General features: G+C 39.9%; 1 protein-coding gene across 1 annotated transcript; it reads left to right on the top strand.

The window, feature by feature from the left end:
- The first annotated feature begins 52,669 nt into the window (after positions 1-52,669).
- On the top strand, positions 52,670-139,931 carry LOC127102316 (uncharacterized). The gene is made up of 3 exons (XM_051039695.1): positions 52,670-52,741; positions 55,211-55,856; positions 139,918-139,931. The coding sequence occupies exons 2-3, from the start codon at positions 55,241-55,243 to the stop codon at positions 139,929-139,931; spliced, it is 630 nt and encodes a 209-aa protein (XP_050895652.1). The 5' UTR covers positions 52,670-52,741; positions 55,211-55,240.
- The last annotated feature ends 4,248 nt before the right edge of the window (positions 139,932-144,179 follow it).

Here is a 144,179-nt window from a genome sequence, read left to right as displayed (position 1 = left end):
TAGACAAATGCAGTCTGAGTTTGAGATGAGCCTTGTTGGAGAGCTGACCTATTTCCTTGGGCTATAAGTCAAGCAGATGGAAGATTCTATCTTTCTATCTCAAAGCAAATATGCCAAGAACATTGTTAAGAAGTTTGGCATGGAGAATGCAAGTCATAAAATCACACCTGATCCTACACATTTGAAAGTCTCCAAAGATGAAAATGGTGTTGGTGTAGATCAAAGTTTGTATAGAAGCATGATATGAAGTCTGCTATATCTCACAGCAAGTAGACCAGACATTGCCTTTGTTGTAGGTGTTTGTGCTAGATATCAAGCTGAACCAAAAGTCAGTCACATAAACCAAGTGAAGAGGATACTGAAATATGTCAATGGCACTAGTGACTATGGAATGTTATATACTCATAGTTCTGGATCCATGCTGTCTGGATACTGTGATGCTGACTGGGCTGGAAGTGCCGATGATAGGAAAAGCACATCAGGAGGATGTTTCTTCTTGGGGAACAACTTGATATCATGGTTTAGCAAGAAACAAAATTATGTGTCCCTATCCACTGCTGAAGCTGAATACATAGCAACTGGGAGTGGTTGTTCTCAACTGGTTTGAATGAAACAAATGTTGACTGAATAAAATGTCACACAAGATGTCATGACATTGTACTGTGACAACCTGAGTGCTATAAATATTTCTAAGAATCCAATTCAGCACAGCAGGACAAAGCACATTGATATTCGTCATCACTTTATTAGAGAACTAGTGGAAGAGAAAATCATAGCCCTGAAGCATGTTACTACTGAAATGCAATTAGCTGACATATTTACAAAGGCTTTGGATGCTAATAAATTTGAATGTTTAAGAGGGAAATTAGGGATTTGTGTCCATGAGAATTTGTAGCAATTAATTTGGAGTGGAAAAGGTAATAAAAATATTGTCTGCCCACTTAAAAGAAAGTGCCCCATTTATGGTAAATCATTACCTAGTATTGGAATTACCATCTATACCATTTTCACACGCAACCCCAACACAACCACTTCCATCTTCATCAAACTATATCGATCATCTCTGTTAGGGCAACAAAAATTCTTTCACAAGTTCAACAAAATGTCACAACATCCTTCATCTTCTGGTTTTAAACCTACTCACAAAGCAAGAACACTCTCCATGGATTTTCTGGATGAAGACATTTTGGAGGTTATTCCTCTTTCAGTCATCCTAGGCGACGCCCCTAGTCCATCCTCTACTGCAGGAACCACTCAAGGTAACAGTTCTGATAACCCTCCCTCTAAGGATGACATGCATTATACTGATTGTGTCATTAGGAATCTGGTCACAAGGATCCTAAATGAAGGGCACTCAGTCAAGGGAGTTTCGACTCCTCTGTCTAGAAGGGACCCCTCACCTGAGGTGGAACCTCAAAATGAGAAAGATGATGATTCATCTAGGTCAGAGAAAGATATTGCTGCAGAAGGATTGTGTTCTTTAGGGAAAACCGTGCCTAGTAAGAGACCTGTAGATGTCTCTCAGTCTAAGAAGCATGACTCTGCTAAGAAGGTGATTGATTTAGAAGAAGAAAGCTCAGAGGAGGAAGATGACACCTTGCTTCATCACTTGAAGCCAAGGGTTGCAAAGAGAATGAAGACCAGGCAGGGGAGGTCTGTGGCTGAGATGATGACAGCCAGAACTAGTAAGAAGGCTACTGATGTAGGTCCTTCAAAATCATGGAGTAAAGTAGAGGTCAAGAAGAGAAAGGTCAGAGAAAGTTCTGATTCAAAAGATGATGTTAAATACGATGTCCCAGACATCTCTCCTGTTAAAAAGCAAACAGCTAGAAAATCTCCAGCTAAGGTTGTTGCTGTGAATTTGGATAACATTTCCTTCCATTTGGAAGATGGTGCAGCCAAGTGGAAATTTGTTATACAGAGGAGAGTTGCTGTGGAAAGGGAGCTAGGGAAGGAGGTTGTGGAAGTGAAGGAGGTTATGGAGTTGATCAAGTCTGCTGGTTTAATAAAAACAATTAGTGAATTACCCCAATGTTTTGAAGGTCTTGTGAAGGAGTTTGTGGTGAACATCCCGGAGGATATTGCTGACAAGAACAACAAAGAGTTTTGCAAAGTGTTTGTTAGAGGAAGGTGTGTAAGGTTCCCCCCTACTGTGATCAATAAGTTCCTTGGAAGAGGAACAAAAGGAGCTGTTGAATTAAAGGCCACAGACAATGAAGTCTGTAGGATAATCACTACTGGACAAGTCAAGGAATGGCCAAGCAAAAAGCATCTTTCTACTGGTAAATTAATTGTAAAATATGCTATCTTGCATAAGATAGGGTCAGCCAACTGGGTACCAACAAACCACATCTCAACAATCTCTAATGCTCTTGGAAGGACAATATATGCTATTGGAACCAGGCTCAACTTTGATTATGGAAGGTTCATGTTTGAACAAATTGCTAGACATGCTTCCACAAATGCAGTGAAGCTGCCAATTGCCTTTCCCTCAATTATTTGTGGGATAATTCTAAGCCAGGAACCTGGTATTTTAAGCACAAGTGATATCCCCAGTAGAAGGAAGCCTCCATTGTCAATTCATTACAAGTTATTTGAAGGCAGTCATGTCAATGACATTGTCATGACATCTGCAATGAAGAAACCAGCCTATCAAGGTGGCCTGATTGCTGAATTGAAGGAAACCTATAAGGAATTGGAGACTGAGATTAGGGTGGCTAAGGCTAGGAAAGAGGCTTTAGAGGTTCTAATTAGTAGCTTGGAGCAAGGAGATATGGATAATGTTGGTGAAGCCAAGGAAACAGATGCCCACACCTCAAGTGAGAGGTCTGATTCTCACGACAAATCTAGTGGCAGTTCTGGATCTGAAGGTGAAGAAGATGCTAGCTCCTCATACTGAGCTATGGTGATGATGGTCCCCCTGTTATAATGATGTGTGTTCAGGATGCTTGGATGCTTTGATGTTTGTAGTTTTTTTTTGCAGTCTTTTTTGATGCCATGATGTAATTTTTGGGCTCTTTATGAGTTCTCTGGATTTCTGATTATCTCAGCTCATGTAGCTGTGTATAATTATGGTTCTGTACCACCTGACATTTTGTTTTAACATTTTATATGTTATAACATCCTTTGTGACATTCTCTGCTGGACTGATTGACATTTATTTTGTCTAATTGGCCACATTGGTCTATTTTGACTAAAAAGGGGGAGAAGTTAATATGTGGAGAGGTGCAGTTAATGTGTGGAGATGTGGAGAGCTGCAGTTAATGTGTGCTGAAGTAGCTAGGCTAAACAGGTGACAGCTGATGTTGAACAGAATAATGTTCTGTGTTGTACAAGTGATGCTGAAGGAGATGTCAAAGGGAGGTTCTGAATGTTACAGGGTCTATGTTGAATAGACTTAGGCGGAGAAGAATCACATATGTGTCTAATATGTGTTTATTACTAGTTGCTATTATAGCTAGTAATTGTATGGTTATTGCTTCTGCTGATATGTTTTTTATCTTGTGAACAAATGGATTGATATATGCTTTAGCCAAAATTTTCCAAAGGGGGAGTTTGTTGGTTCTTGTGTTGGTAGCAATTTTGGTAAACCCTAGAGTGTTCACAAGGTGTCACATGTGTTGTCTTGACATAAGATATCATGTACCTGCAGGATGTTTAAAATGTAATTATGCAGGATTTTACTGAGATGTCAGACCCGATGTCATGACATCTGTATACAGAACATTCAGTTTGAATGTTATGTATTATGTGATTGCGTTTTTAATGCAAATCTATGTTTGATTAATGATATGATTAAACACGCTATCAATCAGTAATTACAACGAGATTAACTTATTTTCCAAAGAGATCTAATCAACTGTCATGAGAAGATTTGAATGGAAAATAGTTTTAGGGTTTTATGATGTCCAAGCCTAGCCAAATGCTTATATAAAAAGGACATGGAAAACCTGATTTTATACATAAAAAATAACGAAAGAAATATTGAGAGAGAATAAGGGTTTTAGTCTTGTGTGGTTGTGTGAATTGTAATCCATTTAATTCATCCATAGATGATTGAATTAGTCTGATTTTTGAGTTATAATTTGTCACTCTAAGCTTTTAAGCATGAGTGTGTGTCTATTTGATTGAAGCTGTTAAGTAAGATCAAGTGTGTGTCTTTGAAGAGTGTCTTCTTTTCATTGTAATTCTTGTTTTATATCACTGCTGTGATTGAGGGGGAGTGAGTAGGGTCTCTTATCTAAGAGTTCTTAGGTAGAAGTCACACGGGTAGAGATTAGGTGATAAGACCATAACTTGAAGTTGTTTACTGAGAGTCTTTGAACTGATTCTATTTAGTGGATTTCCTTCCTGGCTTGGTAGCCTCCAGACGTAGGTGAGTTTGCACCGAACTGGGTTAACAATTTCTTGTGTCTCTCGCATTACTGTTCTTTATCTTTTATCCTGTTTGTATTGTTCAGATATTAGTGTCGTGATATTACCTTCGACATCTCATATCTGATACCAGAATTTCAGTTTTGAACTGATAAATCTTTGAAGATGGTAATTAAATTGATGATCTCAAGCCTCATCAAGCAATAAGACTCAAATTTCTTGAAGGTAATACTTAAAACTTTAGAGTTGTGAAAGAGAAGAAGTGTGAAAACTCGTCTGGTCATGTCCGTTTGAGTTACCAGTGTCTTGTAAAGGCACAAGGGTATTGTAGCGGGGTATTCGTTACCTTTAGATTTATCGTCTAAATCAAAAGTAAATCATACAATTCGAGTCGCCACCGCACTTCTATTTATCCAAAGGAAAGGTTAGAAAGCGAACAAAAACCGAGAAATTTTATCAAATAAAAAACTAATAAAAATGTCAGAGATCTGGGTAAGGGGGTTGTTTATGCAATGGGAAGGTTTTAAGCACCCAAAACATCCTTAGTACTCTAAGGGAGCCCTTTTTACAAATGTTGTAAGGTAGGTTGGTATTTGTGAAAAATATTTGTGCAAACAAGATTGGGGAGATGAGAAAAGAATATACAAGTTATTTACAATTTTGTGTTTGAATGGATAAACCCATTGCCTACGTACCATCTTAAAAAGATTAGGATCAAAACCTCGTAGTTCGGGGTAAAAATCTCAAAAGAAGTTGGTGAATTGATTGGTCAAAAGCCTTAAGGTCTTTTGTTATCAAAGGGAGAAAACTCAACCTAAAACCACAAATCCACCATGTGAGGAGAGCTTCAACATGCTAGTGAGGGGTTAACCCTATAATAAGAATGGAAGTCTTATAGTCCATCACTAAGGATATAGGTGAGTATTATATCAACGTTTAGGATAACTCAAACCTAATAGCTAATGTTTATGAAAAGCTTTAACACAAATGGTCATTGGAACCACAAAACAATTGAGTGAGTTGTATTTACAAATGAAAAGTATTCACAAAATAAGGTCAAAGTTGACTTAAGGATTCAATTCAAAATAAGTGTTATGAAAAGAGTTTGAAAAATCAAAAGCATAGTACTTAGGTTTCTAATTTTAAAAACAATGTTAATGTTTGCACAAAAGTTTGGCTTGGGTTAGAGTTGAGAGAAGAAGAGAATGGCTAGATCCTAAACATGCAAAGATGAAGGAAGAGAAATAAAACCACATTGGAGTTCCCTTCTTGAGATCATAAAGATGATCCAAGTTAATCCCTTTCCTTTGGAATTAGCAAGCAATAAGCAAATAACTCAAGCAATCAAGCAAACAATCAATTAAGCTCCTAGGAATCTTCCAATTGGCTTTTGTATCTCTCACTTTGGATGCTCATGAAAATGGTTCTTCAAATTGGCTCAAGTTTAGGATCCCTAGCACAAGAACACACAAATCAAAAAGTTCCACAATACAAATAAAGAATGGACAATAGTGAGTTCAGAATTAGGGGTCCTTTCAAGTTCATCTTCAAGATTAAGCATTCTAAAGGCATGAGGCCTAGTTGCTCTTTGACAATTTTAGCACTCTAAAGGCATGAGGCCTAGTTGCTCTTCAAACTCCATTAGCATAGGTAAGGTCCTAAATCTAAGTCCTTTCTCCATTTGCATTGGGTTCACACAAACAAAACAAAACAATGACAGTAATATATACACAATAATGTGCTCAAGTGAGCAAAAGGCAATTTGCATTAACATAAACATGAGCTTAAGTGAGCAAAGGGCAAAGGCAAATATATTAATGAGCAAGAAATTAAATTGCATTAAAGTAAATTGCAAGAATTAAATGTTTGAATTAAAAGTTAGTCATTAGTGGTTAGTGTTAGTGTGCCATAAGACAATTTAGAGCTATGTTAAGCAATCGTAAGTGGACTAATATAGTAGTCACACTTATCTGAGGTCGGTCAATAAAACTATAGGCAACAAACACAAGTTAGAGACCATGACTAGTAAGCCAAGCTCCTACAACTTGCCATGCCAAAAGAAAAGAAATAATGACCTTGTATTGATTTAGGTTTTTTGCTTGACCAAGAAGCAACCTATCCATAATGCAAAGCAATTCACTTGATCTTTGATCAAGATGAATTTGATTTGAATCAAGGAAGGTTAAACCTCTCCTATGTCAAGGCTAACCACCAATCTTTAACTCATTGGTCAAAAAGAAAAAAAAAGAAGAAGAAGAAGAAATAAAATGTACATAATTGAAATTTAAAAGACATATGCAAAACACATTGACCAAATATGAAATGAATCAACATCAATCAATGGTAAACAGAAGTGAGATGAAGCTTAGAAGTCAAGAAACAAATAAAATATTTTTGGTATTTTTTGGAATTAAAATAATACTTGAATTAAAATAAACAAATAAAGGTCAAACTTCAAATCCATTTCAAATCAACTTGGAAAAGTCCAAATGGATCATCCTAAGTTCAACAAGGTCAAACAAGGTTTGAAATTTTTTTCCATCATTTTTAGAAACCAGAAACTAATTTTAAACAATTAAAAATGAAGAAAATATAACATAATTGAACCAAAATCTAAAATCAATTAAGAAGTTGATGAGAATATTTTTCATAGATTCATCATCATTCAAAGATGTTAAGAAAATATTTTTGGCATTTTTGAATATTGGAAAGTATTTTAAATGAATTAAAAATAACCAGAAAAGAAAAAATTCACAAAAAATATTAAATGGAATCATAAAGAATATTAAAAATCATTTTCAGAAACTAGAATTAAAAAGGGAAATAATGCAATTGGTCCTATATTTTTTAGATTAAAAATGAAGAAGTTATGAATTTTTGAAATAAAATAAAATAAAAGAAAATAAAAATGGAAAATTAGAAATTAGAAAAAACAAGGAGCGTCTGATCCTAATTCATTAAATGACGTGGAGGATCAAATGGTTGATAGGCGCGCGCTCATGATGGACCATAGTCAAAGGAGAAACACACTTCATTTAAAAAAGTTATAACATTCAAAGGCTGGGATTCAATCTGGAAGCAACATCCAATGGTCCAGAGCTCATCCACGTGGGGACGGTGGTGTACACCACCATCTTCTCCGGCGAGACTCACCGCTCCAGCCAAGATTTGCAGGTTTTCAAAACCTCATTAAAATGCACGATCCTTATATCATTGGAAAGCTGGGGTGATGTACATCACCCCTGTGCCATTGGTTTCCACTCAAGATCACTATATGAAGAGAAATCTGAGATGGAAATTTATGGAGTTCAAACTGAACTTGCTCAATTCATGAAATTAAATGCACAGATCAATTGCCTCTCACATGAGGACTTCAGAGGTACCAACATACACAAGAAATGATTAGTATTCAAGGAGTTTTGAATAAAAAAATTTTGAGCAACAACCTTTGATGAGCAACTTTCAAACACTTGATCTACTCCAATTCTTTGATGCAGCTTGTTCTTGAGATGGAAAGGAAGCAAGGTCTAGGAATTGAAGCTCAATGATCAACCAATGAAGTTGAAAATTGAACTTGAAAATTGAAAGAGAAAAGCAAAATTCCTTTTAATGGAGGTTGGGATTTTACTTCTGCAGCAATTCAGGTGCCTTGAGGTTGGTCTTGAATGAAGCCAGACATGTGTGTTTATAGCAAGAGATGATGTTGATTCTAAGTGTTGGCAGCAATTTTGGTAAAACAAAGAGTGTTCACAAGATGTCATGTGTGATGTCTTAACATAAGATATCCTATGTACCTGCTGGAGTTAAAGAACATATGCAAGCAGGATTGTTTCAGAATGCCACATAAAATGACAAGGCTTCTGATATTGGTTGTACCTGCTGGAGCTTAAATGGAAAGACATGTTCATGCAGGATTGTTTCAGAATGCCACATAAAATGACAATGATATCTGATATGGTTGTACCTGCTATAAAAAGAAATATGGATTATGCAGGATTTTTCCAGGATGTCAGACCCGATGTCATGACATCCTGTACACAGAACATTCAGTGTGAATGTCTGGTGTTTTGTGATTGCACAATTAATGGAAATCTTTGGATGATTGAAGATATGTCTAGCTGGTGCATTCAATCATGGATTACAACCAGATTTACATATTTTCCAAGGAGATCTATACAGCTGTTATAAAAAGATTTGATTGGAAAATAGATTTAGGGTTTTCAAGTTGTCCAAGCCCAGCTGTGTATTAAAATGAATTAGTTAATTATGTTATGTGTTAACTGATTTAATATTCTGGGATTAGTTAAAATCCTATGTGGCGTTATTTGTGGAGGTCTTGAAGACTCAATCAGAATATTTGGTGAATATACAGTTTCTAAATATGGAGATATTTTAGGAACTAAAAGATTGAAGACCTTGATTGCAGCAGAAGTTTTCTGCTAGCTTTGTAACAACAAAGGAGAAGCCTGTTGCGATTTCTAAGGCCCAAGCCCAGTTGGGTGTTTAGGTTATAAATAACAGATTATAACCTAGTTTTTGGAAGCCTCAAACAATGTAAAAATTAGAGGTGTGTGTGAGGTAAACCTCCCAACCTGTGGGAAGGTTACCAGGTGTTTCTCAGTGCTTGAAAGCATGAGATTATTTGTAACTCAAAGCCTGTAGGCAAGAGTGGTTATGTTCTTGAACGAAGCTGTGAAGCATGTTCAAGTTATCTAAGCATTACATGGTAATTGTAGTGATAAGAATAGAAACTAGAGGTTTTTATCTAGGAGTGCCTAGGTATAGATTGCATTGGGTAGGGATTAAGTGAGGAGTTGTAAACGGGGGAGTTTAACTCTGAATTAATACTGCTAATAGTGGATCTTCTTCCTGGCTTGGTATGCCCCCAGAGTAGGTAATGTTGTACCGAACTGGGTTAACAATTACTGGTGTTTTTACCTTCTGCACACTATATTCTGTATGTTATAACTCAGTCTGGTTTTAGTCTGTTTATGAAGGGAATAACAGACCTAACACATAGCCTGCAGTCTGATTGCAAAACAGAATGTTATGACATTCATTATTGACTGCTGTTACTGATAGACTGGTTGGTTTGTTACAGTTCATCCTTCTGTAATGTTGGAACAGGTGATGTTCAAATCAATGTTGAGACATCATGCTGATAACTGGGCAGGATCAATAAACAAAAGGGCTATGTTTGATCTCTACTGTGTCTTTGTACTAGATGGACAAAACTGGATGTTCTTCTGTCCATGGTGGTAGATTAGCAGATGTCGTGACATCTGGGACTGTGTGCATATGAGTACTGGGTTTTATTTTTCCTAACTGTCTTGCTGTATTAGGAACAATGTTGGATCAGATGTCATGACTTCGTGTAGAACATCTGAACTCTGACTATACCAGAATTTCAATTGGTATCAGAGCAGGCATCCTATTCTGTTTTTGGATGAGATCCATGGGTGATACTTTCTGGTATCTTGCAAGGAGTTATGTTAGTACTGATGTTGGAACCTGTGGAAGGTTTTGTGATTTCCCTGAATGGTCCCTTGAAGTAGGTGGATGGACTATACATGACAGGAACTGTGTGTTCCTGTCTCTGGAGGTTGGCAATTGGCCTTTGTATGGAACAGTTGTGCTAGTATTGAAACATATTCAAACTTGGTATGTTCTTGGAGGCTAATCTGGTGAAGTGCGTGGTCATAGGTTGAGTTGTATTATGATTTCTGCTGCATAATACCTGACTAAACTCAAACTCTGATGAAAGTTCCCCTCATATGGATGAAAGGCTGTTGTATTCAAGATTTCATCATAATCTACTGAAGATGTCAAAGATACTTGAGTCTCCTCAAGTCCACTCATCATGACGTTCTCACTTCAGGATGGTAAGAATCACCTGATCACTGATTCTTTTACTCTATTGGGTAGTGTATATGAAGACCTTGAAGAGTGTCAAGGAGGGTTTGTTCCAAGGAGGTGGAACTAATGTTCTGTGTAATGTTAGAACATGTTGTTCAACAAGTATGCAGCTACTGGTTGAAGATCAGATGTGTTTAGGTGTTAATTAAAGGGATACTTTTGGTTGGAACCTACTCCTGACCTGGAAGAGGAGACATCTGTGTTTGCTAAGTTGACAAGGGTAGGGTCAACTGTGTGTGTGCTCAAGAAGGTCACTTTTAGAAGTCTGATCTCTAGAAGTGGAGCTGGTTGAGATGTGACATTGTGAAATTTCCTGCTGGTTGTCTTATTCCTGTAGATTGATCAGGGTTGGATAGTTGTTCCCTGAAGTACTATGTTGTGTGGGAAGACAAGTCCCTTGGATGTTAGAAGTCAATAATGGGGTAACCTGATTGCTATTCATTTAAGAGGATTGGGACCATGAATCTTGTTATTCAAACACCACGCTCAGAAGTGGCAGTTCTTTCAAGGAGTGAGAATATGAAGATTCAGAGGTTGGTTGAGGTAGTATGCTCTAGCAATGCATATCTACTATTGACTGGTGTTGTTTTCTTTCACTAGTACTGATGATCAGCTGGAGTCTGATTGGTGTGATTGGAGTATGTATAGGTATAACTCATAGAGTTAGTTGCCACTGGTAGGGATGGTGTATGTCATGTTGAGACATGTCCGTACAATGCATGGATATTGGTGTGAAGTTTCCATGATTGTTAATTTGAGGGGGAGTTTTGGTTAACCTCCTCACGTTCGGTCAGCCTAGGGTCTGGTTGGCTGTTGACCTGTGTCACATGGGTTCTGGTGGTTGTGTGACATATTTGCAAGGAAGAATTCATCTCTCTCATTCCTAAGGGTGAATTTAATCTGGGAAGATTTTCAAAACTGTTGAGGTGCTTGCAAGAAGAAGATGTTGACACTAGAAGAGTATTTTCAAAGTAGTCTTATGGTGGAAGTATCTGAAAGGAATATTGGGAAAGGATTTAAGATCAATGTCTACTTGTGCCAAGTACAAGTATTTAATTGATTATCCTTGGAGCTAAAGATAAATGATGTTTTAAAAGATGTTGGAACATCTCATCTTCAAGATCCTGTGCAGAATCACAGGAAGGATAGTACATTGGTTTATGATATATCACTTTGGTGGCAGCAAAAGCATATGATCTCTGAAAAGGTTTCCTGGCAAGAAACATGTTCAGCCTTGGTGTGTACAAGAAGAAGAAAACATCATAGTCCTGATGGTGGTTACTTGGATCAGTTTACTTCTGATCTAGGTAAGGAAGTGCATTAGCTAATGCATACTATGGAGTCAAGAACAAGTGGCAGCGGTCTTGACATCATGGAAACAACTTTGCTTTAGGAAGTGGAACCCTTGGTATAGCTGAAGGGATAGTTTCTAACTGGTCCTTCTGAAGACTCATGCATCAGAGTGTCTGATGTCTTTGGAGAAGAAGCAGGGATTCATCAAGGTGTGAGCTTGGATGACTTAACTGCAAACCTGCAGGATGGAGGATGTTTACTCAAACTTGGTTCCACAATCAAGTCCATGAGAACATTGAACTCTTTTTCTGAGAAGGGAGGAAGTTCTTTCAAGTGGCAGAAGAAGGAGCTGAATTCAACAGCTAGATGTCAAAACACAATGTTATGACATTTGGTTCAACATCAGAATCTTAGTTGGTGAAGTGGCACATCAACTTGAGATAGAAGGGTCTACAGGGTTGCAGATTGGATACTTCAAAAAGGTCATTCTCATTGCAGTTCTTTGGAGTTGCTGGATAGAAAGGATGTTACATGTTCATGTCTTAGAAAATCTAAGTTGTGTTCAACATGTCGCTTGAAGTTCAAGTCTCACTTGGAAGGTCAGAATAACTTTGGGAGAAGTCTGATAAACGTGGAGAGGTAAAAAAAATGACATTTGACTTTTTCATATGAGGATTCATGAAGGAGGTAGTCAACCAGTGGCAATTGGTTTATCTCAGAAGTGAGTTCGAAGAATCAAGATAATCAACATATGGCAGCTGATTACTCTTGAGGAAAGTCTGAGACAAATTACTTTTGAGGAGAAAAGTAGTAAGTTGAAGACAGAAGGAGGTGTTTTCTATTCATCTCTTGGAGCGTGTGGTAGGAGTTCTGAGCTATCTATGGAAGATTATCTCTTGTAATGGGATGAGAATGTATGTGTCCCAATTTGTGTCTGGGTTCTTTTGGATCAAGCTAGTGACTCAGCGATATCTGAAGATTATCAGATGGTGTTCTTTGTTATGTTGTGAAGGATGTCCTAACTAATGTTAGAACATTTTGTGAATTGGTTTTATGTTCTGGTTAGAAGAGAGATTGACACAGAGTGTGGATGTGTTCTGTAACACCCTTCTAAATACCCCAAATATTTAATTAAAACAACAGCATATAAATCAATATCAGAGTAATCATGCACCAAGGGTGTCACATAATACTTCACATAATTCACCGTAAAAATCAGTCATGCTCATTATTTAATTCAACATAACACTTCTTTAAAAATTCGCAGCGGATAGAAACATTCAACATCTGTAATATCTTAAAATTAACATTTATTCAACAAATAAAACATCCCGTCCCGATGTTACATCTATCAGAGCATGACCCACTAAAACCACTCTAGACTTCAAGCACTAGCTTCTACCCAACTCACTGCTCGTTACCTGAAAAATATAACTGTAAGGGTGAGTTCCTCAATCGATATAACAAATATTATAAATCATCATGTTATGTTAAGTAACTTTACACGTTAATCACCCACATCATATCATGCATTCGGTAGCAGCATATTCAACTCAACATCATATTCAAACACAACGTAAATGCAACTCAAATGAGACTCGACTCTTCATGCATGTGGTACCATTTGGAGTAAAACTCCCAACTTAAAATCATTGCCAGTTTAGTGGGCATCAAGGCATAAGCCTTCAACTTTCAACTTAAAAATTTTGCCAATCCAGGCCAACGTGGTGTGAGCAAAAGCCCCAAAATTTTGCCAATCCAGGCCAACGTGGTGTGAGCAAAAGCCCAAAATTTTGCCAATCCAGGCCAACGTGGTGTGAGCGAAAGCCCCATAATTTTGCCAATCCAGGCCAACGTGGTGTGAGCAAAAGCCCCGACTTAATGCATATGAATGTATATGGCATGTACGACTTGAAAGTTCCACAACATAATAACAACGACAACATAACAGCTTTTTCAGCAAAAACAACTTAACAATCAACTTTGGCTCATCAGCCTACAACTCAGCATTTTCAACAAAACAACTTATATTCAACTTTGGCTCATCAGCCTACAACTTAATATTTTCCACAAAAACAACTTATCAACATATTTGCATCAACATTTCGTAACATAGACTCCACGAATTTATTTATCACAATTGGATACAATAGGCCAATCACCAATTACACTTACATCATAAAAATCAACCATTTTTACATACTGCAACAGTGTTAACCGGTTAACGCTATAGGTTAACCGGTTAACGCAGGAAAATTTACACTTCCAGGCAAAACGCAACAGTGTTAACCGGTTAACGCTATAGGTTAACCGGTTAACGCAGGCAAAACTCAACATTTTTCACAATTTATAACAGTGTTAACCGGTTAACACCCTGGGTTAACCGGTTAACGCAGGCGAAACAGCAGTTCCTGCGCTAAACAAGGCAGAATGCAGAGTTTCCGCATTTTCCGCCGTTGGAGGACTTCCGGACCTCCGATTCAACTTCCGTAAAAAGCTGTACGCTCAGAAATTCACAATACACTCAAACACAAATTCAATTTCAGCTTTAATACAACTCATTCAACATAATTTCTCAGCATTCTAAATCCCAATTAGGGTCAATCGACGGCTTATCACTACCCATTACATGTTAATCGATAATACCCATTAAACGACGATAAACCCCCTTACCTTAACAATCCGGCAACTCTTCGAGCTTCAAGCTTTTCCGTTCTCCAACCTTTGCTCTACAGCTCTTTGCCCTTTTCCTCTTCTCTGCAGCTTCTCAGTTTTCACGTAAAAACCTTTTCCAAAAAATGAAAACCTTTTCTCTTATTCCACTTATATATTTTCCAATAATAATTATTATTCCAAAATAATAATAATAATCCAATAATTCGATTTATTTAATTAAATTATTAAATATATTATTAACTTAATTAAATAATTCTTTTACTTTATTTGGGGTGTTACAACTCTCCCCCACTAAAAGAGTTTTCGTCCTCGAAAACATACCTCAAACAAATAACTCTGGATAGGACTCCTTCATCTGACTCTCCAGTTCCCAAGTCACATTGCCACATGCTGGTCCTCCCCAAGCTACCTTCACTAAGGCAATCTCTTTACCCCGCAACTGCTTCAACTCTCGATCCTCGATCCTCATAGGTGATGTTTCAACAGTCAGGTTATCTCTCACCTGTACATCATCTACTTGGACTACATGCGACGGATCATGAATGTACCTCCTCAACTGAGACACATGAAAAACCTCATGCAAATTCGCAAGTGACGGCGGTAAAGCGACACGATAGGCTACCTCTCCTATCCTCTCTAAAATCTGATAAGGACCAATAAATCGAGGTGTCAACTTCTTCGACTTCAAAGCCCGACCAACACCTGTTATCGGAGTAACACGAAGAAACACATGATCTCCCTCTTGAAACTCAAGTGACTTCCTCCTCTTATCATGATAACTCTTCTGACGACTCTGAGCAATTCTCATCTTCTCCTGAATCATCTTAATCTTTTCCGTAGTTTGTTGAACAATTTCCGGTCCGACCACAACACTCTCACCGGACTCATACCAACATAACGGTGTCCGACATCTCCTACCATACAAAGCTTCAAACGGCGCCATACCAATGCTCGAATGAAAACTATTGTTGTAGGTAAACTCAATCAAAGGTAAATAACAATCCCAAGCACCTCCCTTCTCCAAAACACAAGCTCTCAAAAGATCCTCTAGTGACTGAATCGTCCTCTCAGTCTGACCGTCAGTCTGCGGATGATATGCAGAACTCAATCTCAGCTTAGTTCCCAAAGCTCTCTGCAAACCTTCCCAGAACTTCGATGTAAATCTAGGATCTCTGTCCGAAACAATATTAGACGGAATACCATGCAAACTTACAATCTTCTCAATATACAACTCAGCCAATTTCTCTAACAGATAATCCATTCTAATCGGAATGAAATGAGCCGACTTTGTCAACCTGTCAACAATCACCCAAATGGCTTCAAAATTCTTAATTGTCCTCGGTAAACCAGAAACAAAATCCATACTGATACTATCCCACTTCCACTCTGGAATAGCCAGCGGTTGCATTAGCCCAGACGGCTTCTGATGCTCAATCTTTGACTTCTGACAAGTTAAACAAGAATAAACAAAGCTCGCGATTTCTCTTTTCATTCCCGGCCACCAAAATAACTTCTTCAAATCATGATACATCTTCGTAGCTCCAGGATGAATACTCAGACCACTACGATGTCCTTCCTCAAGAATACTCTTCTTAAGTTCGGTAACATTCGGAATGCACACCCGATTACCAAATTTCAAAACACCATTCTCATCAACTCTGAATTCGCCACCTTGACCTTGATTCACTAGAGTCAACTTATCAACCAAAAGCATATCAGATTTCTGACCCTCTCTGATCTCATCCAGAATACCACTTGTCAACTTCAACATTCCCAATTTAACACTATTGTGAGTACTCTCACACACCAAACTCAAGTCTCTAAACTGCTCAATCAAATCCAATTCCTTAACCATTAACATAGACATATGTAATGATTTCCGACTCAATGCATCAGCCACTACGTTTGCTTTACCCGGATGGTAATTCAAACCAAAGTCATAATCCTTCAGAAACTCTAACCATCTTCTCTGCCTCATATTCAGCTCTTTCTGATCAAACAAATACTTTAAACTTTTATGGTCACTGAAAACCTCAAATCTTGACCCGTACAAGTAATGTCTCCATAACTTCAGAACAAACACCACAGCTGCCAACTCTAAATCGTGCGTCGGATAGTTCCTCTCATGAACCCTCAGCTGTCTTGAAGCATAAGCTATAACCTGCTTATTCTGCATCAACACGCCACCCAAACCCAACAATGAAGCATCGCAATAAACTTCAAATGATTCCGACGAACTCGGTAATATCAGAATAGGAGCAGTAGTCAACCTTCTCTTTAGCTCTTGGAAACCTTCTTCACATTTTGAGTCCCAAACAAACGCTTGCCCCTTTCTAGTCAACATCGTCAACGGTAACGCCAACTTGGAAAATCCCTCAATGAACTTCCTATAATAACCAGCCAAACCAAGGAAACTTCGAATCTCAGCAACAGACTTCGGAGCTTCCCACTTAGATACCGCTTCTATCTTAGAAGGATCGACAGCAACGCCACCTCTTGAAATCACATGACCAAGAAAACTCACCTCTTCTAACCAAAATTCACATTTAGACAGTTTAGCAAATAACTTCTTTTCTCGTAGGACTTCTAAAACCACTTTCAAATGCTCAGCGTGCTCTTCTTCAGATTTCGAATACACCAAAATGTCATCAATAAACACCACAACAAACTTGTCTAGGTACGGATGGAAAATCCTATTCATATACTCCATAAATACTCCAGGTGCATTAGTCACACCAAAAGGCATTACAGAATACTCATAATGTCCATACCTTGTTCTGAAAGCAGTCTTCTGAATATCCTCTGTTTTCACACGGATCTGATGATACCCAGATCTCAAATCTATTTTACTGAACACACTTGCACCAACCAACTGATCCATCAAATCATCAATCCTCGGCAAAGGATACCGATTCTTGATCGTCACTTTATTCAGTTGCCTGTAGTCCACACACAACCTCATAGTACCTTCTTTCTTCTTAACCAATAGCACTGGTGCACCCCACGGTGACACACTCGGACGAATAAATTTCTTATCCAATAGATCTTCCAACTGACTCTTCAATTCAGTTAACTCAACAGCAGACATACGGTACGGAGCCATCGATATCGGCCTAGTACCAGGTACCAAGTCAATAGAGAACTCCACTTCACGCTCTGGCGGCAATTCATTCACTTCTTCCGGAAACACATCAGGAAAATCACACACCACAGCTAGATCGCAAATCATCAGTTTATCTTTAGCCTCCAAAGTCGCTAACAGCATAAACAACTCTGCCCCATCAGCTACTTCCTCATCCACTTGTCTCGCTGATAGAAACAAACTCTTTCCCTCCTCAATCTCAGGAAAGATCACAGTCTTATCAAAACAATTGATAGAAACTCGGTTAAACACCAACCAGTTCATACCCAGAATAACATCAATCTGCACTAGTGGAAGACACACTAGGTCCATCCCAAAGTCTCTACCAAAAATGCTCAAAGGACAATTTAAACAAACCGAAGTAGTAGTCACTGAACCCTTCGCAGGAGTATCAATTACCATACTACCAAACATCTCAGATATCTCTAACTTAAGTTTCACAGCACAATCCAAAGATATAAAGGAATGAGTCGCACCTGTGTCAATAATAGCTACAAGAGGAAAGCCATTAATATAACACGTACCTCGGATCAAACGATCATCTGCAGAAGTCTCAGAACCCGATAAAGCAAAGACCTTGCCTCCTGACTGATTCCCTTTCTTCGGCTTCTGACACTGGCTTCCAATATGCCCTTCTTCGCCACAATTAAAACAAATCACTTCTTTGTGCTTGTAATCAGCTACTGCATGACCAATCTTACCACAGCGAAAACACCTCTTTACTTCAGCAGTGCATACATTACTCTTATGACCAGCTTGACCACATTTGAAGCAAACTATACCAGCAGGAGCACCTCCCCCACTAGCTCTCTGAGCCGGAGCAGCTCTTTGCTTCCCCTTTCCAGCTGGAACATCATACGGCTTGCCACGGTTTTGATGTTGCTTGCCTCTGCGATCACTGACAATCTTGTAATGAGCATTATTGTCCTCTTCAAATATCCTGCAGCTATCAACCAATTCAGTGAAAATGCGTATCTTCTGATACCCAACAGCCTTCTTAATTTCAGAGCGCAATCCATTTTCAAACTTGATGCACTTTGAAAATTCAGCACCACCACCAGTGTAATGAGGATAAAATTTGGACAACTCCACAAATTTCGCAGCATAATCAGTGACAGACATGTTTCCTTGCTTCAGCTCAAGGAATTCAATTTCCTTCTTACCACGGACATCTTCCGGATAATACTTCCTCAGAAATTCCCTACGGAATACATCCCAAGTAATGACTTCACCTGCCACGGTCAACCTCTCGTGAGTCTCTAGCCACCAGTCATCAGCTTCGACTGCTAGCATGTGAGTACCATACCGAACCTTCTGAGCTGGAGTGCAATCCATAACACGGAAGATTCTCTCAATCTCTTTCAACCATCCCAAGGCTGCATCTGGATCATGCTTCCCTTTAAACACCGGCGGATTCTCTCTCTGAAAAGTCGCCAAGCTACGTGACCCAGCATCACCACCAGCATTTGGCAAGTTCTGCACCGCTTGTGCCATTGCTTGCATTGCGGCAGCCATTGCAGCGTCATTCCTTCCAGCCATTTCAACTTATCAATACAACACAACTTAACGTTAGATTAATAACAATTACACAATTGTTAGACAGTAACGACACGACAACTGGCCGGACAGACCAACCAGGCTCTGATACCACTAATGTAACACCCTTCTAAATACCCCAAATATTTAATTAAAACAACAGCATATAAATCAATATCAGAGTAATCATGCACCAAGGGTGTCACATAATACTTCACATAATTCACCGTAAAAATCAGTCATGCTCATTATTTAATTCAACATAACACTTCTTTAAAAATTCGCAGCGGATAGAAACATTCAACATCTGTAATATCTTAAAATTAACATTTATTCAACAAATAAAACATCCCGTCCCGATGTTACATCTATCAGAGCATGACCCACTAAAACCACTCTAGACTTCAAGCACTAGCTTCTACCCAACTCACTGCTCGTTACCTGAAAAATATAACTGTAAGGGTGAGTTCCTCAATCGATATAACAAATATTATAAATCATCATGTTATGTTAAGTAACTTTACACGTTAATCACCCACATCATATCATGCATTCGGTAGCAGCATATTCAACTCAACATCATATTCAAACACAACGTAAATGCAACTCAAATGAGACTCGACTCTTCATGCATGTGGTACCATTTGGAGTAAAACTCCCAACTTAAAATCATTGCCAGTTTAGTGGGCATCAAGGCATAAGCCTTCAACTTTCAACTTAAAAATTTTGCCAATCCAGGCCAACGTGGTGTGAGCAAAAGCCCCAAAATTTTGCCAATCCAGGCCAACGTGGTGTGAGCAAAAGCCCCAAAATTTTGCCAATCCAGGCCAACGTGGTGTGAGCGAAAGCCCCATAATTTTGCCAATCCAGGCCAACGTGGTGTGAGCAAAAGCCCCGACTTAATGCATATGAATGTATATGGCATGTACGACTTGAAAGTTCCACAACATAATAACAACGACAACATAACAGCTTTTTCAGCAAAAACAACTTAACAATCAACTTTGGCTCATCAGCCTACAACTCAGCATTTTCAACAAAACAACTTATATTCAACTTTGGCTCATCAGCCTACAACTTAATATTTTCCACAAAAACAACTTATCAACATATTTGCATCAACATTTCGTAACATAGACTCCACGAATTTATTTATCACAATTGGATACAATAGGCCAATCACCAATTACACTTACATCATAAAAATCAACCATTTTTACATACTGCAACAGTGTTAACCGGTTAACGCTATAGGTTAACCGGTTAACGCAGGAAAATTTACACTTCCAGGCAAAACGCAACAGTGTTAACCGGTTAACGCTATAGGTTAACCGGTTAACGCAGGCAAAACTCAACATTTTTCACAATTTATAACAGTGTTAACCGGTTAACACCCTGGGTTAACCGGTTAACGCAGGCGAAACAGCAGTTCCTGCGCTAACACAAGGCAGAATGCAGAGTTTCCGCATTTTCCGCCGTTGGAGGACTTCCGGACCTCCGATTCAACTTCCGTAAAAAGCTGTACGCTCAGAAATTCACAATACACTCAAACACAAATTCAATTTCAGCTTTAATACAACTCATTCAACATAATTTCTCAGCATTCTAAATCCCAATTAGGGTCAATCGACGGCTTATCACTACCCATTACATGTTAATCGATAATACCCATTAAACGACGATAAACCCCCCTTACCTTAACAATCCGGCAACTCTTCGAGCTTCAAGCTTTTCCGTTCTCCAACCTTTGCTCTACAGCTCTTTGCCCTTTTCCTCTTCTCTGCAGCTTCTCAGTTTTCACGTAAAAACCTTTTCCAAAAAATGAAAACCTTTTCTCTTATTCCACTTATATATTTTCCAATAATAATTATTATTCCAAAATAATAATAATAATCCAATAATTCGATTTATTTAATTAAATTATTAAATATATTATTAACTTAATTAAATAATTCTTTTACTTTATTTGGGGTGTTACATGTTCAGCCAAGAGGGTTGAACAAAGGGTGTGCTCTTGAAGACATGAAGATGCATCTTATGTTTTCCATTCATCAAGTGGTATGGGTTCTCTTTGAATCAGGAAGTATGTGTAGGTCCAACTTTGGGGTGTTGGATATGTTCATGTGTGATCTCCAAGTTTCAAGAGGAGAGTTGGTTGTTCATGACAGGGGGAGTTTTGTCTTTGTGCTGCAAGTAATCATCAAGCTTGTGGTCTCTGTGTTCTCAGATAACAAGGTATGGCAACTTGTTAGTTATTGGGATGATGTGGTGTGTGTCAAGGCTGAGTGAGCAGAAGAATGTCTGACCGGATGTCATGACATTGCCTTGGACAATATTGTTATTTCCTTCTGAAACTTACAATCATAAGGAAATATGGTTGTGGTGTGTACTTCCTGAATATTTTGTTTTAACATGCTTAATGTTATAACATCTGTTCTAACATTCTCTGCTAGGCTTATAGACATTTATTTAGTCTAATTGGTCACCTTTGGTCAATTTTGACTAAAAAGGGGGAGAAGTGCTTGATATGGAAGCTGTTGTGGAAGTTGTATGTGGCTGGACAGAAGGACAACTATTATTGAAAGAAGTGCACAGGTGCTACAACAGAATGTTGTTTTGTTTACAGATGTCAAACAGGATGTCTGATATGATGCACAAGTGTTGATGTTGAAGCAGATGTTAGTATGACATTCTGGCTGGTACAAGTACTGGAGGTCAGTAGCTGTTATGTTTGTTGCATGCACAAATTTAGGGGGAGAAGAAGTACCCTTGTGCATTGTGCATTTGTGTGTCTTACTAGTTGCATCCATAACTAGTAATTCTGATTGTTGCACGGACTTAGGGGGAGGAGAAGTACCCTTGTGCATGTGTGTATTACTAGTAGCCATAGCTAGTAATTGTTTTTGTGCTTCTGCTGCTGATTAAACTACTGTTAAGTTGTTTAACTGCTGATAGTTTGCCTTGTGAACAAAAAGACAGATATATGTTTTAGCCAAAATTTTCCAAAGGAGGAGTTTGTTGATTCTAAGTGTTGGTAGCAATTTTGGTAAAACAAAGAGTGTTCACAAGATGTCATGTGTGATGTCTTAACATAAGATATCCTATGTACCTGCTGGAGTTAAAGAACATATACAAGCAGGATTGTTTCAGAATGCCACATAAAATGACAAGGCTTCTGATATTGGTTGTACCTGCTGGAGCTTAAATGGAAAGACATATTCATGCAGGATTGTTTCAGAATGCCACATAAAATGACAATGATATCTGATATGGTTGTACCTGCTATAAAAAGAAATATGGATTATGCAGGATTTTTCCAAGATGTCAGACCCGATGTCATGACATCCTGTACACAGAACATTCAGTGTGAATGTCTGGTGTTTTGTGATTGCACAATTAATGGCAATCTTTGGATGATTGAAGATATGGCTAGCTGGCGCATTCAATCATGGATTACAACCAGATTTACTTATTTTCCAAGGAGATCTATACAGCTGTTATAAAAAGATTTGATTGGAAAATAGATTTAGGGTTTTCAAGTTGTCCAAGCCCAGCTGTGTATAAAAATGAATTAGTTAATTCTGTTATGTGTTAACTGACTTAATATTCTTGGATTAGTTAAAATCCTATGTGGCGTTATTTGTGGAGGTCTTGAAGACTCAATCAGAATATTTGGTGAATATACAGTTTCTAAATATGGAGATATTTTAGGAACTAAAAGATTGAAGACCTTGATTGTAGCAGAAGTTTTCTGCTAGCTTTGTAATAGCAAAGGAGATGCTTGCTGCGATTTCTAAGGCCCAAGCCCAGTTGGGTGTTTAGGTTATAAATAGCAGATTATAACCTAGTTTTGGAAGCCTCAAACAATGTAAAAATTAGAGGTGTGTGTGAGGTAAACCTCCCAACCTGTGGGAAGGTTACCAGGTGTTTCTCAGTGCTTGAAAGCATAAGATTATTTGTAACTCAAAGCCTGTAGGCAAGAGTGGTTATGTTCTTGAACGAAGCTGTGAAGCATGTTCAAGTTATCTAAGCATTACATGGTAATTGTAGTGATAGGTGTAACACCCCAATTAAACTAAGCTAATTATTTGATTTAAATTAATATTTTATTTATTAATTTAATTGAATAATTGGATGTTTGGATTATTTTTATTTTATTATTATTTTGGAATAATAATTATTGGGATAATTATTTATTGGAATAATATATAAGTTGGAATTTAGAAAAATCCCATTTTTGGTAAAAAGGTGAATTTCACGTGAAAAGGGAAAAGAGGCAGAAAGGGCAAAAAGCTAGAGAACGAAGGTTGAAGGAAGGAGAAGCTTGGAGCTCGGAAGCTGCCGGATTAACTCAGGTAAGGGGGGTTTATCATCGGTTAAAGGGTATTGTATGATAATATGTACTGGGTAGTAATAATCATTGTTTTACCTCTGATTGGATTGATATATGCTGAAAATGTGTGAAATGTTGGGATGAACGAAATTGAATGATAATCGATGAAATTCGTAGGAATTAGATGTAGTAAGGTTAGCGATTTGAGAAGTTGAATGTATCTGAGTTGTAATTGATTGAAAACGAACGAAAGTGTATGAAAAATTGGATTGTGGAAGTGTAGATCTGAGAATTCGTAGCAGAGAAACCATGACAGACCTGGAATTGTGGTCTCTGGTCATACGCGTATGGCACTAGGCAATACGCGTATGAGATGGGCTGGTACGCGTATGGCACTAGGCAATACGCGTATGGAATGGCTTGGAGGTGGGAGTTTGGCGCTGGTACGCGCCATACGCGTGTGATACGCGTATCCCTGGATGTGGTACGCGTATGGTGTATGTCATACGCGTATGAGTGAAAGAGATGAGGTCTTGAACGTGTTTTGGTCTCTGGTGGTACGCGTATGGGAATGTGATACGCGTAGCATACGCGTATGGGCATGGGCGTTACGCGTATGGACTTTGGTCAGGTGTGGGCAATACGCGTATGGCATGGGCAATACGCGTATGGGCAGAATGGAGATTTTTCTGTGTTGTTGTTGTGCAGTTTTTGACTGTTTAGACTGAGTGATGTGACTTAGCTGATGTATGATGTAGCAGGGATCATTTCCCGTTGTTTTGAGTAGTATAGGTATTAGTAGAGGGTGCTAATACTGTGTTTTGATTTTGTGGCATGACATGATATGCTGTTGTGATAAAATGTGTTAATGATGTGTGATGCTATGCATAATGCTGTGAATGTATCAGTTATGTAGGCATGGTGAATAGACTGTTTTGTTGCTTAGAGTGTGGGCATGTGTCTATTCTTGAATTGTTGTTGATGTTGCATTTGCTAGGTGATTAGCTTGCACATTGTGGCCCATTTGGGGTGGTAGCTAATTCCCATGGTGAGGAATTAGTGAGTTAGTCATTATTGGACTGTTGTTGATTGTTTGCATGCTAGGTGATTAGTGAAGGTGAGAAAAACAAGAAAGGGGGGTTTGAATTGTTTGAAAAATAAGCGCTTTTGCAAAATGAAATCACACAAAGATTTTATACTGGTTCGCTTATAACACAAAGCTACTCCAGTCCACCCGGCCAAGGTGATTTCGCCTTCAACAAGGACTTAATCCACTAATCTTGAAAGATTACAAACAACCCCTAAGAGAAAAGAAAATCTCTTAGTCCTCTCAAGTCTACAGACTACAACAGGTCACTTGAGGAAATCAAATAAAAATAGATACAAGATGTGTAATCTAGAGTGCTTCTAAGAAAGCAAATATTACAAACTTAAGAACAAATTTTTCACTTGATAAGCAACAGCTTAGTGAAAATCTTTGAAGAACAAAGATGTTTTTTCTTGAGCGTGATATAATTTCAGTATAGTTTTGGCTAGTGATTTCTTCGTATATACTGAATGAGATTTCTTCTCTATTTATAGGAGTTGAAGTAGAGTTGAAGTAGCGTTGAGTCTGTTGGATATTGAGATGTAGTTACGCCATTCCATTAATAGCTTCTGCAGTAGACTTTTTCACTTAGAAGTGACTACTTACCACAATTAGTAACTTCTCTCTTGGAAGTGGAGATTAACGTCTCTTTTCTGATTGAGGAAATCCATTTGCAGAACTTTAACTTGGTTTAAACGTTACTTCATCATGATTAACAATTCTGATTAGAGTCTTTGTGTATCTGGAGAAATTGGCTTCTGATGTTATCTCTTGAAAGTTCAGATGACGCTTGATAACTTCAGACTTTGCAGAAGGCATTTGTTCAGAGTCAGAGCTTCTAGACTTTACTTCATGTTCAGATGCTTCTGATATTTTGTAGTTTTGTCCAGAGTCAGAGCTTCTTGAAACGAGATTTCACTTTAGATGCTTCTGATACTTGAGATTTTGCATCTGATCTTGTTTTGCATCTGATGACATCATCAGATTTATTTCTTCTTTCTTTAGAACCCTGCACACTTAGAAACTTTTCGTTAGGGTGCCACTTTTGGTTTCATCCTTTGTTATCATCAAAATCATGGAATCTATTGTAGAACTATTTTTGTTCTTACAATCTCCCCCTTTTGATGATGACAAAACAAATAAAATTATCAGATGAAACATGAAAAATATTAGATCAGATAAACAAAAGCTCCCCCTGAATTAGTACTAGGGAGTTCAGAAGTTCTTACCAGAGCTTTCCAAGCAATAAGATTTCTGAAAACTTTCTGCAATTTCTTAATTTAATGTTAGAATTATTTAATCAGAGCTATTATTTAATCAGAGCTATTTTATCAGAACTATTTCTACAATTGTTGCAGAATGCTTAAGGTTTTAGACATAGTTTTCATCAGAGCTATTTAATAATTTCTCCCCCTTTTTGGCATAATCAAAAAGGCATAAAACATAAAAAGAATAATAGAGAGAAAAACACTTCATTAAACAAAAGCACGAAGGCAAACAGCAGTCAAAAACAACAGATTCAAAGAAATATCAGAGCTAAAAAAAGAAAAGACAGAAGCAAAAACACTAGGCAACCAAAATAAATCCTAAGTGCCTAAGGGTTTGGAGGAGGAGGAAGTCTCTGTAGTAGCATGGCAAACATATTCTGGAGGTTTTCATTCAGAGCGTCTTGTTTGTCCATCCTTGCCCGGAGCTCACTCTGATCTTGCTTGATCTCTTTCTGATCTTGCTTGATCTCCTTCAGAGTGTTAAGAATCAGAGGGATCGCAGAGGAAGACTCCCCCTGAATCAGAGCCTGCTGAGTTTCAGCTTCAGCAGCAGCTTGGGCTTCTGCATCTGCCTTAGCCTTGGCTTCAGCTTCCTGAATTCTCAGAAGTTCTGCTTCCTTTGCCAGGCGTTCTTCTTCCAATCTCTTAGCTTCTTCTTCTGCTTCCTTAGCCAACCTTTCTTCTTCCAATCTCTTAGCCTCAGCTTCTCTAGCCAGTCTCTCTTCCTCTAACCTTCTGGCCTCAGCTTCTCTAGCCAGTCTCTCTTGAAGTCTTTCCTCAGAGTCTCTGATGTAGCCATTTCTGACTTGTTCAGAGATACTCTTCAGCCTATAAGACTCAGAGGTCATCCAACTAATAACTCTGTTCCAGTGTGTCCTAACAGATTTAGGATCATCACTGACTTCAGAATTTTTAGCCAGAGACTTGATCTTCTGGACTGAGGATTCTGCAACCTGAATAATGGCCTCCTCAAGGGTAGGTGTGATAATTTTAGGTTCAGGTTCAGGTGAAAGAGGTGGAGAGTTTTGAGGGCTGAGATTTAGAGGTTGAGGTTCAGTTTCTGGTTCTGGCTGGGGTTCAGATTCTGCTTCTGGTTGAAGTTCAGAATCTTGGTCTGGTTGAAGACTGGGGGATGAAGCATAGAGTGGGTTTACATCTAATGGGTCAGAGTCTGGGCTAGGTACAGCGGGAATTAATGGTGGAGTGATATAAGGTTCAGATGGGCGAATTACAGATGGTTGAGTTTCAGAGGGTGTGGTGGTTGTTTGTGGTGGAAGTGAAGTTTGATTTTCAGAGGTGATGGTGGTTGTTTGTTGTGGAATAGAAGTTCGGAGGGGAGAGGTTACTTCAGTTTGTGTTTGAGTTTGTGGGGCGAAATTTTTAGCATAAATTTCAGCTATTGTTGGGGAGTTTGGGTCAGAGTGTTCTTGATCAGAGGACTCATGATCAGAGAACTCTTGGTCAGAAGAAGGTGAGAGGTAAGGGGGTGATTCATAATCAGAGGATGATGAAGAACTGTGGTGATATAGTTGATTAGGGTCAGAGGTTGTTGTAAAAGTACGGGCAATTTTTAGAACAGGTGGAGGTTGAGAGGTTCTGATGGTAGATGGTGGTATTTCAGCGGTGGTATATATTGGTTGAGAGGAGAGAGGGTTAGAGGAAGCCATTACAGATTCAGAAGAGACAGGAGGAATGGACTTACCAGAGGAGACATTCAGAGGTGCTGAAGCTTTGGTGCCAGAGGTTTCTCCAATTCTGGCTTTCTTTGCCTTCCTTGCTTCCTCAGCTATCTTCTTCTCAGAAAGGCCTCTTTTGTATCTGACCAGATCTTCTACAGAATCCAGACAGTCTTCTAGGCGAAAATCAGAGATATCAATGCCTTCATCCAGACGATCCTGAAGGTAGATAGCAATGGCATCTCTGGGTTCGTTCTTGAAGAACCTTTCAAGGCCATGAGGCATCTTCCTCTGATCCTTCAGAGCTTCCCAGGTCACATTCATAGTGGGCTTGACTCTGATGTCCTTGATGATTCCCATACTCCTCAGATTTCTGGCATTCAGAGGCTTTCCAACGTCAATTGCCAGATCATCCATACATCTGGTCTTCTCCAGAGCATCTACCAGCCCATGCTCAATGAAGATGTCAGAGAGCAATCTTCCCAGAGGAATGTAGGATCTGGGCTTCATATTATTCCTTGTTTCTCTGACTGAATCCCTCAGATATCTGAAGAGAAGAACAGGGAGGTTGATTGGAATACCCTTCTGAATACAGTAGAGGATGCACTTCTGATCAGCATTTATATAATCTGAAGAGTTGGAGGCTGGACGATGATGGATTGTTCCCAGAATAATCTTCAACCAAACTCGGAGGTTCTGATGAAGCTCCTTGTTCTTAGATGGGTTTCCTTCAACGTTTGCTTTGAAGATAGTAGGGTTAATGACTTCTGTGATGCGCTTGGACCTTGGAGGAATGTTGTAAATCCTTTTACCTCCAGCTTTCTCCATATTCAGCAAAGAAGCAATAGACGCTTCTGTGATAATGATCTTCACACCCAGAACAAAAGAAACGATGAACTCATCATCAGCATCTGCACATCTCCAGAATTCTTTCACCAGAAGAGGATAGATTGGACCATACAATCTGTTGAAGTAGGTTTCCCAACCTTGCTTGCGAAGATCTTCAGTTAAATCAACGCCATTTCTTTTCAAATTCTCAAAGTCCACAAGTGATTCACACAGTACATCCAAACCTTCAAAGGGAGTAGAAAGATGAATGTGTTGTTCACGTTCCAAAATGTGAGGTTCTTTGTAAACTGGGGTTGTGGTAACATCTACAACCATGGGTGTTTGAGTGTTTGAAGTTTGGGGGTTAGAAGCAGCTTCCATTTGTTGGGAGAAGTTAAAAACAGCTTGTTCTTGAGGATTCATGATGAAGATTGAAGAAGAAAATGAAGAACTGAGAAGGTTGCAGAGAAAACTTCGAGAGAGGGTTTAGGGTTTAAGAGTGAGTGAGAGTGATAAGTGTGTGAAATGTGAGAAAAGTGTTTATATACTAAGGGTAAAAACACATGCAAAACGACACACATACCAGCGTTAGCACAAAAACCAAAATAGCACGTTTGGGGGAAAAAGATTACAGCTCATTAATGAATGTCTAATCCCAACAGTAAGCACACTGCTCAAGGAGATTTCAAGCGTTCTGACCTTTGATTTCTTTTGACAGCTGTCTAGAAGTTCTAGGGTTAGACGCATGTTCCCCACGTGTTGATGTTTCTGATCTTCAGGAATACCAAAGGATTTCTGAAGATTTCTAACTCAGATATCTTCTTAACTTGGTAGAAGTATCAGAGTCAGAGGCAGAAGTGTATTTGTTTTTATCAGATTCTCATTTTACATGTTCAGAGCCAAATTTTACTCAGGACAATTTTTAATGTTCAGATTTTCTAAGATGAAACGAAATCTATCTTCAGCTAGAGGCTTAGTAAAGATATCTGCCCATTGATGTTCTGTATCAATGAACTTCAGCGTTACTATCCCTTTCTGAACATAGTCTCTAATAAAATGATGTTTTATTTCTATGTGTTTGGCTCTGGAATGTAGAATGGGATTCTTACTTAAACAAATAGCAGCAGTATTATCACAAAGGATAGGAATGTTACTCTCAAAGATTTGTAGATCTTCTAGCTGATGTTTCATCCAGAGCATCTGAGTTGTGCACAGTGATGCTGAGATATATTCTGCTTCTGCAGTTGATAGAGCAATTGTTGACTGTCTTTTGCTAGCCCAGGAGATTAAGTTGTTTCCCAGAAGCTGGCAATTTCCAGATGTACTTTTTCGTTCTATTCTATCTCCTGCATAATCTGCATCACAATAACCAGAAAGCCTATACTCTGATGTTTTCTCATACATCAGGCCCAGGTTAGGGGTTCCTTTCAGATACTTAAGAATTCTCTTAACAGCTGTTAAATGAGATTCTCTAGGATCTGATTGGAATCTGGCACAAAGACAGACGCTGAAGAGAATATCAGGACGAGTAGCAGTCAGATAGAGAAGAGAGCCTATCATACCTCGATAGAGCTTCTGACAAACCTTGTTGCTTACCTCTTCCTTCTCCAGAATGCAAGTTGGATGCATGGGAGTCTTTGCAGAATTGCATTCAGACATATCAAACTTCTTCAGAACGTCTTTAATGTACTTGCTTTGATGAATGTACGTGACTTCTGGAGTTTGATTGATTTGAATTCCCAGAAAGAACTTTAGTTCTTGCATTAGACTCATTTCAAATTCTGCCTGCATTAACTTAGAAAATTCTTGGCAAACAGAGATATTAGCAGAACCAAAAATAATGTCATCAACATAAATTTGGCATATCATGAGATCATTTTTATGATTTTTACAGAAGAGTGTAGAATCAACTTTCCCTCTGATAAAATTTTGTTCCAGAAGAAAATTACTTAAGCGTTCATACCAAGCTCTGGGAGCTTGTTTAAGTCCATATAAGGATTTCTTAAGTTTGAAAACATGTTCTGGAAAATTTGAGTTTTCAAAACCAGGAGGTTGATTAACATACACTTCTTCTGAAATATAACCATTTAGAAATGCACTCTTGACATCCATTTGGTATAATTTTATAGAGTGATTAATAGCAAATGATACAAGAAGACGAATAGACTCTAACCTTGCGACTGGAGCAAAAGTTTCATTATAATCAATACCTTCTTGTTGACTATAACCTTGAGCTACCAGTCGTGCTTTGTTTCTGACAACTTCTCCTTTCTCGTTCAGTTTGTTTCTGAAACACCCATCTGGTTCCAATGACATGAGTGCCTCTGGGTTTAGGAACGAGATCCCAGACATCATTCTTGGAGAATTGATCTAACTCTTCTTGCATAGCTGCCACCCAATCATTATCTTGAAGAGCTTCATCACAGGACGTAGGCTCAATCAGAGACACTAGTCCCAGAGGAATATCTTCAGAAGTTCTGAAGGTAGATCTGGTTCTAACAGGTTCATCTTTGTTTCCCAAAATCAACTCTTCAGATACGTTGCTACGACTCTTGACTTTCCTTGGAATTTCTGGAGATTTAATTTCTTCAGAGTCTGGAGTGACAGTTGCTTCTGGAGTTTTCTCAGATTCTACCAGAGTGATCTCTAAATCTGCAAACTTTTCAACTAGCTTTGACTTTTCAGGGTCAAGCTTATCATCAAATCTAACATGGATTGATTCCTCCACAATTTTGGTTTCTGTGTTGTATACTCTATAGCCTTTAGAGCGTTCTGAGTATCCTAACATAATACCTTTCTGTGCTTTGGAATCAAACTTGTTCAGATGTTCTTTAGTATTTAATATAAAGCAAATGCATCCAAAAGGATGAAAATATGAAATGTTGGGTTTTCTTCCCTTACACAGTTCATAGGGAGTCTTATCCAGAATAGGTCTAATAGAGATTCTATTCTGAATGTAACACGCTGTATTTACAGCTTCTGCCCAAAAGTGCTTTGCTACATTTGTTTCATTGATCATGGTTCTGGCCATTTCTTGGAGTGTCCTATTCTTCCTCTCTACAACTCCATTTTGTTGTGGAGTTCTAGGGCAGGAGAAATCATGGGATATTCCATTAGAATCAAATAATTCTTCAAAATCTTTATTTTCAAATTCTCCACCATGATCACTTCTGACTCTAACAATTTTAGAGTCAAATTCTTTTTGCACTTTAGAACAGAAACTGGTGAATACAGAGTGAGACTCACTCTTGTGCTTTAGGAATTTTACCCATGTCCAGCGGCTGTAATCATCAACGATTACAAGTCCATACTTCTTTCCATTGACTGATGCTGTTTTCACAGGACCAAATAAGTCAATGTGAAGAAGCTCCAGAGGCTTGGAGGTAGAAACAACATTTTTCTTTTTAAAAGATGTTTTTGAAAACTTTCCTTTCTGACAAGCTTCACACAGAGCATCTGAAGAAAACTTCAGTTTAGGTAAGCCTCTGACTAACTCAAGTTTAGTTAGCTGAGAAAGTTTTCTCATGCTAATGTGGCCTAAGCGTCTATGCCATACCCATTGCTCTTCGTGAACTGACATTAAACATTTAACATTTTGATCTTTTAAATCAGAAAGATTTATTTTATAAATGTTGTTTTTCCTCTTGCCTGTGAAAAGGACAGAGCCATCGTTCTGATTAATGGCTTTACACGTTTTTTGATTAAAGATTACATCATAACCGTTATCACTTAATTGACTTATGGATAACAAGTTATGCATTAATCCTTCTACATAAAGAACATCAGATATAGAGGGAAGAGTACCATTACCAATAGTTCCGGAGCCTCTGATCCTTCCTTTCTGATCTCCTCCGAAGCCTACAAAGCCAGCGTCTTTAAGTTCCAGGCTTTGGAACATAGACTTTCTTCCCGTCATATGTCGCGAGCATCCAGAGTCCAGGTACCATGACTGGTGTCTGAACTTTGCTGCATAGGATATCTGCAACATAGATAATCTTATCTTTCGGTACCCAGAATCTCTTGGGTCCTTTCAGATTAGTTTTCCCAGAGTTTCTTACAACTTTGGGTCTTCTAGCATTTTTAAATTTGTGTTCTTGTGTGTGTGTGTAGTGGTATGAAAGGCGATTTAATTTGGTTACTGGTAGAAGTTTTATCAGAATCAGAATCATACCCAATTCCCTTTTATTATTCTGACCTACTCCATAAATCATGGATGCCATAATACTCCTATTTATCCCATTCTTCAGAAATTGTTGAAAGGCTTCTTCATATTTATAAATAATTTCATTTGAAGTTTGTGGTGCTTGAGACAACACTTCTTCTAATTTTAAGCTTTTTGTTTTAGCTCCATCTCTTTCTAACGTTAAAGATTTGATTGTATCTTCATGTGCTAGAATTGTTGTCTCAAGTTCACTACATTCTTCAGATTTTGCTTTAAGAAGGCCTTTAATGCTTTTAACTTTTTGTTTTAATTTCTGAAGAGAGGTAAGAGTTTCTGATAAACATGATTCTAAGTCAGATCTAGAAAGTTCAGAAAATACCTCTTCAGATTCTTCATCTGAGCTGCTGGATGTGGTAGCCATAAATGCTACGTTGGCTTGTTCATCAGAGTCAGATTCTGATGATCCTGATTCACTATCGTCCCAGGTCGCCATTAATCCCTTCTTTGTTCTGAAGGCATTTTTCTTGAAGCTTTCTTTCTTAGAGTTATCTTTCTTCAGCTTGGGGCATTCATTTCTATAATGACCTGTTTCTTTACATTCAAAACAGGTAATATCTTTATTAGGTTTACCTTTTGAAGTTGACTCTGATCTATCCCCTCTGGGTCTTGATCTTCTGAAGTTGTTGTTGTTCCTTCTTTTCCAGAGTTGCTTAACTCTTCTGGTTAGTAAGGACAGTTCTTCTTCATCATCAGAGTCTTCAGGTTCAGAGTCGTCAGTATCTGCAGTTTCTGCCTGGAGAGCTTTGGTTCTGTCTGACTTCCGTCTTTCAGGTCTGGACTTCAGCGCCACTGACTTGTTCCTTTTCTGAGGCTCATCCTCCTCTAGTTCTATCTCATGACTTCTGAGAGAGCTAACAAGTTCTTCAAGGCTGATGTTGTTCAGATCCTTTGATAGCTTCAGAGCAGTAACCATTGGTCTCCATTTCTTTGGCAGACTTCTGACAATCTTCTTAACATGATCTGCAGTCGTATATCCCTTGTCTAGCACTTTAAGACCTGCAATAAGAGTTTGGAATCTGGAAAACATAGCTTCTATAGCTTCGTCATCTTCCATCTTGAAGGCTTCATACTTCTGGATCAACGCCAGAGCCTTTGTCTCCTTGACTTGGGAGTTTCCTTCATGGGTCATCTTCAGAGAGTCAAGTATATCTTTAGCCGTCTCTCTGTTGGTGATCTTTTCGTATTCGTTGTATGATATAGCATTTAGAAGTATTGTTCTGGCCTTGTGATGATTTTTGAACTCACGTTTCTGATCTTCTGACATTTTGCTTCTGGGAACTTCAGCTCCATTTAAGGTTGGAGGTTTGTATCCATCTGTGACAATGTCCCAGAGGTCAGCATCATAACCCAGAAAGAAACTTTCGATTCTATCTTTCCAGTAATCAAACTTTTCTCCATCAAAAACAGGAGGCTTGGCATTGTAAGAATCTTTCTCATTTGAGTGGGCCATTTGTTTTTCTCGCACTGGATCTCTCTACACGGTTAAGTGTTTGATTTGAAAATCAATAACAGAGCCGGAGCTCTGATACCAATTGAAGGTGAGAAAAACAAGAAAGGGGGGTTTGAATTGTTTGAAAAATAAGCGCTTTTGCAAAATGAAATCACACAAAGATTTTATACTGGTTCGCTTATAACACAAAGCTACTCCAGTCCACCCGGCCAAGGTGATTTCGCCTTCAACAAGGACTTAATCCACTAATCTTGAAAGATTACAAACAACCCCTAAGAGAAAAGAAAATCTCTTAGTCCTCTCAAGTCTACAGACTACAACAGGTCACTTGAGGAAATCAAATAAAAATAGATACAAGATGTGTAATCTAGAGTGCTTCTAAGAAAGCAAATATTACAAACTTAAGAACAAATTTTTCACTTGATAAGCAACAGCTTAGTGAAAATCTTTGAAGAACAAAGATGTTTTTCTTGAGCGTGATATAATTTCAGTATAGTTTTGGCTAGTGATTTCTTCGTATATACTGAATGAGATTTCTTCTCTATTTATAGGAGTTGAAGTAGAGTTGAAGTAGCGTTGAGTCTGTTGGATATTGAGATGTAGTTACGCCATTCCATTAATAGCTTCTGCAGTAGACTTTTTCACTTAGAAGTGACTACTTACCACAATTAGTAACTTCTCTCTTGGAAGTGGAGATTAACGTCTCTTTTCTGATTGAGGAAATCCATTTGCAGAACTTTAACTTGGTTTAAACGTTACTTCATCATGATTAACAATTCTGATTAGAGTCTTTGTGTATCTGGAGAAATTGGCTTCTGATGTTATCTCTTGAAAGTTCAGATGACGCTTGATAACTTCAGACTTTGCAGAAGGCATTTGTTCAGAGTCAGAGCTTCTAGACTTTACTTCATGTTCAGATGCTTCTGATATTTTGTAGTTTTGTCCAGAGTCAGAGCTTCTTGAAACGAGATTTCACTTTAGATGCTTCTGATACTTGAGATTTTGCATCTGATCTTGTTTTGCATCTGATGACATCATCAGATTTATTTCTTCTTTCTTTAGAACCCTGCACACTTAGAAACTTTTCGTTAGGGTGCCACTTTTGGTTTCATCCTTTGTTATCATCAAAATCATGGAATCTATTGTAGAACTATTTTTGTTCTTACAATTAGCGTGCATTTCATGGCCCATTTGGGGTGGTAGCTAATTCCCATGGTGAGGAATTAGTGAGTGAGTCACTATGTCTCAAATGAGTGGGACTAGTGAGCTTGGTAGCCGTGCCTGGGTTTGGACGGTGAGGTTGAACTATATGTTCACAAATAGTCGGTACCGCATGCATGGAGTCTCATTGCATAATATATGTATGGCGTGTAATATGAATGGATGTATTCCAATATTACACGTGTGTTTGTGTTGGTATTGTTGTGTGGTCATTGAGGATGGTTTGAGATTATACATATGCTATATGTTATTGTTAAGTATGATGTTGGAGTTGATACTGCTGTTATTGAGTATGTGGTCTGGTTAGGGTGATTTGATGCGTTATTTACTTAACATTACATAATGTTGTATAATGCTCGTTATATTGATTGAGGAACTCACCCTTACACTTATTTTTCAGGTAACGAGAAATGAGTCGAGTAGAAGCTAATTATTGGAGTCTAGAGTAGTCTCCGTAGTGGGTCGTGCTCTGATAGATGTAACATCGGGATGGGTTGTCCTAACTTGTTTTGAATGTTTTATCATTGGTTGAGAACCATTTTCCATGTAATGTTTTACATGCTTGATGAAATTATATCCGCTGTGTTTTATGCAATTGTTTAAGTTTAAATTGATAAAAGAGCATGACCTCTATATTGTTGAACGGTGTGAATATTTTGTGTGACACCCTTAAAGGGCATAATTACTCTGATGTTGTATTTTGATATTTAATTAAATTATTGGGGTATTTAGAAGGGTGTTACATTAGTGGTATCAGAGCATAGTCGGTCGTGTCGAGTCGTAGTTATTCTGTTTCCCCTGTACGGGATAGGTGTTGTTTAACCCTATCAGTACTTATTGTTTAGCTTGTTTGGGTTTTCAGAATAGAGATGGCTGGAAGAGGTAGAGATGATGCTGCGATTGCTGAGGCTCTGGGTATGCTAGCTGGAGTACTTGGAGGAAATCCGAATGTTGTGGGAATGGGAGCTGCTCGTCAGTTGAGTGAGTTCCAGAAGAACAATCCTCCGATGTTTAAGGGAGCATACGATCCAGATGGTGCTCAGAAGTGGCTGAAGGAGATAGAGAGGATCTTCAGAGTAACTGAGTGTGCTGATAACCAGAAGGTCAGGTTCGGTACACATATGCTGTCAGAGGAAGCTGATGATTGGTGGGTTGCTACCCGCACTGAGTTGGAAACTGCTGGAGATGCTGAGATTTCTTGGGCTGTGTTCAGAGAGAGATTTCTGAGGAAGTATTTTCCCGAGGATGTCAGAGGAAAGAAGGAGATAGAATTCTTGGAATTGAAGCAGGGTAACCGGTCTGTTACGGAGTATGCTGCTAAGTTCACAGAGTTGTCTAAGTATTATACTCCCTATAATGAGGCTGCTGGAGAATTTTCGAAATGTGTGAAGTTTGAGAACGGGTTGCGTCCTGAGATCAAACAAGCTATTGGATATCAGAGGATCAGGGTGTTTTCTGATTTGGTTGACTGTTGCAGGATTTTCGAACAGGATTCCAAGGCCAGAGCTGAGAGCTATCAGCAGAGGGTTGATGGGAAAGGCAAGAATCAGATTGAACGTGGAAAACCGTATGCAGCTGGCAAAGGTTTTCAGAGGCAGAGTGGGATGAAGAGGCCTAGTGGGGGAGATTCTAGTGCTCCTGTTAAGTGTTATAGATGTGGTCAGGCTGGACATCGGATCCATGAGTGTACCAGTAATGAGAAGAAATGTTTCAAGTGTGGAAAAGGTGGTCATTTAGCTGCAGATTGCCGGTTGAAGACTGTGACTTGTTTCAACTGTGGAGAGTTGGGTCATATCAGTCCGCAGTGTCCTAAGCCGAAGAAAGAGAATCAGTCAGGAGGCAAGGTTTTTGCTTTATCAGGTTCTGAGACTTTTGCAGATGATCGGTTGATCCGAGGTACGTGTTATATTAATGGCTTTCCTCTTGTAGCTATTATTGACACAGGTGCGACTCATTCTTTTATATCTTTGGATTGTGCTGTGAAACTTAAGTTAGAGATATCTGAGATGTTTGGAAGTATGGTGATTGATACTCCTGCGAAGGGTTCAGTAACTACTACTTCAGTTTGTCTAAGTTGTCCCTTGAGTATTTTCGGTAGAGACTTTGGGATAGACCTTGTGTGTCTTCCGTTAGTGCAGATTGATGTTATCTTGGGAATGAACTGGTTGGTGTTTAACCGAGTTTCTATTAACTGTTTTGATAAGACTGTGATTTTTCCTGAGATTGAGGAAGGAAAGAGTTTATTTCTATCTGCAAGACAGGTGAATGAGGAAGTGGCAGATGGGGCAGAGTTGTTTATGCTGTTAGCGACTATGGAAGCTAGAGATAAACTGGTGATTGGTGATCTAGCAGTGGTGTGTGATTTTCCTGATGTGTTTCCGGAGGAGGTGAATGAATTGCCACCAGAACGTGAAGTTGAGTTCTCGATTGATTTGGTACCTGGTACTAGACCGATATCGATGGCTCCGTACCGTATGTCTGCTGTTGAGTTAACTGAATTGAAGAGCCAGTTGGAAGATCTGTTGGATAAGAAGTTTATTCGTCCGAGTGTGTCACCGTGGGGTGCACCAGTGTTGCTGGTTAAGAAGAAAGAAGGTACTATGAGGTTGTGTGTGGACTACAGGCAACTGAATAAAGTGACGATCAAGAATCGGTATCCTTTGCCGAGGATTGACGATTTGATGGATCAGTTGGTTGGTGCGAGTGTGTTCAGTAAAATAGATTTGAGATCTGGGTATCATCAGATACGTGTGAAAACTGAGGATGTTCAGAAGACTGCTTTCAGAACGAGGTATGGACATTATGAGTATTCTGTAATGCCTTTTGGTGTGACTAATGCGCCTGGAGTATTCATGGAGTATATGAATAGGATTTTCCATCCGTATCTAGACCAGTTTGTTGTGGTGTTTATTGATGACATTTTGGTGTACTCGAAATCTGAAGAAGAACATGCTGAGCATTTGAGAGTGGTTTTAGAAGTTCTCCGAGAAAAGAGGTTATTCGCTAAATTGTCCAAATGTGAATTTTGGTTAGAAGAGGTGAGTTTTCTTGGTCATGTGATTTCAAGAGGTGGTGTTGCCGTTGATCCTTCTAAGATAGAAGCGGTATCTAAGTGGGAAGCTCCGAAGTCAGTTTCTGAAATAAGAAGTTTTCTTGGACTGGCGGGTTACTATAGGAAATTCATTGAGGGATTTTCTAAGTTGGCGTTACCGTTGACGATGTTGACTAGAAAGGGGCAAGCGTTTGTTTGGGATTCGAAATGTGAAGAAGGTTTTCAAGAATTAAAGAGAAGGTTGACTACTGCTCCTATTCTGATATTACCGAGTTCGTCGGAATTATTTGAGGTTTATTGTGATGCTTCATTGTTGGGTTTAGGTGGTGTGTTGATGCAGAATAAGCAGGTTATAGCTTATGCTTCGAGACAGCTAAGGGTTCATGAGAGGAACTATCCGACACATGATTTAGAGTTGGCAGCCGTGGTATTTGTTCTGAAGTTGTGGAGGCATTATTTGTACGGATCAAGATTTGAGGTTTTCAGTGATCATAAAAGTTTGAGGTATTTGTTTGATCAGAAAGAGCTGAATATGAGACAGAGGAGATGGTTAGAGTTTCTGAAGGATTATGACTTTGGTTTGAATTACCATCCGGGTAAAGCAAACGTGGTGGCTGATGCGCTGAGTCGGAAATCATTACATATGTCTATGTTAATGGTTAAGGAATTTGATTTGATTGAGCAGTTTAGAGACTTGAGTTTGGTGTGTGAGAGTACTCACAATAGTGTTAAATTGGGAATGTTGAAGTTAACAAGTGGTATTTTGGATGAGATCAGAAAGGGTCAGAAATCCGATGCACTTTTGGTTGATAAGTTGACTCTAGTGAATCAAGGTCAAGGTGGTGAATTCCGAGTTGATGAGAATGGTGTTTTGAAATTTGGTAGTCGGGTGTGTATTCCGGATGTTACTGAGCTTAAGAAGAGTATTCTGGAAGAAAGACATCGTAGTGGCTTGAGTATTCATCCTGGAGCTACGAAGATGTATCATGATCTGAAGAAGTTATTTTGGTGGCCGGGAATGAAGAGAGAAATTGCGAGTTTTGTGTATTCCTGTTTGACTTGTCAGAAGTCGAAGATTGAGCATCAGAAGCCGTCTGGGCTAATGCAACCGTTGGCTATTCCAGAGTGGAAGTGGGATAGTATCAGTATGGATTTTGTTTCTGGTTTGCCGAGGACAAGTAAGAATTTTGAGGCTATTTGGGTGATTGTTGACAGATTGACAAAGTCGGCTCATTTCATTCCGATCAGAATGGATTATCCGTTAGAGAGGCTAGCCGAGTTGTATATTGAGAAGATTGTAAGTTTGCATGGTATTCCGTCGAGTATTGTTTCGGACAGAGATCCTAGATTTACGTCGAAGTTTTGGGAAGGTTTGCAGAAGGCTTTGGGAACTAAGCTGAGATTGAGTTCTGCATATCATCCGCAGACTGATGGTCAGACTGAGAGGACGATTCAGTCATTAGAAGATCTTTTGAGAGCTTGTGTTTTGGAAAAAGGAGGTGCTTGGGATTGTTATTTGCCTTTGATTGAGTTTACCTACAACAATAGTTTTCATTCGAGTATTGGTATGGCACCGTTTGAAGCTTTGTATGGTAGGAGATGTCGGACGCCTTTATGTTGGTATGAGTCCGGTGAGAGTGCTGTGGTTGGACCGGAGATTGTTCAACAGACTACGGAAAAGATTAAGATGATTCAGGAGAAGATGAGAATTGCTCAGAGTCGTCAGAAGAGTTATCATGATAAGAGGAGGAAGTCACTTGAGTTCCAAGAGGGAGATCATGTGTTTCTTCGTGTTACTCCGATAACTGGTGTTGGTCGAGCTTTGAAGTCGAAGAAGTTGACACCTCGATTTATTGGTCCTTATCAGATTTTGGAGAGGATAGGAGAGGTAGCCTATCGTATCGCTTTACCGCCGTCGCTTGCGAATTTGCATGATGTTTTCCATGTGTCTCAGTTGAGGAGATACATTCATGATCCGTCGCATGTAGTCCAAGTAGATGATGTACAGGTGAGAGATAACCTGACTGTTGAAACATCACCTATGAGGATCGAGGATCGAGAGTTGAAGCAGTTACGGGGTAAAGAGATTGCCTTGGTGAAGGTAGCTTGGGGAGGACCAGCAGGTGGCAGTGTGACTTGGGAACTGGAGAGTAAGATGAAGGAGTCCTATCCGGAGTTGTTCGCTTGAGGTATGTTTTCGAGGACGAAAACTCTTTTAGTGGGGGAGAGTTGTAACACCCCAATTAAACTAAGCTAATTATTTGATTTAAATTAATATTTTATTTATTAATTTAATTGAATAATTGGATGTTTGGATTATTTTTATTTTATTATTATTTTGGAATAATAATTATTGGGATAATTATTTATTGGAATAATATATAAGTTGGAATTTAGAAAAATCCCATTTTTGGTAAAAAGGTGAATTTCACGTGAAAAGGGAAAAGAGGCAGAAAGGGCAAAAAGCTAGAGAACGAAGGTTGAAGGAAGGAGAAGCTTGGAGCTCGGAAGCTGCTGGATTAACTCAGGTAAGGGGGGTTTATCATCGGTTAAAGGGTATTGTATGATAATATGTACTGGGTAGTAATAATCATTGTTTTACCTCTGATTGGATTGATATATGCTGAAAATGTGTGAAATGTTGGGATGAACGAAATTGAATGATAATCGATGAAATTCGTAGGAATTAGATGTAGTAAGGTTAGCGATTTGAGAAGTTGAATGTATCTGAGTTGTAATTGATAAAACGAACGAAAGTGTATGAAAAATTGGATTGTGGAAGTGTAGATCTGAGAATTCGTAGCAGAGAAACCATGACAGACCTGGAATTGTGGTCTCTGGTCATACGCGTATGGCACTAGGCAATACGCGTATGAGATGGGCTGGTACGCGTATGGCACTAGGCAATACGCGTATGGAATGGCTTGGAGGTGGGAGTTTGGCGCTGGTACGCGCCATACGCGTGTGATACGCGTATCCCTGGATGTGGTACGCGTATGGTGTATGTCATACGCGTATGAGTGAAAGAGATGAGGTCTTGAACGTGTTTTGGTCTCTGGTGGTACGCGTATGGGAATGTGATACGCGTAGCATACGCGTATGGGCATGGGCGTTACGCGTATGGACTTTGGTCAGGTGTGGGCAATACGCGTATGGCATGGGCAATACGCGTATGGGCAGAATGGAGATTTTTCTGTGTTGTTGTTGTGCAGTTTTTGACTGTTTAGACTGAGTGATGTGACTTAGCTGATGTATGATGTAGCAGGGATCATTTCCCGTTGTTTTGAGTAGTATAGGTATTAGTAGAGGGTGCTAATACTGTGTTTTGATTTTGTGGCATGACATGATATGCTGTTGTGATAAAATGTGTTAATGATGTGTGATGCTATGCATAATGCTGTGAATGTATCAGTTATGTAGGCATGGTGAATAGACTGTTTTGTTGCTTAGAGTGTGGGCATGTGTCTATTCTTGAATTGTTGTTGATGTTGCATTTGCTAGGTGATTAGCTTGCACATTGTGGCCCATTTGGGGTGGTAGCTAATTCCCATGGTGAGGAATTAGTGAGTTAGTCATTATTGGACTGTTGTTGATTGTTTGCATGCTAGGTGATTAGCGTGCATTTCATGGCCCATTTGGGGTGGTAGCTAATTCCCATGGTGAGGAATTAGTGAGTGAGTCACTATGTCTCAAATGAGTGGGACTAGTGAGCTTGGTAGCCGTGCCTGGGTTTGGACGGTGAGGTTGAACTATATGTTCACAAATAGTCGGTACCGCATGCATGGAGTCTCATTGCATAATATATGTATGGCGTGTAATATGAATGGATGTATTCCAATATTACACGTGTGTTTGTGTTGGTATTGTTGTGTGGTCATTGAGGATGGTTTGAGATTATACATATGCTATATGTTATTGTTAAGTATGATGTTGGAGTTGATACTGCTGTTATTGAGTATGTGGTCTGGTTAGGGTGATTTGATGCGTTATTTACTTAACATTACATAATGTTGTATAATGCTCGTTATATTGATTGAGGAACTCACCCTTACACTTATTTTTCAGGTAACGAGAAATGAGTCGAGTAGAAGCTAATTATTGGAGTCTAGAGTAGTCTCCGTAGTGGGTCGTGCTCTGATAGATGTAACATCGGGATGGGTTGTCCTAACTTGTTTTGAATGTTTTATCATTGGTTGAGAACCATTTTCCATGTAATGTTTTACATGCTTGATAAAATTATATCCGCTGTGTTTTATGCAATTGTTTAAGTTTAAATTGATAAAAGAGCATGACCTCTATATTGTTGAACGGTGTGAATATTTTGTGTGACACCCTTAAAGGGCATAATTACTCTGATGTTGTATTTTGATATTTAATTAAATTATTGGGGTATTTAGAAGGGTGTTACAATAGGAATGGAAAATGGAGGTTTTTATCTAGGAGTGCCTAGGTATAGATTGCATTGGGTAGGGATTAAGTGAGGAGTTGTAAACGGGGGGGTTTAACTCTGAATTAATACTGCTAATAGTGGATCTTCTTCCTGGCTTGGTATGCCCCCAGAGTAGGTAATGTTGTACCGAACTGGGTTAACAATTACTGGTGTTTTTACCTTCTGCACACTATATTCTGTATGTTATAACTCAGTCTGGTTTTAGTCTGTTTATGAAGGGAATAACAGACCTAACACATAGCCTGCAGTCTGATTGCAAAACAGAATGTTATGACATTCATTATTGACTGCTGTTACTGATAGACTGGTTGGTTTGTTACAGTTCATCCTTCTGTAATGTTGGAACAAGTGATGTTCAAATCAATGTTGAGACATCATGCTGATAACTGGGCAGGATCAATAAACAAAAGGGCTATGTTTGATCTCTACTGTGTCTTTGTACTAGATGGACAAAACTGGATGTTCTTCTGTCCATGGTGGTAGATTAGCATATGTCGTGACATCTGGGACTGTGTGCATATGAGTACTGGGTTTTATTTTTCCTAACTGTCTTGTTGTATTAGGAACAATGTTGGATCAGATGTCATGACTTCGTGTAGAACATCTGAACTCTGACTATACCAGAATTTCAGATGATCCAAGCAATGAAATTCTCATGTGTGCATGAGCTTGGGTCCTCCAAGCATGGGCCTGTACAGGCGCATGGGAGGCCCAAATCTAACGGAAAATGCAAGCTGAGATGCAAGTGAGGTGTTTTGGACGTGTATATTTGATTGTTCAAGCTTGTGCATGGAAATTCAACATGTTATGCATAAATGAACATAAATCTTCTCCTCTTCAAAAATGCCACTTGCCAAATTGAAACATAGCCATGTGGGTAATGGTTGGAAAGGTCTTGACATGAGGAACAAATGTTATGTTGAACTAAAATTCATTTGGAGCTGGGAAATTATTGAAAATAGGCCATGAAGTTCAAGGTACAAAACATGTGTATGGAAATTTTGCCAAAATGGACCAACTTCAAGCCCTTCTATTTCAATGATGAAAGCCTGAAATGACAAAACCTTCAACATAAAACTTGTAGATATTTTCACGAAAATCCATTTGAACTTAAATTTTGCATCATTTGTATTTTTGATGAGAAAGTTATGGACACTTGAAGTTGGACTTTTTCACATTTCAATGGATTTGATCCAAAGTGACCTATAATGTTTTGTATTATCACATGTGTTTCTTTTAGGATTATGAAATTTTGTCCAACATAACAATTGAAGTAAACATATTAAAATTTCCAATACATTTGATACCACCTCAAGATCATGAAAAATGAGTGAGTTAGGCCCTTGGGAAGTTGACCCAAAATTAGGGTTTCAGTCAAAATGACCTATAATGTTTTGAAATGAATAATGACCTTCCAAGATTCAAATCAATTTTTGATGAACAATCAAGTTGTTCATATGGTTCTTAAGAACAATTTTTCTCTTGGGGGTAATCTTCATTTGACAAACACATCAAAAGTTAGGTCTCAGTGGATTTCAAAATAATCAGATGAGTTGACTGATCAACTTCTCAAAGCCAAACTTCAAATCTCGATGAATTGATGATTGAGGACACTCACATAGGCACAAATATGCATAAAATGATGAATTAAAGAACTTCCCTTGATTGTATTTGATCATGGGTTGAGGTTGCTTCATGAGCAAGGCACAGTCAATGCACAGTTGAATTAGGGTTTCCTTGGGAAACAATCCTCAAGCCCTTTGGTTTATCTTGATCAAATTGACAAATTGAGACACTTGGGAGGCATATATGATGATTTAAAGCTTTGTGAACCATTGTCATGCTTGCTTTCACTTTCATCTGACCACATCAATGAGTATAGGGGCCTCCTAGGAGCCTTGGATCAAATGCTTGCTTAAGCTTCAAAACAAACAAAGTTAGTGACATATTTTTGTGTTTTTGGTTAGTAAAAAAAATAAGAAAAGCAATAATATACAATTCAAGCATGCTTGGTGGTCCCAAACCAACTCACACAAGTCCCACCCAAGGGTTAAGGAGCCAAGATGCTATGATCCTTGAGGCAAATACAATGTGCATTGATATGATGCCATGAGGGATCTTAGAGTCAAAATTAGGGTCTTACAGATGCCCCTATTTAAGGTCATTCTAGCCGGAGATATGAAGGTTAAAATCTTCATCTCGACGAGGCAGAATGGGCTTAAATAATAACAAAGAGACGAATTTTGGTCCCTAAGAGACCTCATGATGCAAATGTATGTATGCAAAAGTTAATACTCTTTGGGGATATGTGTCCACAAAGGAAAAAAGAAATCAGGAGAAACTGAAAATCCATATAAGTAATATACTCATAAATAGGACAGAGACTCTGGGGACTTTACTAGGGAATAAAGGAGATAAAAATGTGTGAGCAGGTCACGACTTAAAACTTGCTGAGAGACACGAGGGGGATTCCATGAAAATAAATCAATGGAAAGACTCGAGCTGACGCAAAGATGCATTTATTAGGGAATATGCCAATACCGCAAAACTATCCACGAAGGATACTTCTGATAAAAATCTGGACTCAGATGGGGAATGTCCACAAAGGGACTCAGCTGAGGAAGAAACAAATGAGGTATTACCGGTTACTGGGAAATAAGCTCAAAGAGACATGTGATCAAAACACCGATATAAGGGTGAGAACAACACGCTCGGGGAGAGTGAATATCTAAGACCGATATAAGGGTGAGAGATATCAATCATCCAAAAATATGAGGAAGACCTAAAAAGGTAGATTTCAACTCAGGAAAACCTGATTCCACAGGGGACGAAAAGTCATAATAGGTAGCAGAAGGAAGGAACACCAGGGATACCGGTTACTGGGCATATAACAGGTGACCAACCAGGGGTGAATTGGGGAATATTTCCAAAACACTCACCATCCAAAAGGAGGGCTGAAAATGTAAACTCGATTACAAGATGGGCATTCGATTCCATAAGGAAATACGAATCATACTCGACTGGGGAAGAAAAAGACTTCGACCGAAGAGCGCATGAGATATATTATCTATTACCGTCAGAACATAGACAATATACTCGCATGGAAGATTATCCATAACCGGTTGCTGGGTTAACAAAGGATAAATCAACCGAAAAGAAAGGACATCGGGATACCGGATATTGAGTATAAAATGATGGCCAATCAAGGGAGAAATGATCATTACCAATAAAAGGGTAAATGAAAGATGACTCGCTGGGGATACATTGACAAAAGCAATGACCCGGGAGATATATCACCGGTTACTGGGTGGTATACTCAAAAATGAAGGAATATCAATACCGAATATTGGATAAAGATAAGCAACAAATAGGGGATTACATCTACCGGCTACTGGGTAGAAAACCAAAGCAGAGAGTAACCGTCATCGGTTAGGATGAACAAAGTTAAGGGTTAACTCTGCAAGGGGACAAAATGGGGGTTTACGACTATCGGTTACTGGGTAGAAAACCACAGAAATAGGACTTACAACTACCGGTTACTGGGTAGAAGGCCACAACATCCGTTGGGGAAAGAATGAACAACTATTGTTTACTGAGCAATTGATCATCTAAACCACAGGGAAGTGAAGGGGAAATAACAAGAGGAGTCAATCTAGGAACAAACTAGAGGGACACAATGAAACAAGACTCAACCCAATGAGGATATAACTCAGGGGAATAATTCCATCCCAATACATGTTTTGGGAGGAAACTGAAATAATAATCATCCACGAGGACCTAACTCAGTGGGGAATACGGAAGAAAGGGTAGACGCTTTCTGCCTATGGGGCTGACCCTATATGGAGAGATCAGACACGAATATCTGCTTGGGGAAATATGTATCACCAAATAGCAAGAGATAACAAACAAAGATATATGGCAAAGAATGCAACATGAATATCTGAATGTTATAATTATGCACGTATATGTGTGGTTTATGTATGATTAATGCTGACAAACAGACATATCTAACACAAACAGGTCCAAGAATCAATGGACAGACATCCGGTATTACATCTCAAAAGAGAAAGCTAGGCCCACAGGGAAAATCCAATCTGGTGGGGAGCATCAAATACCAGGAAACACCAAATCTCTGCAGGGGATAAAGACTAATGCTAAGAATCGAGCGAAGTCGCTGCTGGGGACAAAGACCACTGCTAGGGGAACAAACAGGATCACCGGGGATCAGAGACCGCTGTTGGAAATAAGCAAGGGATGCCAATCACCAAAGCTGGGGATCTTCCAACAATACGTAGAGACAAGGATAAGATCAGACAAAGAAGAAATATATTGGGGATCTTATCAGAGGGTGATGTGGAATTCTGTGGGGAACAACCACAAAACAGAAGTGTAGCACCTCAAATTTGCACCTATCATTATGCATACATTTTCATAATAGGTCATAGCATATCATGATCCATTGCATAGCATTTGCATTGTCCCTCAGTTGCCTCAAGAGCAAGCAATCAGAAATTAGGTCAAACTAATCTCCTGATCAGTCAACCAAGCAAGCAAAAGAATTTCTCATTGAACCAAGGCCCTAGGGTTTGTGCAACAAGTTCACATGACTTGGGGATCCATTTGAAGTATTTTGGTCAAGGATTGAAGACTCAGAGGTCAGCAGTTCATACACAGACAGTCAAAAACCCTAGAAAAGTCAACTGTCAGTCGAAGCAATGGATGGTGGTCATTCTTGTGGGATTTGGGCACCATGGTCAATAATCAAGAGTTCATACAACTTGGGACATCATTTGAAGTCAAGTTCTCAAGGAATTAGGGTTTGGAATTCATCAGTCAATGCATAATCAGACAAAAACCCTAAAAGTCAACTGTTGGTCAACTGTCTGTTTAATCAGTGATTGGATGATTGGAATTGGTTTGTGAGAGTTCATTCATGTCCAAATAGTCATCATACATCATGCCAAACACCATCATGGAAGAATTTGAAGCCAGATCATGAATTTCCCAAAATGGAAACTGGGCCTGTAACTGAAAACTGCCATAAATGGAAAGTCTTGATCCTCAAACTTACATTTTGATACAAGCCTCAAATGAATTTTTGCCCAACATGAAAGTTGAAGATCTTGTTCTCCCATTTCCAAAAAGTCCTAGAACTCTCAATTCCCATGTGTGGTTGGCAAGTTATGATCGAATCGATTTCAGAAAATCTTGAACTTCAAAGGGCCATATCTCCCAAACCGTTTGGCCAAATTTGGTGGGGTTTTTTCCTACAAACCACATTTTTCATCCTCTTTCCAAAAATATAAATTTCATGACTTAAAACCTTACCAATCAAAATGGCATTTTTGGACCTTTTTCATTTAAATTCAAAGTTTGACCAAGAGTTGACTTTTTGACTCAAGCATTTTTTCAACATTTGGCCAATTGGAACAGCTCATAAATATCATTTTAAGTGTGTTTGCAAAGCCAAATTATGCAGCACATGTGAATCATACTTGGTTGCTTGAATTATAAGAAAGGTACAAATGCACCATACTTGTCCATGCCTTGCCTTGTACCTCAAGAGGACAGCAATTATGCAGCATTCTTGATCACTTTTCTGTCATGTTGAGACCTCCTCATGCAGCCAAACAACCAACAAGTACACATGGCCATGTTTGTTTACTTGAATTTTGGAAAATGAGTACAAAACAAACATTCATCCATGCTGCCACCCATACTTTTAACAATGCTTTGCACTGTCCCATAGCAGAACCTTTCCCCCCATTTTTTCTGTCATGAGGCAAGCATTAGAAGCAACAAAACAACATGATTTTCTGTCAAAAAACCAGATTAGTAACTCCTAACAGCAGATGGAAAAGAGCTGTCAAGAGCATCCAAAAGCATGGGCCTTGCCATGCCTGGTACTGCTCACAGCAGACCAAGGCCTTAACTTGCTGGCACTGATAGCAGCAATGGATATAACACAAAACCACTTGGCCATTTCCTAAAAGAAGCATCCTAACTGCCCTTACCCTGCGACCTGGCACATGTTTTCTTCACCATTTTTTGTTCTGCTATGAGAAACAGCTAACCACCTCCCTGCAGAAAACCCTAGCAGCACACAACCTTCACTCACTCCTTCATTCTCAACCTCACCTTGCCCTCACCTGGCAGCTTGCATCTCAAAACCAAACCAACATGACAAACTCAACCTTGCCTTGCCTTTGTCCATCTCAGTTTTCTCATTAACAAATCTTGCCTTGCCAACAAATAGCTGGCCACCACCATACTGCAGCAACAGCAGTAGAAAAAGTTGCCTGAGCCTTGCCTTTCCTGAGAAACTACAGCAGCCACAGACCAAAACATCCATTCTCCTCTCATCTTGCATTTTTGCACAAAGGGAGTTCTGAGCAAAACATCAAAAGACCCTTGAATAAACCTTGATTGTTCTTCATTTAAATACATTTCTGAGCTCATTTCCACCATCAAAACCTTGCTGCAACAGCTCTTTTTCACTCTGCTTTTCATCAAGCTCAAAAATGGCAAATCGTGATTCATCCAACTCCACGCATCCTTGAGCTAAAGTCATCCAACCATTCATCCTTTCCAAGCATTTGAGGCATCTGTCTCGAGCTGTAACTACCAAAACAACACTGCACATCAGTTTTCTTAAAAATCAAGTAAGCAATCGACTTCCATTATTCTCCATGCTATGCTAAGTTTCAGTTAGTTTGTGTTGTGCTGATTGCAAGGAACTTTAAATGGTTTGAAATGATTAAGTATGCTGTAAGATATTTGGATTTGAAGTATGATGTACAAATGCATTTGCCTTCGATTCATGATGGATAAGGTGTTTTAAGGGAAACCATGCTTTGATTCTTGATGTGTGTTGAATGCCGATGAGATTACCATGCTTGATTGCTGTTTTCTGGAATTTTTGTTCATGGTCGATTCATGATGATGATGATGAATACTGTTGCATAACTCTGTCCAGAAAATCTCATTAATGTGCTTATGCTGTTGTTGATTGGTGTTAGTTGATGTTAGTTATTGCATGAGCATTGAGGCTGGTCAGGTTTATTTTGTTCATGGTTGATTAATGTTGCTCATGGCCATGTTTTATTGTGAATGTTACTGTTGTTTGGTTGCAGTTTGAGGTGATGATGTTGTTGCTGCTGTTTAAAACCTGATGTTCTGTCCAGAAAAATTCCCATGATTATGTTGTTTTGCTGTTAATGTTCATTGCCATATGCTGGATATGTTTTGTTCATGGATGATCGTTGTTTGAAAGTGAATGCTGCTTGTTTACAATTGCCATGCTATTTGAACCTTGCTGCTGTTAAACCATAAATTGTCCAGAATTTTTCATGCTTGTGTTTGTATATTGCTGAATAATGTGTTTGTTTGTGTGCTAGTCATTTTGTTTGATGTTGGTGATAACATGTGCTGCCATGCTGTTACATTGAAACCTCATGACCATGCCTAGAAATCCATGTAAATCATGTTTGAATGCTGCCATGTTAGTTGTTTATTTGTTGGAATCTCAATTGATGGTGATGTTGGTGAACCAAATGTTGAAAACCATGCTGTTACTGCCTTGCTGTTATTGCTTGAACCTTGAACATGCTCAGAGATCTACATGGATTATTTTTTGTTGTTTGTGTTAAGATGCCAGTTGAGTGTTGATACCCTGCTGTTATTTGCTTTGTTGGTCGAATGATGATGATGCTTAATATGTACATGCTGCTGTTCATAAACCCCAACATATTTTCCAGGAATCATGTACATGTGCATATAGGTTGGTCATTATTTCTGCTTGTGATCCCATGATGCATCTCATTACCATGATAATTGTATGATACTTGATCGAGTTTTGTTTGTGGATTACATGAATGTGCCCTGCTGTTCATGAGCTCTCATATTTTCCATAACTCCTATCCATGATGTGTTGGCTGCTTGTTAAATCCATGCTGTTGTGTGTTGTTGTTTGTTTTGTTTGGATGTTGATGAACACCTGCTGCCATGCTTAGAAAATCCATGAGAACTATGTTTGTACTTGCTGCTATGCTGTTGGTCATACTGTAGAATGATGCATAAACCCTGTTGCTACACATTGCCAAATGCTATGCTACATTGCTGCTGCTTTGTTTGGTTCGATGATGATGCATATGCCATGCTGTCTACTTGATGCTGTTATTCATGATTCGATGCTTACAATGCTGAAACCATGTTGCTGCTTGTTTGAAACTCTAGGAACATGTCCAGAAATCCACCTTGATTCATACTATGTTCGTTTGTGTTGAATGCTGTTTGTTTATTTCATTTGGTTACATGTTGATGAATGCATACCATGCTGCTGTTTTGCAAAACTTCCCTGGCCAGAATTCTCATGTCTATGTGTGTTTTTGCCGTTGATTATTGTTGGTTTGTTGTTCATGAGGTGTTTGTATGAGGGACATGCTGTCTTGCCATGGCTATATGATCTATTCTATTTGAAAGTTGTTGGATTGAATGTTGAATATTGAGGTTGAATGTATGCCCTGCTGTTGCGTATGAATCATAAATGCTGTTAGAGTTTTTGTGTTGCTGTTGTTGCCAATGCTATGATTTAGTTTGTGGTTGTCCATTTGATGTTACTTTGTTTGACTACATGAGAAGCAATGCCTTGGCCATACTGTTAGAAACCCTAGGGTTTTTCCAAAACCAGAAAATTTGAATCTTTGGCTATGCACTGTTCCATTGGCTGAGAGCCAATAGGAACATTTCGTTTTGCCTTGCCAAAACGCTGCAGTTTGGATTAGTGAGCGCCCTATTTACAATTATGCCATGCTGACTTCCTTGTTTGACCACTAGTTCATGTCATTTGTTCATGCTTGTTCCATTATTTCACCAAACTTCAACAATTTATTTTTAATTCATTTCAACTCCAAAAATTGTGAAATTTTTCCCTCATACTCATGAATGTGTCTAGAATTTTATTATGAATTTTAATTATTTTTCCATTGGCTGGATTTTTAATGATGATTATTTTCTTGACATGTATGCCAAAGTGATACATTGTGCCATTCCTTTTGTGAAATTGTCATATTGCATCCAATGAGCTTGAAATTTTTTGTGGTAAAACTAGACATATTGACCTTCATTTCCATATAAAGTTTGTGCATTTATCATTTGTGGATTGAGAGTTATGATTTTTTGAAGTCATGTGTTGCATTTGGTGTCATACCATGATCATGTATTTTCACAAATTTTGTTCACACACTTCCCCACATCCAAATGACTCCAAATTTTGCATGAATGATCCCTTGTATGTCTAGTTGATGTATGATTTTTCTTGGAATTAATCATGTTGTTTTCCATTTGATTGTGAATTTTCTTCCATATGTGGTCATTTGTTGACTTTTTGTGCTATGCCTTGCCAAATCTTTTGTGAAATTCTCAAATCTTATTGTATGACCATGAAATTTCATATGTGATAACTAGACATCTCAAGCTTTGCATTGGTGTTAATCTCATTCATTTCTCTTCTGTTTTCAAATTGATATGATTTTTTGAAGTTGACCCATGCTTGTTGACTTTCACCATGCTTACTTGAATTTGATTTGACTTCATGATTTTTTGTTGACTGCCTTCCTCTCATCCAAATGCCATGAAATTTTGCATGTATACCATGTTAGATGTTAGGATTGAGTGTGATTTATTTCATAATTTTTGAAAATGTTTGAGTTGACTTTTGAATGAAGTCTTTTCTGTTGACTTTTGTATGCTTTCTTTGCCTTACTTTGACTTCAAATGTTCATGAAATGATCATAATGCATGATTTGAATGTGGGCCCAATTGTGATTGCTTTCTAATTGGTTGACTTTGACTTTGAGTTGACTTTTCCTTGCTGCCTTGACTTTTTCTTCCATCCTTGACCCTAGGCTAGTCCTAGTGGTCTTCTGTGCTTACTATTGAGTTCATGTTTCAGGTTGAGCACCATTGCCATTGAGATCATACAAATGTGATTGGTTTTGATTACATATCGTGTACTAACTTTTGTTTTGTAGGTTTGACTCATGTAACTTGAGTCTTGCTTTGCACAGTTGACCTTCTGTGGTTGACTGTTTATCCATTTCCTTTGGTTTTAACTGTTGAACTGTTTACTGATTGGTTGAATTTTTCAGGTGCTTTAGTTGCTTAGTTCCTTGTGAACTTTTTGCTTTGCTTTGCTTGTATAAGCAATTTGCATTGAGGTATGTCTCTTTTACTTCATGTAGTCTGGAAGACCTGGCCTGTTACTTGGCCAGGCAACTGTCTGAAGTCCTCCTTAAGAGGCAATGTTTGTGATTGTTTACCTTTGTCCTTGCATAGAGTCAAAGTCCTCCTAAGTGAAGAGGCAATTGGTGGAAGGTAGGGATATGCAATCTATCCCCCACTATTCAGTGTGTCATCTGCCTTGCTCACACCACTGTGTTGATGCATTGCAGATACAAACCCAAGATCTTGTACAACTGTACAGTTGAGTCAGTTTTAATGTGTAGAAGGGTTCCCACTTTCTGAACCCACACATTCTTGTCTTGAGCTCTCCCAGGCCAGGGATAAGAGCTGTGAGGTCTCATCCTCACTTCATCCTTTCATCTGCTTCACCTTAGCCCCTCAATGGCAAGGTTAAGAGCACATTCACCCCATTCCAGAGGTTTGTTTGTTGAGGTTGATATGACCCCTTGACTAAAACCTAACCCTTGTTTGAGCCACTTGTTTGTGTATAGCGTGTGCTATCTGTGCTTGTAGGATTGTTTGACTTGCTTCCTGTGCAAGATAGGATTGTTTGACTTGCTTCCTGTGCAAGATAGGATTGTTTGACTTGCTTCCTGTGCAAGATAGGATTGTTTGACTTGCTTCCTGTGCAAGTTAGGATAGTTTAGACTTGCTTCCTGTGCAAGTAGGTTTTGCTTGGCTTGCTTCCTGTGCAAGTCAAGTGTGTGTGGCTTGCTCCCTGTGTGAGCCATGCTTAGAATAGGTTGGCCCTTGTGCCATTTAGCTAGAAACCTTAACTTAGGGTTGATTTTGCATGACAACATCTAGGCTCGAGTCGTAGTCTCCCTAGAGTTGTGTCTCCCTCTGTTATCTGGTTAGGCTAGTCCTTTATCCCTGCGTAGGGGAACTACATCGCCCTGATCTTCATACCAGATGAAGTATGTAGGCAGGAGATTGAGCTGATCTCTCCGGGCGCCCTTTTTCTTTTTTGTGTGTGTTTGACAGTTATAGGCTGAGTCCCCGACTCCCTATTAACCTGTTGTGTGTTGTGTGCTTGGAAGCCGATGTAAGTCCATCGAGTGGCATTTGGGTTCCAGTGTGTGTGTGTTTTGGTTCGGATGCCGATATAAGTCCAGTGATTGGCATTCGGGCTCCATGTTTGCCTTTGCCTTGTTTGTGTTTGTGTGCGTGTCAGCCGAGCTACGAATGCTCTGATTCTTCTCTCGTCCGAGAAGATACGTATGCATAGGATGCGATATCCTAGCGAGCATGTGTCGTTTCCCCAGTCCGAACTACTTCGACTCTGATGTCTATACCTGATAGACTAAGTAGGCCCAGGATACGATATCCTGCCGAGTCAGTTTCAGTCAGTTTCTTTTGTCTCTTTCAGCCAGTGTGTGTGTGTGTGAGTAGTGTTATAGCAACCATTTTCCCTTCCTATTGTGCGTGGATCCCGTAGAGTACTACGGATGCGTAGGGGTGCTAATACCTTCCCTTCGCATGACCGACTCCCGAACCCATTCTCTTTGGTCGCGAGACCATGTTCTTTCCTAGGTTTACTCTGAGCATTTCCTTTCCCTCTTTTGGGATAAATAACGCACGGTGGCGGCTCTGTTGTTTCTTTCTTTTCCCGCCGGTTTTTCGCGTAATGCGACAGCTGGCGACTCTGCTGGGGACTATAGAGAGGTTGACCTATGCTGGTCCATCTTCCCTGAGCGAGTCTCTCCTAGCGCTCTTTAGGTTAGGGTTTTGGTTGCTTTATGCTGTGTTTATTTATTGCATTCATTATTTACTGTTTGCATTCATTGTCTATTGTTTGCATTTATGTTTGCATTAATGTTTGCATTTATTCATCTGTTCACCTGGCTGGTTGTTTGTTTCTCTCTGTGTGGGGGGAAGAGTCAGTTGAGGTAAAAGGTCCAATACCCAGACCATGAGTGCAATCTAGGATACCTAGGAATAGAGTGATTCATGGGAAGCGGGTGGTATGGCGCCACTTAGCGGAACATTGATATCACGAGCAGTTCAGACCCTGGTGGGATGCTGTCGTTACATACTTCGGGTGTGTATATGACAGTATTCTGCGAAAGGTTATTTATGCTGCGTTTCTCTCAGCCTTACCCTGGCCTAGACTACACCCGTGAGTAGGGAGGGAATGATCATTATTACAGGTACCGTTGGTGACTCGGTTCTGTTGGTGACTTGATTCTGATGGTGACTTTGTGTTCAGACAGTGTTCAGTTGACCTTAAGTTGGATTTATGTTCTGATTTTGACTGAAGCTTCGACCCAGTGATCAGAGATTGCACAACCAGCCAGCCGTGTCTGCATCATGTGCATCATAGCATATTTATTTTTCAAAAGAAACGCATTGAAAAAAAAGAGAAAATGAAAAAAAAAATCAAAAAAATCAAAAGAAAAAAAAAAAGAAAAAAAACTAATCCCTGCATGCATATCATTTCTCAGGTACATTCCCGAGCTTGTCTACTGATAGAGATGGCAACGGTTCCCGAGCCGAAGCGGAAGACCTGTTCCTACAGTTTCCACCGTGAGCCGTTGACTCCACTAGTTGAGTTGGGTAGTCTCGTGACAGACGATCGACTGAAGAGTTTTGTTGGGCGGTACGGAGATATCTTGACAGTATTGAAGACAGTAGTAGATCCAGTGCCTCTGCAGACACTACTTCAGTTTTATGACCCAGAGCTTCATTGTTTCACTTTCCAGGATTATCAGTTGGCGCCTACTCTCGAGGAGTACTCTATTCTGTTGAGTGTTCCTATCCAGCATCAGGTTCCTTTCTTGGATGTGCCCAAGGAGGTTGATTTCAGAGTTGTTGCCAGAGCTCTCCATTTGGGTATCAAGGAAGTCAGTGATAGTTGGAAGTCCAGTGGGGATGTCGTAGGATTGCCTTTGAAGTTTCTGTTGAGGGTAGCTAGATGTGAAGCCGAAAAGGGGAATTGGGAAGTTTTTCATGCACAGCTTGCCACCATGATCTATGGGATTGTCCTATTTCCCAGTATGCCGAATTTTGTTGACCATGCAGCTATCAGTATCTTCATTGGAGGGAATCCAGTCCCTACCCTGTTAGCAGACACTTACTATGCTATTCACAGTAGGAATGGTAAGGGTGGAGCCATCAGGTGCTGTCTACCTCTTCTGTTCAAATGGTTCATGTCTCTTCTGCCAGCTAGTGGACCATTTGTAGATACCCAGAGCACTCTTAAGTGGACTCAGAGGGTCATGTCACTCACCTCCTATGATATCAGGTGGCAATCTTACCGGATGGATGTGCGTAACGTCATTATGAGCTGTGGAGGATTCCGTAATGTGCCACTCGTAGGGACTAAGGGTTGCATCAATTACAACCCGGTTCTTTCTCTTCGCCAGTTAGAGTTTGTGATGAAGGGAAGACCACTTGAGGCTGAGGTAGCTGAAAGTGTGTATTTTGAGAAGCAGGATGACCTTGTTAGATTGGAGCAGATCGGAAGAGCTTGGAAGTCTATTGGTGTGAAGGATGGATCTGTCTTAGGGAAGAAGTTTGCTGTTGCTATGCCCGATTACACTGATTGGGTCAAGAAGAGAGTAGAAACTTTGTTGTTGCCCTACGATAGGATGGAGCCGTTGCAGGAGCAACCACCTTTGGTTCTTGCTGATAGTGTGCCTGCTGAGCACTATAAGCAAGCCCTAATGGAGAATCGCCGTTTGAGGGAGAAGGAGCAAGACACCCATATGGAGCTGTACAAAGCCAAAGCTGATAAGCTGCACTTGGCCCATCAACTCAGGGAGGTGCAAGGAGAAGATGCTAGCAGAGCAAGGAGCAAGAAGAGGTCATATGAGGAGATAGAGTCTATGTTGGATGAGGAGCATAGGGAGCGCTTGAGACTGCAGAGAGCAGAAGCCAACTATCAGAAGAAGATCAGAGACTTGGAGAAGCAACTCAGAGATAAAGACATCCAGTTGAAGAAGGAAGTAGACTTGAGACAGGCATCAGAGGACCACCTTGGAGGAGAAGTCTTGGAGCTGAGAAGACAGTTGAAAGAGAAGATTACCCCTCTACCAGAATGCTCAGAATGCTCACTGTTGATAGACCAGTGCCATTACCTGAAGACCCTCATTCCGGAAGACCGTCTGTCTTAGTTTGTATCTCTGATTGTATTTTGTTGAGAATCACCTCCAGGCTTGTTGGATGGGATTCATTTGCGTGTAAGCCATCTCTTGGATCTTTTGTTAAGAATCACCTCCAGGTTTGTTGGGTGGGATTCTTTTTCTTTGTACGTTGTTTATTCAGATATTCTGTTGACATTGGTTGTATGCCTTTTTACCCTTATGTATATATAAGGATGTCAGCATTTCCTTGTATCTGTTTGTTCTCTTGTTGCTGCAGGTTGCCATCTTTTCAGGATGGGTTAGGCTCTTTGAATGCCTGAGAAATGAGCATATCATGTGCATCATACGCATCATTTGCATCATACTCATATCATTTTGCATAACAGGTGTTCTTGATCGTGACTTCTCACTCTGGTTCCTGTTCAGGCAGGATAGCTGATCAACGTCCGCACCGCTACTCAACAAGACTGAATCAACAGAGAAGTATGGATCAATTTCAAGCTGAGTTGGCTGAGATGAAGGCAAGCATGGCCCAGTTTATGAATATGATGCAAGGGGTTGCGCAAGGTCAAGAAGAACTTCGAGCTATGGTTCAGAGACAAGAGGCTGCAAATCCACCGATCAACCATGCTCCGCCAGAGGGAGGTCCGGTCAATGATAACAATGTTGCTGCTGCTGTACCTGTCAACAACTATGCTGTAGGTGATGAGTTAGGGGGTATTCGAATCAACGGTCAACCTATTGTTCCAGATGCCGCTAATGCCAGAGTAGTCCGTGCTCCGGCCCGTAATCCTGCTACGATTGTTGACAGACAAGAGGATATGTTCTCTCTGCTCAGTGAAGACGAAGACGTTCTGGGAAGGGTTAATGAGAGAGACCGCAAAGTTGAAGCTCTTGCTGAGAAGATCCGTGCTATGGAAAGTCAAAATTCCCTCGGTTTTGATGTTACTAATATGGGGTTGGTAGAAGGTTTGAGAATCCCACACAAGTTCAAAGCACCGTCCTTCGACAAATACAACGGTACTTCTTGCCCTCGCACCCATGTGCAGGCTTATTATCGAAAGATCTCTGCGTATACTGATGATGAAAAGATGTGGATGTATTTTTTCCAAGACAGTCTATCTGGGGCTTCTTTGGACTGGTATATGGAATTGAAGAGAGATTCTATCCGCTGTTGGAGGGATCTGGGTGAGGCCTTCTTGAGGCAGTACAAACACAACATGGACATGGCACCGAGCCGGACTCAACTGCAGAGTCTTTGTCAGAAATCCAATGAAAGCTTCAAGGAGTACGCTCAGAGGTGGCGTGAACTGGCTGCTAGAGTTCAACCCCCTATGCTGGAGAGGGAGTTGACAGACATGTTTATTGGTACTCTGCAAGGTGTGTTTATGGACCGGATGGGGAGCTGCCCGTTCGGTAGTTTTTCTGATGTTGTCATTTGTGGAGAGAGGACTGAGAGTCTAATCAAAGCTGGTAGGATCCATGATGCTGGTTCCTCGTCTTCATTAAAGAAACCCTTCTCTGGGGCACCTCGCCGTAGAGAAGGAGAGACCAATGCTGTACAGCACAGAGGGAGTGTGTACAGAACAAATGCTAACAGAGATCAATATCGTCCAGTGGCTGCAGTAACCATTCCGACACCTCAACCTCGTCAACAACAACAACAAAGAGTTCAACAACCGCAACAACAACAACAACAACAGCAACGTCCTTATCAGCCCAGACAGAAATTGCAGGCTGATAGAAGATTTGATCCTCTGCCCATGTCCTACGCAGAGTTACTACCCGAACTACTCAAGTTGGGGATGATTGAGTTGCGTACAATGGCTCCGCCTACAGTGCTGCCTCCCGGCTATGATGCTAATGTTAGATGTGACTTTCATTCTGGGGCACCAGGCCACCATACTGAGAAGTGTCGAGCTCTCCAGCACAAGGTTCAAGATTTGATCGATGCCAAGGCGATCAACTTCGCTCCAGTGCCTAATGTCGTAAACAACCCTATGCCTCAGCATGGTGGGCATAGAGTGAACAATATTGAAGGGAAAGAAGATGAAGATCTGGTTGTTAATGTTGATGATGTTCAGACTTCTCTGCTAGTTGTGAAGTGCCGTCTGCTGAATGGGGGTGTCTACCCGGGCTGTGATGAGAATTGTTTGGGCTGTGCAGAATCTGAGAATGGTTGCGACCAGTTGAGGACCGGTATCCAGGGTATGATGGATGAAGGTTGTTTGCAATTCAGTAGGGCTGTAAAAGATCGTGGAACAGCGTCAACTATCACCATTTACTTTAAACCGTCTGAAGGACGTGGACCAAGAGTCGTCAGTGCACCTGCAACAAATGGTACCCCAGTTACCATTCCTGTGCCTGTAACCATCAGTGCTCCAACTACTATCATTGCGCCTGGGAGAAGGGTTGTTGAGAATAGCAAAGCCGTGCCGTGGAAATATGATAATGCTCACCGCAGTTACAGAAGGGCTGAAAGTCAGACAAGACCAGTGAATCAAACTCCAGTGACAATTGGTTTACCGAATAGAGTTCCTGCAACTGTTGGTCCGGCTGTGGATAATGTAGGAGGTCCAGGAGGTTTTACCAGAAGCGGTCGTCTGTTCGCACCGCAGCCTTTGAGGGACAATAATGCTGAAGCTCTCGCCAAAGCAAAGGGTAAGCAAGCTGTGGTTGAGGAAGAACCTGTTCAGAAAGAAGCGCCCGAGGGATCATTTGAGAAGGACGTGGAGGAGTTTATGAAGATAATCAAGAAGAGTGACTACAAGATTGTAGACCAGTTGAATCAAACTCCGTCCAAGATTTCTATACTTTCACTGTTGTTGTGCTCTGAGGCACACCGTAACGCCTTGTTGAAGATGTTGAATTTGGCTTACGTACCTCAGGAGATTTCTGTCAATCAACTGGAGGGTGTGATGGCCAATGTGAGCACCAGGCATGGTGTAGGTTTCACCAACCTGGACTTACCACCTGAAGGGCGAAACCATAACAAAGCCTTGCACATCACCATGGAGTGCAAGGGGGCAGTGTTGTCTCACGTATTGGTAGACACCGGGTCGTCGTTGAATGTGTTGCCTAAGCAGATTCTGAGGAAGATTGATGCGGGAGGGTTTGTGCTTAATCCCAGTGACTTAATCGTTCGTGCTTTCGACGGATCCAAGCGTTCTGTGTGTGGGGAAGTTACCTTGCCTGTGAAGATAGGTCCTGAGGTTTTTGATATCATCTTCTATGTTATGGACATCCAGCCCGCCTATAGTTGTTTATTGGGGCGTCCATGGATTCATGCAGCAGGGGCAGTCTCGTCGACTCTCCATCAAAAGCTCAAATATGTCTGGAACGGTCAGATTGTGACTGTGTGCGGTGAAGAAGAGATTCTGGTAAGTCATCTATCCTCGTTCAAATATGTTGAGGTGGATGGCGAGATCCACGAAACCTTATGCCAAGCGTTTGAGACTGTGGCTCTTGAGAAAGTGGCGTACGCTGAGCAGAGAAAGCCAGGTGCTTCAATTACTTCTTACAAGCAGGCTAAGGAGGTTGTTGATTCTGGCAAAACTGAAGGCTGGGGCAAGATGGTGGATTTGCCGGTTAAAGAAGACAAATTTGGTGTTGGTTATGAGCCTCTCCGAGTAGAGCAGAATGGTCAAGCGGGTCCGAGTACTTTTACCAGCGCTGGGCTGATGAATCATGGCGACGTCTCTGCAACCGGTAGTGAAGACTGCGACAGTGATTGTGATTTGGACAACTGGGTTCGCCCGTGTGCACCAGGGGGGTCTATCAACAACTGGACGGCTGAAGAAGTGGTTCAAGTTACTCTTCTGACAGAGTAATTTTCTGTTGTTTTGTCATTTTGCATGAAAATCCTACGTTCTGCCCAAGGCGTAGTGATTCATTTTTGTAGGGCCTCATCATGTTTTAATGATTATCATTAATGAAGGACATTTTTTGAACAAACTTTGTGATCCTTGTCTTTCTATTTTTTGTTTTCATTTTCTTTTTCAAAAACAATAAAAATGGCAATGTTTTTTGTTTTTGTGACTTTATTGAACTCTTTTTCTAAAACAAAGCATCAAACATGCAGAAGCGATCTTATGGCATTCACTATGAACAGTTCTGTTATGGCTCAGTATGATTTCGATAATCCCATCTACCAAGCTGAAGAGGAGAGTGAGGAAGACTGTGAACTCCCTGCAGAATTGGCCAGATTACTGAAGCAGGAGGAAAGGGTCATCCAACCTCATCAGGAAGAGTTGGAAACTGTTAATCTGGGTACTGAGGACGACAAAAGAGAAATCAAGATTGGGGTTGTTTTAGAAGACTCTGTCAAGAGGAGGCTGATTGAGATGCTGAGAGAGTATGTGGAAGTGTTCGCCTGGTCGTATCAAGATATGCCTGGTTTAGATACAGACATTGTGATGCATCGATTACCTCTTAGGGAAGGATGTCCTTCGGTCAAGCAGAAGCTTCGTAGAACGAGTCCAGACATGGCAACTAAGATCAAGGAAGAGGTTCAGAAGCAGTGGGATGCAGGTTTTCTGGCTGTTACAAGTTATCCACCGTGGGTGGCCAACATCGTTCCTGTGCCAAAGAAAGATGGAAAAGTTAGAATGTGTGTCGATTACCGGGATTTGAATAGGGCGAGTCCGAAAGATGATTTCCCATTACCTCACATTGATGTATTGGTTGATAATACGGCTCAATCCTCGGTATTTTCTTTCATGGATGGTTTCTCCGGATATAATCAGATCAAGATGGCGCCAGAGGACATGGAAAAGACGACATTCATTACACCTTGGGGCACGTTCTGCTATAAGGTGATGCCATTTGGGCTAAAGAATGCTGGTGCTACCTATCAGAGGGCAATGACGACTCTCTTTCATGACATGATGCACAAAGAAATTGAAGTGTACGTAGACGATATGATTGCGAAGTCGCAGACAGAAGAGGAGCACCTGGTTAATTTGCAGAAGCTGTTTGATCGGTTGAGAAAGTTCAAGCTGAGGTTGAATCCGAACAAGTGTACGTTTGGAGTGAGATCAGGGAAGCTTTTAGGTTTCATTGTCAGTGAGAAAGGGATTGAGGTTGATCCAGCAAAAGTCAAAGCTATTCAAGAGATGCCTGAACCGAAGACGGAGAAGCAAGTCCGTGGGTTTTTAGGGAGGTTGAACTACATTGCAAGGTTCATATCTCACCTAACTGCCACATGTGAACCAATTTTCAAACTGCTTAGAAAGAATCAAGCGATCAAGTGGAATGATGATTGTCAGAAAGCTTTTGACAAAATCAAAGAGTATTTACAGAAACCTCCAATCCTCATACCTCCAGTTCCGGGGAGACCTCTGATAATGTACCTGTCAGTAACTGAGAACTCGATGGGGTGTGTATTGGGACAGCATGACGAGTCTGGTCGAAAAGAGCATGCCATATACTACCTTAGCAAAAAGTTTACCGACTGTGAAACAAGATATTCACTGCTCGAGAAAACTTGCTGTGCTTTGGCCTGGGCTGCTCGCCGACTGAGACAGTATATGTTGAACCATACTACCTTATTGATTTCTAAGATGGATCCAGTAAAATACATCTTTGAGAAACCGGCTCTCACCGGACGTGTTGCCCGTTGGCAGATGATTCTAACAGAGTATGACATTCAGTACACGTCACAGAAGGCCATCAAAGGTAGTATTCTGTCAGACTACCTCGCCGAACAACCGATTGAAGATTATCAGCCTATGATGTTTGAATTCCCGGATGAAGACATCATGTATCTCAAGATGAAAGATTGCGAAGAGCCTCTTGTCGAGGAAGGACCGGATCCTGATGACAAGTGGGCACTGATGTTTGATGGGGCTGTGAATATGAATGGTAACGGTGTTGGGGCAGTATTGATCAATCCTAAAGGTGCTCATATACCTTTTTCTGCCAGATTGACGTTTGACGTCACCAACAACGAAGCTGAGTATGAGGCTTGTATCATGGGGATAGAAGAAGCCATTGATCTGAGGATCAAAACCCTTGACATTTTTGGAGATTCAGCTCTAGTGATCAACCAAGTCAATGGAGATTGGAATACGAACCAGCCGCATTTGATTCCGTATAGAGATTATACCAGAAGAATACTGACGTTCTTCAAGAAGGTGAAGTTGTATCATGTCCCCCGGGATGAGAATCAAATGGCTGATGCTTTGGCAACTTTGTCGTCTATGATCAAAGTTCATTGGTGGAATCATGTGCCACATGTTGCGGTGAATCGACTTGAGAGGCCTGCGTATGTGTTTGCAGCCGAGTCTGTTGTGATTGATGAGAAGCCGTGGTATTATGACATCAAGAATTTCCTCAAGACTCAGGAGTATCCTGAAGGTGCGTCGAAGAATGACAAGAAAACCCTGAGGAGGCTAGCTGGAAGCTTCTATTTGAATCAGGATGATGTGTTGTATAAGAGAAACTTTGACATGGTCTTGCTCAGATGCGTGGATAGACCCGAGGCAGACATGTTAATGCAGGAAGTTCATGAAGGTTCCTTCGGTACTCATGCCGGTGGTCATGCAATGTCGAAGAAATTGCTGAGAGCTGGTTATTACTGGATGACTATGGAATCCGATTGTTTCAAGTATGCTCGGAAGTGCCATAAGTGTCAAATCTATGCTGATAAGGTGCACGTACCACCAAGCCCTCTGAATATCATGAATTCGCCTTGGCCGTTTGCCATGTGGGGCATTGATATGATTGGGAAGATTGAGCCTACTGCTTCGAATGGACATCGCTTCATCTTGGTTGCGATTGACTATTTCACCAAGTGGGTGGAAGCAGCTTCCTATGCTAATGTTACCAAACAAGTGGTTACCCGGTTCATCAAGAAAGAAATCATCTGTCGTTATGGAGTTCCTGAGAGAATCATCACTGACAATGGTTCGAATCTCAACAACAAGATGATGAAAGAGCTCTGTAAAGATTTCAAGATCGAACATCACAATTCTTCTCCTTACAGACCAAAGATGAATGGTGCTGTAGAAGCGGCAAACAAGAATATCAAGAAGATTGTGCAGAAGATGGTCGTTACGTACAAGGATTGGCATGAGATGCTGCCTTTCGCTTTGCATGGGTACCGTACCTCAGTACGTACGTCGACCGGGGCAACCCCTTACTCCCTTGTGTATGGTATGGAAGCTGTCCTACCTGTTGAAGTAGAGATTCCTTCTCTGAGAGTTTTGTTGGATGTCAAGCTGGACGAAGCCGAGTGGATTCGAACAAGGTTTAACGAGTTGAGCCTTATCGAGGAGAGGCGGCTAGCAGCTGTATGCCATGGACAGCTGTATCAGCGAAGGATGAAACGAGCCTTTGATCAGAAAGTGCGTCCTCAAAGCTATCAGATTGGTGATCTAGTTTTGAAAAGGATCCTCCCTCCCGGTACAGATAACAGGGGCAAGTGGACTCCTAATTATGAAGGTCCGTATGTTGTGAAGAAGGTCTTCTCCGGTGGAGCCTTGATGCTTACAACTATGGATGGTGAAGATTTTCCGTCTCCTGTCAACTCAGATGTAGTCAAAAAATACTTCGCATAAATTGACCCGCTGGACAAAAAAAAGAGGAGTCCAGGCAAAAATGGGCATCCCGGCGAACCAAAAAACAGAAAGAAAGGTTCGGGCAAAAATTAGGGATAAAATGAAAAGAATTTGTACACCCGGTAAGTCGAAAACCCGCAAGGGCGGCTTAGGCAAAAATGGGTATCCCGGTGGATTGAAAACCCGAAAGGGCGATCCAGGCAAAAATTAGGGATTAAAGCGAAGACTACAGTCTGAGTTATCTGTACTTCATCGAGCTTTGTCGTCTGCCATCTCGAAAGATGTGATCTGTCCAGTCATTCTTCTCAGAAAGCAAGGAGTTGGGAGGAAAACTGATGATCTGGGAGTTATAACAGAATTGGGAAATAGTGGATGCCGTGTTCACATTGCCATTAGGATAGATTTTTCTTTTTTATGCGCAATTACCTCTTTCTAGGAATTGCTTCCTAATGTATTTGCCTCTTCAGGCACATTTTCAATCAATAAAAAATCGTTATTCAGATAAACAGCTCTTGTTTTTTTTTTTTTTTTTTTTTTTTTTTTACTGTTTTGTTTGCAAAATGTCCGAATTTTTGATAAGCATTGCATATAAAAAACAGAAGGCTACACAACAATGTGCAGAATGATAAAACATTTGAAAATCATTTTGAATGTTGAGGACACTTGAGCGTATCTGGTCCATGTATCCCCTGGGGGCATTTTTTTGTTGTGCTGTTTGTTTCAGATTGGCATCTGTGAGGACGTTTCCTCAGCAGATATTTTCCCCAAGCAAGTTTGGAAGCTACCAGAGCTATGTTCCCCTGCAGAGACATCCGTGGATAGTGCTTTCTATTTCCCCAGCAGATCTGAGGACTGCCTATCCTCAGCAGGCCTGTATTTGCCATTTCCTCCCCGAGTGAGGCAGGTTCATTGAAATTTATCTCCAGCATTTATCCTACCTGTGGACTGAAGGATATCCCCAGCGGAGTTTATCTTTTCCCAGCAGCAGTACTGTTCTTCAAACATGAGTGTGAAGTCACTTTACCATTCCTCAAGCAGAGTTCCCCGCAGAGTAATTCCCCAAGAGGAGTCTCCCCACAGAGTCAGAGTATCTGATCATTTCGGCTCCCTAGCCAGGGTTCATTTGCATTTTGCATGTAGTAATCATTGCATCCTCAAAATTGCGTAGCATTCCCATTCAATATGGAGCATTACGCCATAAAAAATTCAAACATATGCATTCATGTGTTAACTTCACCAGACCGTATCCCCGGCAGAGGCGGATCATTTCATTCAACATCAGCACAACAAGACTGCTACAGTCGCTCTTGACAGTATTCAGAATTGTTTATTCCCCACAGAGGTTTATTTCCTCACCCGATGGTGACAGAGGTTTATTTCCTCACCCGATGGTGACAGAAAGTTTGTTTCTCTCCAGTGAGACCCCCAGCAAGTGGTCAACCTTGCCTTGACATATCTCAGATGTCGTTTTTGTGATACCAGTAAGTGTCATGTCAGCACCCGCGTGTGTTTCTTCTTTTGGTGTCGGTAAACACCATTGTTTCGGTGTCTGTAAACATCGAGTTTTCTCTCCAGTCATCAGTAAATGTCTGGTCATTTTTGATGTCGGTAAACATCATCTTTCGGTGTCGGTAAACATCGAGTCTTTTCCTCAGTCATCGGTAAATGTCTGATAATCCCCAGCTAGAAATCCCCAGTAGAGTCATCTGTAAATGTCCTATCTGGTTTCCGGTTGCGAATATTTGTTTGTATCTTCCCAATACTTTCTCATTCCCGGTCATCGGTAAATGTCTGGTCATTTCTTTGGATGTCGGTAAACATCATCTTTCGATGTCGGTAAACATCGAGTCTCATCCCAGTCATCGGTAAATGTCTGGTCATGTTTGTTGATAAAATCAAGATCCCCAGAAGTCGTCGGTAAACGTCTTGTCTGATTACACCACAAAGATTCTGTTCCTCCCCAAGTGGAGATGCCATCGGTAAATGGCCCAGTTTTCTTCGATATCGGTAAATATCGAATTCCCAGTTGCAGCAGCCATCGGTAAATGGTCTTGCTAAGTTGACATCGGTAAATGCCAAGTTTCTTTGAAGCCACCATCGGTAAATGGTCTTGCTTCCTTTCTACATCAAAATCTGTTTCCCAGCAGCCATCGGTAAATGGTCTGGCTGAAGTTGATATCGGTAAATATCAAGTTCTAACCATCGGTAAATGGTTTCGCTTTTCAAAATCTGTCTCCCAGCAGCCATCGGTAAATGGTCTGGCTGAAGTTGATATCGGTAAATATCAAGTTCTAACCATCGGTAAATGGTTTTGCTTTTCAAAATCTGTCTCCCAGCAGCCATCAGTAAATGGTCTGGCTGAAGTTGATATCGGTAAATATCAAGTTCTAACCATCGGTAAATGGTTTCGCTTTTCAAAATCTGTCTCCCAGCAGCCATTAGTAAATGGTCTGGCTGAAGTTGATATCGGTAAATATCAAGTCTCAAATTTTAACCATCGGTAAATGGTTTTGTTTTTCAGAAGTTTGTTTTCCCCAGCCGCCATCGGTAAATGGTCGTGCTGAAGTTGATATCGGTAAATATCAAAGTTCCAGTTCTCCGACCATCGGTAAATGGTTTTGCTTTTTCTGAAGCTGTCATGCAGATGGTCATCGGTAAATGACGTGGTTCTTTTGTAGCATATCCAGTACCGTGCAAATTCTACGGTCCTTTGGTATTCAATCCCTGTTTACCCTGAAAGTCTGACAGCCGTTGCTCTCATCCATTCGGGTTCCCAGCTGATTGAATAGGGGCAGCTGTAGCACCTCAAATTTGCACCTATCATTATGCATACATTTTCATAATAGGTCATAGCATATCATGATCCATTGCATAGCATTTGCATTGTCCCTCAGTTGCCTCAAGAGCAAGCAATCAGAAATTAGGTCAAACTAATCTCCTGATCAGTCAACCAAGCAAGCAAAAGAATTTCTCATTGAACCAAGGCCCTAGGGTTTGTGCAACAAGTTCACATGACTTGGGGATCCATTTGAAGTATTTTGGTCAAGGATTGAAGACTCAGAGGTCAGCAGTTCATACACAGACAGTCAAAAACCCTAGAAAAGTCAACTGTCAGTCGAAGCAATGGATGGTGGTCATTCTTGTGGGATTTGGGCACCATGGTCAATAATCAAGAGTTCATACAACTTGGGACATCATTTGAAGTCAAGTTCTCAAGGAATTAGGGTTTGGAATTCATCAGTCAATGCATAATCAGACAAAAACCCTAAAAGTCAACTGTTGGTCAACTGTCTGTTTAATCAGTGATTGGATGATTGGAATTGGTTTGTGAGAGTTCATTCATGTCCAAATAGTCATCATACATCATGCCAAACACCATCATGGAAGAATTTGAAGCCAGATCATGAATTTCCCAAAATGGAAACTGGGCCTGTAACTGAAAACTGCCATAAATGGAAAGTCTTGATCCTCAAACTTACATTTTGATACAAGCCTCAAATGAATTTTTGCCCAACATGAAAGTTGAAGATCTTGTTCTCCCATTTCCAAAAAGTCCTAGAACTCTCAATTCCCATGTGTGGTTGGCAAGTTATGATCGAATCGATTTCAGAAAATCTTGAACTTCAAAGGGCCATATCTCCCAAACCGTTTGGCCAAATTTGGTGGGGTTTTTTCCTACAAACCACATTTTTCATCCTCTTTCCAAAAATATAAATTTCATGACTTAAAACCTTACCAATCAAAATGGCATTTTTGGACCTTTTTCATTTAAATTCAAAGTTTGACCAAGAGTTGACTTTTTGACTCAAGCATTTTTTCAACATTTGGCCAATTGGAACAGCTCATAAATATCATTTTAAGTGTGTTTGCAAAGCCAAATTATGCAGCACATGTGAATCATACTTGGTTGCTTGAATTATAAGAAAGGTACAAATGCACCATACTTGTCCATGCCTTGCCTTGTACCTCAAGAGGACAGCAATTATGCAGCATTCTTGATCACTTTTCTGTCATGTTGAGACCTCCTCATGCAGCCAAACAACCAACAAGTACACATGGCCATGTTTGTTTACTTGAATTTTGGAAAATGAGTACAAAACAAACATTCATCCATGCTGCCACCCATACTTTTAACAATGCTTTGCACTGTCCCATAGCAGAACCTTTCCCCCATTTTTTTCTGTCATGAGGCAAGCATTAGAAGCAACAAAACAACATGATTTTCTGTCAAAAAACCAGATTAGTAACTCCTAACAGCAGATGGAAAAGAGCTGTCAAGAGCATCCAAAAGCATGGGCCTTGCCATGCCTGGTACTGCTCACAGCAGACCAAGGCCTTAACTTGCTGGCACTGATAGCAGCAATGGATATAACACAAAACCACTTGGCCATTTCCTAAAAGAAGCATCCTAACTGCCCTTACCCTGCGACCTGGCACATGTTTTCTTCACCATTTTTTGTTCTGCTATGAGAAACAGCTAACCACCTCCCTGCAGAAAACCCTAGCAGCACACAACCTTCACTCACTCCTTCATTCTCAACCTCACCTTGCCCTCACCTGGCAGCTTGCATCTCAAAACCAAACCAACATGACAAACTCAACCTTGCCTTGCCTTTGTCCATCTCAGTTTTCTCATTAACAAATCTTGCCTTGCCAACAAATAGCTGGCCACCACCATACTGCAGCAACAGCAGTAGAAAAAGTTGCCTGAGCCTTGCCTTTCCTGAGAAACTACAGCAGCCACAGACCAAAACATCCATTCTCCTCTCATCTTGCATTTTTGCACAAAGGGAGTTCTGAGCAAAACATCAAAAGACCCTTGAATAAACCTTGATTGTTCTTCATTTAAACACATTTCTGAGCTCATTTCCACCATCAAAACCTTGCTGCAACAGCTCTTTTTCACTCTGCTTTTCATCAAGCTCAAAAATGGCAAATCGTGATTCATCCAACTCCACGCATCCTTGAGCTAAAGTCATCCAACCATTCATCCTTTCCAAGCATTTGAGGCATCTGTCTCGAGCTGTAACTACCAAAACAACACTGCACATCAGTTTTCTTAAAAATCAAGTAAGCAATCGACTTCCATTATTCTCCATGCTATGCTAAGTTTCAGTTAGTTTGTGTTGTGCTGATTGCAAGGAACTTTAAATGGTTTGAAATGATTAAGTATGCTGTAAGATATTTGGATTTGAAGTATGATGTACAAATGCATTTGCCTTCGATTCATGATGGATAAGGTGTTTTAAGGGAAACTATGCTTTGATTCTTGATGTGTGTTGAATGCCGATGAGATTACCATGCTTGATTGCTGTTTTCTGGAATTTTTGTTCATGGTCGATTCATGATGATGATGATGAATACTGTTGCATAACTCTGTCCAGAAAATCTCATTAATGTGCTTATGCTGTTGTTGATTGGTGTTAGTTGATGTTAGTTATTGCATGAGCATTGAGGCTGGTCAGGTTTATTTTGTTCATGGTTGATTAATGTTGCTCATGGCCATGTTTTATTGTGAATGTTACTGTTGTTTGGTTGCAGTTTGAGGTGATGATGTTGTTGCTGCTGTTTAAAACCTGATGTTCTGTCCAGAAAAATTCCCATGATTATGTTGTTTTGCTGTTAATGTTCATTGCCATATGCTGGATATGTTTTGTTCATGGATGATCGTTGTTTGAAAGTGAATGCTGCTTGTTTACAATTGCCATGCTATTTGAACCTTGCTGCTGTTAAACCATAAATTGTCCAGAATTTTTCATGCTTGTGTTTGTATATTGCTGAATAATGTGTTTGTTTGTGTGCTAGTCATTTTGTTTTGATGTTGGTGATAACATGTGCTGCCATGCTGTTACATTGAAACCTCATGACCATGCCTAGAAATCCATGTAAATCATGTTTGAATGCTGCCATGTTAGTTGTTTATTTGTTGGAATCTCAATTGATGGTGATGTTGGTGAACCAAATGTTGAAAACCATGCTGTTACTGCCTTGCTGTTATTGCTTGAACCTTGAACATGCTCAGAGATCTACATGGATTATTTTCTGTTGTTTGTGTTAAGATGCCAGTTGAGTGTTGATACCCTGCTGTTATTTGCTTTGTTGGTCGAATGATGATGATGCTTAATATGTACATGCTGCTGTTCATAAACCCCAACATATTTTCCAGGAATCATGTACATGTGCATATAGGTTGGTCATTATTTCTGCTTGTGATCCCATGATGCATCTCATTACCATGATAATTGTATGATACTTGATCGAGTTTTGTTTGTGGATTACATGAATGTGCCCTGCTGTTCATGAGCTCTCATATTTTCCATAACTCCTATCCATGATGTGTTGGCTGCTTGTTAAATCCATGCTGTTGTGTGTTGTTGTTTGTTTTGTTTGGATGTTGATGAACACCTGCTGCCATGCTTAGAAAATCCATGAGAACTATGTTTGTACTTGCTGCTATGCTGTTGGTCATACTGTAGAATGATGCATAAACCCTGTTGCTACACATTGCCAAATGCTATGCTACATTGCTGCTGCTTTGTTTGGTTCGATGATGATGCATATGCCATGCTGTCTACTTGATGCTGTTATTCATGATTCGATGCTTACAATGCTGAAACCATGTTGCTGCTTGTTTGAAACTCTAGGAACATGTCCAGAAATCCACCTTGATTCATACTATGTTCGTTTGTGTTGAATGCTGTTTGTTTATTTCATTTGGTTACATGTTGATGAATGCATACCATGCTGCTGTTTTGCAAAACTTCCCTGGCCAGAATTCTCATGTCTATGTGTGTTTTTGCCGTTGATTATTGTTGGTTTGTTGTTCATGAGGTGTTTGTATGAGGGACATGCTGTCTTGCCATGGCTATATGATCTATTCTATTTGAAAGTTGTTGGATTGAATGTTGAATATTGAGGTTGAATGTATGCCCTGCTGTTGCGTATGAATCATAAATGCTGTTAGAGTTTTTGTGTTGCTGTTGTTGCCAATGCTATGATTTAGTTTGTGGTTGTCCATTTGATGTTACTTTGTTTGACTACATGAGAAGCAATGCCTTGGCCATACTGTTAGAAACCCTAGGGTTTTTCCAAAACCAGAAAATTTGAATCTTTGGCTATGCACTGTTCCATTGGCTGAGAGCCAATAGGAACATTTCGTTTTGCCTTGCCAAAACGCTGCAGTTTGGATTAGTGAGCGCCCTATTTACAATTATGCCATGCTGACTTCCTTGTTTGACCACTAGTTCATGTCATTTGTTCATGCTTGTTCCATTATTTCACCAAACTTCAACAATTTATTTTTAATTCATTTCAACTCCAAAAATTGTGAAATTTTTCCCTCATACTCATGAATGTGTCTAGAATTTTATTATGAATTTTAATTATTTTTCCATTGGCTGGATTTTTAATGATGATTATTTTCTTGACATGTATGCCAAAATGATACATTGTGCCATTCCTTTTGTGAAATTGTCATATTGCATCCAATGAGCTTGAAATTTTTTGTGGTAAAACTAGACATATTGACCTTCATTTCCATATAAAGTTTGTGCATTTATCATTTGTGGATTGAGAGTTATGATTTTTTGAAGTCATGTGTTGCATTTGGTGTCATACCATGATCATGTATTTTCACAAATTTTGTTCACACACTTCCCCACATCCAAATGACTCCAAATTTTGCATGAATGATCCCTTGTATGTCTAATTGATGTATGATTTTTCTTGGAATTAATCATGCTGTTTTCCATTTGATTGTGAATTTTCTTCCATATGTGGTCATTTGTTGACTTTTTGTGCTATGCCTTGCCAAATCTTTTGTGAAATTCTCAAATCTTATTGTATGACCATGAAATTTCATATGTGATAACTAGACATCTCAAGCTTTGCATTGGTGTTAATCTCATTCATTTCTCTTCTGTTTTCAAATTGATATGATTTTTTGAAGTTGACCCATGCTTGTTGACTTTCACCATGCTTACTTGAATTTGATTTGACTTCATGATTTTTGTTGACTGCCTTCCTCTCATCCAAATGCCATGAAATTTTGCATGTATACCATGTTAGATGTTAGGATTGAGTGTGATTTATTTCATAATTTTTGAAAATGTTTGAGTTGACTTTTGAATGAAGTCTTTTCTGTTGACTTTTGTATGCTTTCTTTGCCTTACTTTGACTTCAAATGTTCATGAAATGATCATAATGCATGATTTGAATGTGGGCCCAATTGTGATTGCTTTCTAATTGGTTGACTTTGACTTTGAGTTGACTTTTCCTTGCTGCCTTGACTTTTTCTTCCATCCTTGACCCTAGGCTAGTCCTAGTGGTCTTCTGTGCTTACTATTGAGTTCATGTTTCAGGTTGAGCACCATTGCCATTGAGATCATACAAATGTGATTGGTTTTGATTACATATCGTGTACTAACTTTTGTTTTGTAGGTTTGACTCATGTAACTTGAGTCTTGCTTTGCACAGTTGACCTTCTGTGGTTGACTGTTTATCCATTTCCTTTGGTTTTAACTGTTGAACTGTTTACTGATTGGTTTGAATTTTTCAGGTGCTTTAGTTGCTTAGTTCCTTGTGAACTTTTTGCTTTGCTTTGCTTGTATAAGCAATTTGCATTGAGGTATGTCTCTTTTACTTCATGTAGTCTGGAAGACCTGGCCTGTTACTTGGCCAGGCAACTGTCTGAAGTCCTCCTTAAGAGGCAATGTTTGTGATTGTTTACCTTTGTCCTTGCATAGAGTCAAAGTCCTCCTAAGTGAAGAGGCAATTGGTGGAAGGTAGGGATATGCAATCTATCCCCCACTATTCAGCGTGTCATCTGCCTTGCTCACACCACTGTGTTGATGCATTGCAGATACAAACCCAAGATCTTGTACAACTGTACAGTTGAGTCAGTTTTAATGTGTAGAAGGGTTCCCACTTTCTGAACCCACACATTCTTGTCTTGAGCTCTCCCAGGCCAGGGATAAGAGCTGTGAGGTCTCATCCTCACTTCATCCTTTCATCTGCTTCACCTTAGCCCCTCAATGGCAAGGTTAAGAGCACATTCACCCCATTCCAGAGGTTTGTTTGTTGAGGTTGATATGACCCCTTGACTAAAACCTAACCCTTGTTTGAGCCACTTGTTTGTGTATAGCGTGTGCTATCTGTGCTTGTAGGATTGTTTGACTTGCTTCCTGTGCAAGATAGGATTGTTTGACTTGCTTCCTGTGCAAGATAGGATTGTTTGACTTGCTTCCTGTGCAAGATAGGATTGTTTGACTTGCTTCCTGTGCAAGTTAGGATAGTTTAGACTTGCTTCCTGTGCAAGTAGGTTTTGCTTGGCTTGCTTCCTGTGCAAGTCAAGTGTGTGTGGCTTGCTCCCTGTGTGAGCCATGCTTAGAATAGGTTGGCCCTTGTGCCATTTAGCTAGAAACCTTAACTTAGGGTTGATTTTGCATGACAACATCTAGGCTCGAGTCGTAGTCTCCCTAGAGTTGTGTCTCCCTCTGTTATCTGGTTAGGCTAGTCCTTTATCCCTGCGTAGGGGAACTACATCGCCCTGATCTTCATACCAGATGAAGTATGTAGGCAGGAGATTGAGCTGATCTCTCCGGGCGCCCTTTTTCTTTTTTGTGTGTGTTTGACAGTTATAGGCTGAGTCCCCGACTCCCTATTAACCTGTTGTGTTGTTGTGTGCTTGGAAGCCGATGTAAGTCCATCGAGTGGCATTTGGGTTCCAGTGTGTGTGTGTTTTGGTTCGGATGCCGATATAAGTCCAGTGATTGGCATTCGGGCTCCATGTTTGCCTTTGCCTTGTTTGTGTTTGTGTGCGTGTCAGCCGAGCTACGAATGCTCTGATTCTTCTCTCGTCCGAGAAGATACGTATGCATAGGATGCGATATCCTAGCGAGCATGTGTCGTTTCCCCAGTCCGAACTACTTCGACTCTGATGTCTATACCTGATAGACTAAGTAGGCCCAGGATACGATATCCTGCCGAGTCAGTTTCAGTCAGTTTCTTTTGTCTCTTTCAGCCAGTGTGTGTGTGTGTGAGTAGTGTTATAGCAACCATTTTCCCTTCCTATTGTGCGTGGATCCCGTAGAGTACTACAGATGCGTAGGGGTGCTAATACCTTCCCTTCGCATGACCGACTCCCGAACCCATTCTCTTTGGTCGCGAGACCATGTTCTTTCCTAGGTTTACTCTGAGCGTTTCCTTTCCCTCTTTTGGGATAAATAACGCACGGTGGCGGCTCTGTTGTTTCTTTCTTTTCCCGCCGGTTTTTCGCGTAATGCGACAAGAAGCACATCAAACAATCATTCAATTCAAACCACGGAAGGAAACATCTCTGCTGTGGAGAAGGAGAACCAGACACTCCACTGGGGAAGAAGAGAAAACATCTTCCTCAGAAGTTCCAATGCCAAATTAGGATCAGATAGAGCCTTAGCTGGGGGGAACTAAATAAATAAGATTCCATTGTAGAAGAAACTTTATTGGGGACTTATCGGGGCAAGGTAGGAAACTTTGTGGGGAACAACCACCAGACAGAAGTTTCAAAACCATCACATTTCCTCATGTTGGATAAATAAATCCAGCGTCACCCTTAGGGATTCGAATGGGCTTAACATCCCAACCCATGGCGCTTAGAGGGAGCTTACAAACCTCGCTTTAGGTGCAGCCCCTGAGGGCTCATACTATAAGGAAATAAAGTTGCACCTTCACTAACAGCAATTGCTTTTAGCTAAGTGGTAAGCGCTTGATCCTACAAGTGGTATCAGAGCATGGTCATGGGTTCGAATCCCCCTGGCTGACATTGGGGGGGGGGGATTGTTGGATAAATAAATCCAGCGTCACCCTTAGGGATTCGAATGGGCTTAACATCCCAACCCATGGCGCTTAGAGGGAGCTTACAAACCTCGCTTTAGGTGCAGCCCCTGAGGGATCATACTATAAGGAAATAAAGTTGCACCCTCACTAACAGCAATTGCTTTTAGCTCAGTGGTAAGCGCTTGATCCTACACCTCATACTACTGGAGAAATAATCTCTGCCGAGAAGAAGAGAAACAACGCTCCACTGGGGATAGAAAATAAACATTTATATCACCCGCTCTGCTAGGAGGGAAAACCATCCGAGCAGGAGGAAGTAACAATAATCAGGCTCCGATCAGGCAGCTCCACTGGGGAAAAACGCTGATGATTGAACCGAGGATAACCTGTAGACGAACAACTGGTGATAACCTACTGGTGACCAGACTGGGGAAGTCTAACGTGAACAACCCTGTTGAGGATGAGCGGGAAGCAAACCTGCTGGAGATCACCGTAGGCGAATCCACTGGGATAAACTTCAAACCAACTTGTTGAAAATTCCATTTATGCCGGGATTTCCTGCTCACTCTACGGGGAAAATTCCAATCTGAAAGAGGGAAGACCAACTTCCTCGAAGAGATAGCATATCAATTTATCAATCTATAGGGGATTTTAGGTCAATCAACACAAGGGATGACAACCATATAATTGATAACACAAATGCTAGATCCAGACTCACTGGGGAGCTAGAAGACCGAGACCAAACTCCAAACTCTCTGGGGTTCTGGTGGTGTATTACCTTCCTGCGCTCACGGAGGAGACAACCTGAAAGATGATGAAGAGGATACAAATATGCTAGGAATATAAACAAATGCCTTACCCTTTCGGAGATCATACTATCCTTGGGAGAGCATTGAAGATGTCCCAATTATCCTTTTCAGTCTTTTGTGAATGTTCACTTTGTTTAAAAACAGATTATAACAAATTTATTTGTTTAAAACAATGATATTTATCAATTAAAACATGCAAACATTTGTTCAACAGAAACAAATAAGAGTGCAAAGAATTGGATAAAGTCTCAAATTTATTTGATGGAATGGTAGTCTGCAAATGGCATGACTCCTTGGATCTTTACAAATTTGAAATTGGTGATATATATTGGAAAAAGGCTACATTGAACATAATGATCATTTATCCACCAACTCTGAATCCAATGTATTTGAAGCTTCAGTTGACGATGACTGAGCGAAATTCCTTGACAGAAGATGGTTTGTAGAACAAAGTCTTGTCAGGATGCAGTTACTTGCCAAATCCCTAATTTTTGCCTAGATTGCCCCAGGGTGAGGTACTCAATCTAGCGGGATATATATATATATATATATATATATATATATATATATATATATATATATATATATATATATATTCATTTTTTATGTCTCTAACTTTTGCCTAGGTCGCCCTTTCGGGTTTTCAATCCATCGAGACGCTCATTTTTGCCTAAGTCGCCCTTTCGGGTTTTCAACTTTGCGAGCTATTCTGTTTTTATTTTAGGCGAAGTATTTCTTGACTGCATCTGAAATCACAGGACGAGCGAAATCCTCCCCATCCATAGTTGTAAGTATCAGAGCACCGCCTGAAAAGGCTCTCTTAACAACATATGAACCTTCATAGTTTGGAGTCCACTTGCCCCTGGAATCGGGCGCGAAAGACAAGACTTTCTTGAGCACAAGGTCTCCTTCTCGGAATACATGAGGCTTGACCTTCTTATCAAAGGATTTCTTCATCCTTTGCTGATACAACTGGCCATGGCACATGGCAGTTAATCTCTTCTCTTCAATTAAGTTCAGTTGGTCATAATGACTCTGAACCCATTCAGCCTCAGTCAACTTGGCTTCCATCAAGACTCTCATTGACGGGATCTCAACCTCCATGGGGAGCACAACCTCCATGCCATAAACAAGAGAGAAAAGGGTTGCCTCTGTTGATGTGCAGACAGCTGTACGATAACCATGCAAAGCAAATGGCAGCATCTTATGCCAATCTTTATATGTAACAACCATCTTCTGGATAATCTTCTTGATATTCTTATTAGCAGCTTCAACAGCCCCATTCATCTTGGGTCTATAAGGAGAAGAATTATGATGTGCAATCTTGAACTCGCTACACAGCTCTTTCATCATCTTGTTGTTCAAGTTAGATCCATTATCAGTAATGATCTTATCTGGCACACCATAACGACATATGAGTTGATTCTTGTTGAACTTCACAACCACCTGCCTGGTCACGTTTGCAAATTACGCCGCTTCTACCCATTTGGTGAAGTAATCAATTGCTACGAGAATAAATCTGTGACCGTTGGATGCTTTTGGCTCTATCATGCCAATCATGTCAATTCCCCACATAGAGAAAGGCCATGGGGAGGAAATAACATTTAGAAGTGTCGGGGGAATATGAATCTTATCCGCATAAATCTGACACTTATGGCATTTCTTCACATATTTGCAACAGTCAGACTCCATTGTCAGCCAATAGTAGCCTGCTCTCCACATCTTCTTTGCCATGGATTGTCCATTGGAATGAGTACCAAATGAACCCTCATGGACTTCAGTCATCAACAGGTCTTCTTCGTGTCTATCCACGCATCTGAGCAGAACCATATCAAAATTCCTTCTATAAAGCACATCGCCATTGAGGTAGAAACTGCTAGATAATCTCCTCAAAGTCTTCCTATCTTTAACAGATGCCCCAGGCGGGTAAATCTGACTCTGAAGAAAACATTTGATATCAAAATACCATGGCTTATCATCTTTTACTTCTTCAACTGCAAATACATGAGCTGGTCTATCCAAGCGCATCACAGTGATATTGGGGACTTCATTCCAGAATTTCACCATAATCATCGAAGCAAGTGTAGCAAGCGCATCTGCCATCTGATTCTCATCTCGAGGAATATGATGGAAGTCAACCTCAGTAAAGAACGTTGAAATCCTCCTCGCATAATCTCTGTATGGGATGAGGCCAGGCTGATTCGTCTCCCATTCACCCTTAATCTGATTAACAATAAGGGCCGAATCACCATAAACAGCAAGATGCTTGATCCTAAGATCAATACACTCTTCCAAACCCATAATACATGCCTCATACTCCGTCATATTATTCGTGCATTTGAAAGTTAACCTTGTTGTAAAAGGAAAATGTGTGCCCTGAGGAGTAATAATCACTGCCCCAATACCATTTCCATATTGATTTACAGAGCCATCAAACACCATGCTCCAACGGGAACCAGGTTCTGGCCCTTCATCGAGTGTAGGCTCATCGCAATCTTTCATCTTCAAATACAAAATCTCCTCATCTGGGAAGTCGTACTGAACTGACTGATAATCCTCAATAGGTTGATGTGCCAAGTGGTCAACCAAGATACTACCTTTAATAGCTTTCTGAGCTTGATACTCAATGTCATACTCAGACAACAACATTTGCCAATGGGCAATCCTCCCAGTTAAAGCAGGCTTCTCAAAGATATACTTGATTGGATCCATTTTGGATATCAAACAAGTCGTATGATTTAACATATACTGGCGTAAACGCTTAGCAGCCCAAGCCAAAGCACATCATGTCTTCTCAAGTATTGAGTATCGAGACTCACAATCAGTGAACTTCTTACTCAGATAGTAGATGGCATATTCTTTCTTCCCTAATTCATCTTTCTGACCAAGGACACAACCCATAGAGTCTTCAAGAACAGTTAGATACATAATCAAGGGTCTCCCTTCCACAGGCGGAGACAAAATCGGTGGCTCGAACAGATACTCTTTAATACTGTCAAAGGCCTTCTGGCAATCCTCGGTCCAATCATGATGCTGATCTTTCCGGAGGAGCTTGAATATTGGCGCACATGTGGCAGTCATGTGGGATATAAATCTAGAGATATAATTCAAGCGGCAAGGAAAACCTCAGACTTGCATCTCAGCTTTGGGCGCAGGCATCTCTTGTATTGCTTTGACCTTGGCAGGATCAACTTCAATACCTCTTTCACTGACGATAAAGCCCAATAACTTGCCGGAACGGACTCCAAATGTACACTTGTTAGGATTCAGACGAAGCTTATACTTCCTCAAACGCTGAAAAAGCTTCAACAAGTGCTCTACATGTTCAACTTCCGTTGTCGACTTTGCAATCGTATCATCAACATACACCTCGATCTCCTTGTGCATCATATCATGAAACAAGGTAGTCATAGCGCGTTGATACGTGGCTCCGGCGTTCTTCAAACCGAAGGGCATCACTCGATAACAAAATGTTCCCCAAGGTGTGATGAATATTGTCTTCTCCATATCCTCGGGTGCCATTTTGATCTGATTATATCCGGAAAATCCTTCCATAAATGAGAAGACATTGAATTTAGCTGTATTATCTACCAATATATCAATATGTGGTAGAGGAAAATCATCTTTCGGACTAACTTTATTCAAGTCTTTATAGTCCACACACATTCGGACTTTTCCATCTTTCTTAGGCACGGGCACAATATTGGCCACCCATTGAGGACATGTAGAAGTCACCAGAAACCCCGCATCAATTTGCTTCTGAACTTCTTCTTTAATCTTCATTGCCATATCAGGATGAGTTCTTCTGAGCTTTTGCTTCACAGGCACACACTCAGGCTTCAAAGGCAGGAAATGTTGCACGATATCAGTATCCAGACCAAGCATGTCTTCATATGATCAGGAAAAGACGTCGACATATTCTCGTAGCAACTCAATCAACCCCTTCTTAACAGATTCTTCCAGGAGTGCCCCAATCTTTACTTCACGAACACAATCCTCAGACCCCAAGTTGACTATTTCCAGATTCTCAAGATGTGGCTGAATGATCTTCTCTTCGTGCTCAAGTAGACGGGTAATCTCGTCAGGAATCTCTTCAACATCATATTCTTCGGCCTCAAATACGGGGAACTCAAAGTTGGGAGATGGTGTTGGATCATTATGTTCAATGGGTTTGATCAACCTGCATAATGATTTTGGATATAAAAGAGATTTCAGAATTCAAGCAAAGCAAATCATTATGCAGATGAAAAGATTGATTTTATTCTATTTTTAGGGTTTTTTGTGATCACCAATTTCATGCAAAAAGCAAAAAGTGAAAATAATTTGGAAAAACAAACATTTAACATGAATTTATTGAATGAATATCATTGTATTTATGTGCCAACAATGTCATCACTTCTCCTTTTGGCATGGGAGAAGGGTTTTTAAACAAAAATGAACATTACATGGATTTATGGAAAACTGTTGGAACATCAACAACGACCCAATTATTGCAGACTCCTCTAGGGATGCCAAAGATTCCAGAATCTACATCATCTTCCACTACAACAGCTGCCTCTTGGTCTTCGACCGTGTGGATGAAACCACCACTATGAAACAGACCGTGCTTGTTGAAAGTGCCTGAAGAATATCCTATGCCAGCCCGAGATTTATTGTCTTCCAACTTGATCATTTGTCCTAAACCAGTAGTTGCGCCATGCTCAATGGCCAACTTCGCATCATTGTAGGACGCAAATGAAGAAGTTCCTTTCTTAGAAGGCTCAGCAATAGACAAGGCTTGGAACGGCGTCCTAACCTCATCCTCAGAATTAATGTAAGAAAAGGAAGACAGATGGCTAACCAAGAGAGCCTTCTCTCCCCCTACCACCACCAACTTTTTGTTCTTGACGAACTTCAACTTTTGGTGTAGGGTGGATGTCACGGCGCCTACCTCGTGAATCCATGGTCTGCCCAACAGACAACTATATGATGGGTGGATATCCATGACCTGAAAAGTGATATGGAAATCACTAGGTCCTATCTTGATTGGGAGTTCAACCTCGCCAATCACAGTCTTGTGTGATCCATCAAAAGCTTTCACGACCACTCCACTCTTCCTCATGGGAGGCCCCTGGTATGAAAGTTTGCCCAGAGTGGATTTTGGCAACACATTCAGCGATGATCCTGTGTCTACCAGCACGTTAGACAAGGCATCATCCTTGCAATTCATAGAGATGGGAAGTGCCAAAATGTGGTCTTTTCCCTCCTCGGAAAGATCAATATTGAAATTCTGGTATCAGATATAAGATGTCGAAGGTAATGTCATGACACTAATATCTGGTAATACACAATGGATAAACAAAAACAGAATGGTAAAGCGAATAACACAAGCAATTGTTAACCCAGTTCGGTGCAACTCACCTACGTCTGGGGGCTAGCAAGCCAGGAAGGAAATTCACTAAAATAGAATTAGTTCAAAGACTCTCCGTACACTTCAACAAGTTACAGTCTTTATCACCTAATCTCTACCCGTGCAACTTCTACCTAAGCACTCTTAGATATGAGAACCCACTCACTTCCCTTACAATCACACACCAGTGATTTTAAACACCAATCCCTTGAGAAAAGAAAATACTTTTCAATTACACACTCTTGATTATACTTCATAGTTTCAATCAAGAAGACACACTCTTGATCTTGCTTCACAACTTTGATCAAGAAGACACACACTCTTGCTTAACAGCTTTAGAGTGACAAATTACAACCACAAATCAGTCCAATTCAATCATCAATGGATGACTTGAATGACCTACAAGTCTTACGACTAAACAGACACAAACCCTAGCTCTCTCTCCATATTTCGCTCAGTCTTGGTTGTGTGTACAAACAGGTTTTCTAAGTCCCTTTTTATAGAAGCATCCAGCTGGGCTTGGACATCTTGAAAACCCTAAATCTATTTTCCAATCAAATCTTTTTATAACAGCTATTTAGATCTCCTTGGAAAATAAGTAAATCTGGTTGTAATCCATGATTGAATGCGCCAGCTAGCCATATCTTCAATCATCCAAAGATTGCCATTAATTGTGCAATCATAAAACACCAGACATTCACACTAAATGTTCTGTGTACAGGATGTCATGACATCGGGTCTGACATCCTGGAAAAATCCTGCATAATTCAATAATTCCTTTTATAACTTTCAGCAGGTACAGCCATATCAGATGCCATGACATTGTGTATGTCATCTGAAACAATCCTGCATGAACATGTCTTTCATTTAAGCTCCAACAGGTACATCCAATATTAGAAGCCTTGTCATTGTATGTGGCATTCTGAAACAATCCTGCATGCACATGTTCTTGAACTCCAGCAGGTACATAGGATATCTCATATTAAGACATCACAATTGCTGCCAAAATCTTGTGAACACTCTTTGTTTTACCAAAATTGCTGCCAACACTTAGAATCAACAAACTCCCCCTTTGGCAAATTTTGGCTAAAACATATCTCTGTCCTTTTTGTTCACAAGGTAAACTATCAGCAGTTAAACAACATAATAGTAGTTTAATCAGCAGCAGAAGCAAACCAATTACTAGCTATGGCTACTAGTAATACACACATGCACAAGGGTACTTCTCCTCCCCCTAAATCTGTGCAACAAACAGAATTACTAGTTATGGATGCAACTAGTAAGACACACAAATGCATAATGCACAAGGGTACTTCTTTTTCCCCTAAATTTGTGCATGCAACAAACATAACAGCTACTGAACTCCAGTACCTGTACCAGCCAGAATGTCATACTGACATCTGCTTCAACATCAACACCTGTGCACCATATCAGACATCCTGTTTGACATCTGTAAACAGAACAACATTCTGTTGTAGCACCTGTGCACTTCTTTCAATAATAGTTGTCCTTCTGTCCAGCCACATCCAACTTCCACAACAACTTCCATAACAAGCACTTCTCCCCCTTTTTAGTCAAAATTGACCAAAGGTGACCAATTAGACAAAATAAATGTCTATTAGCCTAGCAGAGAATGTTAGATCAAATGTTATAACATTAAGCATGTTAAAACAAAATATTCAGGAAGTACAAACCATCATTATACACAGCTGATAGCTGAGATAATGAACAAATCCAAGGAACTCTTTAAGAGCCCTAAATATTACATAACAGGCATCAATAAGGACTGCCACAAAATACAATTTTTAAAAAAACAGTAAAAACATCAGCCTTCCAAACAGCAGACCAACTTCCACCAAACTTTCCAGCACACCTCCCAGTCTTCAATTCAGCCAGGAACCATTAATCAGAAGAAGAAGAATCATCTTCACCTTCACTTGTATCTTCACCTGTACCTTCAGAGTCTTCTGAGCTCCCAGAACTTCCATTGGATTGGGATTTTGATCTTGTATTTGAGTCCTTCCCAGCCTTCTCTACTTCTTCCTTCTCCAGGCTACAGATAAGAACTTCTAAAGCTTCTTTTCTAGCCTTGGCCACCCTTATACCATTTTCCAATTCCTTGCAGGTTTCTTTTAGTTGATCAACCAAGCTCCCTTTTGGCAGATGTCATGACATCATTGACATGACTTTCCTCAAAGAGCTTATAATGAATGGACAGAGGGGATTTTCTCCTACTTGGAATGTCACTTGTACTCAAAATGCCTGGTTGTTGGCTCAGGATAATGCCACAAATAAGGGAGGGGAAGACAATGGGTAACTTCACAGCATTTGTAGAAGCATGTCTAATGGTTTGATCAAATATGAACTTGCCAAAATCATAGTTAACCCTTGTTCCAATTGCATGAATGATTCTTCCAAGGTTAATGGAGATAGTAGAGACATGATTAGTAGGAATCCAATTAGCTGAGCCAAGCTTGTGCAAGATGGCATATTTAACACTGAGCTTTCCAGCTGATAAGTGATTCCTACTAGGCCATTCCTTAACTTGGCCAACTGTGATAACCCTACAGACCTCATTGTCTGTAGTCTCTAGGTCTACTCCTCCATCTGTTCCTCTTCCTAGGAACTTGTTGATGACACTTGGTGAGAATTTCACACATTTTCCCCTTACAAACACCTTGCAGAACTCCCTGCTGCTCTTTTCATGAATATCTTTAGGGATATTAACAATAAACTCTTTTACCAACCCCTCATAGCATTGGGGTAGAGTTACCAGAGTCTTCATGAGTCCAGCATTTTTGATCAACTCAATTACCTCCTTTACCTCTACAGCTTCTTGTCCAAGCTCTCTTTCAATAGCTACTCTCCTCTGAATGACATATTTCCATTTTGCTGCCCCATCTTCCAAATGAAAGGAGATATTGTCTAGGTGCACAACATCAGCCTTTCCAGGAGACTTCTGAACAGCCTGCCTTTTTGCAGGGGAGATGTCTGGGACATCGACTTTGACATCTTCCTCAAAGTCAAAGTTATCTCTTTCTTTCCTTTTCCTAACCTCAACTTTGCTCCAAGCTTTTGAGGGTCCTATACCAACAGTCTTTTTCACTCTTCCTGTTCTCATTCTTGCCACACTTTTCCCTTGCCTAGTTCTTAGTTTCTCAGCAACACTAGGTTTTACAAGATTAACCAAAGGATCATCCTCCTTTTCAGAGCTTTCTTCCTCTAGGTCAATAACATTCTCCTGAGACATATTTGCTGGTTTCTTGCTAGGTAGGGTTTTACCTAGAGAGCATAGCCCTTCAGCAACACCTTCTTTTCCTTGCTTATCTCCAGCTTTGGAGGAGGGACCTGGGGTGTTGCCTGGTATCATGCAAAGAGGAGTGACGTCCATCACGTCTTCATCTACAAACTCCATTGAGGGAGTTTTTCCACGGTGAGAATATTCTGAACTAGATGATGATGAATGTTGAGACATGTTGTAGGTCTTTTGAGAAAAGTTTCTTTGCCCTAGCTGAGCTTCTCCGAGAAGATGAATGGAGAGGGAGATTGCTGTGTTTAGGTAGCGTGTGCTAAGGGAATAGATACTATTTTCAATGCCAGGGAATGATTTAGCATTAATGTGGCTCTTTCTTTTAAAAGGGCAGACACTATTTTTATTTTCTTTATTTTTCCACTTTAACTGCCATAATTTCTCAAGAGTACAAATCCCTAATTTCCCTCCCTCATATTCAATTTTAATTTTACCCAAATTCCTTGCTCCCTTGTCTGCTAGTTCCAGTCCATGCTTTAGACTTTTGAATTTGTCTTCCACAAATTTTCTAATGGGGTGATAATAGCAAGAACAATACTTTATCCATCTGTGCTGATTCTGATTTTTGGACCTAGTTTCAGCATTCAGGGTGTCATAATACAATGTCATGACATCCTGTGTGACATTGTATATAATCAGTAATAGTTTCATCCAACCCAGTTGAGCCCAACTACTATTATCTTCTCTACCTTTCACAAGTGTCATCCAAATCTTCTTCACATTGTCCTTGGCCTTTTTGCATCGAGATAAACATAGAGTCCCTTGTTGCTCAGTCCCAACCGTTCCATTCTGCCTATGACAGGTCATATGTCCCCCTACTTGATCTAACCTCTCAGTTTTTTGAGCCATCATAACCTTTTCTCCTCTGATCTTCTGGTGTGACATCTTTGTGTGACATTTCCCCCAGCCTTGTTTTTCATCACTCTTGAGAGCATCTGTACTCAACCAATACTTTAAGGGATAATCCAATTGAGAGCCTCATATGTAGCAATTGTCTTTGGTCCTGATTCCTCTCATAATTACTTCACTATTTATGTCAGAGGTTAGACATTCAATTTTGGTGAAGTTAACATTCAGACCTTGATCACATAGTTGGCTGATGCTTATTAGGTTTTCACTTAAGCCCTTAACTAGTAGAACCTTGCCAAGTTTAGGTACTCCAAGGCAATCAAGCTTACATGTTCCCTTGATTTCACCTTTTGCTCCATCTCCAAAGGTTACATGACTTTTGGTATGGTGATGCAAATCAGTTAGCAGATCTTGGTTTCCAGTCATGTGTCTGGAACATCCACTATCAAAGTACCACTCTTCTTTGACTGAGATTCTGAGGGGAATGTGAGCTATCAGACTTGTGACATTAGTCTTAGGGACCCATTGCTTCTCGATGATAGGCATGTGTTGTTTGGGTCTGAATTTATAGTGATCCTGATGATGATGAGCAGGCCTAGGATAACCATACAGTTTATAGCAGAAAGGCTTCAGATGACCAAGTTTCTCACAGTAATGGCATCTCCATCTTTGGTGTTTCCCTTTCAACTGTTTTCTCCCCTGGTGTTGAGACATATGATGTGACATCACAGGTTTTTGGATACACTTAAGTTTGGCTTGAGGTTTGACACCAGTGTAATTGCTCTCAGGTTTTGAGTTATTATACCCAATGCCAAATTTGTCTCCTGTTATTTGTCCAGTTTGAAGAATCTTGTCTAGGGAATCAGACCCATTGCTTAACATTCTTACATACTTGGTCATCTCTTCTAATTTAGAATTTTGAAACATGACTTCAATTTTCAATTTAGAGATGGTTATTGCATGGCCTGCCTTCTCACTTTCCAGCTGTGCTATCTTCTGATTTTCAGCTTGTGGATTTTCATCTAGCTTGGCATTCAGAACCACTGCTTCTGTTTGTAACTTGAAGATGGTTTCCAAGTATTCTGCCTTCTCATTCTCAAGCTGAGTTATTTCCTTCTTCTGGCTTTCAACCTGTTTGCACAGCTCTACACTCTTGTGACACAACTTTCTGTAGGTAGAGGCCAATTCTTTAAAGGTTACTTCATCATCACTTGAGTCTTCATCAGATCCCCATCTTCCTGTCATCGTTGTCAAAAGATTTGCAGCCTCCTCTATTTCACTCTCATCAAACCAAGTGGCAGCAAGACTCGTCTTCTATTTCTTGAGGTAGGTTCCACATTCAGTCCTGATGTGTCCATACCCATCACATTCATAACACTGAACCTCTTTTCCTTCTTTGAGCTTCTCATCTGATCTTGCTCTTCTTCCAGCATTGTTGGATTTACTAATGTCAGATGAGATGTTCTTGACATTTGCCCTTGATCTTACATCCATCTTTTTCAACAGTTTATTGAACTGCCTTCCCAACATTGCTACTTCATTGTCTAGATCTTCATCATCCTCCTGACTCTTATCCTCTTATGTATTTGACATAAAGGCCATTCTCTTTGTTTTCCTTTCAAAACCATCATTTAATCCCAACTCAAAGGTTTGGAGGGAACCAATTAGCTCATCTACCCTCATGTTGGAAATGTCTTGAGATTCTTCTATGGCAGTCACCTTCATTGCAAATCTCTTAGGAAGTGACCTGAGTATTTTCCTTACCAGTTTTTCATCTGTCATTTTCTCTCTCAGGGCTCCTGAAGCATTAGCAATTTCAAGGATACTCATGTGAAATTCATGAATGTTTTCATCTTCTTTCATCCTTAAGTTTTCAAACTTGGAGGTGAGCAGATGAAGTCTAGACATCTTTACCCTAGAGGTGCCTTCATGAGTGGTCTTGAGAATGTCCCAAGTATCTTTGGCCACTTCACAGTTATTTACCAGCCTGAAAATATTCTTGTCTACCCCATTGAATATTGCATTCAAGGATTTAGAGTTTCCAAGAGCAAGATCATCCTCCTCCTTGGACCATTGTTCTTCAAGCTTCTTAGTGGTGGCTTCTCCTTCTTTAGTAATGACAGGATGTACCCAACCTGTTAACACAACTTTCCAAGCCTTGTTATCAAGGGATTTTAGAAACGCTACCATTCGAGGTTTCCAATAGTCATAGTTAGAACCATACAAAATTGGTGGCCTATGAACATATCCTCCATCTCTCTCCATTGTACCAGAAAGTATTGCCCCTAGATCTCACCCAGAACCAGAGCAGGATGCCTGCTTGATACCAATTGAAATTCTGGTATCAGATATAAGATGTCGAAGGTAATGTCACGACACTAATATCTGGTAATACACAATGGATAAACAAAAACAGAATGGTAAAGCGAATAACACAAACAATTGTTAACCCAGTTCGGTGCAACTCACCTACGTCTGGGGGCTACCAAGCCAGGAAGGAAATTCACTAAAATAGCAAAAGTTGGAGCAGGGCCCTCAGGCATGAAATTGGGAGGCATCCCCCACGGGAATCCGGTTGGCATAAAGGCTGGAGCAAAATATGCACTGGCTGCAGGCACAGTTGAGGAAACAATCTCAGAGATGACTGTCCTCTGGGGAGGAGTTGAAGGTGTTGGAGAAGACTGGCTCTGGGCAGCCAGGAATGATTCCATCAAAGCACTCAGTCTGGCGACTTCTTCTTTGAGTTCACGGTTCTCTTGCTCTAGATTATCAATCAGTCTTGAAGAGTTGGCTCTAGTGTAGTACCGGTGAGTCAACTTGTCTTCAAAATAAATGAAGAACACAGAGTTAGACCACAAGACCAGAAGCCGGGAACAAAACTTGCTTATGCATATGATGCATGCAATGCTTGTGCATATGATTTGTTTTTATTTCAAAGGAACTCTAGGGTTTTATTTGCAAATTTTGGAAATATTAACTATTTATCACATATGGAAATATCTCATCAAATAATATCAGGGAAAAGAAATATAGCATTTGTCAATCATATACAAGAGAAAAGGAAAATAATCATCCTATGGATCCCTAGGAACAATCATCTAAAGCTCGGGACACAGGAAGATAGGATGCGCGAAGTCTCTTCACCTCCTTCTCGTAAGCTGCCTCCATATCTGCCTTTTCCTTGGCGAGTCGATCATACTTCCTCTTCCAAAACCGGGATAACTGAGGAAGTAGAGAAGTCCATGCATCATTAGGATCATCAATAACCTGATGCTCGAGGAACTCTATCAAAGCATCTTTCTCCTTAATCTGCTGAAGCAACTCTTCCCTTTCACGGATCCAGGCACGTGATAGGTCTTCGTCTCTCAACTCCTCTACTCCTTGGTTAGGGAGGGTTGAAGGTCCAGCCATAACCAAAGGTGTAGGTCTCGGATATTCGTAAGGCATGAGATACTCAGATGCTCTCTTCCTTACCCAAGCAGTGTAAGGCTCCATAGCAACATAATTCTTAGGACCCAACTCCTTCCTTCCTTTCTTATGAACCTTGCGCCAAGCGCGAACCATTCTGCCCTTCAAGCCTTGGGGATCTTTACCCTCCTGAAAGAACACACCCTCTAACAGAATGTTATTAGGTTTATCCTTTAGGGGGAACCCAAGCTGACGACGTGCTAAAACAGGGTTGTAGTTAATCCCACCACATGTACCAAGAAGAGGTACATTGGAGAATTCACCACAAGAGTCAATAATCTGCACACAATCATACACACGGTTATACCAAGAGATGTCATCATTAGTGAGAGACATGAGTCTCGTGGACCACCGTAGGCATCTCTTGTTCTCCTTGAAGGCGACCGTATGAGGTAAGTGAGAAATAAACCACTTATACAACAAAGGCAAACAGCACACAATGGCACCACCACCCTTTGCATTCCTCATATGCAAAGAGAAATAGGTATCACACAACAGATTCGGAACGGGATTAAGAGCGGAGAAGATCCTAATAGTGTTCACATCCACAAACTTGTCGATGTTGGGGAACAATACCAACCCATAGATGAGAAGTACAAATATGGCTTCAAAGGCATCCTCACTCATGGCCTTCCCATAAGTAGTAGCTTGAGCAATGAGGAACTCAGAAGGGAGACCTTGAATTCCACCTTTGGTAGTCATATGAGCACCAATCAGAGATTCATCTATGTGCAACATGTCAGCTATCACTTGAGAAGTAGGAATACTCTCCAAGCCACTGAACGGCAACTGGTATAGAATAGGTATACCCACGAGATAAGCATACTCCTCAAGGGTAGGCAAAAGCTGGAAGTCCGGAAACGTGAAGCAACGGTACAAGGGATCATAAACCTGCACCAATACGCTCATCAACCCTTCATCCACTTGAGTAGTCAGAAGAGGAAGAAGCTTCCCAAAGCGAGCCTTGAAACCCAAGGGATCTAATACATAGGATGTCAAATTCCTTAACTCTTTCAAATCTGGCTGTCTGAAGCTGTACTTCTTTGTATTCCTTCTTTGTCTTTCCATGTCTGAAAATTTTACAAATAAACCCCTTAAGTTCCTTGAAAATTTCTTTTATTATTGATGATATGGATGCAAATGAGTGCATGAATGCATGAATGCAACAATCACACTTAAGGATCAAGCAAAGCACACCAAACAAAGGTCATGGGATGGATCATATTATCCTTAATATCAATCATCCATTTTGGTGGATTATGGTTTACACCTTATCAACACCCAAGTTCCATTAATATTAAGGATGTATGAACGGATCAACCATGAATCAAGGGTTTGTTGCAAATCACGAGCATGGAGTCTCGGTTAAGAACCACCCAAAGGGAATGTACTAGGGTTTAAACCTGCCAAACATGTTCTACAAGAGGTTCCCATAGTCATCATCCCATCTTTCGGATATTATCGGAGAAACGACTACTCGTATTCCAAAAATATTCTCAAGAGAGACTCTTATGAGTGTAATATCGCGTAACAATCGTATCAAATCTTACACTTGAACGACTTTCGCACTACATCCTAAAAATAGGCCAAGATGGGCTTGGTAAACTAAGGTCCTTGGCTTCTAAGGTCTATATTGGAGAGAGTAATGTCTAACCACAACTTACTTGTGTGACATTATTGATCCCAACATGACCTCCACCAAGTGAATGGACTTGCAAGTCAACTTGCTAAGGAATAACTCCACACAAGTCAACAAGACTACGCCATTCTCCTATCCTAAGTGCACTCGAGTCCGGGTATAGAACTCATCTCACAAAGATCACCAAGCATACAAGGAATTAATATCAAGCAAATCAATCATTACATACAATACAGTAATCCCAAATTGCACAAAAATATGTCACAAAACAATACAATACAACAAGCATGAAAAGTTGGCAAAACCCACTAGGCTTTACTCCCCAGCAGAGTCGCCACTTTTCTGTAGCGGGGTATTCGTTACCGTTGGAGATATTGACTAAATCCAAGGTAAACCATACAAGTCGAGTCGCCACCGCACTTCTATTTATCCAAAGGAATGGTTAGAAAGCGAACAAAAACCTAATAGTTTCAACAAAAACTAATAAAAGAAACAGAGATCTGGGTAAGGGGGTTGGTTATGCAATGGGAAGGTAGTTTGTCTTGTGAAAATTTTATTTGTGCAAACATGATTGAAGAGATGAGAAGAGAATGTACAAGTTATTTACATTTTGTGTTTGGATGGATAAACCCATTGCCTACATACCATCTTATAAAAAGATTAGGATCAAAACCTCGTAGTTCGGGGTAAAAATCTCAAAACAAATTGGTGAATTGATTGGTCCAAAAGCCTTAAGGTCTTTTGTTATCAAAGGGAGAAAACTCAACCAAACCACAAATCCACCATGTGAGGATAGCTTCAACATGCTAGTGAGGGGTTAACCCTATAATAAGCATGGAAGACTCATTGTCCATCACTAAGGATATAGGTGAGTATTACATATACCACAAGGATAACTCAAACCTAATAGCTAAAAGTTATGGAAAATTTTGATTAAGAAAGTGGCCATTGGAACCACAAAAGGGAAATTTGAATGGGTTATATTTACCAATTAGAAGTATATGCAAAAGTAGTCAAAGTTGACTTAAAGATTCAATTAAAAATGAGTGTTATGAAAAGAAAGTTTGAAAATCAAAAGCATAAGGCTTAGGTTTCTAATGTTGAAAACAAAGGTTAAATGTTTGCACAAAAAGGGTTTTGGCTTGGGTTAGAGTGGAGAGATGAAGAAGAAGGGCTAAGTCCTAAGGAAAACAAAAAGATGAGGGATAAGAAATGAAACCACACTAGGAGTTCCTCTCTTGAGATCATATTGATGATACAAGTAGCTCCCATCCTTTGGAATAAGCAAGCACAAAGTATAAGTAATCAAACAAGTCTCATAAGAGATCCTCAATGTATCTTGTATCTTCCACTTGGATGAACATGGTAATGATCCTCCAATTAAGCTCAAATGGAAACTCCTAGTTCAAGAGCACACGCATCAAGAGTTCCATGGGGTAAAACACTCTCCTAACCAGAGACCAGGGAAACAACAAACTAATAGGGAGATTAAGACTCAAGCCTAATAGTTGTCATGCAATCAACATACCTAAGTTGAGGTCTCTAACAAGAACTTAACTCACAAGTAAACAAACATCACACACTATATCCATACAAGAGGCTTAAACAATGGGTGGGCTTTAGTCAAGAGGGGTCATGTCAACCTCGACAAACAAGCCAAACTGTAAAGGGTAATCTGTAGCTCTTAACCACTAACATTGAACGTTAGGGTGAAGCTGATCAAATCGGTAATGAGGATGAGACCTCATTCTCTTAACCCTGGCCAGGGTGAGCTCATGACAAAGAAAGTGTGGGGATCCAGAAAGTGGGATCCTTTTCCACTTGATAGACTCTGGACAAAGATCTGGGGCATATGTTCAGAAGCATCAGCACGTAGTGCGAGCATAAAGAACGACACACTGAATAACGGGGGATTGGCTACTAATCCCTTTTATCCGTCAATTGCCTCTTCTCTTGGAGGTCTTATCAAATATAACACATGCCTCTTCTTGGAGGTCTTTGAGCACAATTTTAAACAAACACAAACAGAGCCTCTGAAGGAGGACTTGCCAGCAAAATGCCTGCCAAAAAGGTGACAGGACTTCAGACTACATGAAGTAAGAAGCTAACTACCTGAGTGGTGTGTCAACCACAATCCAAAGCTTAAGCAAGAGCTAAAGCAAGCAAGCAACTAAGGTACCTGTACAAAGACTAAATAGTCAGTACTTCAGTCATAAAACCAGAAAACAAGCAGTGAAACCCTCTAACAGTTACACAATTCAGTGCATAAGTGCCCTTGCACTCAAATGAGCTCATGAGCTCACCATATCGATTAAAACCCTACAAAACAACAATAGGTCAGTACTCAATGTATTTGCATCTCACAAAGTGAGAACAAACCCAATTACCAATGCTAAGTATCCAATCCTGAAACAAAACAACAAAGTTAGCTTATGTACATCCAATCAACACAACAAAGCATAAACAACCAATGGCATGAGATGAATCAAATCACAAGCCCCAAGCAGAACCATATGAACCCCTAAACACCAATCACCATGGCCAAAGATCCACCATACTCCAAATATCATTCAAATGCTTCAAAAAGCCTCAAAAATATGCACAAAATGAGCTTCCAACTTAGAAAATTCATACCAAATCAGAAATGCATGCAATGACTTTGAGATTTTTTGTATAAGTTTCTCATGCCATGAATGTTCAACATGCAAAAAATCAAGTCTAGAATGATGCAAATGCTATGTGAACAAAAATGCACCAATTCAATGTCAAAAATGTGACACAAATTGTCACACTTTTCTCTATGTGTCAAAAATGATGATAACATGTGAGAAAAAATCCAAACCAGTGACCAATAATTCATGTCATGTATGAATGTCAAGTATGCAAAAAATTGGATCAAAAAGCTCAAAATTGAGGATTTCACAATGCATTGAATGCCCTAGGTCAATTTGACACAATGTTGATTCAAAAATTCCCACATAAAAATCCAGACATCCAAAATTCATGAATTCAGCACCATAAAAAAGTAGACACCAATACAAAACTATGAAAAAAATTGGGACTCATTTGGATCATTTTTGCATTTTTTATGAATTAAACAAACTGACCAAAATAATTGAAATAAAAAAATGGAAATGGAGGGAAACGCATAATTCAAATAAATCCAGAAAAAACCACAACCATCAGATCTGGCGCGCGCTGGAGATCAACGCTCCATATTCAAACACTTGAAACGCCGTGTTTCATTAAACGACTCAGCATCCCAGTCATTGGTCAAAGCACGCGTGGCCATGGTCAAACGCGCTCTCATCCAATCAAACGTCCATGCAATGGAACACATGGCCTCCACATCATCAAAACCCTAACAACACGTAGACGCCGGAGCTACAGCTCCGGTCGTCTTCCCCGATGAGACTCTGGTGGCTCCCACGGCGGCGCCACCATAAATTTTTCCAGAAATTCCTCAAACCTATACCATTCTACTCGTCTTCCAACGTAGGTTCCAAATATCACATCAATTTCTCCTAATTCTCCCTGGATTTTGCAAATCGAAGAGGAACATTTTCTAGATCCAAACTTTCAGTCAACACCATGTCCTCAATTCTCACTAAATTCCAAATCTAATCATATATCCGTGATCTACTCATCAATCTTTACAGTTCTATAACCTTAAAATAGCAAAAGGAGAGGATGAAATTTGAGTCACCTTGGAATGGAGACCTCTGTACACACGTCCTCTCAAGCTCTACTACTCCAGATCAATGCCTTTGAACTTCCTTTGAAGCTTTGTGCAAAAATAACTGGTTGAAACCTCTTGAATGCACCTCAATTTCCAAATTCCATTGCCATGAGAATGCTCTTGATCTGCTCGAATTCTGGCTGAATTGCACCAAACAATGGATTATTCTTGCTCAATGAAGCATGAGGATCAATAATATGTAAGAATCTTTGAGGTTTGTGTGGAAAAAATGCAGAATCGAAGAGAGAATTTTGAGAGAGTTCTTGAATTTTTGATCTGAAAAGTTGGTTCTGGCAGTTATGATTACGGTTTGGCTATTTATATTTCCTGCTAATGACAATGCTAATCATCTTTTCCATTTGCTAATCATGATTAGTGAGATATGAAGCAATTTGAAAAAATGCAAAATGAGCTCACATGCCCATAATACACGTGTTCAGCTCCATGTTATGGCTTTAATCCACTCAAGAACAACCAAGGGTCATGATTTGAAGAGTAATTAGCTTGCATCCTAAGCCAAGAATGAATGGTGAAGATTTACTTCAAAATGAAAATGTGTGAAATAATGAACATTTGACCATGATTACTTTGCACAATTGAGCCAAATGATGTTACTTTGAGATGCCTTGAACATGAGAAGCACTTTTCAAAAAGAATGAACCAATTTGAAGCATTACATCAAAAGTTATGCCATTTTGAATTTCCATGCACACTTTCTGATCAAATGACCATAACTTCTCAACCATTCATCATATGGACATGAATTAAGACTTTTTGGAAAGGGGAGACAAAAATCTACAACTTCCATGTTCACCAAAAATCCATTTGAAACTTCTTTGACATTGACAAGTCAAGTTGAAAGTGGACCAAAACTTGTCAAATTTGGAAACTTTGAATTATAGGTCATTTTCCATTTTTAGTAAATTTTGCCATGACCTTTGAATCTTCAATATGGATGTTTAGAATGATGAATAGACCCCATTTGAACATGATTGGGGTGTCTCAACTCATTTCCCCACCTCATAGCCCTTAGTTGACTGCACAGTTGACTTTTGATCCTCAAATGACCTTGAAATGTCTTGATTAACCTGAGCCTCTACCACTTGGTGAAATTGCTTCAAAATGAAACCCTAGCTCATGTAAGCTCCTTATAATAATCATGTGATCCTCATCCCAAGAAAATACCTCATCTCTTGCACAAAGGATCTTCTTGAAGCTCTTGACCTGGTGATTGCTTAAGCTACAAACAAAAGATGTTAGTGACATATTTTTGTGCTTTTGGTTAGTAAGTAAAACAAGAAAAGCAATGATATAAAATTCAAGCATGCTTGGTGATCTCAAACCACTCACAAGAGATCCCTACCTAAAGGGAAAGGGAGCCAAGATGCTTAATGATCCTTGAGGCTATGGAATGCAATGTTATGATGCCATGAGGGATCTTAGGGACAAAATTGGGGTCTGACAAAAGGGCTCATTTTTACTCAAATGTGGTCTATGAATAAGGCTGAAGTGAAGCCTTGCCTTGGTTCTTTGTGAATCTTGATTTGTAGCATGATATCATCCTTAGAACAAATGTGAAATAATGTGACTTTTGACCATGATTCCTTGAGGCTTAGCTTGCACAATTGAGTCAAATGATGTCATTTTGAGATGCCTTGAACATGAGAAGCACTTTGCAAAAAGAATGAACCAATTTGAAGCATTATATCAAAAGTTATGCCATTTTGATTTTCCATGCACACTTTGTGATCAAATGACCATAACACCTCAACCATTCATCATATGGACATGAATTAGGACTTTTTGGAAAGGGGAGACAAAGATATACAACTTTCATGTTCACCAAAAATCCATTTGAAACTTCTTTGATATTGAAAAGTCAAGTTAAAAGTGGACCAAAAACTTGCCAAATTTGGAAACTTTGAATTATAGGTCATTTTCCATTTTTAGTAACTTTTGCCATGACCTTTGAATCTTCAAGATGGACGTTTAGAATGATGAATATACCCAATTTGAACATGATTGAGGTGTCTCAACTCATTTCCCCACCTCATAGCCCTCAGTTGACTGCACAGTTGACTTTTGGTCCTCAGATGACCTTGAAATGTCTTGATCAACTTGAGCCTCTACCACTTGGTGAAATTGCTTCAAAATGAAACCCTAGCTCATGTAAGCTCCTTATAATAATCATGTGATCCTCATCCCAAGAAAATACCTCATCTCTTTGAGAAACCCTAGTTGGAAGAACTGCATTGATTAGGGTTGACCAGAGGTCACAACCCTAATCTAGAGGAACTTAAGGATGAACTCTGAAACCCTTGATGATGATAGAACCATGATGATTGTGATATATCCTTGCAGATAAGATGTTGCTCAAGACCTTTGAAGAATCAAGAAACCCTAGTTGGAGCCCATACCCTCAGATGGTTGATGAACAATTCATAGAGACCTTCAGGCTTGAATCACCTAACTTCCCCATCTTTTGAAAAGACTTTGGAGGATGACCTTCTCAGGACCTCATAGATTCAAAGGCCATTAACTTTGCACCGGCTCCTAATGTTTTCAACAATCCCATGCCGCAGCATGGTGGGGCAAATGTTAACATGGTGGAAGAAGAAGTCAAGTCCGTCAAGGATGTGTTGAAGTTGAAGACTCCACTGTTGGAGATTAAAGACTACTTGCTGAAGGCCGATGTTTTCCCCGATTGTGGGAGCAGTTGTTTGGGTTGTGCTGCACAGAGCGGAGGTTGTTTGAAGCTGCAGCAGGGTATCCAGGCCTTGCTTGACAATGGTATCCTCCAAGCTGAAGACTTATCTGCCCGAGAATCTGTTGAAGGGGTTGTGGAAGAGGTGTTTGAAGATGCTGTTGAAGAATTCACAAGTGTTGTTTCTGATGATTGTATAATTCCCATTGATGTGTTTAATTTTTCTGATGTTATTGCTGATATCCCAAACAATGTGTTTAATTCTGATGTATCTGTTGAACTTGATTCCGATGTTTTGGATGCTTGCATTTTAATGAATAAGATTTCTGAGTATGACTGTGATGTTGCCACTATCACAATCTTCTACCCAACCGCTCAGATCAGTGTTCCAGAAGTGCAACCAGTACCACCAGTGCGACCATCCACTATGACCATCATGACCCCTGGTCCTTTACCTTTCACCATCGAAAGGGCCATTCCTTGGCATTATGGAGGGAGTGTATACACAGATGATCATGGAGTGGAACAGCCACTGAAAATAGAGGAGCTGCAGGATCAGAAGTCTGAATCTGAAATGGAAATAAAAGATCCCGCAGTGGACAATGTTGGTGGAATCGGGCGATTCACCAGAAGTGGTAGACTGTTGTCACCACCCGTTACCCGAGCTGATAGTGCTAATGTCGCGGCGAAGGCCAAAGGCAAGCAAGTTGTGAATGAGGGCACCTCTGCACCACAGGCCGGTTCTGAGCCTACTTTTATGAAGGATGTGGACTAGCTCTTGAGAATCATAAAGAAAAGCGACTACAAAGTAGTTGATCAGTTGATTCAGACGCCGTCTAAGATATCCATTCTCTCACTTCTGCTGTGTTCGGAGGCACACAGGGAGGCACTTCTGAAGGTCCTTAATGCTGCATATGTGCCTCAGGAGATCTCAGTAAACCAACTAGAAGGGATCGTTGCAAATGTTCATGCAAGCAGCGGGTTGGGATTTACTGATTCTGACTTGACACCAGCAGGACGCAATCATAACAAGGCTTTGCACATATCGATGGAATGCAAAGACACTGTGTTATCACATGTTCTGGTGGATACAGGTTCCTCTCTCAATGTGCTACCCAAGAGATCCCTGTCAAGGTTAGAAGTAGAAGGTTTGATCTTGAAGCCTTCCGATCTTGTTGTGAGAGCCTTCGATGGTTCTAAGAGGTCAATGTTTGGAGAGGTAGAATTGCCAATTCATATTGGATCACAAACCTTCAACACCGTCTTCTACGTGATGGATATCAGTTCCTCGTATAGCTGCCTGCTGGGTCGTCCTTGGATTCAGAGTGTTGGGGCAGTCTCCTCAACCCTGCATCAGAAGATCAGATTCCTAGTAAATGGAAGAATTATCACTATCTGTGGTGAGGAGGACATTCTGGTTAGTAACTTGTCTACATTCAAGTATGTAGAGGTAGAAGGTGAAATTCATGAGACCCTGTGTCAGGCCTTTGAGGCAGTTCAGATCAAGGATGCAGCTCTGGTGGAAGAGGTTCAATCGGGTGCCTCTATCTCGTCCTTCAAGCAGGCACAGGCTTTGGTAGATTCAGGTGTTGCTCCCGGTTGGGGACGTCTGTTGGATTTACCTGTTAAGGAAGACAAGTTCGGGATTGGGTATCAGCCAGCTCTAACTTCTACAACTTCAACACCTCAGACTTGTCAGGGGCCGATTACTTTCTCCAGTGCTGGCATCATTCAGTATGGCCAGATCTCTACAATCAACGAAGAAGATGCGGATAGTGATTGCGACATTGACAACTCGGTGCGTCCGAGGGCCCCGGGTGGAGTCATCAACAATTGGTCTTCTGAAGAGATTATCCAAGTCACTCTTCTTGAAGAGTAATTTTCCCTGTTTATTCATGCATATCCAAGTCTTACGTTCCGCCCAGGGCGTAATGGCTCATTGTAGGGCTCATCTATGTGATACCTGCATTTTTTTAATCATAAATAAAGGACGTCTTTTTGCATTCAAATATTTTGTTCAATGTCTTTCTATTTTTGCAGTTTTTCAAAAATCAAAAAATATCTGGCAAGGTTTTATTTAGTTTTCGCTCATTGTTCACACTCATAAGCACATACCATCACTCATGCAGATGCATGTCACCAGATCCTATTGATAACAGTTCTGCTATGACTTGCTTTGACTTTGAAAATCCAATCTTTCAAGCTGAAGAAGAGGGTGATGAAGACTGTGAACTCCCAGAAGAACTCGCCAGGTTGTTAAAACAGGAGGAAAGGGTTATTCAACCGCATCAAGAGTCTGTTGAAGTGATTAATCTTGGCACCGAGGACGTCAAGAGAGAAATCAGGATAGGGGTTGCTTTGGAAGATGATGTGAAGAAGGGGCTGATTGAATTGCTGCAAGAATATGTTGACATCTTTGCTTGGTCTTATCAGGACATGCCAGGGCTTGACACAGACATTGTGGTGCACCGTTTTCCTCTCAAAGAGAATTGTCCTCTGGTCAAGCAGAAGCTCAGAAGAACAAGACCAGAGATGGCTGTCAAGATAAAGGAAGAGGTGAAAAAACAGTTGGATGTAGGGTTTCTAGCGATAACAAATTATCCGCCATGGGTTGCAAATATCGTTCCCGTACCTAAGAAGGATGGAAAGGTACGGATGTGTGTTGACTACCGGGATCTGAACAGAGTTAGTCCTAAAGACGATTTCCCATTACCTCACATCGACGTTTTGATGGATAACACGGCTCAGTTCTCGGTATTCTCCTTCATGGATGGCTTTTCTGGCTATAATCAAATTAAGATGGCACCAGAAGACATGGAGAAGACAACTTTCATAACCCCATGGGGCACCTTCTGCTACAAGGTGATGCCATTTGGTCTGAAAAATGCTGGGGCAACATATCAATGAGCTATGGTAACTCTTTTCCATGATATGATTCATCATGAAATCGAGGTTTATGTTGATGATATGATTGCCAAATCTCAGACGGAAGAGGAACATTTGGTGAATCTACAGAAACTGTTTGAGGGTTTGAGGAAGTTCAAGCTGAGGCTTAATCCGAACAAGTGTACTTTTGGTGAGATCTGGAAAACTGCTGGGCTTTATTGTTAGCGGAAAAGGGATTGAGGTGGATCCTGCCAAAGTGAAAGCGATACAGGAAATGCCTGAGCCAAGAACAGAGAAACAAATCCGTGGTTTCTTAGGGAGGTTGAACTAAATTGCAAGGTTCATCTCTCACCTAACAGTCACGTGTGAGCCAATTTTCAAGTTGTTGAGAAAAGATCAGGCTATCAGGTGGAATGATGATTGTCAAAGGGCTTTCGAGAAAATAAAAGAGAATTTGCAGAATCCTCCAATCCTTATGCCTCCAGTCCCAGGGAGACCACTGATTATGTATTTGACAGTACTTGACAATTCCATGGGTTGTGTTCTCGGTCAACACGACGAGACAGGTAGGAAAGAGCATGCCATCTACTACCTGAGTAAAAAACTCACAGATTACGAGTCGAGATACTCAATGCTTGAAAAGACATGTTGTGCACTTGCATGGGCTGCTAAGTGATATAGACAATACATGCTGTCTCACACAACCTTACTGATCTCCAGAATGGATCCAGTCAAGTATATATTCGAGAATCCAGCTCTCACCGGAAGGGTTACTCGTTGGCAAATGGTACTGACAGAGTACGACATCCAGTATACATCTCAGAAAGCCATCAAAGGGAGTATTCTGTCAGATTATCTTGCTCAGCAGCCGATTGATGATTATGAGCCGATCAAGTTTGATTTTCCAGATGAGGACATCATGTTCCTCAAGATGAAAGACTGTGAAGAGCCAGTTGTTGAGGAGGGACCTGATCCAGATGAGAAGTGGACTTTAATGTTTGATGGGGCCGTCAATGCTAAAGGAAGTGGAATTGGTGTTGTCATTACTACTCCAAAAGGTGTCCACATGCCTTTCACCGCTCGTCTGACTTTTGAGTGCACCAGTAATGAAACTGAGTATGAAGCCTGTATCTTGGGTATTGAGCAAGCCATTGATTTGAGAATCAAGACTTTGGACGTCTTCGGAGATTTAGCTCTAGTGATCAATCAAGTGAACGGTGATTGGAACACTCTCCAGCCTAATCTGGTCCCCTACAGAGATTACACGAGAAGACTGTTGACTTTCTTCACAACAGTAAAACTGTATCATATACCTCGTGATGAGGACCAGATGGCAGATGCTCTTGCTACTCTATCCTCCATGATCAAGATAACTCGGTGGAACTATGCCCCCAAGATCGATGTTATGCGCCTTGATAAGGCCGCATATGTGTTTGCTGCTGAACTGGTATCACGACATCAAATGCTTTCTGAAGAATCAAGAGTACCATGCAGGGGCATCCAACAATGATAGAAAGACTTTGAGAAGATTGGCAGGCAGTTTCTTCTTGAACAAAGACGATGTGTTGTATAAGAGGAACTTCGACATGGTTTTGCTCAGATGCGTGGATAGACATGAAGCAGACATGTTAATGCAGGAAGTTCATGAAGGCTCCTTCGGCACTCATGCCGGCGGACATGCAATGGCTAAGAAATTGTTGAGAGCGGGTTATTACTGGATGACCATGGAATCTGATTGTATTAAATATGCTCGGAAGTGTCATAAATGCCAGATTTATGCTGATAAGGTGCATGTGCCGCCAAATCCTTTGAATGTGATGTCTTCGCCGTGGCCGTTTGCTATGTGGGGCATTGATATGATTGGAAAGATGGAGCTGACTACTTCCAATGGGCATCGCTTCATCCTTGTTGCCATCGACTATTTCACCAAGTGGGTCGAAGCAGCGTCATTCGCGAAGGTCACCAGACATGTGGTTGCCCGATTCATTAAGAAAGAGATCATTTGTCGTTATGGGATTCCCGAAAGAATCATTACTGATAATGGTTCTAATCTCAATAACAAAATAATGATGGAGTTGTGCAAGAACTTCAATATTCAACATCATAATTCCCCTTATCGTCCTAAGATGAACGGTGTTGTTGAGGCAACAAATAAGAACATAAAGAAGATTGTGCAGAAGATGGTCGTTACGTACAGAGATTGGCATGAGATGCTACCCTTCTCCTTGCATGGGTACCGTACTTCAGTACGTACATAGATCGGGGCAACCCCTTACTCCCTTGTGTATGGTATGGAAGCAGTCCTACCTGTTGAAGTGGAGATTCCTTCTCTAAGAGTCCTGCTGGATGTAAAGTTAGATGAAGCTGAATGGATTCAGACAAGGTTCAATGAGTTGAGTCTTATCAAAGAGAAGCGAATGGCAGCCATTTGTCATGGGCAGTTGTATCAAAGTCGGATGAAGAGAGCCTTTGATCAGAAAGTGCGTCCTCAATGCTTCCAAGTCGGAGATTTGGTGTTGAAAAGGATCCTTCCTCCTCAGACAGATCACAGGGGCAAGTGGACTCCTAACTATGATGGACCATATGTTGTCACTAAGATTTTTGATGGTGGAGCCTTAATGCTTGCAACTATGGATGGTGAAGACTTCACTTCCCCTGTGAACTCAGACGCAGTTAAAAAATACTTCGCATAAAATAGGCCCGTTGGACAATAAAAAGAATAGTCCAGGCAAAAAATGGGCATCCCGGCGAACCAAGAAAATGAAAAAGGTTCGGGAAAAAGTTAGGGATTAAAAATGAAAAGATTGTACACCCGGTAAGTTGAAAACCTGAAAAGGCAACTTAGGCAAAAATGGGTATCCCGGTGGATTGAAAACCCGAAAGGGTGATCTATGCAAAAGTTAGGGATTAAGCGAATGATTGCGTTTTGAGTAGTTCTGAATCTCATCTCGTGTCGATAACTGGAAGCTTTTGAAGGATAGGAAACAGTTCAATCACCCTTTCCAGAAAGTCGATCATCTGGAAGATCTTGAAGACGAGTGAGTCATATAGCAGAATTGGAACCCGATAGAAATCCATTTCACATTGCCATTAGATTAATCGCTGTTTTTATCTTGTGTGCAATTACCTCTTTCCAGGGATTGCTTCCTGATGTAAATGCCTATTAGGAGGCCGTTCAATCAATAAAATGATGTTATTCAGTATATCTCTGTGTTCATTTCCGTTTTACTATTTTGTTTGCAAAAATGACGTCCGAATTTTTGATAAACATTGCATCATGAAACATAAGAGCTTTACAGGTACATGCTTAATAAACATTTAAAATTGTTGTAAAGTTTAAGTGCTATGAATCGTCTATTTAGAACAGGTACACTCGGGGCATTTCCTTAAGATCCCCAACAGATGATCGCGGATGTGTTTTCGTCAACGGTTGGTATTTGGTATCTTATCCCTGCAAAGTTGGTACAAGCATTGGATTCTTCAATTCCCAGCAGGTTCTCACTACTGTACCTCCCCAAGCATGTGCTTCAGACTATGCACTCCCCAGTAGAGTTGGCAGTGTCAGACTGTATATCCCCAGCGGAGTTGACAGTGCCAGACTGTATCTTCCCAGCAGAAGCGGCTGCTCTTCAGAGTTCGATGCCAGATCGATGATCTCGACGCCAGATCCGTGGTCTCTTTCCTTGAAGCAGAATCTCGGTACCGTATCGGTGTTTGCTTCCCCTGTTGAGTCGTCTCTCTCGCAGGTTATGGTTTCCAGATCCACCACCGTTTTCCTCAGCAGCAAGCTTTCAGTGCCATTCTCTCCCAAGTCAGAGTTTCGGTATTTTGTTATTGCCAGAACACCGCGTGGCCGGTCATTTCCCCACAGAGTATTGTGTATCTCCAACAACATTGCCAGGGTCTAGAAGATTGTGATCATCTCCCCAGCAGAATTCCTTGCCTCGGCTTGGCGTTCTCTCTAACCTAGCATTTCGCATCCTTGCATGTAGAATCATATTACATTGCATCTTCCCAAATTGCGTAGCATTTCCATTTTCATGGAGCATTACGCCATCGAAAAATTAAAACATACGCATTTGAAGAATAAAACATCCTCGGTATCCCAAGTGATAAGCCAGAAGTTTGTTTCCACGACTCAGACTGAAGTTTGTTCATGACTCATCGTTTATTATTCCCAGCAGGGGTCGTTGGCCCACGTGCCGCTTCCACATTATCATTTTCTCTATTTCTACCGATGCTGACAGGCATGCAAGTTTTCCGGTATCTAGACCGAAGTGGCATTCAGGCCAGTTTTCCGGTGTTCAGACCGAAGTGGCATTCAGGCCAAGTTTTTGGTATTCAGACCGAAGTGGAATTTAGGCCAATTTTCCGATGTTCAGATCGAAGAAGTTTCCGATGTTCAGGTCGACGCAACTTGTGGCACTCAGGCCAATTTTCCGGTGTTCAGACCGAAGTGGCATTCAGGCTAATTTTTCTGGTATTCAGACCGAAGTGGCATTCAGGCCAGTTTCCCGATGTTCAGATCGGAGATGTTTCTGACGTTCAGGTCGACACAACTTGTGGCATTCAGGCCAGTTTTTCCGGTGTTCAGACCGAAGTGGCATTTAGGCCAAGTTTCCGGTATTCAGACCGAAGTGGCATTCATGCCAGTTTTCCGGTATTCAGACCGAAGTGGCATTCAGGCCAGTTTTTCCGGTATTCGGACCGAAGTGGCATTCAGGCTAGTTTTCCGATGTTCAGATCGAAGAAGTTTCCGACGTTCAGGTCGATGTAACTTGTGGCATTCAGGCCAGTTTCCGGTGTTCAGACCGAAGTGGCATTCAGGCCAGTTTCCCGGTGTTCAGACCGATGTTTGATGATCTCATTGCTCAGGTCGAAGTCATTTCCAGTATTCAGATTGATGAGCGACATTCAGGCCATGGTTATTTCTGTGTTACCATTTATTTTGGTATTCAGGCTAACATTCTCTTTTTCGGTGTTCAGACCGACTCACACCGTACCAGACGGATTCTTTTTCAAGACTACCTCTTTGCCGATTCTGACGGCATTGTTACTTCATTTTTCACTTCAGTGCAAATTTTCGGGCTTTTATTGTATTCAATCCCTTGATACCTCGTAAGTGCGAAAGTCGTTGCTATCTTCCTTTCGGGTCTCCAGTTGATTGAATAGGGGCAGCTGTAATACCCCAAAATTTACCCTTCATTTTTTCTTGGAAGCATGGGATTATGTTTCACACTGCATCAACATCATACTAGGTCATACTCATTGCATACTGCATTAGTGACTTGGAAACCAGGGTTTGATTGATCACTCCTAAACAGAAGGGGCCCACACAAAGCAAGATTGAGAATTGGACTTCATTCTCCAAGTATACAAGCCTCAAGGGTCTCAAAGGGCTCCAAGTATCTTATTGTGGTCCTCAGTTCATCAGTGGAGGATTCAGAGCTCTTAGAGTGTGCATTTGAATTTAATCAGAAATTAGGGTTTCATGGCTACCTGCAACAGGCAATGTTTGGTTGGAAATAGAGGGGCTCATCCATGTTATGATTGGAGGGGTATCTTGGCCTAGGAAGACTCACATTTATCTCAGAAAGATCCATTGGCAAGCAGTGCAATCAGTGCCCGATCAATTTTGCCCTAAACTAGGGTTTGGTTTAAAATCAGTTTATTTCTGATTCTTTGGGTGAAACTCTTTTCCATGGCCCTCCATATGTCCGCATGGGTCTACATACAAAAAATCAGCTCTTCATTTGAGCCAGAGGTGCTTCAATTGATCAATGGAATCGGGAATCAAACAGTTTGTGAAAAGTCAACTGTGGGGCCAGAAAAGTCAACTCCTGACATTTTAAGAGTGGAATCTCAAAATCCATGCCTAAGGGAGCCTACATGGGAAATTTTATCAAGGTTGGATCATGAATTCATCATTTAATCAGGAATTGGAAAAGTTACTTAATTTGGAAATGGTTGACTTTCCATTTAGGGTATGTTTTCATGGTTGTTGCACTCACTTTAAGCCTATTTTCCATCAAGATGAAAGCTCCATTTGAAAATTTCTCTAACATGAAGGTTGTTCCTCTTGTTCCAAGCTTTCTAGAGATATAAAGTTTGCTCCATTTGGATTAATATTGAGAAAGTTATGCTTAGTCAAAAAGTGGGACATTTTTCTAGGACACTTAGAAAAATTTCTAAGTCCTAAAATCTTCAAAATTTGTCAAGACTTCTTGGCCAGTTTTCTTGCCCTTCAAGGCATCTTTTGAAAATACTTTCTTCATAACAATTGTACCTTGCCATGTCCTCTTTCACATCCTTCTGGAATCATCTCATTTGGATCCATGGTTTGAGAGATGCACTCATCTAAAGTTGGCATCATGAACTGAATTTCTAGGCAACATGTTAGGCCAAACTGACCCAACCATTTTGGCATGATGAAACTTGAACTTTGAGGCCATTTTTCACTTTCTTCCATTCATCATCTCAACTTGTGCTCAACATGAAAGATGTTAAGCTCCATGAACTCTTTCTACTGTTTGCATTGTCTTACCATTTGGTCACGTGCTCATCAAGATACAAGGCCACAAAGTCCTCATCTTGGATTGTTTTATTATGTTGCAGCTAGACCAAACCAACCAGCCTACATTCTTTTCCTCATTTGGCCATGTACTCTCTTGTCCACTCACTTAAGTTTTGCCAAAACAAGAGCTTGCTTTTACACCTCACCTTTTGCTTCAAATGCACATTTTGCACATAATCAAACAAGTCACTTTTTCAGCCCATTTAGAACACTTTGGTCCAACCTATTTAAGCATTGAAACCCTAATCTGAAGGGTGGTGGCTGTTACTTTCGAGCAAAGCAAGCAAGGCAAGCATTGAAGATCTGTTTTTTCATTCCTCTTCCATTTCACAAGCTCTCAAAGTTGCAGCATCAAGGCACCATTTCTTCTTCCATTTTTCTCCAATACCAAGAGGCAGTGGACCTTGCATCCACTAGCTAACGCTATCACTCACTTCCATGGCCATATATCCATGCTTATCATCATGCTTACCTTGTTCATTATTGATTTTTTCATGCCATTGCCATGCTTGTTTCATGCTGATTTTCCATGTTAATACTATGCCATGTTTGGTTATGAAGCCCTCAACATGAGGCATTGTCATTAAGTTTGAATTTATGATGTTGTTTTCTGTTCATTCCGTGCTCATGGTATTATCTTACTGTCCACATTTCTTTATGTTCAAGCCATCATTTTCACTGAAACAAGACACCATGATGTTCTACTCATTCCATACTTGAGTTTTGATTTTTATTTCGTACCATTTGGTGAACCATGGTGTTTGCATTTTGGAGATGAAGTTTCGAAAAATCCACTGCTGTTTGCGCATTTTTGTTGCATGGCGTTAGGGCTTTTGGAGAAGACGACCACGTGTCGTCTCACATGCCATCAGATCAAGGCGCACGCTTCTAATCACAACCATCCATGTTGTTTTGTCTTTTTGTGACTTAAAACCAACTTGACCGATCGATGGCGTGTTGACATGATTTATTAAAATGTACATTTTATTTTGTGTCAATGCTGAATAATCACGTGGAATGTGGGCCTTTCTCTCATTCGCTTTTAGCACCCCTGCGTTTCAGGCCCACCAGCATCATCCATTTACTTTCTTTTTCTTTTTTTCAATTCCACATTTAATTTCTGTTTTTATTTTAATTATTTATAAATATTTTATTTATTCATAAAAATACCAAAAATATTTTCCACATTTGTTAATGTTTTATTTAATTTTATTTAATTTTTATTTTCATATTTGTTTAACGTTAATATTTTATTTTAATTATTTATTTCAAGTGGATCATTTTAACACACATTTATTTCTTGATTTTATTTTCATGACTTAGAATTATTTTTGGGATGAGGGTTGACCAATGTCTCATGGTCAACCTGACCTTTTCTTGAAATTTTATTTCCCATTTTCAATTTATTTTGGATTTATTTTTGACCTAGTTTGTTTGGTTGACTTTTCATTTGACTTCTGTTTTATTTCAATTAATTTATACACTAATTCTCATTATTTTTGAAATATTTTTGGGGGATGATGATGTCCTGACCCCACCTTATTTAGTTTAATTTTTCATAATTTTCTTGATTAATTTTCTATTCATTTCATATTTTTTAAGTTGACTTGACTTTTCAGTTGACTTTTCTATGATTGATGTTTGACTTAGGGATTGCTTAAGGCAATTGAAGAGATATTTTGATCCTCCCTTGTTCATCTCACATGCCATGTATTAGAGGCTTTTCATCTTGATTTTATTTGATCCTTGCATCATTTCCCGATTAAATTATTCAGTGATCCTTTGTGTGCATAGTTTCATCTGTCTGATTCATCTAATACCTGTTACACTTGTTTCTTTCATCCATATTCACTATTGCTTGATTGTTTAACATGTTCATACTTCCCGTGCATTGTTTAATGCTCCATTATTTCATTCTTTGATTCTTTGACTTGATCATATACTTGTTTATTTATCTGATTTGTTTGATAATTGTTGCCGACTTGTATGATGTATGAGGCATATATATTCTTATTGTTTGATTGCCATGAATAATCCCCATTCATAAAAAATGTACCCCTCCCCCATGAAGTTTATAATGTTTATTCTTTCATTCTTTATTCGTCTGTTAATACAAGAGTTAAAACGAACATCCGATAACCATTTCAAACCAAGATCAAAAGCTCGATCCAACATCGAGTAATCTTTTTCAAAACTTAACAGAACCAGCACGTATTCATCCATCCTCTTGTAAGTCGATCGCTTCACGCATTTCCATCTACCTGTAAGTCGATTTCCTCAGGTATCGCCATCTACCCTTATCCGTGACTCCTCACCTTGCTCCATCCGTCGACTCCTGTTCCGTTTAGGTAGCACCCATTAGGTAGAACCCTTTGTATGATAACATAGGTAGAATTCCCTTATTCTTTGCATGCTAACATTAGATAGATGTTCCCATTTGTAAATCCTAAACACATAGGTCCACATTGCATGACAACTCTAGGGCAGAGCATCCCCACTTTTAGACATTCCGTGCGTCTCTGATCTTGTGGCATGTCAATCCGTTCTATTGCAAAGAGGTAACTGCCTAAGACTTGATTCAGCGAGCTGCGAAACCTACTGCTAGGGCGTGAACACATTTCCCACTTTCCTTTGACACAGCTGGTGTCCTATTTTATAAGTCCATGTTCAGATGGCAATCCTTAACCCCTAGTTAGCCGAACTACGACAACTCTGATTCTCATGTTCAGATGAGATACGTAGGCACGAGATGCAATATCTTGCCGAGTTTTTTGACTGACGACTAATAACTAATCCTTGCTTGCTTTCGCCCTTGTTGCAATTCTTTTCTCTCGCCCCCGTTGCGATCGAGACCTTCCCTTTCTCTTTCCCTAGTTGCAATCGAGACCATTTGTTCCCGTAGATAGCTGAACTACGTTTTGCTCTAATTCTCATTCCATATGAGATACGTAGGCATAAGACGCGATGTCTTAGCGAGCACACTTCTCTTTAACCCATAGGTAGTCGAGTTACGAAGACTCTGATTCTCATATTCAGATGAGATACGTATGCAGTGGATGCGACATCCGTGCGAGTCATTTTCTTTTAACCCTCTTTTAGTAAATAGTACCTTAGATAAACACACACCCTTTAGACGAGAACAACAAGAGTGGATCCCGTAGAGTACTACGGATGCGTAGGGGTGCTAATACCTTCCCTTCACATAACCGACTCCCGAACCCAAGATTTGGTTACGAGACCTTGTCTTTTCCTTCTCTTCAGGTTTTCTTCGATCGTTTCCTTTCCCTCCTTTGGGATAAATAATGAACGGTGGCGACTCTTCTGTCTATCTCTTTTTTCACCGGTTATTTTTTCGCATTTTCGTATTGCGACAATGAGGAAGTGAGTGATGAATTGTCTCATCTTCTTAAGCAAGATGAAAAGACCATTTAGTCGTTCGAAGAGCAGATTGAGTTAGTCAACTTGGGTTCCGAGGATGATGTAAAGGAAGTCAAGATTGGGTCTCGACTGTGTTCAGATGTTAAGAAGGGGTTGATTGATCTTCTTTGAGAGTTTTCAGATGTGTTTGCTTTGTCCTATGAAGACATGCCTGTTTTGGATTCTGAGATTATGGAGCACGGATTGCCGTTGAAGCCAGAATGCCCGCCCGTCAAGCAGAAGTTGAGAAGAACGCATCCTGGTATGACTGTGAAGATCAAAGAGGAAGTGCAAAAGCAAATTGATGTCGGGTTCCTTTTGACCGCTGAGTACCCGTAATGGGTGGCCAATATTACGTCGGTTCCGAAGAAAGATGGAAAAGTCCGCATGTGTTTCGATTATATAGATTTGAATAAAGCCAGTTCGAAAGATGATTTTCCTCTGCCACACATTGATATGTTGGTAGACAATACTGCTAAATTCAAAGTCTTTTCATTTATGGATGGATTTTCCAGATATAATCAAATCAAGATGGCACCCGAAGATATGGAGAAGACCACATTCATTACACCCTGGGGAACATTCTACTATAGAGTGATGCCTTTCGGTTTAAAGAATGCTGGTGCAACTTACCAAAGAGCAATGACTACTCTTTTTCATGATATGATGCATAAAGAGATTGAAGTATATGTCGATGACATGATTGCTAAATCAATTGATGAAGAGGAACATGTTGAACATTTGTTAAAGCTATTCCATTGTTTGAGGAAATATAAACTCCGCTTGAATCCCAATAAGTGTACTTTTGGTGTGTGTTCTGGTAAGTTGTCGGGCTTCATTGTCAGCGAGAAAGGTATTGAAGTTGATCCTGCCAAGGTCAAAGTAATACGAGAGATGCTTGCGCCCAAAACCGATAAGCAAGTCAGAGGTTTTCTCGGCCGCTTGAATTATATATCTAGATTCATTTCACACATGACTGCCACATGTGCGCCTATATTCAAGCTTCTTTGGAAAGATCAATCTTGTGATTGGACCAAAGATTTCCAGAAAGCTTTTGATAGTATCAAAGAATATTTTCTTGAACCTCCGATTTTGTCTCCACCTGTTGAAGGAAGACCGCTGATCATGTATTTGACTGTCCTTGAAGATAGTATGGGTTGTGTTCTTGGTCAGCAAGATGAGACTGGAAAGAAAGAATTTTCAATTTACTACCTTAGTAAGAAGTTCACCGAATGTGAGACTCGGTACTCTATGCTTGAGAAGACTTATTGCGCATTGGCTTGGGCTGCTAAGCGTCTGCATCAATATATGTTGAATCATACCACTTGGTTGATATCCAAAATGGATCCGATCAAGTATATATTTGAGAAGGCTGCTTTAACTGGGAGGATTTCCCGTTGGCAAATGTTGTTATCAGAGTATGATATTGAATACCAATCTCAAAAAGCGATCAAAGGTAGTTTCTTGGTTGACCATTTGGCTCACCAACCGATTGAAGATTACCAGTCAGTGCAGTATGACTTTCCTGATGAAGAGATCTTGTACTTGAAAATGAAATATTGTGATGAACCATTTCTTAAAGAAGGGCCAGAACCTGGTTCCTGTTGGGGCATGGTATTTGATGGAGCTGTTAATCAATATGGAAATGGCGTTGGGGAAGTGATCATTACTCCTTAAGGCACGCATCTACCATTTACAACTAGATTGACTTTCAAGTGTACAACAACATGGCAGAATATGAAGCTTGTATTATGGGGCTTGAAGAGGCCATGAATCTCAGAATCAAGTATTTAGATGTCTTCAGAGATTTTGCGTTGGTTGTGAATCAGATCAAAGATGACTGGGAGACAAATCAACCTGGTTTGGTACCGTATAGAGATTATGCGAGGAGGATTTCAAATTTCTTTACAAAGGTTGAGTTTCATCATATCCCTCGAGATGAGAACCGGATGGAAGATGCTCTTGCAATATTGGCGTCAATGATTGTAGTGAAGTATTAGAATGAGGTTCACAATTTGTCGGTGATGCGTCTTGATATACCATCTCACGTGTTTGCTGTTGAAGAAGTCAAAGATGAGAAACCGTGGTATTATGACATCAAATGTTTCCTCCAAAGTCAAATTTACCCGTCTGGGGCATCTTTGAAAGATAAGAAGACTTTGAGAAGATTAGCAAGCAATTTCTACTTGAATGGTGAAATACTGTACAAGAGAAACTTCGACATGGTTTTGCTCAAATGCATGGATAGACACGAAGCAGACTTGTTGTTGACTGAAGTGCATGAAGGTTCCTTTGGTACTCATTCCAATGGACATGCAATGGCGAAGAAGATGTTGCGAGTAGGTTACTATTGGCTAACAATGGAATCTGACTATTGCAAGTTTGTGAAGAAATGCCATAAGTGTCAAATATATGCTGATAAGATTCATGTTCCTCCGACACTATTGAATGTTATTTCTTCCCCGTGGCCCTTCTCCATGTGGGGAATTAATATGATTGGGATGATTGAGCCCAAAGCTTCGAATGGACATCGTTTCATTTTAGTGGCAATTGACTACTTCACAAAAGGGGTTGAAGCGACATTGTATGCAAATGTAACCAAGCAAGTTGTTGTAAGGTTTATCAAGAATCAGATCATATGCCGTTATGGTGTTCCGAGTAAGATCATTACTGACAATGGATCAAACTTGAACAACAATATGGTGGAAGCTCTTTGTAAAGACTTCAAGATTGCACATCATAATTCTTCTCCCTATAGACCCAAGATGAATTGGGTTGTTGAAGTTGCAAATAAAAACATCAAGAAGATCATTAAGAAGATGGTTGTCACATATAAGGATTGGCATGAAATGCTCCCATTTGCTTTGCATGGGTATCGAACATCCATCCGCACTTCAACAGGGTCAACCCCTTTCTCTCTTGTATATGGTATGGAAGCAGTTCTCCCCGTAGAGGTTGAGATTCCTTCATTGCGTGTGCTCATGGAAGCCAAGTTGACTGAGGCTGCAATCAGGTCGAAAGTGACCTTTTTCCTCTCAAAGTTTTGTTGATGATAATTGTTGTTATTTTTGTTGTTGTAGGTGTTTGTTCATTGTTGCGGTTGTTGTTGTTGACGTTGTGGTTGTTGGACTGATGTTTATTTTTGATTAGAAAATATCGGGATAACGGAAGATACTTGATGGTGATGTGGATGGGATGTTAGATTCCTTCTGATCTGAGGCCTCCTCTGCCTCCCACTGCTTATTGCATTCGCTTCATTGTCCTTCTTCTTGCTGAAACTACTGCCATACCTCTTACTTCTCGATGCCTCATCTTTCAACAAACGTCCTTCTCGGACTCCTTCTTCAAGCCTCATCCCCATGTTTACCATTTCGGTAAAGTCACTGGGGGCACTAGCAATCATTCGTTCATAATAAAATGAACTCGTGGTCTTTAGAAAGATCTTGGTCATCTCTTTTTCCTCCAAAGGAGGAGTGATCTGGGCAACCAATTCCCTTCATCTCTACGCATACTCTTTAAATGTCTCCTTATCTTTCAGAGGCATAGACCTCAGCTGGTCTCTATCAGGCGCCACGTCAACATTGTACTTATATTGCTTGACAAAAGCCTCTCCCAAGTCATTGAAAGTATGAATGCTTCCACTATCCAACCCCATATACCAACGGAGTGCAACACTGGTCAGACTGTCTTGGAAATAATGAATCAACAGTTGATCATTATCGGTCTGAGTAGACATCTTGCGAGCATACATCACCAGATGACTGAGTGGACAAGTATTCCCCTTATATTTTTCAAAGTTAGACACTTTGAACTTCACCGGGATCTTGACATTAGGCACTAAACACAACTCAACAGTACTTTTTCCAAACAAGTCCTTACCCCTCAATGTCTTCAATTCCTTGCGTAGCTCAAGGAACTGATCTTTCATTTCATCCATTTTCTCGTAGACATCCTGACCCTCAAACGGCTCAGAGTGATAAATGGTTTCCTCTACACGAGGTAAGGTGTGCACAACGGGAGGTGGCACGGACATGTCCGGGCTTGATTCCGGCATGGAAGCAAAAGTAGGCGCAAAGCCTTCAGGCATAAAGTTGGACGGCATTCCCCACAGGAATCCAGAAGGCATAGTGGGTGCAAAGTGAGCGGTAGTAGCAGGCATGGTAGAGGTAGCCACCTCTGAAATAACTGTCCTCGCAGGAGGAGTTGCAGGCGTTGGAGAGGCTTGGCTCTGAGCGGCAAGAACTGACTCCATCATGGCAGTCAGGCGGGCGATCTCGTTCTTCAACTCTCTGTTCTCTTGCTCTAGATGCTCCATAATTCTGAGATGATTGGCTCGGGTGTTATACCGGTGAGTCAGCTTGGCTAAAGCACAGAAGAAACACCAATGAGACATTTGGCGAAAGAGAAACATGCTTATGCATATGATGCATGAAATACAATGCTTGTTTATTTATTTTTATTTTCAAGGAACTTACTATATTATTTGCAAACATATATATATATATATATATATATATATATATATATATATATATATATATATATATATATATATATGAACAATTGCAATAATTTATATATGACCAAAAATCTCTTTTCATTTATATAATTGGAAGGATTACACTGAGTACAATTTCAGAAACCAAATGAAAAATACAAAAGAAAAGGAGACTAGTCATCCTAAGGATCCCTAACAACATCAAGAGATCTGGCTGAAGGCGCGTACTTCCTTCGAATGCAACGGATCTCGGTCTCAAAAGAAGCCTTCATCTGAGTCTTCTCGAGGACAAGCTGATCAACAATCTTCTTCCAAGCAACGGAAGGTTGAGGCGTGCTAGAAGATGAAACCTTTGGCTCTCTCTGTCTCTTTATTACTCGGTCTTCAAGTAGCTTAATGAGTGCATCCTTGTCCTTAGACTCCAACTGCAACTCTTCATGCTTCTTTCTCAAAGCACGGAAACGCTCTTCCCACATATCTTTCTCTTGCTTCATCTTGATGAGCGCATCTTCCAACTCCTCTATATCTTGGTTAGGGAGAGTTAATGGCTCAACCACAACCATAAACATAGGTCTTTCACAGGGATAAGGCATCTTCAACTCCAAAGCTCTCTTCTTCACCCAAAGAGTGTAAGCCTCCAAAGCTACACAATTGCGCGGACCAAGCTCGGATCTTTATTTCCTATGCACATTATGCTAATCATGCACAATCTTCTGCTTCAAATGTTGGGGATCTTTACCCTCTTGATAGAAAAGACCTTCTAACAAAGTGTTATTAGGTTTGTCTCTCAAGGGGAACTTAAGCTGACGAAGAGCCAAAGCAGGGCTGTAGTTAGTCCCTCCTTATGTACCAATGAGAGGAACATTAGAGAATTCACCACAACTATCAATAATCTCCAAACTGCTTAAAGACGGATCATACCAAACTATATCATCGTTAGTGAGAGACATAAGTCTCTGAGACCACCTTAGACATTGTTTGTTCTCCACAAAAGCAGGTGTCTCAGGAAAGTGCGAAATAAACCACTTGTACAGAAGAGGAATGCAACAGACGGTGGTTCCTCCATCCTTAGAATTCCTTAGATGCAAAGAGAAATACATATCACCCAATAAAGTAGGCACAAGGTTCCTAATCAAGAAAAGTCTAATGGCGTTAACATCAACAAAACCGTCAATGTTAGGGAACAAAGCTAGTCCATAAATGAGCAACACAAAGATAGCTTCAAAAGCATCCACACTACTGGCTTTAGTAAAGGCAGTAGCTTCCTTGATGAGGAAATCATATGGCAACCTAAACAATCCTCCTTTCTTCAGCCAATGAGCCTCTATCTCATACTTTTTCAAGTGAAGAGCTTCAGCAATAAGATGAGATCTGGGAATCTCTTCCAACCCACTATAAGTCACTCTACTAGAAATAGGTATCCCAAAAAGATAAGAGTACTCCTCCAATGTAGGCAGAAGCTGATAATCTGGGAAAGTGAAACAACGGTAGAGAGGATCATAGAATTGCACCAATACACTCAAAAGTCCTTCAACCACATCGGCAGACAAGATGGACAGAAGCTTCCCATGACGTTGTTTGAAGTCCAAGGGATCTAATAAAAAAGATGCTAGCTTCCTTAACTCTTTCAAATTGGGACATCTGAAACTGTACTTCTTAGTGTTCCTTCGTCCATAATCCATGGTTTGTGTAAGACCCCAATTTTGACCCTAAGATCCCTCATGGCATCATGTCATTGCACAAGTGCATTGCCTCAAGGATCATAGCATGTTTGGCTCATTTACCCTAGGGGTGGGATTTGTTTGAGTGTTTTGAGACCACCAAGCATGCTTGTATTGTATATTACTGCTTTTCTTATTTGTTTACTAACCAAAAGAACAAAAATATGTCACTAACTCTTGTTGTTTTGAAGCTCAAGTGATCATGTGCTCCAATGCTCCTATGAGGCTCCTAAGCTCAAAGAAATGGCCAGATGAAGATGAGAAAAAGCATGACAATGGTCCACAAAACTCCTAATCATCATATATGTCTCCCAAGTATCTCAATTTTCCAATTTGATCAAGATAAACCAAAGGGCTTGAGGATTGTTTCCCAAGGAAACCCTAATTCAACTATGCTTTGACTGTGCCTTGCCCATGAAGCAAACTCAACCTATGATAAAATTTAATCAAGGGAATTTCTTTCATTCATCATTTTATTCATATATGAGCCTATTTGAAGATCCTCAATCATTTATTCATCAATATTGGAAGTTTGGCCTTGAAAAGTTGACCAGTCCGGTCATTTGACTAAGCTGAGCACCATTGAGATATAACTTTTGATGTGTTTGTCAAATGAAGATTACCCCAAGCGAAACAATGTTCTTAAGAACCATATGAATAATTTTCATGTTCATCAAAAATCCATTTGAAACTTGGAAAGTCATCTTTAATTTCAAAACATTATAGGTCATTTTGACTGAAACCTTAATTTTGGGTCAACTTACCAAGGGCATAACTTCCTTAATGTTTATGATTTTGAGGTGAGACAAACTGCATTGGAAATCTTGAGATGTTAATGTTATGTTGGACAAAATTTCATAATCCTAAAAGAAATACATGTGATAATAAAAAACATTATAGGTCACATTGGACCTAATTCATTGAATTTGGAAAAGTACCCAACTTCAAATGCCCATAACTTTGTCATAGAAAATCTAAATGATTCAAACTTTGAGTCTAAATTGATCATATTGAAAATATCTACAACATTGATATTGGAGATTTTTCCATTTGAGGCTTGCATCATGAAAACATAGGGGTTTGATTGGGCCTACTTTTGGTGAAATTTTTCAAATGTGACTTAAACATGTTTTGTACTTGGATTTTCATAGCCATTTTTCATCAATTTCCAAATGCCAAATTAATTTTTGCCCAAAATGAATTTTGTTCCTTATTTCAAGGGATTTCCAACCATTACTCACATTGCTTTTTTGGACTTACCATTGGTGAGTTTCGAAGACCTCTTCATTTTTGTGCATTTTGGTATTTCATGATGTAACTTGGTATGCAAACTGATTCCCTTTCATGTACACGTCCAAATCCATTCCATGTGGTATCAACAAGATGTTTCATTCATCTTTGGGTCTGCTACACGCTTGCACAGGCCCATGCAAGCAAAGTTCAAAATTTATGCACACGAGGGAAGTATGATGCACAACTATTTTCAGCTATAACTAACTGCTCCTTCTCATTCATTGAGGAATCTTTTGGAGATTTGAATTGCTGCAACATTGAAACCATAGCCGTACCAAATGAATTTGATCAAAAATTTTCTCACCTTCGAGCTTGAAATTCAGCATCATTAGCTGATCTTCAAAGCTTAATTCCTTAGCCTTTCACTTCCATTGCATCCCTAGAGCAAAGAGGAGTCAAGATCCTGAAGAAATCGTGGCCTGAAGTGCTCCAATTCAGAGGTATATCTTCAAACTTTTTGGATCTAGAACTCTCACTTCAATGTAGTATCCTTGTGTTTGTGTGGTTTTCTGAAGTCCTCACACTTGAGGCAAGCCAATGGTGGTTTCAATTTTCCATTTCGTGCACTTACAGTTGGTATACCATGATCTTCCACTTCACATTTCTCTCAATATAGGAAGAGTGAGGAAGATCCATGGATACAATGATGATCTCCATCACACAAGCTTCATTTCCATGTTCTCATTTTCTATTTTTTTTAATAAAAAAAATCTGCAACTGGTGGTCGGAATTGGTTATTTTCAGTTAATTCATTTGATTTTCAAAAATTCATAAAATATTTATTTGAAGTCATAAAAATATGAGACCAATTCCAAAAAATTTCTTGAAAAATCTAGTTTCATATTTTGATTTTTAATTATTTTTGTGACTTCATTTAATATTTTTTGTGAATTATTTGATTTTTAATAGGTTTAATTCATTTTAAAATACTTTCTGACCTTTGAAAAATCCAAAAAATATCTTCCTAGCATTTATGGATCATGATAAATCAATGAAAAATAGTCTCATCAATTACTTATTTGATTTGTGATTTATTTGAGATTTTAATCCATTTTGTGCTATTTTTAATTGTTTTTAAATACTTTATGATTTCCAAAATTGTTGAGAAAATTAGTCAAAGCTTGTTTGACCATGTTAGACCTATGAGAGTTTAATTGGACTTGTTGAATTTGATTTGAATTGAATTTGAGGTTTGACCTTATTTGATTATTTTTTATTTGCATTTTATTTTATATCAAAAAATACCAAAAAAATATTGTTGACTTGTTATCTTCATTTCTTTTCTGTTTGGTGTTGATTGATGATGATTTGATTCACATTTGATCAATTGAATTTGATACTTGTCTTCTTTTCCATTCCCTTTCATCTTCATCTTATTCTTTCCATCAATGGCCAATGAGTTAAGTTCTTATGGTTGGTCTTGACAAATGAGCGGTTTAACCTTCTTTGATCCAAACCAAACTCAACTTGATCCATGATCAAGTGAGTTGTTTTGTGTCCAAGATAGGTTGCTTCTTGGTCAAGCAAATAACCTAAAGACAATACAAGCCCCTTCCCCTTTTGTTTTGGCATGGCAAGTTTATGGAGCTTGGCTTACTAGTCATGATCTCTAACTTGTGTTCTTTGCCTATATTTTTATTGACCGGCCTCAGATAGGTGTGACTACTTTATTAGTCCACTTACGATTGCTTAACATAGCGCTACATTGTCTTATGACAAGCTAACATAACCTCTGTTAGACGGTGTGGCTAGTGATCGAGAGGGGGGTGAATAGATCACCTCTTTAAAATTAACGGATTTAACGTTTAATCAGAGTTTTCAAAAACAGCGGAAAAAGCAGTCCCGAATCGACTTCCGTCTATTCTGAACTGCTACTAGAAAGCCGGACACGCAAGTACAGTTGCTGGATTTTAATGAGAATGACAGAAATAATACACACATAATTTTAACAGATTGAATGCGCTTATCCTCAAATACTATTTCCAATGAACACAATCAAGTTAACCGTTTTGTCAAACAGTTGGTGTGTGAGTGTTTGATGATAAACAGCAATGGTGTATGACTAAAGGTTTTATTATCACTGTTGTCCAGAAATATGATCAATCACCACACACTAACAGAAATTGCAAAACAGTTTTGAAACGTAAAGAAGATTAAGGTAAGAGTACGATACGCAGAGATTTGTTAAGGAAGTTCCCCACGTCGTCCTCGCGTGTGGGTACGTCTCCCTCTCAATTTCAAATGAAATTGAGAACTTTTGATTATCAATTATTGCCGAATCCGTTGATACAAGGTTTTGATACAAAGACAGAATTTCTAAACTCCAAGAACCTCTTCTTGTATAAACCTTCACTTGATCTGAGCTCGATCAAGATTTTCCTGCACAAAGTTGCAAACAATTCACCGGTTCCACGACCTGCTTGCGAAATCCCCCGATCTCCAAACGCAACGCTGCGGCTGAATCTGTTCTGCAAATGTGACTCCCAAACCCTCAAGAACACACCAGTTCTTGAAGGACAAACCAGTAGGTTTTTCCTAGAAACCCCCTTCAATCTTCGACTCAGCTAGATCCTCGATCGTTCCACTGCAACCCACAGCTAGATCCTTGATCGTACCACTGAACGTTATCTCAATGCTTCTTTAATCCAAAGAACAAGAATTGTTATGTGTAAATGTTCTTGAAGAAGAGTGATTGAGAAGATGAAGAAGATGAAGTCTCTTTCAGGTTTCTATGTGCTCACAAAACAATTGCTCCAACACTGCTTTTGATCTGTGTTCAATTGTTTTCCCTCAATGAATTCGTGTTTACCACCTGCTGTTGAAACCTGTATTTATATCCTTCAAGAAACAGTTGCTGTTATGACTTAAAACAACTCTGTGTATTGATACATAGAAGTGTGTATCGATGCATACTGTAAGTTGTATAGATTTTTGGTGAAATTAATTAATCATGTATCGATGCAGGAATCGTGTGTATCGATGCATGTGAATTTTACACTAATATGTATCGATGCCCAATGCGTATGTATCGATGCACAGGCTGACTCAAGTAGTCATGTATCGATGCAGGTGTCGTGTGTATCGATGCACAGAGTTTTTGGCCTTCCATGTATTGATGCATGGTTCGTATGTATCGATGCATACTGAACAAGAATTGTTTTGTGATTAATCACAGGCTACATGTATCGATGCAAAGGGTCATGTATTGATACATACTGACATAAAATGCATTTTAATTGTTATTTTAAAGGAAATTTTCAATGTAGGCTTATATGTGTGGTTATGCAACAATAGAATGGGATGAATTACAAAGTAAGAACACAAATATATCATGTAATGCAATGCACAACCAATTTGGATGATGATCACACAATTTGCTATCATTAAAAGTTAATTCAAGTTAAAGAATTCTTTCACAAACTCCCCCTTTTTGATGATGGCAAATTCTTGGCAAGATGTGTGATACTCCCCCTGAGTTTGTGCATATCTGCATTTTTCTCCCCCTTTGTCAACATCAAAAAGAGGAAGAACCAAAGTTATCAAGCAGAAAGTGAAGCAGGGCATGGCAAAAATGGATAAAAGGCTATCAATCACAAAGAAAGAAGCTGCAAGTTAAAGAATCATTCACAAAGAATCATTCAAACAGTAAGGGCAATAACAAATAGAGGTAAACAGAAATTGAAAAGCATTTTAAGTGTGCGAACAAGTTTAAGAGTTACATAAGCTAAACCATATAATGTGCAACAAAATAAAACATGAGCAATATGAAATGAAATGCAGTGAGATGAAAGGGTGGTTGGTTAATTTGGATTGTTGCCACCACAGGACTCCTCATCATGTCTGTCAGGATCTCGGTAGCTTGGCGGAGGCGGAGGAGGAGGCATTGTGTCTGGATTTTGGCCCATGAAGGAGTATCGCCTAAATCGATTCTGAACTTCAGTGCTTCTAAAGCTGTCCATAATCCCAGGGTTTTCACGGCAATCATCCATAAAGCCGGACATTTCGTTGTAGAAAACCTGATGCCATTTAACCAAGTCTTGGTGCCAAGCGTGTTGATTGTGATACATCCGTGTATGCTCATCATGCCAGTCCCGATGCTCGTTGTGCCATTCAGTTTGTTGAACATGCCAGTACCGTGCTTCTTCATGGCGTTCTTTGTTGACGATTTCCATCTGTTGAAGCATGTGAGTGATGTCCGCATTTGGTGTTGAGGCTGAAGTACCACCGGCGAATGGAGGGGCTGTAGGTTCAGGTACGTAGTTGGTGGGAGACCACCTTCGTGGCACCCACTCACCCCAACCAGTATTGGCCTCAGCTTGAGGCACATCTGTTTCAGGCGCATCTTGCATTTCTTCATCAGGCTGTTCTTCAGCAACATGGATGCGTTCCGAAGGCACGTCAAAGTTGTAAATTATGGTTTTGGATTTTCTTTCAAAAAGTAGAAGCACTTGCGGTCTTTGTCCCATCGATATCCCATATGCGATAGAGTGGCAGAATCAAATTCTTGAGCTGCAGATGGAGATAGGAGAGGCACAATAGGTATTGTAACTTTCCAAAACTTGAGAATTTTCATTACTTGAGAGGCATACCCTAGCGCCACAGTTTTGGAGCTGTCTCGCACATAAAATAGACGTTTTACAAAGTAGTTCGCCCAATTTAAGTGAATCTTATTTTGCAGAATGTAGAGAAGATGTATGCTAGGCCTATCCAACCGAGAGTGGCCACTGTTGGTTGGACGCAGAATGTGAGTAATGATCCAGTGAAGAATACGCGGAGTTTGTTTGATCATACCTGACGTGACGTGTTCGTCCTCACTCAACGGTCTATCAATCTTTAGGATAGAAGTTGTAAAGTCCTTCAGGTCAAATTCAGGATCAAAATGCAGGTCATGCCAGGACTTGAAAGCCATCGACGGAAGCGGCATTTGAAACACTGTTTCCCAATTACAGGCTTCAAAGGTATATGTTCTGACTCCGATAGAACACCGGAACATATAGCCTGTACCAGTTTGTAAACCAGCATAAAAGGCCCGGATGAAATCCTCATGATAGTCATCTTTTGTAGATAGAAAGGACCCAAGTCTTTGTGCATGTAACAGTTCAACTACTTCATTTAGGTGCAGATGAACAGCATCTGTTTTATCAAAGATATGAGGTTTCATTACCAACCTGGCCTTGAATGATTCCTCAAATTCAGCAGCAATGGCAGGATGAAGAATGTCTAAGGCATTTGAAGGAACATCTGGTGGTTGCTGAGACGTACCGGCTGCTTCCTTTCCCTTTCCTTTTCCTTTGGCTCAGGCTGGGATGGTGCGTGGAGGCATGGTGATATGAGATTTAGGGTTTTACCAAGTTTGTGAGAGAGTGAAGATGAGAAGGATTAGGGTTAGCCACTGGTTTTGGGGTTTTTGAGGGCAGATGAGATGAAGTAATGAGATAGGAAGTGAGATGATTGGCTGATGTGTCGATGCATGAGAGAGAAAAAGAATGCATTTAATTCAGATGACAGCAGTAAGTATCGATGCAGAGAGTTATGCGTCGATGCCAAGTATTTCAAAATTGTCATGTGTATCGATACATGCGATGGATGCGTCGATGCCTAGTGTTTACAATTGCCTTGTGTATCGATACATGCGATAGATGCATCGATGCATACTGAAGCAGTTTTTCAAAAATTTAATTTCAGAGTATATGTATCGATGCAGGCTTCGTATGTGCCGATACATACTGATGCTGAACTGGTTTTTAATGAGTTTTAATGCAGTATGATTATGCAGTTGCACTATGTCATGATAATTTTGCTCAGAAATCAGATTGTTAATGAACACACATTATAGACAGGAAGTATATTCAAGCAAATTTTACATCAACTAGAGTAAGCATATTTGTTTTAACATACACAATCACTAATCAATAAGAAAATTGTAGAAAGGATTGATATTACCTCTGTTGGAGAGATCTTGTGAAGGATAATTGACATCTAAAACAGTGCTCGTCACACACGGTGAGGCATAATATAATTAAGATGTAACATGCTTATGACATCAAATGAGATAGATCTAAGATTCCTAATTCACGACGTATGTTGAAGAAAGGTTCCGTTGCCAATGGTTTAGTGAAAATATCAGCAAGCTGATTTTTGGAGTCAACGTGCTCAAAGACAACGTCTTCTTTTTCAACATGATCGCAAAGGAAATGATGTCTAATCTCTATGTGTTTAGTGCGTGAGTGTAAAACAGGGTTTTTAGTAAGGTTTATGGCACTAGTGTTGTCACATTTGATAGGAATACGTTTGAGTTGAATGTTGAAGTCTTGTAGTTGCTGCTTAAGCCATAAAATCTGAGCGCAACAACTACCGGCTGCAACGTATTCGGCCTCTGCAGTTGACAAAGCCACAGAAACTTGCTTTTTGCTGTGCCAACTGACCAAGGAGTTTGAAAATAGGTGACACGTACCACTTGTACTTTTCCTATCTGATTTGCAGCCAGCAAAATCAGAATCGGAGTACCCTACTAGGCTACAATCACTTCCTTTAGAATACCAAAGCCCATATTTAGATGTTCCATGAAGATATCTAAATATGCGCTTCACTGCTTTTAGGTGCGATTCTTTAGGATTTGATTGATAGCGTGCACACATGCAAACACTAAACATGATGTCAGGTCTAGAAGCAGAAAGATACAAGAGAGATCCAATCATACCTCTGAATCTTTTGACATCTACACACTTACCGTGCTCATCCTTTTCTAGATTTCCGTTGGTAGGCATTGGAGTGTCGATTGATTTTGAGTCATTCATTCCAAAGCGCTTGAGTAGTTCTCTGCAGTATTTTGTTTGACATACTGCAGTACCTTCATCAAGTTGCTTTATTTGCAGTCCTAGGAAGTAGTTTAGCTCCCCCATTACACTCATCTCAAATTCACCCTGCATAACCTTAGAAAATTCTTCGACCAAGTGTATGTTAGTTGAACCAAATATGATGTCGTCGACATAAACTTGAACTAAAAGAATGTGCTTCCCTTTGTGTTTAATAAAGAGAGTATTGTCCACTTTACCTCTTGAATATCCATGATCAATTAGGAATTTGCTAAGCCTTTCATACGAAACCCGAGGGGCTTGTTTAAGACCATACAAAGCTCTTTTTAATTTGTAAACATGATCTGGATTTTCAGCATTTTCAAAACCGGGAGGTTGTGAAACATATACTTCTTCATTTATGACACCATTAAGAAAGGCACTCTTTACGTCCATTTGGTAAAGCTTAAAATCCTTAGAACACGCATAGGCAAGCAAAAGACGTATAGCTTCGAGGCGAGCAACTGGAGCATAAGTTTCCTCATAGTCTATGCCCTCCTCTTGGTTATATCCTTGTGCTACTAAGCGTGCCTTGTTCCTAGTAATCACTCCGTTTTCGTCAAGCTTGTTTCTAAAAACCCACTTAGTGCCTATGATATGATGATCTCGCGGACGAGGGACAAGTTCCCAAACGTCATTTCTTTTAAATTGATTAAGCTCTTCTTGCATGGCCATTAGCCAAAATTCATCAATCAAGGCCTCTTTGGCATTTTTAGGTTCTACTTGTGAAACAAACGCGAAGTGAGAACAAAAGTTACTTATCTTAGACCGGGTCATTACTCCCTTTGAAATGTCTCCCAAAATGTTGTCGATGGGATGGTCTTTTGAGGATCTCCAAGCTGTTGGAAGATCATTCACTTCAGCTGTCTTTTCTTCCTCAATTTCTTCATGACTTGTATCTTCCTCCTTCTCATGGGCAGCTGTTTTGGACTGATCAATTTCCTCAACAGCTTCCTTGAGTATGTCTTCTGTAGATACACCTGCGTCATCAAAAGAAATACCTTTTCCGACATTTTTCGGATAAGACTCATCAAAAGAAACATGAACCGACTCTTCAACAGTAAGTAAACGCTTATTATACACTCTATATGCTTTACTTGACATTGAGTAACCAAGAAAAATACCTTCATCCGCTTTTGCATCAAACTTCCCAATGTTTTCCTTACCGTTATTCAAAACAAAACATTTACAACCGAATACGTGAAGATGTGACAAGTTTGGTTTTCTTCCTTTCAAAAGCTCATAAGGAGTTTTGTTCAAAATAGGGCGAATTAAGATTCTGTTTAGGACATAACAGGCTGTGCTAACAGCATCAGCCCAAAAGTATTTTGGTAATCCACCCTCATTAAGCATTGTTCTTGCCAACTCCTCTAAAACACGATTTTTACGCTCCACAACGCCATTTTGTTGTGGAGTGCGAGGGGCTGAAAAGTTATGCTCAATGCCATACTTGTCACAAAACTTCTCAAAGTGATAATTTTGAAACTCACCACCATGATCGCTACGAATTGTAACTATTTTGGAATTCATTTTGTTTTGGGACAGATTTGCAAAATTTTTAAAAGCAGAAAAAGTTTCATCTTTGCTATGAAGGAATATAGTCCAAGTGAATCTAGAGTAGTCATCAACTATTACAAAGCCATAGTAGTTTCCACCTAGGCTCTTTGTCCTAGAAGGTCCAAAGAGGTCCATATGGAGAAGCTCAAGGGGTCGTGAAGTTGAAATTACATTTTTAGATTTAAAAGACACCCTTGTTTGCTTTCCCATTTGGCACGCGTCACATAGGTGGTCTTTTGAAAATTTTATTTTTGGTAGACCAACTACTAGATCCTTAGATACAACCTTGTTTAGCAAATCGAAGTTAACATGAGCTAAACGTCTATGCCAAAGCCAAGAATCATCATTCAAGGTGACTAGACATTTAGTATTTGTTAACGGTACATCAAACAAGTCAAGCATATAGATGTTGTTTACTCTTACACCCTTAAACACAATGTTTTGTTCAGCATGTTCAATTATGCAGCAAGTTTTTGTAAACGAAACTTTATAGCCCATGTCGCATAGTTGACTTATGCTTAACAAATTGTGTTTAAGTCCCTCAACTAAATGGACATTTGAAATAGTAGTGGTGGAGGGATTACCTACACTACCTTTGCCGAGTATAGCTCCTTTGTTGTTGTCTCCATAAGTAACATATCCCTTTTTCTTTGCCTTGAAATCTATAAAAAGCGATATGTCACCGGTCATGTGCCTTGAGCAGCCGCTGTCAAGAAACCACCTTCTATCTACGGAGGCAAGGCACTCATCCTACAACATCAAAAGAGAGAAGTTGGTCCCCAATTTTCATTGGGTCCAAGAGGGTAAGTGTTAACATGGTTGCCTTTTGGCTTCCATTGATAAATACCTTTAGGGACTAGAAATCTCCTAAATTTGCATTTCTCAATGGTATGGCCAGCATGACAACAATAATGACATAAACCATGATGATGTGTTTGTTGTTTCTTGTTCATTGAATCCTTTAAATAAAAGAGTATTTTGCATATGGAGGATTCAATGACTTCTTAAACAACTTGGGGTCAACGGCATAAGTAATTTTAGGTTGTAGCGCTTTCTCTAGTTTGACCTTAAGAGTGTTTACCTCTTTTTGCCAAACATAACAAGCGTCACAATACCTAACTCTACTACATCCGTCAATGTTAGTAGTTTTTGAATTTTCTGCAATACTAGTTTTCAATGCTTCTAAATCAATTTCAGCTTTGTTTACTTTACCTTCCAAAAAAGAGAAGATATGTTTGTCGGAAGCAAGTCGTTTAAAAGCATCTACAGCTTCGTTATGCAGTTTTTCAAAAGCTATTTTTAATTCCGAAAAAGACATAGAGGAGAAGTTATTGAAATAGGCTTGTTTTACCTTTTTGTCATTGCTTTTCTTCTTGTGGTAGGACTGATTTTTGTGTGAGCCATAAGGCACAGATTTGCAGCTTCATCATCATCACTTGAGCTTTGTGTGCTTGATGAATCACTATCACTTTCCCATGCAATATACGCTCTTCTTTGCTTGCTGTACCCTTTTGGTGAGTCTTTTCTTTGGTCCTTATACTTCATAGGGCAGTCCGTTTTAAAGTGTCCGGATTTACCACAATTAAAGCATGATCCTCTTCCTCTACTCTTCTTGTTTTCTTCTTGTTTCGAATTTATGGATTGTCTTCGAAACTTCATGAGATTTTTGTCGGAATGCTTGACTCCATTCTTTCGAATGAATCTATTGTATCTCCTTACAAACAGTCCCATTTCCTCATCATCCGAGTCTTTGTCACTACTTGAATCATTGTCGCTTTGCTCTTTTCGTGAGGACTTAGAGCTAGAAGCCACAAGAGCTATTGGCTTCTTCTCTCCCTCTTTGTCTCTTTTCTTCTCCTTTTCCTTCTTACTTTTATTCTCATATTTTTCAAGACTTTCCAAAGCTTGCTGATGTTCTTCCAGCTTTCCAAACAGTGTTGTAATCGTAAGTCTTGTAAGATCGTTGGCTTCCTTGATTGCTGTAACTTTAGGTTGCCACTCCCTGCTTAGACACCTGAGAATTTTATTAGTAGCAATTTCATTGGAAATAGGTTTCCAAGAGCATTCAATCGGTTAGTTAGATGGGTGAATCTCTTTTGCATGTCGGAGATGGATTCTCCTTGTTTCATGCGAAAGAGTTCAAACTCTTGATTGAGTGTGTTAATGCGGGACTGTTTTACTTCAGTAGTACCCTCATGGGCAACTTCTAAAGCGTCCCACATTTCTTTAGCTGTCGTGCAATGTGATACTCGATAATACTCATCAACACCAAGTGCTGAAATTAACATGTTTCGAGCTCTCCAATCACACGACCACTTTTTTTCATCTTTCTCATTCCAATCATCTTCTGGTTTAGGTACTATGGCGCCAGCCGCATTAGTCATTGTAATTTGAAACAGACCGTTTTCAATGGCAGCCCATACTAACCTATCCACAGAATTTATATGAACTCGCATGCAGTCTTTCCAGTAGCCATAGTTTTCACCGTTGAAAATAGGCGCTCTATTATACGCCCCCTTTGGTTCAGAATCCATACTGTTACAGGCAGCCACAGAGCACCAGCGAACCGGAGCTCTGATACCACTTGTTAGACGGTGTGGCTAGTGATCGAGAGGGGGGTGAATAGATCACCTCTTTAAAATTAACGGATTTAACGTTTAATCAGAGTTTTCAAAAACAGCGGAAAAAGCAGTCCCGAATCGACTTCCGTCTATTCTGAACTGCTACTAGAAAGCCGGACACGCAAGTACAGTTGCTGGATTTTAATGAGAATGACAGAAATAATACACACAGAATTTTAACAGATTGAATGCGCTTATCCTCAAATACTATTTCCAATGAACACAATCAAGTTAACCGTTTTGTCAAACAGTTGGTGTGTGAGTGTTTGATGATAAACAGCAATGGTGTATGACTAAAGGTTTTATTATCACTGCTGTCCAGAAATATGATCAATCACCACACACTAACAGAAATTGCAAAACAGTTTTGAAACGTAAAGAAGATTAAGGTAAGAGTACGATACGCAGAGATTTGTTAAGGAAGTTCCCCACGTCGTCCTCGCGTGTGGGTACGTCTCCCTCTCAATTTCAAATGAAATTGAGAACTTTGATTATCAATTATTGCCGAATCCGTTGATACAAGGTTTTGATACAAAGACAGAATTTCTAAACTCCAAGAACCTCTTCTTGTATAAACCTTCACTTGATCTGAGCTCGATCAAGATTTTCCTGCACAAAGTTGCAAACAATTCACCGGTTCCACGACCTGCTTGCGAAATCCCCCGATCTCCAAACGCAACGCTGCGGCTGAATCTGTTCTGCAAATGTGACTCCCAAACCCTCAAGAACACACCAGTTCTTGAAGGACAAACCAGTAGGTTTTTCCTAGAAACCCCCTTCAATCTTCGACTCAGCTAGATCCTCGATCGTTCCACTGCAACCCACAGCTAGATCCTTGATCGTACCACTGAACGTTATCTCAATGCTTCTTTAATCCAAAGAACAAGAATTGTTATGTGTAAATGTTCTTGAAGAAGAGTGATTGAGAAGATGAAGAAGATGAAGTCTCTTTCAGGTTTCTATGTGCTCACAAAACAATTGCTCCAACACTGCTTTTGATCTGTGTTCAATTGTTTTCCCTCAATGAATTCGTGTTTACCACCTGCTGTTGAAACCTGTATTTATATCCTTCAAGAAACAGTTGCTGTTATGACTTAAAACAACTCTGTGTATTGATACATAGAAGTGTGTATCGATGCATACTGTAAGTTGTATAGATTTTTGGTGAAATTAATTAATCATGTATCGATGCAGGAATCGTGTGTATCGATGCATGTGAATTTTACACTAATATGTATCGATGCCCAATGCGTATGTATCGATGCACAGGCTGACTCAAGTAGTCATGTATCGATGCAGGTGTCGTGTGTATCGATGCACAGAGTTTTTGGCCTTCCATGTATTGATGCATGGTTCGTATGTATCGATGCATACTGAACAAGAATTGTTTTGTGATTAATCACAGGCTACATGTATCGATGCAAAGGGTCATGTATTGATACATACTGACATAAAATGCATTTTAATTGTTATTTTAAGGAAATTTTCAATGTAGGCTTATATGTGTGGTTATGCAACAATAGAATGGGATGAATTACAAAGTAAGAACACAAATATATCATGTAATGCAATGCACAACCAATTTGGATGATGATCACACAATTTGCTATCATTAAAAGTTAATTCAAGTTAAAGAATTCTTTCACAAACTCCCCCTTTTTGATGATGGCAAATTCTTGGCAAGATGTGTGATACTCCCCCTGAGTTTGTGCATATCTGCATTTTTCTCCCCCTTTGTCAACATCAAAAAGAGGAAGAACCAAAGTTATCAAGCAGAAAGTGAAGCAGGGCATGGCAAAAATGGATAAAAGGCTATCAATCACAAAGAAAGAAGCTGCAAGTTAAAGAATCATTCACAAAGAATCATTCAAACAGTAAGGGCAATAACAAATAGAGGTAAACAGAAATTGAAAAGCATTTTAAGTGTGCGAACAAGTTTAAGAGTTACATAAGCTAAACCATATAATGTGCAACAAAATAAAACATGAGCAATATGAAATGAAATGCAGTGAGATGAAAGGGTGGTTGGTTAATTTGGATTGTTGCCACCACAGGACTCCTCATCATGTCTGTCAGGATCTCGGTAGCTTGGCGGAGGCGGAGGAGGAGGCATTGTGTCTGGATTTTGGCCCATGAAGGAGTATCGCCTAAATCGATTCTGAACTTCAATGCTTCTAAAGCTGTCCATAATCCCAGGGTTTTCACGGCAATCATCCATAAAGCCGGACATTTCGTTGTAGAAAACCTGATGCCATTTAACCAAGTCTTGGTGCCAAGCGTGTTGATTGTGATACATCCGTGTATGCTCATCATGCCAGTCCCGATGCTCGTTGTGCCATTCAGTTTGTTGAACATGCCAGTACCGTGCTTCTTCATGGCGTTCTTTGTTGACGATTTCCATCTGTTGAAGCATGTGAGTGATGTCCGCATTTGGTGTTGAGGCTGAAGTACCACCGGCGAATGGAGGGGCTGTAGGTTCAGGTACGTAGTTGGTGGGAGACCACCTTCGTGGCACCCACTCACCCCAACCAGTATTGGCCTCAGCTTGAGGCACATCTGTTTCAGGCGCATCTTGCATTTCTTCATCAGGCTGTTCTTCAGCAACATGGATGCGTTCCGAAGGCACGTCAAAGTTGTAAATTCTGGTTTTGGATTTTCTTTCAAAAAAGTAGAAGCACTTGCGGTCTTTGTCCCATCGATATCCCATATGCGATAGAGTGGCAGAATCAAATTCTTGAGCTGCAGATGGAGATAGGAGAGGCACAATAGGTATTGTAACTTTCCAAAACTTGAGAATTTTCATTACTTGAGAGGCATACCCTAGCGCCACAGTTTTGGAGCTGTCTCGCACATAAAATAGACGTTTTACAAAGTAGTTCGCCCAATTTAAGTGAATCTTATTTTGCAGAATGTAGAGAAGATGTATGCTAGGCCTATCCAACCGAGAGTGGCCACTGTTGGTTGGACGCAGAATGTGAGTAATGATCCAGTGAAGAATACGCGGAGTTTGTTTGATCATACCTGACGTGACGTGTTCGTCCTCACTCAACGGTCTATCAATCTTTAGGATAGAAGTTGTAAAGTCCTTCAGGTCAAATTCAGGATCAAAATGCAGGTCATGCCAGGACTTGAAAGCCATCGACGGAAGCGGCATTTGAAACACTGTTTCCCAATTACAGGCTTCAAAGGTATATGTTCTGACTCCGATAGAACACCGGAACATATAGCCTGTACCAGTTTGTAAACCAGCATAAAAGGCCCGGATGAAATCCTCATGATAGTCATCTTTTGTAGATAGAAAGGACCCAAGTCTTTGTGCATGTAACAGTTCAACTACTTCATTTAGGTGCAGATGAACAGCATCTGTTTTATCAAAGATATGAGGTTTCATTACCAACCTGGCCTTGAATGATTCCTCAAATTCAGCAGCAATGGCAGGATGAAGAATGTCTAAGGCATTTGAAGGAACATCTGGTGGTTGCTGAGACGTACCGGCTGCTTCCTTTCCCTTTCCTTTTCCTTTGGCTCTGGCTGGGATGGTGCGTGGAGGCATGGTGATATGAGATTTAGGGTTTTACCAAGTTTGTGAGAGAGTGAAGATGAGAAGGATTAGGGTTAGCCACTGGTTTTGGGGTTTTTGAGGGCAGATGAGATGAAGTAATGAGATAGGAAGTGAGATGATTGGCTGATGTGTCGATGCATGAGAGAGAAAAAGAATGCATTTAATTCAGATGACAGCAGTAAGTATCGATGCAGAGAGTTATGCGTCGATGCCAAGTATTTCAAAATTGTCATGTGTATCGATACATGCGATGGATGCGTCGATGCCTAGTGTTTACAATTGCCTTGTGTATCGATACATGCGATAGATGCATCGATGCATACTGAAGCAGTTTTTCAAAAAATTTAATTTCAGAGTATATGTATCGATGCAGGCTTCGTATGTGCCGATACATACTGATGCTGAACTGGTTTTTAATGAGTTTTAATGCAGTATGATTATGCAGTTGCACTATGTCATGATAATTTTGCTCAGAAATCAGATTGTTAATGAACACACATTATAGACAGGAAGTATATTCAAGCAAATTTTACATCAACTAGAGTAAGCATATTTGTTTTAACATACACAATCACTAATCAATAAGAAAATTGTAGAAAGGATTGATATTACCTCTGTTGGAGAGATCTTGTGAAGGATAATTGACATCTAAAACAGTGCTCGTCACACACGGTGAGGCATAATATAATTAAGATGTAACATGCTTATGACATCAAATGAGATAGATCTAAGATTCCTAATTCACGACGTATGTTGAAGAAAGGTTCCGTTGCCAATGGTTTAGTGAAAATATCAGCAAGCTGATTTTTGGAGTCAACGTGCTCAAAGACAACGTCTTCTTTTTCAACATGATCGCAAGGAAATGATGTCTAATCTCTATGTGTTTAGTGCGTGAGTGTAAAACAGGGTTTTTAGTAAGGTTTATGGCACTAGTGTTGTCACATTTGATAGGAATACGTTTGAGTTGAATGTTGAAGTCTTGTAGTTGCTGCTTAAGCCATAAAATCTGAGCGCAACAACTACCGGCTGCAACGTATTCGGCCTCTGCAGTTGACAAAGCCACAGAAACTTGCTTTTTGCTGTGCCAACTGACCAAGGAGTTTGAAAATAGGTGACACGTACCACTTGTACTTTTCCTATCTGATTTGCAGCCAGCAAAATCAGAATCGGAGTACCCTACTAGGCTACAATCACTTCCTTTAGAATACCAAAGCCCATATTTAGATGTTCCATGAAGATATCTAAATATGCGCTTCACCGCTTTTAGGTGCGATTCTTTAGGATTTGATTGATAGCGTGCACACATGCAAACACTAAACATGATGTCAGGTCTAGAAGCAGAAAGATACAAGAGAGATCCAATCATACCTCTGAATCTTTTGACATCTACACACTTACCGTGCTCATCCTTTTCTAGATTTCCGTTGGTAGGCATTGGAGTGTCGATTGATTTTGAGTCATTCATTCCAAAGCGCTTGAGTAGTTCTCTGCAGTATTTTGTTTGACATACTGCAGTACCTTCATCAAGTTGCTTTATTTGCAGTCCTAGGAAGTAGTTTAGCTCCCCCATTAGACTCATCTCAAATTCACCCTGCATAACCTTAGAAAATTCTTCGACCAAGTGTATGTTAGTTGAACCAAATATGATGTCGTCGACATAAACTTGAACTAAAAGAATGTGCTTCCCTTTGTGTTTAATAAAGAGAGTATTGTCCACTTTACCTCTTGAATATCCATGATCAATTAGGAATTTGCTAAGCCTTTCATACCAAACCCGAGGGGCTTGTTTAAGACCATACAAAGCTCTTTTTATTTGTAAACATGATCTGGATTTTCAGCATTTTCAAAACCGGGAGGTTGTGAAACATATACTTCTTCATTTATGACACCATTAAGAAAGGCACTCTTTACGTCCATTTGGTAAAGCTTAAAATCCTTAGAACACGCATAGGCAAGCAAAAGACGTATAGCTTCGAGGCGAGCAACTGGAGCATAAGTTTCCTCATAGTCTATGCCCTCCTCTTGGTTATATCCTTGTGCTACTAAGCGTGCCTTGTTCCTAGTAATCACTCCGTTTTCGTCAAGCTTGTTTCTAAAAACCCACTTAGTGCCTATGATATGATGATCTCGCGGACGAGGGACAAGTTCCCAAACGTCATTTCTTTTAAATTGATTAAGCTCTTCTTGCATGGCCATTAGCCAAAATTCATCAATCAAGGCCTCTTTGGCATTTTTAGGTTCTACTTGTGAAACAAACGCGAAGTGAGAACAAAAGTTACTTATCTTAGACCGGGTCATTACTCCCTTTGAAATGTCTCCCAAAATGTTGTCGATGGGATGGTCTTTTGAGGATCTCCAAGCTGTTGGAAGATCATTCACTTCAGCTGTCTTTTCTTCCTCAATTTCTTCATGACTTGTATCTTCCTCCTTCTCATGGGCAGCTGTTTTGGACTGATCAATTTCCTCAACAGCTTCCTTGAGTATGTCTTCTGTAGATACACCTGCGTCATCAAAAGAAATACCTTTTCCGACATTTTTCGGATAAGACTCATCAAAAGAAACATGAACCGACTCTTCAACAGTAAGTAAACGCTTATTATACACTCTATATGCTTTACTTGACATTGAGTAACCAAGAAAAATACCTTCATCCGCTTTTGCATCAAACTTCCCAATGTTTTCCTTACCGTTATTCAAAACAAAACATTTACAACCGAATACGTGAAGATGTGACAAGTTTGGTTTTCTTCCTTTCAAAAGTTCATAAGGAGTTTTGTTCAAAATAGGGCGAATTAAGATTCTGTTTAGGACATAACAGGCTGTGCTAACAGCATCAGCCCAAAAGTATTTTGGTAATCCACCCTCATTAAGCATTGTTCTTGCCAACTCCTCTAAAACACGATTTTTACGCTCCACAACGCCATTTTGTTGTGGAGTGCGAGGGGCTGAAAAGTTATGCTCAATGCCATACTTGTCACAAAACTTCTCAAAGTGATAATTTTGAAACTCACCACCATGATCGCTACGAATTGTAACTATTTTGGAATTCATTTTGTTTTGGGACAGATTTGCAAAATTTTTAAAAGCAGAAAAAGTTTCATCTTTGCTATGAAGGAATATAGTCCAAGTGAATCTAGAGTAGTCATCAACTATTACAAAGCCATAGTAGTTTCCACCTAGGCTCTTTGTCCTAGAAGGTCCAAAGAGGTCCATATGGAGAAGCTCAAGGGGTCGTGAAGTTGAAATTACATTTTTAGATTTAAAAGACACCCTTGTTTGCTTTCCCATTTGGCACGCGTCACATAGGTGGTCTTTTGAAAATTTTATTTTTGGTAGACCAACTACTAGATCCTTAGATACAACCTTGTTTAGCAAATCGAAGTTAACATGAGCTAAACGTCTATGCCAAAGCCAAGAATCATCATTCAAGGTGACTAGACATTTAGTATTTGTTAACGGTACATCAAACAAGTCAAGCATATAGATGTTGTTTACTCTTACACCCTTAAACACAATGTTTTGTTCAGCATGTTCAATTATGCAGCAAGTTTTTGTAAACGAAACTTTATAGCCCATGTCGCATAGTTGACTTATGCTTAACAAATTGTGTTTAAGTCCCTCAACTAAATGGACATTTGAAATAGTAGTGGTGGAGGGATTACCTACACTACCTTTGCCGAGTATAGCTCCTTTGTTGTTGTCTCCATAAGTAACATATCCCTTTTTCTTTGCCTTGAAATCTATAAAAAGCGATATGTCACCGGTCATGTGCCTTGAGCAGCCGCTGTCAAGAAACCACCTTCTATCTACGGAGGCAAGGCACTCATCCTACAACATCAAAAGAGAGAAGTTGGTCCCCAATTTTCATTGGGTCCAAGAGGGTAAGTGTTAACATGGTTGCCTTTTGGCTTCCATTGATAAATACCTTTAGGGACTAGAAATCTCCTAAATTTGCATTTCTCAATGGTATGGCCAGCATGACAACAATAATGACATAAACCATGATGATGTGTTTGTTGTTTCTTGTTCATTGAATCCTTTAAAATAAAAGAGTATTTTGCATATGGAGGATTCAATGACTTCTTAAACAACTTGGGGTCAACGGCATAAGTAATTTTAGGTTGTAGCGCTTTCTCTAGTTTGACCTTAAGAGTGTTTACCTCTTTTTGCCAAACATAACAAGCGTCACAATACCTAACTCTACTACATCCGTCAATGTTAGTAGTTTTTGAATTTTCTGCAATACTAGTTTTCAATGCTTCTAAATCAATTTCAGCTTTGTTTACTTTACCTTCCAAAAAGAGAAGATATGTTTGTCGGAAGCAAGTCGTTTAAAAGCATCTACAGCTTCGTTATGCAGTTTTTCAAAAGCTATTTTTAATTCCGAAAAAGACATAGAGGAGAAGTTATTGAAATAGGCTTGTTTTACCTTTTTGTCATTGCTTTTCTTCTTGTGGTAGGACTGAATTTTTGTGTGAGCCATAAGGCACAGATTTGCAGCTTCATCATCATCACTTGAGCTTTGTGTGCTTGATGAATCACTATCACTTTCCCATGCAATATACGCTCTTCTTTGCTTGCTGTACCCTTTTGGTGAGTCTTTTCTTTGGTCCTTATACTTCATAGGGCAGTCCGTTTTAAAGTGTCCGGATTTACCACAATTAAAGCATGATCCTCTTCCTCTACTCTTCTTGTTTTCTTCTTGTTTCGAATTTATGGATTGTCTTCGAAACTTCATGAGATTTTTGTCGGAATGCTTGACTCCATTCTTTCGAATGAATCTATTGTATCTCCTTACAAACAGTCCCATTTCCTCATCATCCGAGTCTTTGTCACTACTTGAATCATTGTCGCTTTGCTCTTTTCGTGAGGACTTAGAGCTAGAAGCCACAAGAGCTATTGGCTTCTTCTCTCCCTCTTTGTCTCTTTTCTTCTCCTTTTCCTTCTTACTTTTATTCTCATATTTTTCAAGACTTTCCAAAGCTTGCTGATGTTCTTCCAGCTTTCCAAACAGTGTTGTAATCGTAAGTCTTGTAAGATCGTTGGCTTCCTTGATTGCTGTAACTTTAGGTTGCCACTCCCTGCTTAGACACCTGAGAATTTTATTAGTAGCAATTTCATTGGAAATAGGTTTTCCAAGAGCATTCAATCGGTTAGTTAGATGGGTGAATCTCTTTTGCATGTCGGAGATGGATTCTCCTTGTTTCATGCGAAAGAGTTCAAACTCTTGATTGAGTGTGTTAATGCGGGACTGTTTTACTTCAGTAGTACCCTCATGGGCAACTTCTAAAGCGTCCCACATTTCTTTAGCTGTCGTGCAATGTGATACTCGATAATACTCATCAACACCAAGTGCTGAAATTAACATGTTTCGAGCTCTCCAATCACACGACCACTTTTTTTCATCTTTCTCATTCCAATCATCTTCTGGTTTAGGTACTATGGCGCCAGCCGCATTAGTCATTGTAATTTGAAACAGACCGTTTTCAATGGCAGCCCATACTAACCTATCCACAGAATTTATATGAACTCGCATGCAGTCTTTCCAGTAGCCATAGTTTTCACCGTTGAAAATAGGCGCTCTATTATACGCCCCCTTTGGTTCAGAATCCATACTGTTACAGGCAGCCACAGAGCACCAGCGAACCGGAGCTCTGATACCACTTGTTAGACGGTGTGGCTAGTGATCAAGAGGGGGGTGAATAGATCACCTCTTTAAAATTAACGGATTTAACGTTTAATCAGAGTTTTCAAAAACAGCGGAAAAAGCAGTCCCGAATCGACTTCCGTCTATTCTGAACTGCTACTAGAAAGCCGGACACGCAAGTACAGTTGCTGGATTTTAATGAGAATGACAGAAATAATACACACAGAATTTTAACAGATTGAATGCGCTTATCCTCAAATACTATTTCCAATGAACACAATCAAGTTAACCGTTTTGTCAAACAGTTGGTGTGTGAGTGTTTGATGATAAACAGCAATGGTGTATGACTAAAGGTTTTATTATCACTGCTGTCCAGAAATATGATCAATCACCACACACTAACAGAAATTGCAAAACAGTTTTGAAACGTAAAGAAGATTAAGGTAAGAGTACGATACGCAGAGATTTGTTAAGGAAGTTCCCCACGTCGTCCTCGCGTGTGGGTACGTCTCCCTCTCAATTTCAAATGAAATTGAGAACTTTTGATTATCAATTATTGCCGAATCCGTTGATACAAGGTTTTGATACAAAGACAGAATTTCTAAACTCCAAGAACCTCTTCTTGTATAAACCTTCACTTGATCTGAGCTCGATCAAGATTTTCCTGCACAAAGTTGCAAACAATTCACCGGTTCCACGACCTGCTTGCGAAATCCCCCGATCTCCAAACGTAACGCTGCGGCTGAATCTGTTCTGCAAATGTGACTCCCAAACCCTCAAGAACACACCAGTTCTTGAAGGACAAACCAGTAGGTTTTTCCTAGAAACCCCCTTCAATCTTCGACTCAGCTAGATCCTCGATCGTTCCACTGCAACCCACAGCTAGATCCTTGATCGTACCACTGAACGTTATCTCAATGCTTCTTTAATCCAAAGAACAAGAATTGTTATGTGTAAATGTTCTTGAAGAAGAGTGATTGAGAAGATGAAGAAGATGAAGTCTCTTTCAGGTTTCTATGTGCTCACAAAACAATTGCTCCAACACTGCTTTTGATCTGTGTTCAATTGTTTTCCCTCAATGAATTCGTGTTTACCACCTGCTGTTGAAACCTGTATTTATATCCTTCAAGAAACAGTTGCTGTTATGACTTAAAACAACTCTGTGTATTGATACATAGAAGTGTGTATCGATGCATACTGTAAGTTGTATAGATTTTTGGTGAAATTAATTAATCATGTATCGATGCAGGAATCGTGTGTATCGATGCATGTGAATTTTACACTAATATGTATCGATGCCCAATGCGTATGTATCGATGCACAGGCTGACTCAAGTAGTCATGTATCGATGCAGGTGTCGTGTGTATCGATGCACAGAGTTTTTGGCCTTCCATGTATTGATGCATGGTTCGTATGTATCGATGCATACTGAACAAGAATTGTTTTGTGATTAATCACAGGCTACATGTATCGATGCAAAGGGTCATGTATTGATACATACTGACATAAAATGCATTTTAATTGTTATTTTAAAGGAAATTTTCAATGTAGGCTTATATGTGTGGTTATGCAACAATAGAATGGGATGAATTACAAAGTAAGAACACAAATATATCATGTAATGCAATGCACAACCAATTTGGATGATGATCACACAATTTGCTATCATTAAAAGTTAATTCAAGTTAAAGAATTCTTTCACAACCTCCACTAATTACTAACTTTAATTTGAGCATTTAATTTCTTGTCATTTACTTTAATGTCATTTATTTCTTGCTCATTTATTCATATTTATTTTCCCTTTGCAAACTTGAGCATATATTTTATGTTTATGTCATTTTTCTTTTGCTCATTTGAGCCCATTATTGTATATAAATATATTGCTATCTTGTGTTTGCTTTGTGTTTGTTTTGTGTGAACCAAATGCTAAAGGAGAAAGGACTTAGAATTAGGACTTACCTATGCTTAAAGGAGTTCAAGAGCAACTAGGCCTCATGCCTTTAGAATGCTAAATTGGTTGAAGAGCAACTAGGCCTCACGCCTTTAGAATGTTAAATTTCAAAGTTGACTTCAAAGGACTTCTCCTCCAAACTTATTCTTTGTCCATTCCCTTTATTGTGTTATGAACTTTTTAATGTTTGCTTTTATGTGATAGGGATCCCACTTTGAGATTGTGAAAAGAGAACCATTGTCATTAGTAGCCAAGTTAAGAGACAAGCCAAATGGAGATCCTAGGAGCTTGAATTCAAATTGTTTGATTGCTTGATCGTGTGCTAAGTCCAAAGGAAATGAGCATCTTGAGTCATCTCTATGACTTTAAGAAAAGGAACTCCAAGGGTTTATCTTTCCCATCTCATATTCGTTTGCTTTAGGACTAGCCCTTATCTTCTTTTCTCCACTCTAACCAAGCCAAAATCTTTTTCTCAAACTTTGACTTTATTTCAAATTAGAAACCTAGGCCTTAAGCCTTTGACTTTTCAAAACTATTTTCATCAATACTTATTGTGAATAAATCTTAATCCAACTTTGACTTCATTTTGTAAATAAATCTAACTTGTAAATATAACTCACTTCAAGTTGTTTTGTGGTTCCAATGGCCACTTGTTAAAACTTTTCATAAACATTAGTCATAGGTTTGTGTTATCATAGTGGTTGATGTAAATCTCACCTCATCCTTAGTGATTGGATTATAAGTCTTCCATTCTTATTATAGGGTTAACCCCTCACTAGCATGTTGAAGGCTTCCTCACATGGTGGATTGTTGGTTTAGGTTGAGTTTTCTCCCTTTGATAACAAAAGACCTTAAGGCTTTTGATCAAATCAATTCACCAATCTTTGATATTTTTTTACCCCGAACTATGAGGTTTTGATCCTCCTTTGTGATGGTACGTAGGAAATGGGTTCATCCATTCAAACAAAAAATTTGTAAATATAACCTATTCTCTTCTCATCCCCCCAATCTTTTGTACAAATTTTTTCACAAATACCAACCTACAACACATATTTGGAAAAAGGGTTCCCTTAGAGTACTAAGGATGTTTTGGGTGTGTAAAACCTTCCCATTTCATAACCAACCCCCTTACCTAGATCTCTGACATTTTTATTAGTTTTTTATTTGAAAAACTTCTTACCTTGGCTTTTGTTCGCTTTTTAGCCTTTCCTTTGGATAAATAAAAGTGCGATGGCGACTCAAATTGTATGTTTACTTTTGGTTTAGTCAATAAACCTAAAGGTAACGAAAATCCCACTACAGAAAAGTGGTGACTCTGCTGGGGATTGTTAACTCTCTAGTGGGTTTAGCCTACTTTTTGCTAATGTGTGTTGTATGTTTATATTTATTTGTGGCATGTTTTTGTGCAAATATGGGATGAATGTATTATTTGTAATGTATGAATTGCTTGATATATTAATTGCTTGTATGCTTGGTGGTTTCTTGTGAGATGAGTTCTATACCCGAACTCGAGTGCAGTTATGATAGGAGAATGACATAGTCTTGTTGACTTGTGTAGAATTATTCCTTAACAAGTTAACTTGCAAGTCCATTAACTTGGTGGAGGTCTTGTTGGGATCAATAATGTCACATGAGTAGTCGTGGTTAGGCATTACTCTTTCCAATAAGGAACCTTAGAAGCCAAGGACCTTAGATACCTAGCCCATCTTGGCCTATTTTAGGACGTAGTGCGAAGTTCGTTCAAGTGTAAGACTTGAGGCGATTGTTACGCGATACTACACTCATAAGAGTCCCTCTTAAGAATATTTTTGGAAGACGAGTAGTCGTTTTATCTGATAATATATGAAAGATGAGATGATGACTATGGGAACCTTTTTAGAACATGATTTTCAGGTTTAACCATAGTACACTCCTGTTGGGTGGTTCTTAACCGAGACTCCATGCTCGTGACTCACAACAAACCCATGATTCGCGGTTGATCCGTTCTCGTATATCCTCAAAATCAATGGAACTTGGGTGTTGATAAGGTGTAAACCATAATCCACCAAAATGGATGATTGATATTGACGGTGACTTGAGTCATCCCGTGACCTTTGTGTGGTATGACTTGCTTGATCCTTGAGTGTGTTTGTTGCATCCATGCATTCATGCATTCATTCGCATTCATGCCATCAACAATAAAGATTTTTCAAGGAACTTAAGAGGTCTATTTGAAAATTTTCAGATAACTCGACTTGAAAGAGTTAAGGAGTTTGACATCTTATGTATTAGAGCCTTTAGAGTTCAAAGCTCTCCATGGGAAGATTTTGTCTATTCTTTCTGCTAAGGTGGATGAAGGTCTGATGAGTGTGTTGGTGCAGTTCTACGATCCTCTGTATCGATGCTTCACTATTCCAGATTTCCAGCTTTTGCCTACACTAGAGGAGTACGCTTATCATGTGGGTATATCTATTCTTGATCAGTTGTCGTTCAATGGTTTGAAGAAGATTCCGTCTTCTCAAGAGATTGTTGATATGCTTCATGTGGATGTATCTGAAATTGTGGCTAATATGACTACCAAAGGTGGAATTCCAGGTCTCCCATCTGATTTTCTGATTGCCAAAGCTACTTTGTTTGGGAAGGCCATGAGTAAGGAAGCTTTTAAAGCCATATTTGTACTCCTCATCTATGGGCTAGTGTTATTTCCAAACATCGACAACATCGTGGATGTGAACGCTATTAGGATTTTCTTTTCTCTTAATCACGTTCCGACTCTATTGGGTGACACTTATTTCTCTTTGCATATGAGGAATGCGAAGGGTGGTGGTTTCATTGTGTGATGTCTGCCTCTGTTGTACAAGTGGTTTATTTCGCACTTGCCTCAGACGCTTGCTTTCAAGGAGAACAAGGGATGTCTACGATGGTCCACGAGACTTATGTCTCTCACTAATGATGATATCTCTTGGTATAATCGTGTTTATGATGGCGTTCAGATTATTGACTATTGTGGTGAGTTCTCCAACGTACCTCTTCTTGGTACATGTGGTGGAATTAACTACAACCCTGCTTTGGCTCGTCGTCAGCTTGGGTTCCCCTTAAAGGATAAACCTAACAACATTTTGTTGGAATGCTTGTTCTTTCAAGAGGGTAAAGATCCCCAAAACTTGAAGGATAGAATGGTCCGCGCCTGGTGCAAAGTTCATAGGAAATGGAGGAGTGAGCTTGGTCCGAAGAACTGTGTTGCTTTGGAACCTTACACCTCTTGGGTGAAGAAGAGAGCTCTTGAGTACCGCATGTCGTACGAGTATCTGAGACCTACCCCTATGATTATGGTTGGGCCTTCAACCCTCCCTTCTCAAGGAGTAGAGGAGTTGAGAGACGAAGACCGGTCGCGTGCTTGGATTCGTGAGCGTGAGGAGCTTCTTCAGCAACTCAACGATAAGGATGCAATGATAGAGTTTCTAGAGCATCAGGTTATCGATGAGCCTGATGATGCGGTCACTTCTCTCCTTCCTCACTCATCCAGGTTTTGGAACAGGAAGTATGATCAGCTCGCCAAGGAGAAGGCAGACATGGAAGCAGCTTATGAGAAAGAGGTGAAGAGGCTTCGTGTGACTTATCTTCCGATCTCGAAGGCTTTGGACGATTTCTTCTAGGGATCCATAGGATGTTTATTCTCCTTTTCTTTTGTATTGTATTTGGTTACCAAAACTGTACTACTTCTTTGGTGTAAAAAAATTTCCAAATATTACATTGCTATGAGTATTCCATATATGTCTTAAAAAGTTCAATATTTTTCAAAGCGTTTGCAAATAGATCTCTATAAAGTTCCTCTGATAAAAACAAATCATATGCACAAACATTGCATGCATCATATGCAGAAGCAGGTTTTGTTCCGAGCTCTTGATCAGTGGTCTAACTCTTTGCTCTTTATTTATTTTGAAGACAAGTTGACGCACCGGTATAACACCCGAGCAAATCATCAGAATATCATGGAACACCTCGAAAAAGAGAATAAAGACCTGAAGGAAGGGATTGCTAGACTAACTATCGTGATGGAGTCAGTCCTTGCTGCGCAAAGTCAAGCTTTACCAACTCCTGCAACTCCTCCCGCGAGGACTGTCATCTCCGAAGTAGCTACGTCAATGGTGCCTGCTGCTACATCCCATTTCGCTCCTACTATGCCAGCTGGATTCCCTTGGGGAATGCCATCTAATTTCGTTCCATAGGGTTTTGCTCCCACATTCGCTTCTTTGCCGGCATCTAGCCCGGTCCTGACTGTGCCACCTCCCGTTGTGTACACTCTCTCGCGAGTAGAAGACACCATTTATCATTCCGAGCCATATGAGGGCCCAGACGTATATGAGAAAATGGATGAGATGAAAGATCAATTCCTTGAGCTGCGCAAGGAACTAAAGACTTTGAGGGGTAAGGACCTCTTTGGGAAGAGTGCTACTAAGTTGTGCTTGGTGCCTAACGTTAAAATT

Source organism: Lathyrus oleraceus, chromosome 7 (genome assembly GCF_024323335.1).
Source record: "Lathyrus oleraceus cultivar Zhongwan6 chromosome 7, CAAS_Psat_ZW6_1.0, whole genome shotgun sequence".
Lineage (NCBI taxonomy): Eukaryota > Viridiplantae > Streptophyta > Magnoliopsida > Fabales > Fabaceae > Lathyrus > Lathyrus oleraceus.
This window is presented reverse-complemented; position numbering and strand designations above follow the sequence as displayed.

What these genes read in the sequence shown, in the direction of transcription:
- LOC127102316 (XM_051039695.1), top strand. Translation starts at nt 55,241, where the DNA reads ATGGCAACGGTTCCCGAGCCGAAGCGGAAGACCTGTTCCTACAGTTTC.